The following is a 144,179-nucleotide window of genomic DNA, read 5'->3' as shown; positions in this document are numbered from 1 at the left end:
CTCTCACCATGCCCCCTCTCTCGCCCTCCCCTCTCTCGCCCTCCCCTCTCTCGCCCTCTTTTCTCTCGCCGTCTTCCCTCTCTCGCCCTACCCTCCCTCACACCCTCACCCGCCCTCCTCTCTCTCGCCCTCTCTCTGCCTATCCTCTCTCACCCTCTTCTCTGTTGCCCTCCCCTCACTCGCCCTCCCCAACCTTGCCCACCTTTCTCTCGCCCTCCTCTCTCACCCTCTCCCTCTCTCGCCCTCTGCATCTCTCGCCCTCCCCTGTCTCTCGCCCTCCCCTCTCTCGCTCTCCTTTCTCTCGCCCTCTGTTCCCTCACCCTCCTCTCTCGCCCTCCCCTCTCTCGCCCTCCTTTCTCTTGCCTCCTCTCTCGCCCTCTCCCTCTCTCGCCCTCCCCTCTCTCTCGCCCTCCCCTCTCTCGCCCTCCTTTCTCTCGCCATCCCCTCTCTTGCCCTCCCCTCTCTTGCCCTCCCCTCTCTCGCCCTCCCCTCTATCGCCCTCCCCCTCTCTCGCCCTCCCCCTCTCTCGCCCTCCCCCTCTCTCGCCCTCCCCTTCTCGCCATCCCCCCCTCTCGCCCTCCCCTCTCTCGCACCCCTTCTCTCGCCCTCCCCTCTCTCGCCCTCCCCTCTATCACCCTCCCCCCTCTCGCCCTCCCTCTCTCTCTCTCTCGGCCGCTCCCATCTCGCCCTTCCTTCTCCCTCCCTCCCCTTTCTCGCCCTCCTCTCACTCGCCCTCCCCCTCCCTCCATCCCCCTCTCACCCTTCCCTCTCACTCTCTCGCCCTCTCCCTCTCCCTCCATTCTTTCTCTCGCCCTGCCCTCTCTCGCCCTCCTTTCTCTTGTCCTCCTCCTCTGTCGCCCTTGCCTCTCTCGTCCTCACCTATCTCGCCGTCCTCTCTCTCACCCTCCCCTCACTCGCACTCCTTTCTCTCGCTCTCCTCCTCTCTCGCCCTCCTCCTCTCTCGCCCTCCTTTCTCTCTCGCCCTCCTCCTCTCTCGCACGCCCCTCTCTCACCGTCCTCCTCTCGCATCCTCGCCTGACTCGCCCTGCTCTCTCTCGCCCTCCCCCTCTATCACCCTCTCCCCTCTCGCCCTCCCCTTTACTCTCTCTGACCCTCTCCCCTCTCGTCCTTCTTTCTCCCTCCCGCCCCTCACTCGCCCTCCCCCTCCCTCCCTCCCTCACCCTTCCCTCTCACTCTCTCGTCCTCTCCCTCTCCCTCCCTTCTTTCTCTCGCACTGCCCTCTCTCGCCCTCCTTTCTCTTGTCCTCCTCCTCTCTCGCCCTTGCCTCTTTCCCCTCGCCTGTCTCGCCCTCCTCTCTCTCACCCTCCCCCTCACTCGATCTCCTTTCTCTCGCCCGCCTCCTCTCTCGCCCACCCCTCTCTCACCCTCCTCCTCCCTCGCCCTCCTTTCTCTCGCCCTCCTCCTCTCTCACACGCCCCTCTCTCACCGGTCTCCTCTCTTATCCTCGCCTGTCTCGCCCTGCTCTCTCACCCTCCCCCACACTCGCCCTCCTTTCTCTCGCCCTCCTCCTCTCTTGTCCTCCCCTCTCTTGCCCTCCTCCTCTCTCGACCTCCTTTCTCTCAGCCTCCCCTCTTTTGCCTTCCCCTCTCTCGACCTCTCTCGCCCTCCCTCACTCTCGCCCAAACCCGTCTCTCGCCCACCCCCCTCTCTCACCCTCCCCTGTCGCTCGCTCTCCCCTCTCTCGCCCTCCCCTCTCTCGCCCTCCCCTCTCTCGCCCACCACCCCTCTCTCGCCCACCCCCCTCTCTTGCCCTCCTCTCTCCCGCCCTCCACTCTCTCACCCTCCTTTCATTCGGCCTCCCCCTCACTCGCCCTCCCCTCTCACTCGCCCTAGCCTCTCTCGCCCACCCCGCTCTCTCGCCCTCCCCTCTCTCGCCCACGCTCCTGTCTCGCCCTCCTCTCTCTCGCCCACACCCCACTCTTGCCCTCCCCTCTCTCGCCCTCCACTGTCTCGCCCTCCTTTCTTTCGCCCTCCTCTCACTCTCCCTCCCCCTCCCTCCCTCCCCTCTCTCACCCTTCGCTCTCACTCTCTCACCCTTCCCTCTCACTCTCTCGCCCTCTACCCTCTCGCCCTCTCCCTCTCCCTCCATCCTTTCTCTCGCCCTCCCCTCTCTCGCCCACGCCCCTATCTCGTCCTCCCCTCTCTCTCGCCCACCCCCCTCTTGCCCTCCCCCCTCTCGCCCTCCCCTCTCTCGCCCATCCCCCTCTCTCGCCTTCCCCTCTCTCTCACCCTCCCCTCCCTCACCCCCTTCAATTACCCTCCCCTCTCTCGCCCTCCTCTCTCACCCTCACCCTCTCTCACCCTCCCCTCTATCACCCTCCCCTCCCTCGCCCTCACCACTCTCTCTCACTCCCCTCTCTCGCCCTCTCCCTCTCTCGCCCTCCCACTCTCTCACCCTTCCCTCTCTCGACCTTCCCTATCCCGCCCTGCCCTCTCACCCTTCTCTCTCCCTCCCTCCCCTCTCTCGCCCTCCCATCTCTCGCCCTGCTCCCTCTCTCGTCCTCCCCTCTCTCGCCCTCCTCTACCTCGCCCTGCCCCCACTCTCACCCTCCTCTCTCTTGTCCTCCCCACTCTCGCTCTCCGCCCTCTCTCACCCTCCCCTCTCTCGTCCTCCCCATCCCGCCCTGCCCTCTCTCATGCTTCTGTCTTCCACCCACCCCTCTCTCACCCTCCCACCTCTTGGCCTGCCCCCTCTCTCGCCCTACTCATCTCTCGCCCTCTCCCTCTCTCGCGCTCTCCCTCTCTCACCCTTCCCTCTCTCGTCCTCCCCTGTCTCGCTCTCCTCTCTTTCGCCCTGCCCCCTCTCTTACCCTCCTCTATCTCGCCTTCCCCCTCTTCGCCCTCCCCCTCTCTCGTCCTCCCCTCTCTTGTCATCCCCTCTCTCGTCCTCCACTCTCTCGCCCTCCTCTCTCTCGCCCTGCCCCCTCTCTCTCACCCTCCTCTTTCTCACTCTCCCCCTCTCTCGCATACCCCTCGCTCGCCCTCCCCTCCTTCGCACTCCCCTATCTCGCCCTCCCATTTCTCGCCCTCCTCTCTCTCCCTCCCCTCTCTCGCCCTCCTCTCTCTAGACCTCCCCATCCCGCCCTGCCCTTTCTCACCCTTCTCTCTTCCTCCCTCCCATCTCTCGCCCTCCCACCTCTCGGCCTGCCCCCTCTCGCTCCCTCCCCTCTCTCGCCCTCCGCCCTCTCTCGCCCTCCCACTCTCTCGCCCTCCCCTCTCTTGCCTTCCCCCTCTCTCGCCCTGCCCCCTCTAGCTCTCCCCCTCTCTCACCCTTCCTTCTCTTGCCCTCCCCTCTCTCGCCCTCCGCCCTCTCTCACCCTTCCCTCTCTCGCCCTCCCCTCTCTGACCCTCCGCCCTCTCTCACCCTCCCCCTCTCTCGCCCTCCAATCTCTCGTCCTCCCCTCTCGCGCCCTCCTCTCTCTCGCCCTTCTCTCTCTCGCCCGCTCCACTCTCACCATGCCCCCTCTCTCGACCTCCCCTCTCTCGCCCTCCCCTCTCTCGCCCTCCTTTCTCTCGCCGTCTTCCTCTCTCGCCCTACCCTCCCTCACACCCTCACCCGCCCTTCTCTCTCTCGCCTTCTCTCTGTCTATCCTCTCTCACCCACTTCTCTGTTGCCCTCCTTTCTCTCGCCCTCCTCTCTCACCCTCTCCCTCTCTCGCCCTCTCCATCTCTCGCCCTCCCCTCTCTCGACTTCCCCCTCTCTCGCCCTCCACTCTTTCGCCCTCCTTTCTCTCGCTCTCCCTTCTCTCACCCTCCTCTCTCGCCCTCCCCTCTCTTGCCCTCCCCTCTCTTGCCCACCTTTCTCTTGCCTTCCTTTCTCTTGCCCTCCTCTCTCGCCCTCTCCCTCTCTCGCCCTCATCTCTCTCTCGCCCTCACCACTCTCGCCCTCCTTTCTCTCGCCCTCCCCTCTCTTGCCCTCCCCTCTCTTGCCCTCCCCTCTCTCGCCCTACCCCTCCCTCCCTTCCCTCTCTCACCATTCCCTCTCACTCTCTCGCCCTCACCCTCTCCCTCCCTTCTTTCTCTCGCCCTGCCCTCTCTCGCCCTCCTTTCTCTTGACATCCTCCTGTCTCGCTCTTGCCTCTCTCGGCCTCGCCTGTCTCGCCCTCCTCTCTCTCACCCTCCCTCTCACTCGCCCTCCTCCTCTCTCGCCCACCCCTCTCTCACCCTCCTCTCTCGCTCCTCTTTTCTCTCGCCCTCCTCCTCTATCGCACGCCCCTCTCTCACCGTCCTCCTCTCTCATCCTCGTCTGTCTCGCTCTGCTCTCTCTCACCCTCCCCACACTCGCCCTCCTTTCTCTCGCCCTCCTCCTCTCTTGTCCTCCCCACTCTTGCCCTCCACCTCTCCCGACCTCCTTTCTCTCAATTTCCCCTCTTTTGCCTTCCCCTCTCTCGACCTCTCTCGTCCTCCCCTCACTCTCCCCAAACCCCTCTCTCGCCCACCCCTCTCTCTCACCCTCCCCTCTCGCTCGCCCTCACCTCCCTCGCCCTCCTCTCACTCGCCATCCCCTCCCTCCCTCCCCCCTCTCACCCTTCCCTCTCACTCTCTCACCCTTCCCTCTCACTCTCTCGCCCGCTCCCCTCTCGCCCACTCCCTCTCCCTCCCGCCTTCCCCTCGCCTGCCCTCTCTCGCCCTTCTTTCTCTTGTCCTCCACCTCTGCCGCCCTTGCCTCTCTCGTCCTCGCCTGTCTCGCCCTCCTCTCTCTCACCCTCACCCTCCCTCGCCCTCCTCTCTCCCACCCTCCCCCTCACTTGCCCTCCTTTCTCTCGCCCTCCTCCTCTCTCGCCCTCCCCTATCTCGCCCTCCCCTCTCTCGCCCTCCTCCTCTCTCGCCCTCCCCACTCTCAGCACCCCCTCACTCGCCCTCTTTCTCTCGCCCTCCCTCTCTCACTCTCCCCTCTCTCTCGCCCATCCCCCTCTCTCGCCGACCCCCACCCTCGCCCTCCCCTCCCTTACACCCTCAAAAACCCTCCTCTCTCTCGCCCTCCTCTCTTGCCTTCCCCCCTCTCGCCCTCCCCCTCTCACACCCCTCACATCCCTCTCTCACCCTTTCGTCTCTCGCCCTCTCCCTCTCGCCCTCTCCCTCTCCCTCCTTCCCCTCTCTCGCCCTGCTTTCTCTCATCCTCCTCCTCTCTCACTCTCCCTCTCTCTCTCTCCTTCCTCTTGCCCTCACCTCTCTTGCCCTCGTCCGCTCTCGCACTCCTCCTCTCTCGCCCTCCTTTCCCTCGCCCTCCTCCTCTCTCGCCATCCCCTCTCTCGCACTCCTACTCTCTCGCCCTCCCCTCTCATGCACTCCCCTCTCTTGCCCTCCCCTCTCTCGCCCTCCCCTCTCTCGCCCTCCCCTCTCTCTCGCCCTCCCCCTCTCTCACCCTCCCTCTGTCTTGCCCTCCCCTCTCCCTCGCCCTCCCCTCTCTCGCCCTCCTCCTCCCCCTCTCTTGCCCTCCCCTCTCTCGCCCTCCCCCTCTCTCGCTCTCCCCCTCTCTCGCCCTCCCCTCCTTCGCCCACCCCCTCTCTCACACTTCCCTCTCGCCCGCCCTCTCTCTCTCGCCCTCCCCTCTCTCGCCCACCCCCCTCTCTTGCCCTCCTCTCTCTCGCCCTCCACTGTCTCGCCCTCCTTTCTTTCGACCTCCCACTCTCTCGCCCTCCCCTCTCACTAGCCCGAGCCTCTCTCGCCCTCCCCTCACTCTCGCCCAAACCCCTCTCTCGCCCACCCCGCTCTCTCGCCCTCCCCTCTCTCGCCCACGCCCCTCTCTCGTCCTCCCCTCTCTAGCCCAACCGCCACTCTTGCCCTCCCCTCTCTCGCCCTCCACTGTCTCGCCCTCCTTTCTTTCGCCCTCCTCCTCTCTCGCCCTCCTCTCACTCTCCCTCCCCCTCCCTCCCTCCTCTCTCTCCCCCTCCCCCTCACTCGCCCTCCTTTCTCTCCCCTTCCTCCTCTCTGCCCTCCTCCTCCCTCGCCCTCCTCCTCTCTCGTCCTCCTTTCTCTCGCTCTGCTGCTCTCTCGCCCGTCCCTCTCTCACCGTCCTCCTATCTCGTCCTCGCCTGTCTCGCCCTCCTCTCTCACACCCTCCCCCTCACTCGCCCTCCTTTCTCTCGCCCTCCTCCTCTCTTGTCCTCCCCACTCTTGCCCTCCTCCTCTCTCGCCCTCCTTTCTCTCACCCTCCCCTCTTTTGCCTTCCCCTCTCTCACCGTACTCCTCTCTCGTCCTCGCCTGTCTCGCCCTCCTCTCTCACACCCTCCCCCTCACTCGCCCTCCTTTCTCTCGCCCTCCTCCTCTCTTGTCCTCCCCACTCTTTCCCTCCTCCTCTCTCGCCGTCCTTTCTCTCACCCTCCCCTCTTTTGCCTTCCCCTCTCTCGCCCTCCCCCTCTCTCGCCCACCCTCTCTCAACCACCCATCTCTCTCGCCCATCCCCCTCTCTCGCCCTCCCCCCTCTCTCGCCCTTCCCCCTCTCTCGCCCACCCCCTCTCTTGCCCTCCCCTCACTCACCCCCCTCAAACACCCTCCTCTCTCTCGCCCTCCTCTCTTGCCCTTGCCCCTCTCACCCCCCTCACATCCCTCTCTCACCCTTTCGTCTCTCGCCCTCTCCCTCTCACCCTCTCCCTCTCCCTCCTTCCTCTCTCTCGCCCCGCTTTCTCTCATCCTCATCCTCTCTCACCCTCCCTCTCTCTCTCCTATCTCTTGCCCTCCCCTCTCTCGCCCTCCCACTCCACCTCTCTCGCCCTCCTCTCTCTCACCATCCCCCTCACTCGCCCTCCTTTCTGTCGCCTTCTTCCTCTCTCGCACTCCTCCTCTCTCGCCCTCCCACTCTCTCGCCCTCCCGCTCTCTCGCCCTTCCGCTCTCTCGCCCTTCCCTCTCTCGCCCTCCCACTCTCTCGCCCTCCCCCTCTCTCGCCCTTCCCTCTCTTGCTCTCCCCCTCTATCGCCCTCCCCCTCTCTCGCCCTTCCCTCTCTCGCCCTCCCCCTCTATCGCCCTCCGCCTCTCTCGCCCTCCCCTCTCTGTCTCGCCCTCTCCCCTCTCGCCCTTCTTTCTCCCTCCATCACCTCTCTCGCCCTACTCTCACTCGCCCTCCCCCTCCCTCCCCCTCTCAACCTTCCCCCTCACTCCCTCGCCCTCTCCCTCTCCCTCACTTCTTTCTCTCCCTGCCCTTTCTCGCCCTCTCTCTTCTCCTCCTCTTCTGTCGTCATTGCCTCTCTCGTCCTCGCCTGTCTCGCCCTCCTTTCTCTCGCCCTCCTCCTCTCTCGAACACCCCTCTCTCACCCTCCTCCTCTCTCGCCCTCCTCCTCTCTCGCCCGCCCCTCTCTCACCCTCCTCCTCTCTCATCCTCGTCTGTCTCGCCCTCCTCTCTCTCACACTCCCCCTCACTCGCCCTCCTTTCTCTCGCCCTCCTCCTCTCTTGTCCTCCCCACTCTTTCCCTCCTCCTCTCTCGACCTCCTTTCTCTCACCCTCCCCGGTTTTGCCCTACCCTCTCTCGCCCTCCCCCGCACTCGCCCTCCTTTCTCTCGCCCTCTCCCTCTCCCTCCCTTCTTTCTCTCCCTGCTCTCTCTCGAACTCCTTTCTCTTCTCCTCCTCTTCTGTCGTCCTTGCCTCTCTCGTCCTCGCCTGCCTCGCCCTCCTCTCTCTCACTCTCCCACCACACGCCCTCCTTACTCTCGCCCTCCTCCTCTCTCGCCCGCCCCTCTCTCACCCACCTCCTCTCTCATCCTCGCCTGTCTCGCCGTCCTCTCTCTCACCCTCCCCCTCACTCGCCCTCCTTTCACTCGCCCTCCTCCTCTCTTGTCCTCCCCAATCTTGCCCTCCTCCTCTCTCGACCTCCTTTCTCTCGCCCTCCCCCTCTCTCGCCCTCCCCCTCTCTCGCCCTCCCCTCTCACTCGCCCTCCCCTCTCTCGCCCTCCCCTCACTCTCGCCCAAACACCTGTCTCGCCCACCCCCCTCTCTCGCCCTCCCCTCTCTCGCCCACCTCCCTCTCTCGCCCTCCCCTCTCTCGCCCACCCCCCTCTCTTGTCCTCCCCTCTCTCGCCCTCCACTGTCCCGCCCTCCTTTCTTTCGCCCTCCTCCTCTCTCACCCTTCCCTCTCACTCTCTCACCCTTCCCTCTCACTCTCTCGCCCTCTACCCTCTCGCCCTCTCCCTCTCCCTCCCTCCTTTCTCTCGCCCTGCCCTCTCTCGCCCTCCTTTCTCTTGTCCTCCTCCTCTGTCGCCCTTGCATCTCTCGTCCTCGCCTGTCTCGCCCTCCTCTCTCTCATCCTACCCCTCACTCGCCCACCTTTCTCTCACCCTCCTCCTCTCTCGCTCTCCTCCTCTCTCGTCCTCCTCCTCTCTCGCCTACCCCTCTCTCACCGTCCTCCTCTCTCGCCCTCCTTTCTCTCGCCCTCCTCCTCTCTCGCCCGCCCCACTCTCACCCTCCTCCTCTCTCGTCCTCGCCTGTCTCACCCTCCTCTCTCACACCCTCCCCCTCACTCGCCCTCCTTACTCTCGCCCTCCTCCTCTCTTGTCCTACCCACTCTGGCCTTCCTCCTCTCTCGACCTCCTTTCTCTCACACTGCCCTCTTCTGCCTTCCCCTCTATCGCCCTCCCCCTCTCTCGCCCTCCACCTCTCTCGCCCTCTCCACACTTTCGCCCAAACCCCCATCTCGCCCACCCCCCTCTCTAGCCCACCCCTCTCGCCCCCTCCCATCTAGCTCGCCCTCCCCTCTCTCGCCCTCCTCTCTCTCGTCCACCCTCCTCTTACCCTCCCCGTTCTCGCCCTGCACTGTCTCCCCTCCTTTCTTTCACCCTCCTCCTCTCTCGCCCTCACCTCCCTCATCCCCCTCACCTCCCTCATCCCCCTCAACCGCCCCCTCTCTCTCACCCTTCTCTCTCACCCTCCCCCCTCTCGCCCTCCCCCCTCTCGCCCTTCCCCTCACTCACCTCTCTCTCCTCCCACTCTCGCCCTACCGTCTCTCGCCCTCCCCTCTCTCGCCCTCCCCTCTCTCACCCTCCCCTCTCTCGCTCTCCTCCCTCTTGCCCTCACCTCTCTTGCCCTCGTCCTCTCTCGCCCTCGTCCTCTCTCGCCTTCCTTTCCCTCGCCCTCCCCATCTCTCGCCCTCCTCCTGTCTCGCTCTACCCTCTCTCGCCCTCTTCGCTCTCGACCTCCCCCCTCTCTCGACCTCCTCCTCTCTCGCCCTCCCCATCTCTCGCCCTCCCCCTCTCTCGCCCTCCCCCTTTCATACCCTCCCCTTGTCTCGCCCTCCCTGTCTCTTGCCCTCCCCTCACTCGTCCTCCCCTCCCTCTCGCCCTGCCCTCTCTCCCCCTCCCCGCTCCCTCTCTCCCCCTCCCCTCTCTTTCACCCTGCCCCTCTCTCGCCCACCCCTCTCTCGCCCTCCCCTCTCTCTCGCACTCCCCTCTCTCGCCCACCCCCACCCTCGCCCTACCCTCCCTCACCCCTTCAAACACCCTCCTCTCTCTCGCCCTCCTCTCTTGCCCTCCCCCCTCTCGCCCTCCCCCTCTCACCCCCCCACATCCCTCTCCCACCCTTCCGTCTCTCGCCCTCTCCATCTCGCCCTCTCCCTCTCCCTCCTTCCCCTCTATCGCCCTGCTTTCTCTCGTCCTCCTCCTCTCTCACCCTCCCTCTCTCTTTCTCCATCCTCCTGCCCTCACCTCTCTTGCCCTCGTCCGCTCTCGCACTCCTCCTCTCTCGCCCTCCTTTCCCTCGCCCTCCTCCTCTCTCGCCATCCCCTCACTCGCACTCCTACTCTCTCGCCCTCCCCTCTCTTGCCCTCCCCTCTCTTACCCTCCCCTCTCTCGCCCTCCCCTCTCTCGCCCTCCCCTCTATCGCCCTCCCCCTCTCTCACCCTCCCTCTGTCTTGCCCGCCCCTCTCTCTCGCCCTCCCCTCTCTCGCCCTACCCTCCCCCTCTCTTGCCCTCCCCTCTCTCGCCATCCCCTCACTCGCACTCCTACTCTCTCGCCCTCCCCTCTCTTGCCCTCCCCTCTCTTACCCTCCCCTCTCTCGCCCTCCCCTCTCTCGCCCTCCCCTCTATCGCCCTCCCCCTCTCTCACCCTCCCTCTGTCTTGCCCTCCCCTCTCTCTCGCTCTCCCCCTCTCTCGCCCTCCCCTCCTTCACCCACCCCCCTCTCTCACACTTCCCTCTCGCTCGCCCTCCCCTCTCTTGCCCTCCTCTCTCTCGCCCTCCACTGTCTCGCCCTCCTTTCTTTCGCCCTCCCCCTCACTCGCCCTCCCCTCTCACTCGCGCTAGCCTCTCTCGCCCTCCCCTCACTCTCGCCCAAACCCCTCTCTCGCCCACCCCGCTCTCTCGCCCTGCCCTCTCTCGCCCACGCCCCTCTCTCGTCCTCCCCTCTCTCGCCCACCCCCCACTCTTGCCCTCACCTCTCTCGCCCTCCACTGTCTCGCCCTCCTTTCTTTCGCCCTCCTCCTCTCTCGTCCTCCTCTCACTCTCCCTCCCCCTCCCTCCCTCCCCTCTCTCACCGTTCCCTCTCACTCTCTCGCCCTCTACCCTCTCGCCCTCCCCCTCTCCCTCCCTCCTTTCTCTCGCCCTGCCCTCTCTCGCCCTCCTTTCTCTTGTCCTCCTCCTCTGTCGCCCTTGCCTCTCTCGTCCTCGCCTGTCTCGCACTCCTCTCTCTTCCCCTCCCCCTCACTCGCCCTCCTTTCTCTCGCCTTCCTCCTCTCTGCCCTCCTCCTCTCTCGCCCTTCTCCTCTCTCGCCCTCCTTTCTCTCGCTCTCCTCCTCACTCGCCCGCCCCTCTCTCACCGTCCTCCTCTCTCGTCCTCACCTGTCTCGCCCTCCTCTCTCACACCCTCCCCCTCACTCGCCCTCCTTTTTCTCGCCCACCTCCTCTCTTGTCCTCCCCACTCTTGCCCTCCTCCTCTCTCGACGTCCTTTCTCTCACCCTCCCCTCTTTTGCCCCCCCTCTTTCCCGTCCTCCCCCTTTCTCGCCCTACCTCTCTCACCCTCCCCTCTCTCTCGCCCATCCCCCTCTCTCGCCCACCCCCTCTCTCGCCCTCCCCTCCCTCACCCCCCTCAAACACCCTCCTCTCTCTCGCCCTCCTCTCTTGCCCTCCCCCCTCACATCCCTCTCTCACCCTTCCGTCTCTCGCTCTCTCCCTCTCCCTCCTTCCTCTCTCTCGCCCCGCTTTCTCTCGTCCTCCTTCTCGCTCACCTTCCCTCTCTCTCTCCTTCCTCTTGCCCTCACCTCTCTTGCCCTCGTCCTCTCTCGCACTCCTACTCTCTCGCCCTCCCCTCTCTTGCCCTCCCCTATCTCGCCCTCCCCTCTCTCGCCCTCCCCCTCTCTCGCCCTCCCCTCTCTCGCCCTCCCCGTCTCTTGCCCTCCCCTCTCTCTTGCCCTCCCCTCTCTCGCCCTCCCACTCCACCACTCTTGCCCTCTCCTCTCTCGCCCTCCTCTCTCTCACCCTCCCCCTCACTCGCCCTCCTTTCTGTCGCCTTCGTACTCTCTCGCCCTCCTCCTCTCTCGCCCTCCCACTCTCTGGCCCTCCCCCTCTCTCGCCCTCCCCTCTCTCGCCCTCCCCCTCTATCGTCCTCCCCCTCTTGCCCACCCCTCTCTGTCTCGCCCTCTCCCCTCTCGCCCTTCTTTCTCCCTCCATCCCCTCTCTCGCCCTCCTCTCACTCGCCCTCCCCCTCCCTCCCTCCCCCTCTCAACCTTCCCTCTCACTCCCTCGCCCTCTCCCTCTCCCTCACTTCTTTCTCTCCCTGCCCTCTCTTCGCCCTCCTTTCTCTTCTCCTCCTCTTCTGTCGTCCTTGCCTCTCTCGTCCTCGCCTGTCTCGCCCTCCTCTCTCTCACCCTCCCCCTCACTCGCCCTCCTTTCTCTCGCCCTCCTCCTCTCTCGCCCACCCCTCTCTCACCCTCCTCCTCTCTCGCCCTCCTTTCTCTCGCCCTCCTCTCTCTCATCCTCCCCCCACTCGCCCTCCTTTCTCTCGCCCTCCTCCTCTCTTGTCCTCCCCACACTTTCCCTCCTCCTCTCTCGACCTCCTTTCTCTCACCCTCCCCACTTTTGCCCTCCCCTCTCTCATCCTCCCCCTCTCTCGCCCTCCCCCTCTCTCGCCCGCCCCCTCACTCGCCCTCCTTTCTCTCGCCCTCTCCCTCTCCCTCCCTTCTTTCTCTCCCTGCCCTCTCTCGCCCTCCTTTCTCTTCTCCTCCTCATCTGTCGTCCTTGCCTCTCTCGTCCTCGCCTGTCTCGCCCTCCTCTCTCTCACCCTCCTCCTCACACGCCCTCCTTACTCTCGCCCTCCTCCTCTCTTGTCCTCCCTAATCTTGCCCTCCTCCTCTCTCGACCTCCTTTCTCTCACCCTCCCCTCTTTTGCCCTCCCCTCTCTCGCCCTCCCCTTTTCTCGCCCTCCCCCTCTCTCGCCCTCCCCCTCTCTCGCCCTCCCCTCTCACTCGCCCTCCCCTCTCTCGCCCTCCTCTCACTCTCGCCCAAACCCCTCTCTCGCCCATCCCCTCGCTCGCCCTCACCTCTCTCGCCCACCCCCTCTCTTGCCCTCCCCTCTCTCGCCCACCCCCTCATCTTGCCCTCCCCTCTCTCGCCCTCCACTGTCCAGCCCTCCTTTCTTTCGCCCTCCTCTTCTCTCGCCCTCCTCTCACTCGCCCTACCGTCTCTCCCAACCCATTCTCACCCTTCCCTCTCACTCTCTCACCCTTCCATCTCACTCTCTCGCCCTCTACCCTCTCGCCCTCTCCCTCTCCCTCCCTTCTTTCTCTCGCCCTGCCCTTTCTCGCCCTCCTTTCTCTTGTCCTCCTCCTCTGTCGCCCTTGCGTCTCTCGTCCTCGCCTGTCTCGCCCTCCTCTCTCTCACCCTCCCCCTCACTTGCCCTCCTTTCTCTCACCCTCCTCCTCTCTCGGTCTCCTCCTCTCTCACCCTCCTCCTCTCTCGTCCTCGCCTGTCTCGCCCTCCTCTCTCACACCCTCCCCCTCACTCGCCCTCCTTTCTCTCGCCCTCCTCCTCTCTTGTCCTTCCCACTCTTGCCCTCCTCCTCTCTCGACCTCCTTTCTCTCACACTGCCCTCTTCTGCCTTCCCCTCTATCGCCCTCCCCCTCTCTCGCCCTCCCCCTCTCTCGCCCCCCCCTCACTTTCGCCCAAACCCCTCTCTCGTCCACCCCCCTCTCTAGCCCACCCCTCTGGCTCGCCCTCCCCTCTCGCCCGCCCTTCCCTCTCTCGCCCTCCTATCTCTCGTCCACCCCTCTCTTACCCTCCCCGTTCTCGCCCTGCACTGTCTCCCCTCCTTTCTTTCGCCCACCTCCTCTCTCGCCCTCATCTCCCTCATCCCCCTCACCTCCCTCATCCCCCTCAACCGCCCCTCTCTCTCTCACCCTCCTCGCTCACCCTCCCCCCTCTCGCCCTCCTCCCTCTCACCCTCCCCCTCACTCACCTCTATCTCCTCCCCCTCTCACCCTACCGTCTCTCGCCCTCCTCTCTCTCTCCCTCCCCTCTCTCACCCTCCTTTCTCTCGTCCCCTTCGTCTCTCACCCTCCCCACTCTGGCTCTCCTCCCTCTTGCCCTCACCTCTCTTGCCCTCGTCCTCTCTCGCCCTCGTCCTCTCTCGCCTTCCTTTCCCTCGCCCTCCCCATCTCTCGCCCCCCCTCTCTCGCCCTCCTCCACTCTCGCTCTCCCCTCTCTCGCCCTCTTCTCTCTCGACCTCCCCCTCTCTCCACCTCCCCCTCTCTCGTCCTCCCCATCTCTCGCCCTCCCTCCTCTCTCGACCTCCCCCTTTCTCACCCTCCCCTTCTCTCGCCCTCCCTGTCTCTTGCCCTCCCCTTTCTCGTCCACCCCTCCCTCTCGCCCTCCCCTCTCTCGCCCTCCCCCTCTCTCGCAACCCCCCCCTCTCTCTCCCTCCCCCTCTCTCTCTCCCTCCCCCTCTCTCGCCCTTCCTTTCTCTCGCCCTCCCCTTTCTCGCCACCCACCCTCTCTCGTCCTCTCGCCCTCCCCCTCTTGCCCTCCCCTCTCTCGCCCTCCTCTCCGTCTCTCCCTCCTCTCCCTGCATCCCCTCTCTCACCCTTCCAGCTTTCGTCCTCCCCATCTTGCTCTCCCCTCTCTCGCCCTCCCCCTCTCTCGCTCTCCCCTCTCTCTTTCCCTCCCCTCCCTCCCTACACTCTCTCGCCCTCCCCTCTCTCGCTCTCGCCCTCCCCCTCCCCCTCCCTCTTTTCCTCCCCTCTCACCCTACCGTCTCTCGCCCTCCCCTCTCTCTCCCTCCCCTCTCTCACCCTCCTTTCTCTCGTCCCTTTCCTCTCTCACCCTCCCCACTCTGGCTCTCCTCCCTCTTGCCCTCACCTCTCTTGCCCTCGTCCTCTCTCGCCCTCGTCCTCTCTCACCTTCCTTTCCCTCGCCCTCCCCATCTCTCGCCCTCCCCCCTCTCTCGCCCTCCTCCACTCTCGCTCTCCCCTCTCTCGCCCTCTTCTCTCTCGACCTCCCCCTCTCTCGACCTCCCCCTCTCTCGTCCTCCCCATCTCTCGCCCTCCCTCCTCTCTCGACCTCCCCCTTTCTCACCCTCCCCTTCTCTCGCCCTCCCTGTCTCTTGCCCTCCCCTTTCTCGTCCTCCCCTCCCTCTCGCCCTCCCCTCTCTCGCCCTCCCCCTCTCTCGCACTCCCCCCTCTCTCTCCCTCCCCCTCTCTCTCTCCCTCCCCCTCTCTCGCCCTTCCTTTCTCTCGCCCTCCCCTCTCTCGCCACCCCGCCCCTCTCGTCCTCCCCCTCTCGCTCCCAACCCCCTCTCGCCCTCCCCTCTCTCTCGCCCTCCTCTCTCTCGCACTCCCTTCTCTCACCCTCCTCCTCTCTCGCCCTTGTCTCTCTTGCCCTCCCCTTTCTCGCCTTCCCATCTCTCGTCCTCCCCCTCTCTCGTCCTCCTCCTTTCTCGCACTCCTCTCTCTCGCCCTCCCCCTCTCTCGCCCTACCCTCTCTAGCCCTCCCCTCTCTCGCCATCCCTTCTCCCGCCCTCCTTTCTCTCGCCCTCCTCCTCTCTCGCCCTCCCCTCTCTAGCCCTCCCCTCTCTCGCCATCCCTTCTCCCGCCCTCCTTTCTCTCGCCCTCCTCCTCTCTCGCCCTCCTCTCCCTCACCCTCCCCTCCCTCGCCCCCTCGCACCATCCACTCTCTCGCCCTCCCCTCCCTCCCCTCTCTCGCCCTCCCTGCCTCTCTCCCCTCTCTCACTCTCTCTCTCCCTCTTGCCCTCCACTCACTGTCCCCGTCTCTCACCCTCCCCCTCTTGTCCTCCCCTCTCTCGCCCTCCTCTCCATCTCTCCCTCCTCTCCCTGCATCCCCTCTCTCACCCTTCCAGCTTTCGTCCTCCCCATCTTGCTCTCCCATCTCTCGCCCTCCCCCTCTCTCGCTCTCCCCTTCCCTCTCTCCCTCCCCTCCACCCCTCCCCTCTCTCGCCCTTCCCTCTCTCTCACCCTATCTCTCTCTTGTCTCCTCTCTCGCTTTCCCGCTCCTTCACTCTCTCTCCACCTTCTCTCACTCTCGTCCCCCCTCAATCGGTGTCTCTATCTCCCCACCTCCCTCCGTTTCTCTCTGACTGAATCTCTCTCTCTCCTGTCCCTCCCTCCTTCTCTCTCGGACACACTCTGTTTCCCTCGTTCTTCCCTCTCCCTCTGACCCACAGACTGGAGGGTCAGGGGTTGGTTGGTCTTGCGACTGCATATGTGGAGGGGGGGAGATGTGGTAGGTAGGAGGAGGGTAAACGGGGTAGAGATGGAACTGCGGGAGGGAGGCAGAGATGTCAGGACAGAGGGAGTGAGGTGAGGGAAAAGGGAAGAGTGTCGGCAGGTGGAGAAACCCGGTTGGGGGGTGTTTGTGAGAGGGGGTACGAGGGAGTGTGAAGAGGAGAGGAGGTGAGAGAGAGAGGGAGAGAGTTGAGTCGAAAGAGTTCGGGAGATGAAATTGGGAGTCCAGGTTGGAGTGGAGGGGACAGCGGGAGTTAAACCCAGCTCCTGAGCTCAGGGCACGGTCCCCTTCCCTTCTCTGAGGACAGGCTTGGGGCTAAGTCTGTCTCTAACCAGCTCAGCTTCTTCAACACAAAGACACACAACAACATCGGTCACTCTGCTGCTCGGTCCGCTTTAATCAACATTTTCATTGTTTACAAATGGCAGTGATGGATACAGTCAGTGGGATGGAACCTTTTCTCACCGGCCCCTGAGTTGTGAGAAACATTGAAATGTTTCCCTGTACCCCCCCTGTGGGATAAGGATGGACAAACCAGCGCTACCCTCAGTCTGTTGCCATAGCGAAAGGCTTCTCCATCGCTGAAACACTGAACTGAAATGAGAAAATCCCGAATGGATTGATTAATGAGGGAATTTGATGGATGGATGGATTTGGGTGAAGGGATATTTCAGCACATTCTTCAGCTGCTGCCTGAACTTAGTCTGGGTCACGGCATAAATCGCGGTGTTTGTGCAGCAACTGAGGAGCTACATCATGAAGCCCAATTCCTGTACAAAGTAATGGAGATACAGAGGGGTATACACAATCCAATACATCCGGTACCATATAGAATACAACATGAACGTTGACCATAACTGATGAAATTGGCCGAGATCACAAACAGTAAAATGATGGATTTTTTTCGGTTTCTCATTTCAGTGTCAGACTGAGCGTCCCCATTGGTGTGAGCACGGAGTCTTCTGCGGGCTCTGCTGGTCACTAAAATGTGTCTGACGGTGAGAACATTGAGCAGCAGAATCAGGAGAAATGGGACACACGGGGTTAGAATGTGGTGGAGGAACTCGATTGTGACCCAGACACTGGAGGATAGAACAGCGTCTGTTACATCACAAAACCAGGGGGCGTTCCTCAGCAAATACCGAGCGGTGAGCATAAAATACCAGGAAATGTTCTTTAAACAGCTCAGCACAGTCACTGCTCCCAGAACCACAGCCGGCGTTTTCTCACTGCAATATTTACTTTTCAGCTTCTGACAACAAATGGCCACAAACCAATTAAAGGTGAAAGTGACAGTGAACCAGACAGAGCAGTCAGTGGCTGCATAAAGCAGGACGGCGTGGATATTACACACGGGGATGGAGTACAGGAAATAAAACTGTTCCCGATAAACAATGGGAGTGTGTCTCAGGATCAGTTCGAGAATAATGACCAGGAGGTCCACCGCTGCCATGGCCCCCAGGTAACGTCTGACACATGGAGACAATCCACAATCTTTATAAAGCAGGAGGTAGGTGGTCACTACGTTAACTGTGAGGAAGGAAAACAAACCCATCATCCATCAGCCTGGAGGCAAAGGGACCCATTTGATCGGGGACCCAGTGAGATTTTCAAATGTGTCCTTATATTCAGGAATTTATTAAATTAATTGGAGCTGGAATCACAAATGGGAAAGTCGGAATTACTGACAAAAATGTGACATAAACTACAAGAAACCCTCCCTCCCCAAACACACAGAGACACATCCATAAGGACAGATGGTTTCCAGAACATTTCCACACACTTGATCACTCGAGAGCAGACACAGGTCACTCCTTCCCGGTTCCTAAAACGGAGGGTGGAAACGTTGCTGTCCTGAAGGATTTTCTCCCAGTTTCGTGAAGACAAATGAAGTTTGGGAATTTCCTGTGTTTTGGTTTAAATTGTGGTCGATCCTGTGTCGTGGAGAAATGTAAACGCAGGAATAACGTATTCACCCCTTTCAGTGCCTGAGCGACCTTCGGAACAGTGTCTCCTTCTCCCTGGAACGGGATCTCTTCCCTCGGGATCTTATCGTTTGTTCAATTCACTGACGTCCGGCCGTTCACAAACAATGTCAGGGACAGAACGTTCCGGGGAATGCCAGTTATAGAATGTCAGGGACAGAACGTTCTGGGGAACTCTTTGACCTGTCCATGATCATTCCCCAATCCACCCCACCCTGCTTTCTGACCTATCACCTCTCCCCAACTCCGTCTACCGATCACATTCCCAACTCCCTTGCCTCCACCACAGACCCTGCCCAGCTCCCTCCCATGAATCTCTCAGCTCCCCTCCCCACAAGCCTCATTCCTGATGAAGGGTTTATGCCTGAAACATTGATTCCCCTGCTCTTCGAATGCTGCCTGATCTGCTGTGCTTTTTCAGCACTCCCCTCCCAGTCAGGAAACAGTTCGACACCGTCATACTCCCAGGATCAGGCCTGATGGGTAATTTAGATTAGATTAGATTACTTACAGTGTAGACACAGGCCTTTCAGCCCCACAAGTCCCCACCGACCCTCCGAAGAGCAACTCAACCAGACCCATTCCCCTACATTTACCCCTTCACCTAACACTACGAGCAATTTCTCATGACCAATTCACCTGCACATCTTTGGACTGTGGGAGGAAACCGGAGCAACAGGAGAAAGCCATGCAGACACGGGGAGAATGTGCAAACTCCACACAGGCAGTCACCTGAGGCTGGAATTGAACCCGGGTCTCTGGCGCTGTGAGGCAACAGTGCTAACCACGGTGCCGCCCACAATGTTTCATGAAGCCCCATCACCATGCCTGGGTATATCTTGTTCCACGGCAGGACAGACCCACCAGCGGTGGGGGCCCCCTGGGATACAGTCAGGGAAGGAGTTGCCTGCAATTCCCCAACATTGATTCCAGAACTCAGGAAATCTCATAGTAACAGATCACACATGGTCAAGGAAATCGCCTGAGGATAGTTATCTCCTGCCCCCCACCCCTCCTCTCGGTTAACTCAGTTCCCCTCGATGTTGGAAACAAATCAGAGGAAGCATTGAGGGTGACAAGGACACAGAGCATCCTCTGTGTGTAGGGACTTTAATGTCCATCACCAAGAGTGTCCCCACAGGCCCCCACTGACTGAGCAGGGACAGTCTTCAATACACAACAGCCAGACTGAGGGAAATATTCTCACCAAACTCCTTGTCCCAGAGGGATCTGTTCCTGACAGTATCTGTAGGAGCAGCCAGCACACAGTCCTGGTGGAGGCACAGTCTCAGCCCCATATTTGACATACTCAAGATTAGTGTGTTCCTGGAAAAGCACAGCAGGTCAGGCAGCATCCGAGGAGCAGAGAAATCACCGTTTTGGGCAGCAGACCTTAATCACGAATGAGGCTGAGAGCCTCCGGGATGGAGAGATAAATCATATTAGGCGGACCGCTCACTGTGTTAAGTGACACTCCTTCCTGTGAAGTAGGACATACTTCTAAAGGACTGAGCACATGGAAACTGGGCATCCATGAGACACTGTCGGCTAGCAGCAGCTGCAGCATCAATGGACTTCCCTCCATCATAAAGTCAGAAGTGGGCTATCCACTGATGGTTTCAAAATATTCAGCACTATTCACTACTGCACCTATATTGAAGCAGGCTATTCAGCCCATCAAGAGTTTTAAACAGGAACAGAATGAGGCCATTCAGCCATTGAAGGCTGTTACTCAGCAATTGGAGCAGATCTTTCAATCTCTCATACCTGTTACACAGGAAATGGAAGGGGACATTCAGCATTTCAAAGCTGCTACACAGGAATACGGGGAGCTGTGTAGACCACAGCAGTGCATTGATCTATAAACCCGGAATAGATATCTGTCCAGCACCGGTAGCTGTGCAGATTTATGCAGTCCACGAATGTGTGAACCTGAAAGAAATATCATTCCAGCACGTGGAGCTACACAGACCTCATCATTGCATTATCTATAAACCTCAACCAGTTAGTCAGAACAGCACAGTGAACTGTTTTGATCACCAGTGAATTAATCTGTAGAAGAGGAGCAGTTACCCTCCCAGTATGTAGGACTGTGTACACCAAACCAGGGCATTCATCTGTCAACAAGGAACAGTTACCCTCCCGGCATGTAGGACTGTGTACCCCACTCCAGTGCGTTGATCTCTAAACAAGGAGCAGTTACCCTCCCAGCATGTAGGACTGTGTACCCCATCCCAGTGCATTGATCTGTAAACCAGGAACAGTTACCCTCCCGGCATGTAGGACTGTGTACCCCACCCCAGTGTGTTGATCTGTAAACCAGGAGCAGTTACATTCTCAGCATGTATGACTGTGTACACCACTGCAGTGCATTGATCTGTAAACCAGGAGCAGTTACCCTCCCGGCATGTAGGACTGTGTACCCCACCCCTGTCCATGATGTGTAAGCCTGAAACAGTTAGCCTCCAGCATATAGGACTGTGTACACCACCCCAGTACATTGATCTGTAACCCAGGATCAGTTACCCTCCCAGCATGTTGGGCTGTGTATCCCACTCCAGTACATTGCTCAGTAACACTGTGTTAGACCACTGCCCAGCGTGGGGAACCTTGCAGCCCATGCTGAAAATGACAGGATGTACAGCTACCACCCATGTACAGCTCCATATCTCCATTGTGCCATGACAAGGGGCTGCTGTGGGTGTGAACATCACTGCCACAGAGAGATAGCGGGGGATACAGTTTAAATATCACCACATGGGAGGGGCTTGAGAAATAGACGGAGCGAGGGCGACTGAGAGACATTGTTATGGAAGGATGTGTTCCCAAGTTGCAGAATGCTGAATGGTAGTCACTTCGATAACACCCTGTATCATGAGCCAGGCTTCCGAGGAAAGATGGGAAAAAGGGATATTTTTGTGAGGTCAGATGAGCATTTGTTCTGCATCTTTGTAACTGGAATTGGTTTCAACAGAGTCGATGACTCATTGGGCAGATTCTAACAATAATTTATCTTTGTTTGATTTTCCTTGAGTGTGACAGAGGGACCGTCTGCACGAGGCTGAGCTATCTCCTGGTGTTATCACTTCGAACTTACCTCATTAACTATCCACCCCACCCCATGATGTGCCTCTCATTCAATACTAGTCTGATTCCCCCATCCATCATGGCTGGAGGTACTCACCATCGCCCGGATGCCCCTGGATATTCCGGGATCCCTGGCGCTGGTGCCATCTTTAAAAGGCCAATGGGCATACGGTTGTCCTTTCTCAGTTCGGAGCTGCCCTGCACAGTTTACCTCGAGCATGGCAGATAAGGGGCACTTACATCACGGTTTGTCGACAGGGGCATGGAAGTCCTGGTGGAGGTGCTAATATAGAGGGGGGCCACACCACCAGACACACCGAGCATGGTCTGAGCTCACCATCCAGCTCAGTGCAGTATCTGCGGTCTGAATAAATGTCCAGCAATACAGGACAAGCAGCAATAACCTTCCCCGCTCTGTCAGGATAAGGGTCAGAGTGTTCTCTCTGCTCCCTCACACTCACTGTACATCTGTTATAGCGCCTACCCCCCAAACAAGGTTCATGCTCCACCACTCTCACTGCTGCATGCAGCACCTTCTCTCTCTCTCTGTCTCTGTTTCTGTCTGTCAGTCTGTCTGTCTCTCTGCCCCTTCACATTACCCCCCTTCACTAAAAACACTGCATGGATGAAACACGGTAAGTTTACCTCTGCTGGCAACGCGTTCCAAACGCCCACCACCCTCTGTGTGAAGTACTTACGGCCTGTATCCCCCTTAAACATTCCACCTCTCACTTTAAAAACACGACCTCTCGTCATTGAATCCTTCACCCTGGGAAAAAGTTCGTCTCTATCCACCCTATCTATACCTTCATGATTTTGCAAACCTCAATCCCCTTTTTTCTTGTGAAAATAAACCTTACCTACTCAGCCTCTCTTCATAGCTAGTATTTCATTCTGATTGGTAGACAGATTAGTAAGTTTCAGCCACATGGGATACAGAGGAAGCTAGTCACAATTGGCGTGAAGGAAGAGGGATATTTTTCAGACTGGAGGCTTGTGAGCAGCAGGGTGCTGTAAGAATCAGTACTGAGTTCACAGCATTTCATCCTTTATGTAAATGACTTAGATGCGAATATTGGGGCCATAGTTCGTAAGTTTACAGATTACATCAGAAAGGTGGTGTAGTAGATTATCTCAGAGTCCAACGAGACCACAATCAGATGGGACAAAGGGATAAGGAGTGACAGATGAAGTTTAATTTAGATAAATACGAGGGTTTGCATTTTGGGAACGCAAATCAGGGCAGACATGCCACTTAATGGTAAGGTCCTGGGGAGTATTGTGGAACAAAGGGACATAGAGCTGCAGGTACATTATTCCTTGAAAGAGGAGTCGCAGGTAGACAGAGTGGTGCTGAACATATTTGGCACATTTGCCTTAATCAGTCAGAGCATTGAGTACAGAAGTTGTGATGACATTTTGCACCTGTACATCTGGTGAGGCCACTTTAAGAATACTGCGTACAACTCGGTTTTCTGCATAAATGACTTACACGGATGTTTCAGGACTGGAGGTTTGAGCTGTAGGGAGAGGCTGATTAGGTTGAGGTGTTTCTCCCTGGAGTGTCAGAGATTGAGGGGTGACATTGTAAAGTTTTATAAAATCATCAGTGACATGGATATTCTGAACAGTCACACTCTGCTCCCCAGGATATGGGGGTCCAGAACAAGAGGGCATAGGTTGTAGGGGGGAGGGCGAATGATTTAGAAGGGACCTGAAGTTAAATGTTTCACACAGAGAGTGGTGTGTGCACAGAAAGTGCTGTCAGAGGAAGTGCTGAAGACGGTTACAATCGCACATTTAAAAAAGTATTTGAAAGAGGAGGGATATTGGCCAAATGCTGGCAAATGGGACTAGGTCAGATTTGATATCTGATCGGAGTGAACAGATCGGACTAATGGTTCTGTTTCCGTTCTGCATGACTCTCTGATTCTCTAAGATGGATGACGAAAAATTCTGAAAGGACCTTTCTCTTCACTGGAAGTTTATCGTGCCTCTCTGTTCACATTGATTGAAAGCTGCGTTAGTTAAATATTTGACAGAGAAGTGAGTCACGCATAATGGGATACAGTCAGGAAAGTGGGGCTGAGACCACAACCTGATCAGCCACAATCGTAGTGCCTGGTGGAGAAGGCTCAAAGTGTCTAATGACCCGCTCCTGCTACTCAGTCCCATGTTTCTGTGTTCCATTCAGCCCCTCATACCTGCAATACAGGAGCAGTTGGAGGCTATTTCCTGCTATAATCTGGTGCACAGAAACAGAGGAGACCATTCAGCCCTTCAAGACTGTCCCACACGCTTTGAGGTGATTTGGGAAATGTAATTGGAAAATCCAGGCACGGGTATGAAAGAGGCCCCTCATCTCTTTTTACAGAGCTTTCCCTCTCTGCAACTTGTGCTTCATTTGTTGGTTATGTTGTAAACCCAAATTCACTGAGAAACCTGCCCCCATACCTCACCCAGATATGACTTACAAACTCCTCTGGTCTCCCTGATTGCAATATTCAGTAATTGCACATTCATGAAAATAACACCCACTAACTTTCCAATAACAGAATGTGAGAACATCAGAAACAAAGGCAGGTCGTTCACTCCCCAAGCCCGCCTTGCCCTTCATTAAGATCATGACTGATCTGCTCTCGGTCTCAAATCCTCTTTCATACCCAATTATTCATAGCTCTCAACTCTCTTACAGTTCAATATCCATCTACCTCCTCTTCAAATACTTTCAGTCATCTAGCTCCCAGAACACTCTTGAGTAGAGAAATCCTGACATTCAATACCACCTGTTCGGAGAAAACACTTGCAAATTCCGCATCATGGTCTATTGATGTGAACAAAAGATGTTGATACAGGGGTTCAGATAAAAATGACTGGCCCTGATATCAAGTCAGTGGTTGACTTCTATTGATATCAAGGAACTGAACAAAACTGGACTAAATGGGAATCAGAGTAAACTCTCCAGTGTTTCGAGTCAAACATGGCACAAAGGAAGATGTTCATCATCTCAGTCCTGGGTCACTTCTGTGGGAGATCCTCAGGGTAGCTTCCTCTTCACAAACAGCTTCAGCTGCTTCATCAATGTCTCCCTGCCCCCACCCTCCCCACCATAAGATCAGAAGTGGGGATAGTCACTGGAAATTCCACAATGTTCAGAACATTTTATCCCCCGTCAGCTCCTGAACTGATCTATGTCCATGTGCAGCAAGATCCAGACTCCATTGAGGCTTCTGCTGTTAAAGCGTCCGTCACATTCATGTAATAGCACTGCCTGACACTGCACATTGCCACAGTGAAATGAAGAGTTCATTCATCATCTCACGCTGGTTTCACAGGAATATGAGGAAGTAATTCAGCCCATTGACTTTATTGGAGAAGAACAGGGACAGCCCATTCAGTGTCTCCAGCCTATTAATCATAAAGAGAAGGAGTCTAGTGTGATGGACCACACCAGAGCCCCTCGAAAATATTTGAAGGCAGCAGCCTAGACTCTAATGTTTTCTTATTTTAAAGGAAATGTAAAGTGTATGTTCCAGGTGCAATGTGACTGGTCAAACTACTCGGTGTGAAGCAAAACACCATTTATTTAAACATGAAAGATGAAATGAAACCAAAGTGAGAGGAATTTAGAATAACGTAATTCTATTGGCTAAGTTAACAGAATAATAGATCTCGGAACTATTACTAATGAACTGTTCCAATATAGGAAAATCGCCTAAACACAGCCCCTGGCAGAAAGGAAAATTCAGACAGAATGTCACAAACATTTCTCCAATCCAGAAATTAAAAACAGCACCAAGAGAAAATTCAGAGAGACAAGCAGTCAGGAGACATACACTGAAGCTTCCAACTCTGTGGAGACCCCAATAGTTTCTGATGTTACTGAGAAACCAAAACCCAGAGGTCCTAATCTGTGAGAGCTGGCTACACCCATTCAGGCTGCATTAAAATAAACCGAAGGCCTCCCTAGCTGTTTACTCAGTGGCCTTAACTAACCAGCTTGGTAAGGATCATTCAATCTCTCTCTGAAAAGAAACTAGAACAAAATAACCTTTAAAGCTGTAGCATCATCACACTTCACAGCACATCGAGCTGTTAAACAGGAACCACGGGTAACCCAATCAGGCCCTTGGCCCTGTCCAATCAGATGAGGAAGAAGCCATTCATTCCCTTGAGTCACTTATACAGGAACAGGAGGAGGCCTTTTCCCCCTCAACGCACTTACAAAGGGACAGAATGACCTAATTGATGCTGATTCCTGATGAATGGCTTCTGCCCAAAACGTAGATTCTCCAGCACCTCGGATGCTGCCTGACCTGCTGTGTTTTCCAGCAAACTACCCTCTATTCTGATCTCCAGCATCGTCAGTCCTCACTGTCTCCTAATTGATGCTGCAACATGATGAACAAGTGGAGTAGAGGCTGCACAGACATACTGCTCCACGTTGTTCCTCCTGGCTCCGTTGCTTATGATACACAAGTGGGACTTTAACCTGGTTTTCTAGTGTTGAGCAGGGAAGCCATATGTCTTGTGTGAAGTCTCAAGAAGCCATCTTCTAACTCCGAGAAGACAGCCTGGTGTTCTTTTTGTAGGGTGGATTTGGTTGGGAATGGCTACCTGTTTCAGATGGAAGGTATTGTGGCTGCTGTTGGGGATTGTAAGCAATCTGACGTTCAGTACGGGTTCACACGCCGACTGCACAATAACATGGGGAGAGTTAATTTAGGCATATAAACTATTAGGAAATTCACGTTAGACTTATGAATGGACTCTCTAAGATCAAATAATGCTGATCATGTTCATGTTGATCTTGTCGAGTGCTTGTCTTGTGCAGTGTAACCTGTATGCCTTACTCTATCCAAGTCTATTTCCACCCTATGATCTGCCTGGCCATGCTTACTATGATCTGCCACCACTGCTCATAAATAAAGTGTTTCCCTGTACGGAGATACACGTGACAATAAATCAAACCAATCAATCCTGGGTAAAGTATGGAATTTCTCACCCTATCAATGTCTCTTTTGGAAATAAGTGATCACTGCCACTCCTCGTGATTCAGCATCACCATTTCTTCATCTCTTACAGCTCTACAGATTAAACACTCACATTTTTCACTCTATCCTCATGTTACCATCACCTATGTCTGTGGTAAGGAGATCATTCCTTACAAAGGAGATCAAATCTGTACAGAGTGCCCCTAATGCTCTCTCAGCAAGGCTCTACAACAGCAGGAAGATGGCTTTACTTATGTACTCGAATCATCTTACAATGAAGGACAGAATACCATTGACTGCACGCATTGATTACACAGGGTTTGATTTGGAGCAGTCAGCATAGACTTGTGAGTGGGAGATCATGCCTACTGTGTTTGTTAGAGTTCTTTGATGGAGTGACCAAGAAGGTTGACGAGAACAGAGTGGTAAACGTCGTCTCTCTGGATTTCAGTAATGCCTTTGATATAGTTCCACATGGTAGGCTGCTTTGGAAGGTTACAGCGCATGGAATGCAGGGAAAACTAGCCAGTTGGATACAGAGTTGGCTTGATGGCAGGAAGCAGAGGGTTTAGTGGAAGGATGCTTGTCAGACTGGAGGCTGGGTCCATAGCTGTTTGTTATCTATGATTTGGTTGAGAATGTACAAGCCATGATTAGTAAGTTTGCAGATGACACTAAAATAAGTGGGAGCATGATCAGTGAGGAAGATTATCAGAAATTGCAGCAGGACCTTAATCAGGTGGGCAAGTGGGCCGATAAATGGCAATTGAATTTAAAAAAGAAGCGTGAGGTCTTGCATTTTGGAACCTCAAATCAAGGTAGGAGTTCCATGGTGAATGGGAAGGTTTTAAGTGGTGCAGTGGGCAGAGAGACCTTGGTGTTCAGGTGCACGGTTCTCTGAGAGTGGAGTCACAGGTAGACAGGGCAGTGAAGAAGGCTTTTGGCACAATGGCCTTCATCAGGCAGGATATTGAGTATCGAAGTTGAGAATTTATATTGCAGTTACACAGGATTTTGGTAAGGACGCACGTGGAGTATTGTGTTCAGTTTTTGTGACCTTGTTTTAGAGAGAATGTTATGAAATTAGGAAGAGTGCAGAAGAAATTTATAAGGACATTGCCATGACCGAATGGTCTGAGTTATAGCGAGAGGTTGGACAAGCTAGGACCTTTTCTTTAGAGTGTAGGAGACAGAGGGGGGGAGCCTGATAGAGCTATATAAGATCATGAGGGGTATCGATAGGGTGAATGCTCTCAGACTTTTTCCAAGGTGTACAGAATCGAGGATTAGAGGGGATCAGTTTAAGGTTAGAGTGGAAGGAATAAAAGGAAACCTGAGCGGCCACGTCTTTACACAGAGGGCTGGTACGTGGATGAGCTGCCAGCAGATGTGGTTGAGGGGGGTACATTAATAACATTTCAAGAGCATTTGGATAAATATGTGGATAGGAAAGGACTACAAGGATATGGGCCAACTGCAGGGAAATGGGTTTAGAATGGATGGACATTTACAAGGTGGAGTCGAACCCCTCGGTTAATTAAAACCAAACACTCAGAAAAGCTCGCCTCACCTCGTAATCTGTTAAAATATGAGTGACACAGATTTCCTACATTCCACTATTTAAAAATAGCAAGTTAGTTTCATAACTTTATTAGTGAACACTAAACAACAACTATTCACAACTCCAAGCCCCTCTTTTCTTAGCTACTTACTATCTGACTCCAACTCTGTAAAAATATGCTGTTCCAACAACGCACATGTTAAACATTACAATCTCAAGACCATCTTCAGTCTCCATCTTCCCCGCTTTGTTCACTCTTCAAGCTGCTGATCTCCCTGGGTCATTTTTCTTTACTGCAAGTAGGTTTGACATGCACATGTATCTTTGATAGAGAGTGTTTGAGATGGCTAGTTAGCACTCTTGCTCTGCAGCAGATACTCTGCTGTTGGATGGCAGTGGCTCTCCCTCTAGTGTTCAAAATGCTGGGTTTATATACTCCCCATGATATAGCTCCCATGATACGCCCCACAATAATTCTCAGAAATTGATTGCTTTTCAGTTGTTCAAACAATAATATTCAAATCCCGTTGGCTTCTGGTATCCTGAACTTTATTTAAATTCTTTGGTTGCCTTTGAATGGCTGTCAAACCAGCAACCAAAACCCAGGTATCCATTTCCCAGCTACTTGTGACATATGGAACAGCCTGACCTTCAGCTGGCATTTGTGGCTGTACTTTCTATTCAGCAAAACCCGTTCTGTCTTCAAGTGACCAGACAAGCTTTCGGCTTCATAACACCTCCCCCCTTCAGAAAAGCAAATGAACCATCAGAATGAAAAGATGTCATCATTCCTTTTCCTCTAATTCTTAATCCCATTATTATGAAACACAAAAATATTAATCTCAGTTATACCATTCATATTAATTCTGCACACCTATGTAATACTGGAATAAATCAAACCTTATCTAAAGTTTTTCCTATAAATCCGCGATAACACATCTGCTATCACATTTTAGGACCCACAGCATGTACATTTTATAAGTTTCAAGTCGGTAACATAAGACTTCAATGAAATACTCTCATATTCTGGTCTTTAAATATTCAAAAAAAATGCAAGAGGTTTGTCGTTGTCCACAACCATCTCCGACAATTTGCTTTTCATATAAACATTAAAGTGTTGTCAGGCCAGTACGAAACTTAATCAGTATTTTTCAATAATGGAGATTTTTTTTAAATTCTGGTGGTTATTGAGTTTTTTCGACAAGTAGTCAATTGGCCATTCAATTCCATCATCATCTTTCTGTATCAATACATCTCCAAGCCCTATATCCCGAGCATCAAACACAACTTTCAAAGCGTTTCAAAATATTTGGTGCAGCTAAACCTGATACGGTGATTAATCGTGATTTAAAATTGTCAAATGCCTCCTGGTATTGTTCTGTCCACCACAATTCTGTGATCTTCTTTAATAAATCCATCAGCGCTGCCAATACGCTCCTGAAGTTTGGAACAAACTTCCGATAGAATCCACTCAGTTCCAAAAATCGAAGCATCTCTTTCTTTGTGTTCCATGGGGTCAACCTTCCATGTCCAATGTAATGTCCCAACAACGTCACCTCTGCCTTCACGAATTATGTTTTCTTTACGTTTATTATCAAGTTTGCTTCTTGTAATCTTTCAACATGCTCTGCCAACTGTAACATGTGAGCTTTCAATCACTTGCTAAAGGTCACGACATCATACGAATAAACTGCACAATTTGTTCATCTGGCCACAACTCTGTTCCTGAGTCTTAAATGTGGCTGGAGCATTACTCATTCACATGACATACTCGATCATGTTTTTACCATATCCGGTATCTTTATCAGATAGTTTAACTGACTCAACATTTTGTTTTTTAATTTGAAAGGGTCACTAAACCTGGCTTTGAAGGGATTTCCTACCACTGGTGGCAGTACTAATAGGTCATCCCGAGTTTGTAGCTGCCAGCTGCTTCATTCCATGCTGTGCCCTCTTCAGGGACGGTTTAGCAAATCACCTACTCCATCTAATCTCTCCCTCACCTCACCTACATAATCCAACTGTGAGCTCTCCAACTTCGGTCTTGTCAATTTATATTTAACTAACTTCAAAGGACCTCTCAATTCATGTACGAATATTAACTCAAAGGAAGTAAACTGAGTAGATTTATATGGGACATCTCTAATGGCAAACAATATAATGGGGCACCTTTAAACCAATCATTTGGGTCATCCTGACAGTACGCACGATCTTCAGTGTCTGATGCTAACTTTCCAAGGGTCCCTGGGATTCAGGATGGGCCGCACCTGATAAGAAGTGTTGTATACCTAAGCTAGCCATGACTTCCTAAAACAGCTGAGCAGTGCAATGAGACCCTTGGTCTGACGGAAACTCTCTGGGTAGGCAACAGCGTGAAAAGAAAGCGACCAACCCCTCCACCTCCTTTTTGCCTTAACACTCCGTAATGGAATTGCTTCTGGAAATCTGATAGACACATCCCTTATGGACAGCAAATATTGGTTTCCACTTTTATTTTAGAAAGGGGAGCTACACAATTGATCATAACCCACGTGAAAGGTTCTTCGAATGCAGTAATTGCCAACAAAGGTGCTGGTTTTATTACTGCCTGTGACTTACCTACCATTTGGTATGTATGGCATGTACAACAAAAACTAACCACGTCCTTGTGAATTCCAGGCCACTAGAAATGCTTCTGTATCTTAGCCTGAGTCTTCTGTACACCTAGGTGACCGCCTGCAGTTAGTTCATGTGCTACCCGTAACACTGTATGCTATCGGTAACACAATCTGGTGCACTTCGACCTAGTTCCCTTCTGCAGTAACCTGTCGTTGTCTCCATTTTAATTTTAGGATTCTATCTTTAAATTAAGAATGTTCGATAATATATTCTGATTTCTTTTCTGTGTGTGTGCATGTGTATGTGTGTGTATATAAATCTGTTGTAAGTCTATTAGCCTTTCAGGACTAAACACCTCTACCTGACACTCTGCCTGTTCAGGTTTTGTTTCCTGCACCGTGACGTCAAACAGAGTGTCAGTTAACTACACATCAACTCCTTTGGCTTTTTCTTTCCCTTTTCCTTCCTGCTGTAACCTATGACGGTGGGATCTTGTTACTACACAGTCTGCAAAAAGTCCTGGGAACTTTTCTTTTAACTACCGAGTTTCCTAGTCTTCCTTTGACTTCTCTAACACAAGGCGTGTTTCTCCCACCTTGAATCCTGCTAAATCGTTCCCAAGAACAAACTATATTCCTGGAACTGACACTCTGTTGCTCACTGTCACTGTTACTTTCCCAACCTTGATTAGGCACTGCATCCCGATGTTACACAAGGGAATGCTTAATTTCTGTACCCATTCCACAAATTATCACGCTGTTGAGTACCATGTCAAGAAGAGTGAAAGTACTTCCATCTCTTACGATTAGAGACCGAGAGAAAGTGAGGACTGGCAGACGCTGGGGTTCAGAGTTGGAAAGTGTGGGGCTGGAAAAGCACAGCAGGTCGGCAGCATCCAAGGGACAGGAGAGTTGACGTTTCAGGCACAAGTCCTTCATCAGGAAAGTGGGAGCTAAGTGAGGGGGAAGGGGGCTGAGAAATAAATAGGAGCGTGGTGGTGGAGCTGGGTGGGAGGTAGCTTGGAAGGCGATCGGTAGATGCAGGTGGGGTGTGATGGTGATAGGTCGGAGAGGAGGGTGAAGTGGATAGGTGGTAGGACAACTGGAACCATCAAACTATACAGCATCAACATCGACTTCTCCAATTTCCAAATCTCCCCTCCCCAACCTCATCCCAGATCCAACCGTTTCAAAATGTCTTCCTTCAACGCCCAGCACTGTGTGTCCCAGCTTACAGCAGTGAAAACACCTTTTTCCCTGTGTCCTTCTTAAACCAGCGGCACTGTAATTTTATGTGTTCCACTCGCTTCTAGTGAGAACACGTGAGGCCTTTCATCACCTTTCAACCCCCTTGGGCTTATTTTTTCACCTGTGGTAAACTATTGCCAGTGTGCTCTATTGTTCGCTTTGTAGTGTAGGATCGCTCCCTTCTCCTAATTTCTATCCCTCACAGGATGAAAATCCTCCCAGAAGCTAAATTTCATCTCATGCACCAACGCGTATTTACCTGCCATTTCTGCCATGCTTCTCACTTGTTGAAATTTCTGTTCATTCACATGAAGTCTTGTCCTCTCTGGAAGAGAGACTTTAAACTCTTCCAGCAGAAAAATCTCCCATCGGGCCTCACAATCCTTAGCCATTTTTAAGGCCAGCACCCATCTATCAAAATGTCTGTGTTTCATTCTTTCAAATGCAACATAAGTTTGACTTGGTTCCATCTCTTTATTTCCTAATCTTTGTCTATATTCTTCTAGTACCAATGCATAAAGACTCAAAGTAGCTAGTTTGGCATTTGCATAATCTCTTGAACGCTCATCGGACAGCGCTGTATATGCCTCACTAGCTGTGTCCACCAGTTTAGTCTGAACTAGCATTACCCACAAGTTCACTGAACACACCATCTGCTGAGCCTTTTCTTTTCAAATGAAATAAAAACAGATTTTGACATTTTTCTCACCGAAATATGGCAATGTATTAACATAGCTGTATATGTCCTTCCATTCTCCCTTCATCTCCATCCTGTTAATTTAACTTTCTTTTCTAATTCCCAAATTCTGCATTTCAAGTTATCTTTCTTTGTTTTCCTCTCTTTCCCTTTCTCTTTCTTCTCTCTCTGTTTACGTGTCTTTTTTCATCTTCTAACTCCAGTTGGCACGTATGCAATTTAAGTTTTTTCTAACTCTACTGCAGTTGCCTGTTTCTCTAACACATCCAAGTTCTTGACCGACTCCATTACAATTTCAAATTTTCTTTTGTCCCTGGTTAAACCAAATTCCAACCTATTTGCTAATTCTAAAAATATGTCCTTCTGTCTTTTTAATCTTCCTTGGAAAATTTGGGAACCTCTTCAGAAATGTTAAAAGCCATTTCTCTCACTTTTAATTTAACCAACCACAAGTTAACAAAATTAAATGAATTTTCCCACCGGTTTTATTTGAAGATCTAGGTCACTAATTGCCACGTGTTGGAATTTGCTGGAACCTTTTGTATCCCATTTCTGTTTAATACTGTCCAAATCCCATACGGCAAGGCCCCAAACTGTTGAGACATCAATATCGTTAATTGAAACCACACACCCAGAAAAGCTCACCTCACCTCGTAATCTGTTAAAAGTGAGTGAGAGACAACTCCCAAACTCCACTAATAAATGAAAAATGTCAATTTCTATGTATGCAAGTTAGCTCGCTGAGCTTGAAGGTTTGTTTTCAGACGTTTTGTCACTATGACTAGGTAACATCATCGGTTAGAGTGTCTGCTGAAGCGCTGGTGGTGTGTCCCGCCTCTATATTTATAGATCTTGATCTCTTAAGGTGGGTGATGTCATTTCTTGTTCTTGTTTTAGAAGAGAATGTAGGTAGCATCTAAATTGATGCGTCTATTGATAGACTTCTGGCTAGAATGCCATTCCTCGAAGAACGTCCTTGTGTGTCTTTGCATGTGTGTGTGTTGTCCCAATCAAAGTGGTGCCCTTCTTTGTCTGTATGTATGGAACATAGTGATAGTGGGTCGTGTCTTTTGGTGGCCAGTTGGTGTTCATGTATCCTGATAACACGACAATAGGACAATGTCAATGGCTTAAAAATGATTTTATATATACTGTTTAATCAATGTGTGTGTGCAGATAAGAAACATTTTTCATATGTGTACAACAGTCTAAATGAACAACGGAGGCACAGTTATCGGAAAATGATGCACATGATGTATAAAATTTATAAAACATTTTTTGATGCTCATCTAAAATGATATGTTCCCCTTCTCTCAATATTCCCTCATTTTCTCGAATTCTCGACTCTAATCTCACATTCTTATTAGGATGTGTATTATAAATTCTTGCTTCTGGTATCCCAACTTATTTCAGTTAATCCCCTTTCTACAAGGAATTCAATATATTCGCCTGCTGTGTTCTTTCCAAAGTTAGTGTCTGTCATATCAGTGGAGATAAAAATTCTGCCATCAGACCCAGCATTTGAACACATTGTTCTGTAGTAAATGCACTATACAAAGGACCACAGCACACATGCATTGCCAAAACATTGAGGGATATACATCTAAAACTTTCAATAATCAAATTTTCTCATTTTTCACATTTTCTCATCTATATCCTCGCTCTCGTTCTCTCTTTGTATCTAGTTTAAAAATGTACCAATTATTCTTCACATCCCTTCTCTCAAAACACCTTTTTTCGGTTTAAATCTATAGCTCTCTTCTTGATGTAATGTGATTATAATTGAGCAATGCAACTACAATGACATGTGGGAGGAGCTGGCTAGAGTTAATCGGTAGGGGAGCCGAGCAGGAAAGACCATGGAGCAGCAATGGTAGGAGTTTCTGGGGATAATTCGGAGGATATCAGAAATTCATCCCAAAGGAGATGAAACATGCTCATCGGAGGACAAGGCAGCCATGAATGATAAGGCATCAAACCAAAAGAGGAAACATACAATGTGGTGATGTTGATTGTGAATCCAGAGAGTTCATTGACTGAAATTGCATAAGGCTGGTATCACTGACACTGCAGAGCTCTTAATCATGGTCAGGAAGAGAAACAGAGGGAAAGACTTTCATTTTAAACATTGAAGATGGTATACATCAAAGAAAAAAAAACAGATTAATTAAAAAGTTGAATTAAAATTAGTTAATTGGTTTTGCAGCATGTGTCAGATTGGAAGCATGACCCGGGGACCGACTCTCAGCAGAATGAGAATATGAAAATGGAAGTATTTCCACATCAGAAACCAGAGACGGTCACTGAGTGCAGGGCTGATGGGTGAATGGGCAGGGCTGATGGGTGAATGGGTCTCGATGTGAACTAAGGGACAGACAGCAGAATTGCATTGCAGATATTGCAGCTCAAAACTGCGTGTTCATGTAGTGCTGTACACCACAGCAGCAGGCGAAGCAGAACAGCATTCAACCACAACCTGTAACATTTTTGCCCAGGGGTAATCTCTTCAGTCTGCCATTACCATCAATACGACATATGTTTCAGCAATGACTGTGGGTGAACATATCAGGGCCAGAACCATGTGAACCTAAACGTGATGCTAACACATAAAAGCTACCGTACTTGATCAACAGATCTGGTCGAAGCTCTGCAGTCCTGCCACATTCAGTCATAAATGGTGATGGATTATTAAACAAATGACTGGAGGACAAGATTCCATAAATATCCCCATACTACATAACAGAACTGCCCTGTACACCAGTGTAAAACAGGGCACGTTTAAGTCCAGACCAGGAAAGCACGGGAGATTCACTTCCTGAAAGTACATTGGGGAAGCAAATTGGTGTTTATAATCTTCATTGGCTTCAAGGTCAATGTTTACTGACACCAGATTTTGCATCTTAATATTTTATCAATTGTTTTTAACTTCCACCAGCTGCCAGAGCATGAGCATAATCCAGTGACTTTTCCACAAAAACACCATCTGCACCATTCTCAGCCAGAAGTGTGGAGTTGATGATCCATCTCACCTTCGCCATGATGCACACAGAATCACAGATGCCAGTCTTCAACCAATTTGATTCACTGCACGTGACATGAAGAAACAGCTTAACACAGTAGATACAACAAAGGCAATGGGTCTTGACCCCCATTCCTGCAATGGGACTGAAGACTTGGGCTGCACAACAAGCCGTGTCCCTGGGGAAGCTGTTTCATTCCAGCTCCAACTCTGACATCTCTCTGGCAATGTGGAAAATTATTCAGCTATGTCTGGTCCCCTAAGAGGAGAATAATTACAATCTGGCCAATTACCACCCTCTCAGTCCAATCACAATAGTGACATTGGTGGGAGTTCTTTTTGACAGAGCTGTCAAGCAGCACAGAAATATCCTGCTCAGTGTGGTTTCAGATAGGTCTCCATGTGGAGATGGTGTTGTTGTGGAAAAGTCACTGGATTATGCACAAACGTGACTCCAGACGCACAGACATGTGATAAACTCTTCAATGGTCTCTGAATCGGCCAAAAAAGACACTCTATTGTATCAAACTGCTTCGACGTCTTGAAGGATAAACCTGGACAGAACTCCCAGCCCCAGCCGGTATCGGAAAAGGGAACAGTAAACACAGCCCTGTTGACCCTGCAGAGGCCTCCTTCCTAACTTGTGACAACATTTACCGAACTTTCTCACAGACTGCACAGAAACATCGGGAAATGACACATTGAGCCTTCCTCATTGTCGTTAATTTTCAAACATCTCCAAAGTGCACTTATCCCACACACTGAATATATCTGTTAATGTGGTTAACCTTGGGAAGCTATAAAATAGGAAATGCAGTATTTCCTTTGGTCCATCGAGTTTTCTACCCAATTCAATATCATGATGGCTGGCCCTTTATTTCCACACCGTTCTCCTGCTCTCCCGCCATCCGTTTACTGTCTCCAAATCCTTATTTATATTCAGTGTGTTGGCTTCCAGTTTCAACTGCATTCTCCAGGTTCACCAGTCTCTGAGTGCAGACATTTATTGTAATCTCAATGCAGAATGGCCTGCCTGTACCTAATACTGTGGCCTCTTGTTTTAGACACAAAAAGCCTGGGGAGTTATCATCCCTGCTTCCAATCTGTCTCACCCTGTCAGAGTATTATATATCTCACTGAGATCTCCACTCATTTTCCTAAACCCAATGGAATACAGGCCCAGTCGCCCCAAACACTACTCCCACAACAAGACTGTCATCCCAGAGATCAGTCTGGTTATCTTTCGCTGCTCTCCCTTAATGTCAGATTTGCCCTTTATTAGGTAAGGAGACCAAAACTGCACACAATACTGCACAATGTTCGAGATGGGGTCCCAACAAGGCCCTGTAAAGCTGCAGTAAGACACCCCTACTCCTGGAATCAAATCACCCTGAAATGAAGGTCAGCACACCATTGATATTCCTAACTGCTTTCTGTTCCTGCAATATCACTTTTAGTAATTGGTGAACAGGGAGATCCAGATCCTTTGCAATGTTACAGCTCCCCACTTGATGGCTTTATATACACTGGTCAGCGTGCAAATTCCATTCCCAGTATTGACTTCTGGGTTCAGAACTCACTGTGCTGCAGGGACCTCGGAGGGCTGCTCAGAAGGAAACAACAAAAAGGAGCATACGTCCCTTTGTAGATCAACATGTTTCAAACAAACCCTTTTCAAACGATAGGCTGCGAATCTCTTGTTCCCAGCAAAGGGCACACCGTCACCTCTACCCACCTTGCTCTCCATCTGCCACGTATCTGCCTATTCACTCCACTTGTCTTAGTCACCTTGAAGCTTTTTTACAACCTCCTCACCCACTCACAATCCACCATCCTTTAGTTCTGTCCGCATGTTGGGATTTATTGTATTTGATTCCCGCAACCAAATGTTTAATGGGTATTGTGAAGAGCTGGAGCCCGAGCACCGATCCCTTTGATACCTCAGCAACATTCCTCTGTGAAAAAAATGTTGTTTTTCAATTCATTTATGTCGTGAATCTGGGTGTGACTGGTTGGGCCAGCAATTATTGCCTGTCCCTTGTTGCCCTTGAGAGGATGGTGATGAGCTGCCTTGTTGAACCGCTGCAGCCCACTGTGGATTCAGTGATAGTAACACCGTTGAATGCCAAGGAGCAGTGGTTAGATTGTATTTTAGTGGTGATGGTAACGGTCTGGCATTTGTGTGACCTGAATATTACTTGCCACCAGTCAGCCTGGATACTGTCCAGATCTTGTCGCATTTGGACATGGACTGCTTAAGTATCTGAGGTGACACAAATGTTGCTGAACATTGTACAATTATTGGCGAACATACCCACTTCTGACCTTATAATAAAGGAAAGGTCATTGAGGAAGCAGGCCTGAAGATGTTTGGGCCGAGGCCACTGCCCGAGGGACTCCCATAGACTTGTTCTGGAGCTGAGTTGACTGACCTTTATCAACCATAGCCATCTTCCTACGTGTCAGGTATGATTCTAACCAGCGGGGAATTTTTCCCCTGGTACCCATTGATTCCAGTTTTGCTAACACCCCTTGATGCCACACTTGGTCGAAGGCAGTCTTGATTTTAAGGGCTGTCACTCTCATTACACCTCTGGGATTCAGCTCTTGTGTTCATGTTTGAACTAAGGTAATGAGGTCAGGAGCTGAGTGGCCCTGGTGGAGACCAAACTGAGCGCCGTTGACCAGGTTATTGCTGAGCAGTTGCTGCTTGAAAACACTGAATCCTTCCATCACTTTACTGATGACCGAGAGTAGACTGATGGGGTAGTAATTGGCCGAATTGGATTTGTTCTGCTTTTTATGTATAGGAGATACTTGGGTAATTTTCCACTTAATCGGGGAAATGTCGTTGTTGTAACGATATGGGAACAGCTTAGCTAGGGCAGTGACAAGTTCTACAGCACCAGTTTTCAGTACTATTGCCAGAATGTTGTCAGCATGTGTCTCCTTTGGAGTATCCGATGTCTCCTACCGTTTCTGGATATCGTGTGGAGTGAATCAAATTGGCTGATGACTGGCAACTGAATTGCTGTGGATCACTGAAGGAGGCCGAATTGGATCATCCACTCAGCATTTCTGACTAAAGATTGTTGCGAATGCATCAACTTTATCCTTTGCACTGAAGTGCTAGGCTATTCCATTATTAAGGATGGGGTTACTTGTAGAATCACCTCCTTCAATGACTTATTTAATTGTCCATAACGTTTCTCAACTAGAAGTGGAAAGACTGCAGAGCTTAGATCTGAACCGTTGCATGTGGGATCACTTAGCTCTGTCTATCAGTTACTGCTTATGCCAATTGGCACGTGAGTAGTCCTGGTTGGTGGCTTCACCAGGCTGACACCTCATTGTCAGGTATCTCTGGTGCTGCGCCTGCCCTCCTGCACTCTCCATTGATCCAAGGTTGATCCTCTGGCTTGATGGTAATTGTTGTGAGGGGGGTATGCCAGGCCATGAGGTTGTACGGGAGTACAATTCTGCTGCTATTGCTGACCTACAGCACCTTTTGGAAACACAGACTTGAGCTGCGAGATCTGTTTAAGTCTGTCTTATTTACAACAGTGATATTGCCACTCAACATTATGGAGGTTATTCTCAATGTGAAGGTGTGACTTTGTCTCCACAATGACTGTGCAGTGGTCAATCTTACAAATACTGTCATGGGCAGATTCTTCTGCAACTGGCAGATTAGTAAGGATGTGGTCAAGTATGTATTTTCCTCTTGTTGGTTCCTTCACCAGCTGCCACAGACCCAGTCTCGCAGTTATATCCTTTTGGACCCGACCAGCTTGATCAGTAATGCTGCTGCCAAGTCACTCTTGTTTGTGGACATTAACGTCCCCCACTCAGCGTACACTTTGCGACCTTGTCACCCTCAGTGCTTCCTCCAAATATTGGTCAGCATGGAGGAGTACTGATTCATCAGTTGGGAGAGGCTGGTACGTGGTAATCAGCAGGAGGTTTTCTTTTCATAGAACATAGAACAATACAGCACAGAACAGGCCCTTCGGCCCACGATGTTGTGCCGAACATTTATCCTAGCTTAAGCACCCATCCATGTACCTATCCATTGCCGCTTAAAGGTCACCAATGATTCTGACTCTACTACTCCCACGGGCAGCGCATTCCATGCCCCCACCACTCTCTGGGTAAAGAATCCACCCCTGACATCCACCCTTCACCTTAAATTTATGTCCCCTTGTAACACTCTGTTGTACCCGGGTAAAAAGTCTCTAACTGTCTACTCTATCTATTCCTCTGATCATCTTATAAACCTCTATCAAGTCACCCCTCATCTTTCGCCATTCCAACGAGAAAAGGCCTAGCACTATAAACCTGTCCTCGTACGACCTATTCTCCATTCCAGGCAACATCCTGGTAAATCTTCTTTGCACCCTCTCCAAAGCTTCCACATCTTTCATAAAGTGAGGCGACCAGAACTGCACACAGTACTCCAAATGTGGCCTAACCAAAGTCCTGTACAGCTGCAACATCACTTCACGACTCTTGAATTCAATCCCTCTGTTAATGAACGCTAATACACCATAGGCCTTCTTACAAGCTCTATCCACCTGAGTGGCAACTTTCAAGGATCTATGTACATAGACCCCAATATCTCTCTGTTCCTCCACCTGACTAAGAACCCTACCGTTAACCCTGTATTCCGCATTCTTATTTGTCCTTCCAAAATGGACAACCTCACACTTGGCAGGGTTGAATTCCACCTGCCACTCCTCAGCCCAGCTCTGCATCATATCTAAGTCCCTTTGCAGTCGACAACAGCCCTCCTCACTATCCACAACTCCACCAATCTTCGTATCATCTGCAAATTTACTGACCCACCCTTCGACTCCCTCATCCAAGTCATGAAAAAAAATTACAAACAGCAGAGGACCCAGAACTGATCCCTGCGGAATTCCACTTGTAACTGGGCTCCAGGCTGAATAGTTACCATCTACCACCACTCTCTGACTTTGACCGGTTAGTCAGTTTTCTATCCACTTGGCCAAATTTCCCTCTATCCCATGCCTCCAGACTTTCCGCATAAGCCTACCATGGGGAACCTTATCAAATGCCTTCCTAAAATCCATGTATACTACATCCACATGCTTGGTCACCTCCTTAAAGAATTCAATAAGACTTGTAAGGCAAGACCTACCCTTCACAAATCCGTGATGGCTGTCCCTAATCAAGCAGTGTCTTTCCAGATACTCATAAATCCTATCCCTCAGTACCCTTTCCATTACTTTGCCTACCACAGAAGTAAGACTAACTGGCCTGTAATTCCCGGGGTTATCCCTTTTTTGAACAGGGGCACAACATTCGCCACTCTCTAGTCCCCTGGTACCACCCCCGTTGACAGTGAAGACGAAAAGATCATTGCCAACGGTACTGCAATTTCCTCTCTTGCTTCCCACATAATCCTAGGATATATCCCGTCAGGCCCGGGGGACTTGTCTATCTTGAAGTTGATGAAAATGTCCAACACATCTTCCTTCCTAACAAGTATCTCTTCTAACTTACCAGTCCGTTTCACACTATCCTCTTCAACAACACGGTCCCTCTCGATCGTAAATACTGAAGAAAAGTACTCATTCAAGACCTCTCCTGTCTCTTCCGACTCAATACACAGTCTCCCACTACTGTCCTTGATCGGATCTACCCTCGTTCTCGTCATTCTCATGTTTCTCACATACGCATAAAATGCCTTGGGGTTATCCTTGATCCTACCCGCCAAAGATTTTTCATGTCCTCTCTTAGCTCTCCTAATCCCTTTTTTCAGGTCTCTTCTGGCTATCCGATATCCCTCCACTACTCTGTCTGAACTCTATTTCCTCAACCTGATGTAAGCCTCCTTCTTCTTCTTTACTAGACAACCAAGGTTCCCTCACACGACCATTTCTTTCCTGCCTGACAGGTACATACATATCAAGGACACGTCGTATCTGTTCCTTGAAAAAGTTCCACATTTCCACGACATCCTTCCCCGACAGCCTATGCTCCCAACTTATGCTCCTCAGATCCTGTCTTACAGCATCGTAATTACCCTTCCCCCAATTGTAAAACCTACCCTGTTGCACACACCTATCTCTCTCCATAACCAAGGTGAAAGTCACAGAATTGTGGTCACCATCACCAAAATGTTCACCCACTAACAAACTCATCACTTGTCCCGGTTCGTTACCGAGTACCAAATCCAATATGGCCTCCCCTCTGGTCGGACAATCTATATACTGCGTTAGAAAAGCTTCCTGGACACACTGCACAAACACCGCCCCATCCAATCTACTTGATCTAAAGAGCTTCCATGTGTAAACTAACGCCATGAGACATCATGGGATACGGAGTCACTGTTGAGGACTCCAAAAGCAATTCCCTTCCAACTGTGTCCCACTGTGCAGCCACTTCTGCTGTGTCTGTCCTGCTGATGAGACAGGAGATATCCGGGGAAGATGATGGGGTGTCTGGGACATAGTCATACTCACAGAATCATACCTTATGGACATTGTCAGGCTGTTGCTTGATGAGTCTGTTTATTTCTATTCACTGTTTCCTGCCAGCTGTCCCATTCTAAAACATGTCCATATATTCGCCCCAATCCACTAAGATTTAATTTTGCAAACTGGACTTGGAGATTTACTAATTTTTTTCTTAAAATCCAAATGTTTTACACCTATTGCTTCTCTTTCAATTGTCTCTCAGTCTGTTTCTCAAAAATAATTCCCATTTCATAAATCTATGTTAGTGTTTTCTATGATCATTACTTCAGCTCCATTAATTTCTCCTAAACCATTTGCTTACTATGTTCTATGTTCCATGTACTATATCGTTTTCCAAACCAGACTTGGTTTTCCTAGTATTGTTAGAAAGTTCTGTGAAGACAGAACTGAAGTTACTGTTTCATAGTTCTGCCATTTCCCTGTTTCCCATTCTCCATTCTCTGGTTTCAGATTGTGAGGAAGCTGCACTTGTTTTCTGATATTTCTCACATTGACATCATTTGACAAGCTATTACAGTTCACTCTTATAACCCTTATGAATGTACTCTTCAGAAACCCATCAATTCCTGCCTTAGGCTGCTCAATTATTGACCTTGTACAGCCATACACTCACAGGAGTATATATTCAGTACTGTCAGAAATACAGCACGATCTACAGTAGTCCCACTTTCCTACACCAGGCCCATAGCTGGGAATGTTATGACACTTCCAAGTGCTCGTGCATGCACTTTTCAAAGGTTGTGAGGAGATCCATGATAACTCTCCGCTCAGGAAGTTATTTCTTGACCTTAACGCCCCCTGGGTAAGAAAGAAACAACCTTTAAATTCTCACTAAGCTTCAAACCCTTCACTTTAAAAGTATGTTCCCTTGTTCTTGACCCTCTGACTAAAATAAACAGCTGCTGTCTATCCACCCTGTCTATGCCCCTCATAATCTTATCCTTCTGAATCACATCCCCCTCAGCCTTCTCTGTTTAAAATTTAAAGAAAAAGCGACCTTATCCAGCCTCCCTCCATAGCTGATATGCTCCATCCCTAGGAACCTCCTGGTGAATCTTCTGCACAACCTCCAGTACCATCACACCCTTCCTGTAATGTGGCTCCCTGAACTACACACAATATTCCATCTTGGCCTAACCGAAGCCCTGTATAGCTCTTATAATCTATGCCCCAATTAATGATTGCTACACCCAAGGTCCACTTTTTAACTAACCTATTATCTTGTCCAGTCGCATTCAGGGATGTGTGGAGAAGCACCCGCTGAGCTTCCTAGTGTGCTGCCATTCATTGAGTCCTCCCCTGTCTGTTTCCTTCTTCCAAACTGCATCGCCTCATATTTATCAGGTTTATATTCCATCTGCCAATGATCCATTCCATCTGTATCTTTCTGTAACATAAGACTTTCCTCCTCACTGCCAACCAACCGGGCAAACACAAACTTATTTATCACAACCTCCACCCCATCCCCTCCATTCACATCTGCACCATTTAGGAATACCACAAATAACAGGGACGCAGCACTGATCCCTGTGGTGCACCAGAGACCACTGGTCTCCAATCACACAAACAGCCTTCTCCACCACACTCTGTCTCCTGCCACTAAGACAAATTTCGTTGTAAATTTCCAAGGTATCCTTGATTCCATGAGATTTTACTTTATTGTTCACTTTCCCATGTGGAACTTTGTCAATGTCTTTGCTGCAAAACTAATTAAGAGACCTCCTCAAACTAATTCAATTTCATTAGATGTGACTTCCCTCTGCTGAAGTCATGATAATTATTCCTGACCAAGCCTTGCCACTCTGATTGGAATTCAATTTTCTCCTTCCCTATTTTCTCCAGTAGTTTCCATAACAGTGATCTAATACTTGCTTGTCTATAGTTCACTGGTCTATCTCTACCATCCTTACTGTAAAGTGGAATTGCATTAGCTGTTCTCCAGTCCTCTGGCACCTCCCCTATGGTCAGATTCAAATTCAATTTTTCATTCAGGGTCTTTGCTCCCTTGACTCCAACGGCAGCCTGCGATACAACTCATTCAGACCTGGCCAACAGTCCAAATTTCTACCAGCCTCAAATTCCTGGTCGCATTTTACATCAATCTGCTCAAGAGCTTCCCCATCCATCTTCTCGAATTCTGTCCCTGCCTCCTCCTTCTCCCAAGTAAAACAAATGTGTAGATCCCATGTCACAATCTCTCAATGCTCTCCAGCTTCACACACAGATTGGCCCCTTGATTTCTGATGGACACTAACTGTTCACTGATTATTCTGTTATTCGTGTTGTCCGTGCAGACTATCATGGGATTCTCCCTAATTGCGCCTGCTTGCAGATTTCCATGTCCCTCTGTTATTCAGTCCCCTCTATGTTTCTAAGATTCACTATGATCACCTCTCATTATCAGAAATTCGAGATCACAGTCTGAGTTTCCCAACCAACCAATCTTGCCATCTTAGGGAAGAATCTTGAGAATGCCTTTTGCAGTTCCTCTGTACTCAATATGTTCTTTTTTTAGATGGAGACTCCACAGCAGGATACAATACTCTCAGTTTGTCTCAGCAACACGCTATGCAAGTGGTGCACGACATCTTCTATATTCCAGTTACATTCACATGAATGTAAACCTAATTTGTACTTTCCCATTTGCATATGTTCTGCCCAATACCTTTCGATTTAACTTTTCTTATGATATTAGGATGTGAGTTCTTAAAAAATGCTCCTGAATATCGAACTATACGTTATCCATTGTTTCCTCATTGCTGATGTCTACAAGAATCATCTTCAAACTGTTCCAAAAAATTATTTGCTAGTTCTGGTTTTCCTTTCATCGATGCATTATCATGCTCCCTAGTTTTCCCATTACCTTCTATATATCCAGTAGCCTGTACTTTGTAATCGAGTCCAACAGACACCCGACTGCAGATGTCAAGTTACTGGTCTGTAGTTCACCATTCTCCATCTTCATCCCTACTTAAACTGGCGGATAATATTTCTAACCGTCCCTTATCCTGATTGGCTACCTGTCTTTCGGGAATGTGTCGGAAAATAATGTGAAAATCCGTAATGCAACCAATATGAAATTTTTGTATGAAGTAAACCTGGTCTGTCAGATTTATCAACACTCAATCCTTTGCAAATGCTACCTCATCGCTGATACGAATGATCTTAGACTTTAATTACACAAGTACCATGGTCACTTGGTGTTTCTGGGAGAATTTCTGGATATTCTTCCATGACGACAGACACAAAGAATCTGTTTCTTTTCCCTGTAATGTCTCTGTTCTTTACAATAAATTACCTTGTCCGCACACTCACTGTTCCACGTTTGATCTTGTTTTTATTTTTGTTTCATACATTCATAGAAGCTTTTTAGCAGTTTTTATGTTGTTTTTTTTTGTTTGCGTACATTTTCTCTTTTTGATTTTTTTTCTCTGTTTCTTGGTCCTCCTTTGCTGGGCCCTACATTTCTCTAAATCCACTGGCTTACTGCGACACTTGACATTTTTCTAAGCTGCTTCTTTTGAGCTAATAGGTAGATGGAGGGGGGTGTGAAAGTGATAGGTCAGCGAGAAAGTCGGAGTGGATAGGTGGGAAGGAAAATGGACACATCGGGTCATTCTAGATGGCGGTGCTGAGTTGGACGATTGGATTGGGATAAGGTGGGATTTGGGGAAATGGGGAAACTGGTGAAATCCACATTGATCCCCTATGGTTGAAGGGACCCATGGGGGACGATGAAGCTTACTTCCTCCATTACTCAGCTGGTTAGGGTTTGGCGATGGAGGAGGCCCAGGACCTGCATGTCCTTTGTGGAGTGGTGAGGTTGGCCAGTGTGGCTGTACCAGAGATGGTCTCTGAAACGATCCACAAGTTGACGTCCTGTCGCGCCAATGTAGAGAAGATCACATTGGGTTTAATGGATGCAGTAGATGAGGCGTTTTGTCTCCCTTCATCACCAATCACTTTCAACCCCTCTTCACCTCCCTCTCACTTTCCAGGCTTCCCCACCCCCCCCCCCGTCACGCCCCCCTTCCCATTTATCTCTCACCCCCCTTGGCCACAAGCCTCATCCCTGATGAAGAGCGAATGCCTGAAACGTCGATTCTCATGCCACTAATATGCTGCCTGACCAGCTGTGATTTTCCAGCAGCACATTCTTCGACTCTGACCTCCAATATCTGCAGTCCCCACTTTCTCCTCACACCTTCATGGCTGCATGACTCAGATTCATAATAGTTACTTCAAATAAAACAAAAACTGTTGCGTACACAAACATCAGAAAACCAATAGAGGCAGCACCCTGCTTCATTGTCGAGCAATGCAGCCTAACAACAACAGGGCCCCCTATTTGATTCCAGTCTCAGGTGACTGTCTGTGTGGCGATTGCAGATTCTCTCCGTTTCCTGATGGGTTTCCTCCAGGTACTCCGGTTCCCTCTCACAGTCCAAAGACGTGCAGGTCAGGTGAAATGGCCGTATTAAACTGCCCATAGCGGTAGGTGCATTAATCGGAGGGAAACCAGTCTCGGTGGATTACTCTTTGGAGAGTTGATGTGGACTTTTTGGCCCGAAGGGGCCTCTTTCCATACTGTAGGGAACCGAATCTCAAATTAAAAAGTTGAGGTCACTGTTCCCAAAAGGTACTTTACAGCAAAGTTTTTAATTAGCTCTTCTGATCATCCAACACTAATGCTTAAATAACCTGATATCGACCTCGGTGCTCGAAATAATGTTAATGCAAGCCATCTCACGCATGCTCATGAAATCCATTTTTCGCAGCATGAGCATTCAGTTGGGTTAACACAGCTTAGATATAATTTAAACAGTACATTATTACTGCAGTACCCACAAACGTGTATATCCCATTTCCTGCTTTATAACACTTCCAGCATTTGTATTGCAGCTTTCACTTTAATATATAACTCCCATCAATGTTTGCTTCTCATTTGCTGTTTCTGAGCTCCACATTCTATGATTCAGTGAAGTTGGTTCTGGGGAGACTAATGGTAGAAATTATCCGGCCACATCATTTATGATCTTCTCGAGCTTTATTCTGAGATTTTCTCCAGATCTCCCGTTATGCTGGTGGAGTAGAGAAGGACAATGATCTTTCAATAATGCTGTGTATTTCCCGCGACAGTTGAGACTGCTGTAACCTGGGTGGGGACATTAGACCAGGCTGGTAAAGCGCTGTTGCTGCTGTACAGGATCTTAGTGAGATCACATCTGGGGTAGTGTGAACAGAGTTAATCTCCTCACTGAGAAAAGAATATTGTTAAATTGGAAGCAGTTCTGAGATAGTTCCCTCAACTGATTTGTGTAATGAGGCTGTTAGTTTATAAGGAATGGATGATCAGGTTAATCCAATAGACATTGGACTTTACAAGAATGAAAGATGATCTTATTTCAGTGTAGATGACCAGAAGGAGTCAGCAACAGAAGCCAATTACACACATAATGGAGAAATCCATGTCATTCTCCAGCCTGTTTCACAGAAACAACAGAAGGATATTCAGGCTTTCAACGCTGTTACACCAGAACAGGACGGGTCTATTTAGCGCTTGACGCCTGATATGCAGTTACAGGACGAGGCCAATCAGCCCCTCGAGCCTATACCACTAGACCCAGAGTAGACCATAACGGACCAGTTTCCTATTACACAACAACAGGATCAATCCATTCAGCCCTGTCAAAGTCTGTTACACAGGAATTGGAAGAGGCCACACAGTGACTGGCGATTGTTACACTGGGATAACAGGAGGCCATTCAACCCCACTGAGCCAGTTGCAAGTGAATCGGATAAGGATACAATCTATCTGAGATTTTTTTTATGAGAAAGGAGGAGGCAATTCAGACACGTGTCTGTTGTAAGGGAACAGGAGAAGACCAAACACTCCCTCGTTCCCATCTCAGGGATGCATGAGGAGACCGTTCACTTTTTCTCCAGCCTGTTATGGAGATTTATGAGAAGGGCCATCAGCCCCTCGAGCTGTTACATAGCAACAGGAAGATTCCATTATCCCCCAACCCTCTAGCTTATCAACAGGTGGAGGTCATTCTGGCCTTGGAGACATCAGCATGGAACACCAGAAAGACATCAGTCTATCGAATTTGTGCACCAGCAGGATGATGAGTCCATTCAGCCACACATGGCTCTTACACAGCAATTGGAGCAGATCACTTAAAGCCTTGTGCCTGTTAAACAGGAATTCAAAGAAAAGGTAAAGGTTGTCGAAAGGGAAGAACTTATCATAATGGTATACGATAGAGAGTAAAGTTTAACGATAAACTACCGGACATTTTAAGAAAATTGTTGGAATCCATTGTTCAGGACATTTGCAAAGTTAACCCACACTCTGTCAGAGTCAACATAGTTTTCTGAAGGCGACATCGTTTTGGAATTGTTTGCTTTAGTTCTTCAAAGATGTCAAAAACAAGGTGGATAGTGGGAATCCTGGAGATGGAATATATTTGGTCTTCCAGAAGGGATTGGATGTGTCGCTTCTCCACAGAGTAATATCATGGGTTCCAGCATGGGTTTAGGAGTAATTTATTAGCTTGTATGGAGGATTGGTGAACCAACAAAATACAGTCAAATGGAATAAATGTGTCATTTTCTTTTGACAAATGTACCTTGTGGGGTGACACAGATTTCAGTCTTCATGCATTAACTATTTGTCATCAATATTATTATTCGGTTGACAGGATAGAAAATGCTATAACCAATTTTTCAGATGACACTAACATTGATGGGAAATTACTTCCGAATGAAGATGTAAGAGTTTTAAAAGTGAATCTGGATAGGTTGGATGAATGGGCTAACATTTGGCAATGGAAATTAAAGTAGATAACTATGAGATTATTCAATTTGGCCAGCGAAATAGAAAGGCAAATTATTATATAAATGGGGAGAAACTTCAAAGTGCTCAGGTGCAGAGGGGTCTATGTGTTCACGTGCACATCATAGAAAACCTGCATGCAGGTACAGCAAGTAATGGGAAAGTCAAGCGTAGGTTCAGTTTTTATTTGTGAAAGAATAGAGTAGGAATGTAAGGAATGTTGCTGTAGCTATGCAAGGCATTAGTGAGGCTGCAACTGGAGTAGAGTTTGGGTGCCCTGACTTGTGGAAGAATGCATTTGCATTGGAGGTAATTCAGAAGGGGTTCATTAGATTGATTCCAGAGATTAGGGGTTTGTCTTATGAACAGCAGTTCAAGTCTGTCGTCTCAAGTTTCTAATAATGAAAGGAGATCTCATTGAAATCTGTAAAATGCTAAAAGTAATTGACAGTGTAGATGTGGAGTGGATATTTTATCATGTGCAGCAATCTACAACAACAGACCAGAGTTTCAGGATGGCGAACGTCTGGAAAGTGGAACAGAGGCCGCGATGAGATCAGCCATGATTGTATTCAGTGGTGGAGCAGGCTGGAGCGGCTGAATTACTGACCAATGTTCCTTGTTCTTATTTAGCCCCTCGAATGTGTTACACAGGAATGGGGGGAGGTTATCAAACAGGAAGCAGGCACTCCGGATATATCAATTTGACAAAACGTCAGCAGTGGAGTCACACAGTGACGAGTGTTGGGTCCTCAACTATTGGCAATCTATATCAATGATCAGGAGGTTGGAACAGATGTACTGTAACTACATTTGGTGATGACTCTGTGATAAGGTAGACATTAAATTATCAAGAGCGGCAGGTGGAATATAATATGATATAACCTGTTATTACATTTACAGGAAGAATGGAAGGGAGTATGTTACTGAAAAGGAGAGAGATTACAGGGCTTAGTGTTACTGTGTGCTGGGGCGTTCACTCAGACCCGTTCAGACATGGGAGGTTTTGCTCCATCTCCCTGATGGTCTGCTCTGTGACATTCCCAGGGGCCCACTTGCTCTCAGTACATACCGGATATTTTGATGTTGTTGGTTGGCAGTGGGGACAGTGTTTTGAAACGTGTAGCAAGGGGACGGCCTTTAAGATACATTCATTTCTTTCTACATGGAGACCGATGATGAAGAGATGATCTGACTGCTTCTAAATGAAGAGGCTGTGGTTGCTGCCAGGACAGTGGGTATTCACCAACATGATGTACTGTGCATGGGCGCACTGTAACATTAATGGAGTGAGATGTCATTCAGTTCCCTTCCATCTCCTCAATGACATGGGGACCCGCAGAGCCATGTACATCATTGGGAATCCCGCTTTACTGGGTAAACAAGGATACACTCGGCAGTTCTCTGCTAATGGAGAAAACATTGCATTAACCTCATCTTCCGTCTCTGAATGGTGACATTGGTGTCGGCATACTGGGAAATGGTGGATATGTCACCCAGTCCTGCCTGGAAAGTTCCGGATCATAAACGTTGATTGAAACAAACACCGTCCTCCCCTGGTGTGAAGCTGCAGGTCATGTTTTACGAGGTGACACTGCTATGTGACCAGCTCCTTGTTGAATCAGGATCCCCTCACAGTCTGCTCCTGGGTTAATTGCAGCTTGGGAAACTGGTCTTGGAAAACCCGGGTGGATAGAGCAGATCCCTTTCCCCACATACACACACTTCATGGTTTCAGAGCTTTTTTCTCTGCAGCCTCTGCTCAATTTGGTGTTCATATTGCAGACCCAGATGCTGTAAATACAGTCCCCATGCTCCATCCAGAGTTGGGTCACCATATCCTCAGGTCTCCCTGAATGTGTGAGGCAGCTCACAGCACAACCTCCAGCAAACCATCCCCAGCACCTCCACTAACTTTTCAATAACAGGAGTCAGTCAGAAACCCCTGAGCTCCGAGAGGTATGCATCAGAAGAGACCTCCGTAAAATATTTTAAGATGTTTACCCAAACCTTTCCTGATTTTAACCCTAGATATGAAGTATGAAGCAAAATATAATCTATTCAAACGATTTAGTTAAAATACAATCAAAGAAAATAACAATTTGGGATACCTTGTGTGTTGGAACACTTAAACAAACAATAGATGCCGTACCTTCCTGGTAAACACTGCTTGGCACAAAGATAAACTCAAATGCAGATTCTTACATGCAGTTTTCCAATCCAGAAAGATACAAAATTAGAACAGATCTCAGAGAGAATAGCAGCTAGGAATCATATATTGAAGTTTCCAACCCTTCTGGGACTCCGAACAGCTTCTGAATGCTGCAGCGAAAAACAAAATGAGAAAACCTGGTCTGTGAGAGCTGGCCGCTGCCCTTCCATTTTTTCCCACCATTTTAATAAAATCTAAATGCCTCCTCAGTTATTTACTTTAGCCACTTTCAGTGGGCAGCTCTTCACCTCTGCCTTTAAGACCTCTTTCCAAAAAATCCCAGAAAATAACCTTTCTAAAGTGATAGTATCGTCACAACTCCCCCTTTGAAAGAAAACAATCAATGTACAAAGGTGACTCGATTTTAAACTCCTTATTCTTACTGTTTTAGTAGACTACAATACCCATATACTGTATTGACACTAAGTATGCAAACATTCGCAACTCCATTCTATTTCAGTCAGTTTACTCTGGCCACAGAACACCTCTGTCTTTCTTTATCCAAGTCTTGACAACTTGACAGCAAGTATGGTTTCTCGTCCTGTCACCTGTACAACTTTCAAATTGAATGGCAATAATAACAACATCTATCTGAATAGCCCAGACGTTTTCTCCCTAAATTTCTCCAAATACATTTTGGAGTTATATCGTATGGAAATTTGTCTCAGGCACGTTATTTACAAGTTAAATGCTGAAATGTTGTAACGCCAACACCAAGCTCAAAGCCCAATTGTGAAATATTTCTGTTAATGGTATCACCGGACACTCCAACCAAACATTACATAATGGAGCAAATCTCATCTCTCCAATAGTCCTTCTCAATGACATGTCTCCCCATGTCTCAGCTTACAAGATTTACATGCTTCTGTCCCACTCATTGTTGAAACCCCTTTACCTGCTACTCCTGGCCTAGGCCATTAAACCTTACTCTCACAGGTATATATGTTAAGATCTCACACATTCTTCTCCATCCCTCACAGAAGCCAAACTTTGATTTATGGACCAACTACTAATCATTAGCCATTTCAGCTTCTCGGCTTGCCATTTTAACTCTCTGCTCTTCCACATGAGATCTCACGACTGCAGGAATGTTTGAACTCCTCCAAAGTAAGAATCTCTCTGAGAGTGTCATAGTTTGCTCTGTTTCTAATACCCTTATCCACCTTTCAAAATTGCTTTGTTTGATTCTTTCAAACTCAATGTACATTTAACCAGGCACGCTTTTTTAGATTCCTGAAACACTGTCTGTCGGCTTCTGGCACAAGCTCATATGCATTTCAGATGGCTTTATTTACCCCCACATACAGGCCAGATATCTCTTCCGATAGGGAGGCAAATATCTCACTCCTTATACCTACCAGCTTTGCTTGGCTCAACTAAATCCACTTGGTCAGTGGCCACTGCATCCGTTTAGCCACTTTCTCAAATGAAATTTAAAACACTTCTAAATCCTTCTCATCAAATGTAGACAATGCCAGAATATATTTAAACAGATCCCCATCAGACCTTTGGCTACTATAGAGTTGTTCATCTTCACTCTCCGCCTCATCCGGCCTATCGCCTGCCTTCATCTCCACCTTGCTAAGTTGACTTTCGTCCCTAATTGCTAACTTTTGAAGTTGAAACTCTCTCTCTCTTCCTGTTTTTCTTCGTTCTTTTTCTGTCTTTCTTCTTCCTCTCCCTTTCTTTTAATTCTACTTTTAGTTGTATTTCAAACTGTTTCAATTCCTTTTTGTGTTCAATATGCCTCTTCTGCAATTGAATTCCAACCATTTGCAAAGATTACGATGGTGTTTTCACCAAAATGTAAATGTCAAGCTATAGCTGTAATTATCTCTCCTTTTCTCACAGACAAACACTATCCCAACTACAGCTTGTCTGCCAATTCTAAAAACTTTTCCTTGGTCCTGAAACAAAAACTTTCGCATGAACCAAATCATCTGCCGACATTTCCGCCACCTCCAAACAGACATCACCACCAGGGATATATTTCCCTCCCCACCCCTTTCTGCCTTCCACAAAGACCGTTCCCTTCGTGACTACCTGGTCAGGTCCATGCCCCCCTACAACCCACCCTCCCGTCCTGGCACCTTCCCCTGCCACCGCAGGGATTGCAAAACCTCCGTCCACACCTTTTCCCTCACCTCCATCCAAGGTCCTAAAGTAGCCTTCCATATCCATCAAAGTTTTACCTGCACATCCACCAATATTGTTTATTGTATCCGTTGCTCCCGATGCGGTCTCCTCTACTTTGGGGAGACTGGACGCCTCCTAGCAGAGCGCTTTAGGGAACATCTCCGGGACACCCGCACCAATCAACCCCACCGCCCTGTGGGCCAACATTTCAACTCCCCCTCCCACTCTGCCGAGGACATGGAGGTCCTGGGCCTCCTTCACCGCCGGTCCCTCACCACCAGACTCCTGGAGGAGGAACGCCTCATTTTCCGCCTCAGAACACTTCAACCCCAGGGCATCAATGTGGACTTCAACAGTTTCCTCATTTCCCTTTCCCCCACCTTCCAAACTTTCCAAACTTCCAGCTCAGCACTGTCCCCTTGACTTGTCCTACCTGCCTATCTTCTTTTCCACCTATCCGCTCCACCCTCCCCCCGACCTATTACCTTCATCCCCTCCCCCACTCACCTATTGTACTCTATGCTACTTTCTCCCCACCCCCACTCTCCTCTGACTTATCTCTCTATCCTTCAGGCAGGCTCTCTGCCTCTATTCCTGATGAAGGGCTTTTGCCTGAAACGTCGATTCTCCTGTTCCTTGGATGCTGCCTGACCTGCTACTCTTTTCCAGCAACACATTTTCAGCTCTTGCTCATCTTTTGTAAAATCTCTGACTTCACTTCTTCCATACCCAGAGAATTCTTAGACACAGAAAGAACCATTACCACGCAAAGCACTGTTCAAACCAACCGAATTCAACACGCAGAACAAAAGACACTAACAACTACTAAACGCCGCCTTTGAGCCCAATAATCTCCCTGTGCACATTCTCCACCTCCCCACGTGTGTTTCCTCTGGATGCTCAGTTTTCCTCCCACAGCCCAAAGATGTGCATTTTAAGTGAATTGGCCGTGTTAAATTGCCCATACTGTTCAGGGATGTGCAGGTTAATCAGTGGTTAATATGGAATATTAGGATAGGGGAATGTGTCTTGGTGGGTTACTCTTCGGTGGATTGGTGTGGACTTGTTGGGCCAAATGGCCTGTTTCCACACTGTAAGGATTCTGAACCTAAACTCAATTTGTAATTATCGATTCCGAAACGGACAAGAGTCCCCACTTTGCTATGGACCAGACCAGACTGCCTTAAAATGCTTTAAGATGACAGCCTGGACGCCAACGTTGTCTTATAGTAAAGGTCGATGTGAAATGGGTGTTCCAGATGTGATGCAGCTGTTCAAACCACTCAACGGAAAGCAAAACACAATGTATTTAAACACTCTAATAAAAATACATGCAAAAAAGAGGAATGTAGAATAACTTAACTACTGGAAATCTTAACAGAATAATAGACACAGTACCTTCCACTAATGAACTGTTCCAATGTACGATCATCACATAATCTCATTCCTTGGCAAAAAGGCACACCCAAGGCCAGTCAGTCATGCATGCAGTTCGCCAATCCAGGAGGAAACAACATCAAGACAGATTTCAGACAGAATAGCAGCGAGGGATCATTTACTCAAGCATCCAACCCTTCTCCCATATCAGGCACCTGGTGATTGTTACAGTTCAGAAAACCTGGAAAGTCTGGTCTGTGTGCTGACCATTGTTATAAATATTTATAAAAAAATACTAAAAGCCTCTTAAGTTATTTACTTCAGCCATTTGCAGTAGGCAGTTCTGCCTTTAAGATCGCTCTTTAAAGAAAAGGAGCAAATAACCTTTTTTTTTTAAAGTGACAGCATTATCAGAGATGTTAGGCACCGGGTCCTTTACAATAATACTCAATGGGCTTCCTCGTGTTAATTACCACACGATCAGCTCAAAGGGACAAACACAGAAGTCAGACGTTCAGTGGACAGGCACACATCAAGTTTATAAGATGTGCGTCAAAGCTGCTGAAACCCCTATCCAACATAGAGCAGCACATGACACACTCCGGGAAGTGAACAACAGCTCGACACACACTCCCCTGAGCATGGAACACTGCATGGATCACACCGGGAAGTGAACAACAGCCCGACACACACCACCCTCCCCCGTCCATGCAGCACCATATGGGACACACTGGGAAGTGGACAGCAGCCTGACACACACCATTTCATTGTCTCTGAGCTTCACAATGCCAGCACTTGATACACTAGGGAGCCAAAACCCAAGGCCAGGGAAAGATACACAGGGTCAGAGAGATTCACATTAAAGACCGAAACAGACATTTAATTAACTGAGATCGTGTTGTGGAAATATGTAGAAAAAGACTGGGTAGTGGGACTAACTGTAGGATTGAACCCTTAAGAGTGCAAAATGACAAGAATGAGAACATTAAATAAAGTTATTTTCTGATCAGCTGAAATAGTTTGTTTCATCAAATTCTGAATCGGCTTTACAGAACACTTCAAGCAGCATAAGCTGGGACAAGATGATGCACCAACATGGAGAGCTGTGCAGACTGTGCTAGTGCAATGCTCAGTAACCTGGATTATCTACCCAGCAAGAGGAGTATTGCTAACCTTTACTATCAGATGGGAACGATACAAATATCAAATACACACAGCAGGGGAAGGTTTCTGTCTCCATTGGACCAGTATAAGGTGTGTGTGTGTGTGTGTGTGTGTGTGTGTGTGTGTGTGTGTGTGTGTGTGTGTGTGTGTGTGTGTGTGTGTGTGTGTGTGTGTGTGTGTGTGTGTGTGTGTGTGTGTAGAGGGGGCGTGCATTTGGTCTGGTTGAATGTGAAAATTATTGTTTGAGAGAAAATGCACTTGTAGGAAAACAGGTTAAATATGAACAACAGGCAGGGATTTGGATAAGTGACACAGAGAGACTGAGGGAAGTTTCATAGACAGATGAGTGAAAGTGCTTAAGAACATTAAAATACAGGCATTGCTAGAAACAAGAGCGAGATATATATATATATATATATACACACACACACATATGTATATGTGTGCTCAGGAATGTCAGACAGATGGGATTTTGGTCAGATTTCGAATCAGATTTGTTTCTGCAGGTTTCAAACCGAGAGTGTCAGCAGCAGATTGTTGTCAAGATTAAGTCTGTATTTCACAGCTCAAGGTTCAAACAGCAGATGGGTTAAGCCAGAGAAGTATGTTCTGAAGCAGTGAATAGTTAAAGTTAATAATGATAAGGGCAAAGGGATCACAAGAATTGAGATTGGTCTGTTACAAACAACACCTGCATGTTACGCCTCCCACCGCTCTAGCACCGCCCCCCCCCCTCCCCCCTCCACCCAAGCCAATCACCACCCTGATTTTAAAATATACTGCTTGAAGATGAGGGCCATCTGAGGTATACACTGGATTCAGAGTGTGGTGCTGGAAAACCAGGCTAGATCAGGCAGCATCCGAGGAGCAGGAAAATCGATGTTTTGATTAAAAACCCTTCCGCAGGAATCGGACTTTTGCCCGAAACATTGACTTTCCTGCTCATTGGATGCTGTCTGACATGCTGTGCTTTTCCAGGCCACACTCTCGACTCTAATCTTCAGCATCTGCAGTACTCGCTTTCGCCTACTCACTAGGTTCAGCCACATCTGTAATACTGCCTTGAATTTTGTTCTTACTGCTATAGAAAAAATGTTGTTAAACTTGAAAGGGTGCAGTACAAGATTTATAAGTATGGCGTTGATGTTGAGGTAGCGGGTGATGTTGAGCTACACGGAGAGTGTGAATGGGCTGGGGCAATGTTCCCTGGAGAGTTGAGTCTGAGGAGTGACCTCACTGAGGTTTATCGCGTGAATCCCGATGCTCCAGGGTGAGCAATGTCAAAGACCAGGGAAATAGACAGGACAGTTATTCACATTATAACTAGACAATCAATTCCTGACTCAGGCGACTGACTGTGTGGAGTTTGCACATTCTCCCCGTGTCTGCGTGGGTTTCCTCTGGGTGCTCCGGTTTCCTCCCACAGTCCAAAGATGTGCAGGTCAGGTGAATTGACCATGCTAAATTGCCCGTAGTGTTAGGTAAAGGGTTAAATATAGGGGAATGCGTGGATTGCGCTTCGGCGGGTCGGTGTGGACATGTTGGACCGAAGGGCCTGTTTCCACACTGTACTTAATCTAATCTAATCTAATTACTCATGGGACAAGTTGCCAAAATATGCAAGTAGACTGAAGAATGGGACTGGCCGGAGGATTCAGAATTTGGAGGGTCCAATCACAAGAATGAGAACAAAAATAAAGTCATTGCCATATCGACTGAAATGATTAGTTATATCACATTCTCAATACATCTCAAAGAACCAGCCGTGGCACCATAAATCCGGAGATATCTGTTCAGCATGAAACACTGTGCAGACCAGGCTCGTGTACTGCTGAACATAACTCTGCAATTGCTCCAAAGAGGCACACTGAGCGGACCATAGCAGTGCATTGTTCTATAAACCCAGATCAGAAATGTTTTCAGCATGAAGCACTGTGCAGACCGGGCTGATGTACTGCACAATGAAAGCCACAATGTACCCAGGGTGGAAAGGTATGCAGACCACAGCAGAGCATTGATCTATAAACCCAGGTAAGACATGTGACCAGGGTGTGGAACTGTGTCCACCACCCCAGTACATTGCTCAGTAACACTGCTTTAGATCACTGTCCAGTGTGGGGAAACTTGCAGTCCATGCTGACAGAATGTGCAGCTCCCATCCATTTACAGCTCCATAACTACACTGTGTCATTATAAGGGGTACTGTGGGTGCGAACAAGACTCCCAGAGACCGATCGCCTGGGAATCAGTTTTAACACCAAAAAAAAGGAAGTAGTTTGGGGTATAGACAGCGAGGGCGAAATTGAGAGACATTGCCATGGATGGATGTGTTCCCAGGTTCCAGAATGTTGAAATGTAAACGTTTCAACAGTATCCTGCAACATAAGCCAGTGTTTCCAGGAATGATGGGTGAACAGGATATTGGTGTGAGGTCAGATGATGGAAAGTATTGGATGAGCATTTGTTCTGCAGCTTTGTAACTTGGAGAAGGGTCAGCATAGACTTCGATTCATTGGGCTGTATCTAACAATAACTTGTCTCAGTGACATTTTTCTTGAGTGTGACAGAGGGATTGTCTGCACGAGGTCGTATTAGTTTCCTGGTGCTATCTTACTGAACACACCTCATTAACTACCCACCCACTCCGTGGTGTCCCTCTCATTCAATGCCAACCCGATTCTCCCACCCATCATGGCTGGAGGTACTCACCATCGCCCGGATATCCCTGGATAATACATGATCCCTGGCACTGGTGCCATCTTTAAAAGGCCAATGGGCACACGGTTCAGCTTTCTCAATTCAGAGCTGTCCTGCACAGTTTACCCCGAGCATGGAAGATATGGGGCAAATGTACGATGATTTGTCGATGGGGAAAGGACGTCCTGGTTGATGTGCTAGTACAGAGGAGGACCATTTTCTTCCCATAGTGGACCACACCAGCAGACACACTGAACATGGTTTGAGCTCACCATGCACCTCAGTGCAGTATCTGCAGCCTGAAGAAATGTCCAGCAATACAGGACAAGCATCAAAAACCTTCCACATTCTGTCAGTATAAGGGTCACTGCATTCTCTCTGTTCCCTCACACTCACTGTATATCTGTCATAGCACCAATCCCGAACAAGGCTCATGCTCCACCACTCTCACTGCATCGCCTTCTCTGTTCCCCCCCACTCCTCTCTGTCTCCCTCCACTACATACCTTACACTAACAGCATTGCATGGACACATCACTCTGGACTGACTCCCTCCGGACACCTCACCATGTCCACCCTCCCCACCTGCACCAGCACTGAGAGCAAGGCCACCCACTCCCACCCTCCCTCCCTTCCTCCCATTCCAGGAGAAACAGCCTGAACTAGGACAGAAAGGGCCAAGCCAGGTGGTGGAGTGCCCAATATCCGATCCCTCACCCCCTCCCCCTGCCATGTGGGGAGGACACTGGTACCTTTCGGAGAGGACCGGGACGCTTCGTGTGGAGATTCTGAAACATCCACGTCCCACCGACCGAGTGAGGAGCAATGTTCAGTGAAGGGCAATTCTCACTTTAAACCCATTGGCAGTTCCGTTTCCCCCGGCACAACTTAGAAGCCGTGGCCCTGATGCCATCTCCCTTTTGTGTCGAGTTTGTACAAATGGAATCCCCACGGTCTCGGTGGGCAGGAGGGTGGGCTCACAACACATCATCACTACCATCTCCCTGGAAGGGAGCACGGAGGCTCCCTCCTACACCTCCCACTGTAAACAGCTCAGATACTGAAACTAATCTGTGATAGTTCATGCTCTCCACACCTGTCCTGACATCTTCAATAATCTGTGCGCAAATACACCCAGGGCTTTCTGATCCTGCACTCCTTTTATAATGGCACAGCCTGTTTTACATTGTATTTCAATGTTCTTCCGACCGAAGTGCATCACCGCACACTGCTCTGCATTGAACCTCATCTGCCATAAGCCTGAAAACTACACGAACGTGTGAATGTCCTGTTGGAGTTCCACGCTGTCCATCACAAACTTTATAATTCTTCCACGTTTGGTAGCTGCAAACATTGAAATTGTCCTACAGTCACATGCCACACAGAAATACCGACTCACTCACTATTGTGAGCAAGTGCAATATTCACACACTCCCTGAGGACAGACTTAAATACTGACACACACCAGACAATATAAGTGAAATATTGACAAGAAAAACATGGAACAAAAGAATTACTGAAAGACACCCCATGTCTGTATTAGTTTCCGAGTATAAGTGAGTGTCTCTATGACTCTGTATTAGTGTTTGTGTGTACCTGTGTGTATCAGTGTGGGGCGAGACTGACAGTCTCTGTGGTACTTAAAGTAATGTAATATCCCCCTGACACGAGTTCTGAGGAAGAGTCACTCTAAGAGGAAAGGTTAACTTTCATTTCTGTCCACAGATTTTGCCAGGCCAGCTGAGCTTTCTGTTGCTGTCAGTCTCTGCTGGCCTCGCCACACTGCTGTACAGGTGGGAGTGGAAAGTGAGAATCATCGGGAATTCAGTTTACGAGGGACAGGGTGAGGGCAGCAGCTCACAGGACCATTAACACACACTCACACAGATACACAGACAGACGCAGACACACACACAGAAACAGACACATAACACGCACAGAGAGATAGATACACTCAGGGGGCAGACAGAGACATATATAGACACACAAAAGTAGACAAGCGCGGAAAGAAATATGCAGATACATGCTTGGGCATACAAACACTCATGGTGTCATAGAGTTACACTGGGTGTTTGGAAACAAAGCTATCGGCTCATACAGTCCATGCTGATGATAATCTCAAACTAAGCCAGTCCCACCTGCATGCGCTTGGACCATATTTTCCCAAACCTTCTCTTGTACTTAATCAAATGTCTTTTAAACGTTGTAACTTTACCCACATCCATCACTTCTCAGGACGTTCATCCATACATGAACCAAATGATGTGTAATCAAAATGCACTTCATGGCTCCTGATCAGGTATAAATGAGAACTCTGTGGGAAGCTCGGGAAGTGAGCGCTGGGAATCTTAGTGGCATGTTCCTATCATCAATAGCCAAAGGTGAGGTGCTGGAAGACATCAGGCTGACTAACGTGGTGCCGTCATGAAGCAAACTGGGAAGAAAAAGCCAGAGAACTATAGACCAATGATCCTGACATCGGTGGTGGGCAAGTTATTGGAGACAATCCTGAGGGACAGGATGTAATGTATTTGGAACGGCAAGGACCAATTAGGGATAGTCAACTTGGCTTTGTACATGGGAAATCATGTCTCACAAACACGATCATTTTTGCTTGAAGAAGTAATGAAAAGGATTGACGAGGGCAGAACAGTGCACGTGATCTATATGGACTTCAGTAAGGACTTCAACAAAGTTCATCATGGTAGACTGGTTAGCAAGGTTAGAGCTTATGGAATAGAAGGAGAAGTCGCCATTTGGATACAGAACTGGCTCAAATATATAAGGCAGAGGGTGGTGCTGGTGGGTTGCTTTTCATATAGGAGGCATGTGACCAGTGGAGTGCCACAAAGTTCGGTGCTGAGTGCACTGCTATTTGTCATTTATATAAATGATTGGGATATGAACATAGGAGGCATGATTAGTACGTTTATAGATGACACCAAAGTTGGAGGTGCAGTGGATATAGAAAAAAGGTTATCTCAGAGTATAACTGGATCTTAATCAGATGATCCAATGGGCTGAGGAATGGCAGATGAAGTTTACTTCAGATAAATGTGAAATACTGCAATTTTAAAAGAAAATCAAGGCTTGGCTTTTACATTTAAAGTTATGTTCCTGGGGAGTGTTGCTCAACGAAGAGATCTTCGGGTTCAGGATTATCGTGTTTGGAAGGTGGAATCGCAGGTAAATAGGATAACGAAGAAGCTGTTTGATATGCTTGACGATGTTGGTCAGTGCATTGAATTTAAGAGTTGGCAGGTCATATTGCGAATGTACAGAATATTGGTTAGACCGCTTTTGAATACTTCGTGCAATTATGGTTTCAATCATAGAGGAAGGATGAGTGGAAACTGAAAGGAGTCAGAGAAAAATTTACAAAGATACTGCCAGGGTTGCGGGTTCTGAGATTTATGGAGAGGCTGACTGGCCGGGGTTACTTTATCTGGAGCACCAGCGATTGAGAAGTGATCCTAGAGGTTTCAACGTCATAAGTGGAATGGATAGCGTGAATAGCCAAGCTCTTTTCCCCAATGTAGCACGTTCCTAAGCTCAAGAGCATAGGTTGAATGTGAGAGGGGAAAGATTTGAAACGTATCTAAGGAGCAACCGTCTCAATTGCAGCGTTCTGTGTATGTAATGAGCTGCCAAAGGAAGTTGTGGGGGCTGGTACAATTACATTTAAAAGGCATCTGCATGGGCACATGAAAAGGAAGCGTTTAGTGGATATGTGCCAAATGCTAGCAAATGGAACTACATTAATGAAGGACATCTGGTCAGGAGGGATGAGTTGGATAGAAAGGTCTGTTTCCATGCTGGACAGCTCTATGACGCTATGTCTTCTGTTAAACTTTCTCCTGTCATCTTAAAATTACCCCCAGTCTTGAAATCCACCACCCGATGGAAAGGACACCTGCCATTCAACATTACCTGTGCCCCGAATTGATTTATACACCTCGAGAAGGTTGATAAAGTCTCAACCTTCTATGCTGCAGTGGAATAGGTCCCAGTCTATCGAGACTGTCCTTATAACTTAAACACTCCATTCCCAGCAACAGCCTGGTAAATCTTTTCTGAACCGTCTTCAGTTTAATAATATCCTGAATGTGACTGGGTGAGCAGAACTACACACAGAACTTCAGGAGAGACCTCACGAATGTCCAGCACAACTTGAAGATAATGTTCCACCTTATGTACTCAAAGGTCTGAGCAATGAAGGCTAGCAATTCAAATGCCTTCATACCCACCCTGCCCACTCATGCTGCAAACTTCAAAGCAATATACCAGAACCACTAGATCTCTCTGTTCTACAACACTACGAATGGCCTGACATTGAATTGTATATATCCTCTCGTTGTTTGTTTTACCAAATTCTGATACCTTGCAATTATCGAAACTAAACTCCATCTGCCACTCCTCAGCCCAGTGAGTGATAGTACTGGGGTAGAAAGGCTGGCAAGTAGTTCGCTGCCTTGGATCATTTCGTGGTTTTAAGAAGAGGGCCGTCACACGTTACAGGCGGGAAAGAGTGATGGGTGTTTTTGATCCAGAAAGTATTTTCTTTCTGCATCTCTGGTGTTCAGTGATAAGTATCTATTCCTGATCCTTTATAGTGCAGAGTGTGTCTGCAGGATGTCTTTCCCTCATATTGCAGATGTCCGATAATAGTCACGAAAGGTGGAAATCATAGCCAAAAAATTAAAGATCTTCATAATTTATCTCGAAGGCAGAGCACATAAACTCAACATCCTATATTTGAGGTAAATACCTTTCATCTCTTAAACAATATAGTTCTTTTAACTGTGTAATTCAGTAAAAGTGAACCAAATTTTAATGAATCCACAACGAGCTGAAAGCTGACATTTAAAATGTGACCCAAAATCTGGGCATGTTTTAAGTCTTGTGTAGTGGGTAACGCCCATGCCTCTGAGCCAGAGCTCTGGGTTAGATTCCAATACCTGAACTTGCGTGGTTGTGTCTCTCACTCGGACCAGAAGGTCTAGATTCAAGTCCTGCCTGTCAAGGAGGTATGTCACAGTATTTAACAACAGTCTGATGAACAAACATGCAGGAGACTAATGTTATAGCTTTTGGGATTGTTGCCAAGTGGTTGTGGTTTCCCAACCTCTAAGCACAAAAATCTAGATTCAAATCCCACAGAGGTGTTTCAAAATGTGGCTGAACAAGTTGATTAAAATGGCTTTAGCACAGTGACTTGATGCAGAAGGAAGAGGTGTCAGTATTGAATTTCAAAATTTAGGCCCGGGATGACCAAAAACACAGCCAGTCATGTTGATTGGAGTCACATTTACACATTCTAATGCTTTATAACATCATGAAGACCATGGATAGTGTGAATAGTCAGGGTCTTTATCCCAGGGTAGCGAACTCCACAACTAGAGGACGTAGGTTTAAGATGAGATGGACAGAGGGTGGTGCATGTATGCAATGAGATGCCAGAAGAATTGGTGGAGGCTGCTGCAATCACAACATTTAAAAGGCATCTGGATAGGGACATGAATTAGAAGGGTTTAGAGGGATATGGAACGACTGCTGGAAAATGAAACAAAGTTAATTTATGACATATGGTTGGCAAGAATGAGTTGTACCAACCGGTGTGCTGTACAACTCTATGATTCATTGATGCAATTAATTATGATCTCTTTATAATCTTATGTGACCTTCTTCACCTTCACGATATAACTAATCTTGGTGTCATCCATAAACGTGCTCACGATACGTCCTATTATTCTCATCTAAATTACTAATATAAATGACAACCAAAAGTGGATCCAGCACCAATCCCTGTGGAGCGCCGCTGGTCACCAGCCTCCAGTCCAAAAGACTACCCTCTGTCACCTGCCAATAAGCAGAAACACACACACAGACATACGATGACATAGACACAGTTCTGTCTTAAAGGCAGAGATAGATATGTTTCGATTGATAAGGGGATCAAGCGTTACAGTGTGAAGGCGGGAGAATTTTGTTGTGAAACATGTCAGCCATGATCGAACAGCTGATTAGACTTGATGGACGAAACACTCTAGTTCTGCACCAGTTTTGTACGCTTTGTAGTTTACGCAATCGGAAATGTCTGCCTAAGAGAGCAGTGAGGCTGAGTTTGATAAAAACTTTACTGAACAGAGTCAATGGGAATGTGGGATACGTTTGAGGGGCTGAATGGTCCATTTCTTTCGAGTTTTAAGCCGCAAACAGACCAGCCATGATCTTCATAAACTCAGCAGCCGGCTGGAGCTCTATCTCATATGTTGTTCGCTCACTGCACCCCTTGAGCCTGTTACAGAGTGAGAGGAATACCTCATTCAGCCAGTCAGTATCACTGCAATGAGGTGGGGGGGGGGGGGGGACATTCTGCCCCTCTAAGGAGATACACAGGAATAGAATGAAGGGTTCCGTCATTGTGTCTTCGAGATATACATCAGAGAAACAGACTCTTTCATCCAACTCGTCCGTTCCAACCAGATGTCCTACAGTAATTTAGTATCATTTGCCAGCATTTTGCCCATTTCCCTCTGAATCATTCCTTTCCATATACCCATCTGGATGACGTTAAATATTGTAATCACACCATCCTCCATCACTCTTTCTGGCAACTCATTCCATACACACACCATACTCTGTGTGAACAAGTTGTCCGTTAGGTCCCTTTGATATCATTTCCCTCTCACCTTAAACCTATACCTCCTAGTTCTGCACTCCCTTACTCCAGGAAAAATACCTTGCCTATTAACCCTTTCCATGCCCCTCATGATATTGAAAACATGTATAAGGTCACCTCTCAAAGACAATACTTTATTTTAATGTGTAGTGACTGCGACAATTTTTCAACACATCACCAACAGCCAAAAATGATATTAATGATTAACATTATTGGTTGTATTGTTAAGGGGATACATGTTAATCAGGCTAATAGGAAATCTCCCCTCTTCCTCAGTGTCTGTCTGGTGAGAATTGAGCACATGACTGATATTGCAGAATGGTTCTATTGCTGCATCTGAAAGACCGCATTTCTGACCGGGTAGCGGTCCCCCCAGATCTTGGTCTATATTCTGTGCTCATTTTTAAACTCTCAGGGATCAGGATCATTGACGGTACGAACTATACCTGATCATCTGACAACAAATGGATGGAAGGAGGATCACTGAGATCAGAAACAAATCAACACTCAGCTACACAGCATAGCAGGAGACCATGCAACCTTTCTGGGCAGATACACAGGAACAGGGGAGCCCTGGTCAGCTAGTAGGAAATACAGAGTAGAGATTATTATTTATTTCCATGTTGGAAAGCTGTCACTAGTGGAATTCCTTAGGGATCAGTGTGGGGTCATCAACAGTTTATAATCCTGATTATTGATTTGGATGAAGGGGCTGAATGGACTGGAGTTCAATTTGCTCAGACACCAGAATAGTCATTCCATAAGATGTCACGTGTTGACACTGTCTCTGCAATGGGATACAGACAGGGGAGGGTCGTGAGCAAACCTTCAGCAACAAAAATTGCACAAAGTCAGTGACGGGAAGTTTGTGTTTCAGAGGAAGCATAAACCCACCCACACTCTCACACAAAAACTAACAAATTTAAAAGACCCAGTACATCCCATGGACAAAACCAACGTCGTCTACAAAATTCCATGCAAGGACTGCCACAAACACTACGTAGGACAAACAGGAAGAAAGTTAGCCACCAGGATACACGAACACCAGCTAGCCACAAAATGACACCCACATAGCCCTACACATGGAGAAAAAAACAATACCATTTCGACTGTAACAACACATCTATCCTGGGACAGGCTAAGCAAAGACAAGCCAGAGAACTCCTAGAGGTCTGACACTCCAACGTCATAAACAAACACATAGATCTAGATACCAACTATCAACCCCGCAGAGAACGAACAGGAAATGACATCACCACAAACCCCAGGAAACCCATCCAGGACAAACATAAAACTTAAAAGCAGGAGACAACAGCTTCGCTTCACTTGGAGGTCTCCACTGATGATGTTATCGAGCCAGTTAATGAAAGGTCTGGATATCAAACCTACAGCTCAGCGAGCAAACCTGCACCCCATAAAACAACAATAAACTATGTAACTGGAGGCAGAATGCAGAACTCAGTGGTACAAAGGGATTCCTGTGTCCTGGTACGTAAATCACACCATGTTAGTCTGTAGATGCAGCACGTGATTTGGAAAATAAATGCAATGTTTTTTTTTTCTTGCAAAGAGTATTGGGTCTGACCTTAAGGATGTTTGACTGCATCTGTACAGGCCGTTGCTGACACGACATCTGATGTACTGTGTGTGGTTGTAATTCCACTGAAGTCAAAAACAAAGTGTTTTTGAAACTTTTCAAAGAAGTTTCTCTTTACTCATTCTTGGAATGAAGGCATTATGTTATGTACGATTAGATGTTTAGGCCTGAGAATGAGAAATGTTCTTATTGACCATATAAGATTTTAAGCTGTTGCATATCTGATGAATATTTCATCTTGTCTGGGAGAACAGACTGGGGAAGTACTTTAAGACGAAGATTTATTCATTTAAATGAAGATACTATGAAGATATTAAAAGTTGCATTTTAAAAGTATACAGGGACATGTAAACACATCTTCAAATCTAATGGGGCTGTTTGTTACGGAAGTATTAACTCTGCATACCACAGCAGCAATGATGTACCTACATAGAGAAGGGAATGCAATGGAGTCGTACAGTTCAAATACTGTCCAAAGAGACCTCATTTGGTCCAGTTTGGGGCTGGTTAATGGTATTGTGTGATTCAACTCAGAGATGTAGGAAATGTATCCTTCCTGAGAAGGAACTGCCTGTTGGTCCCTCCCTCTCCGTGTTCCTCTTCCCAGCAATGTGCGTGAGCTGAAAATTCCTCAGTCATCTTTGCCACTCATGGAGGATTCCTGTTGAGGATTCACTGGAATCGCCCCACTGCCTGAAGTAAAGGGAATTCAGCAAAATCACCTATTCCAGGAAGTGATCCCATTACCAGTAGATTGTAAGAACAGAATAACTCCATAAGCTGAATTATATTTGGAACAATCACTTATGTTTCCTTTCATCATGAGTTCAATTAATATTTCGGCACAGTTTTCCAAATTAAGGCTCTGCCGGGATGTTGTTGTTCTGTTGGTCATCAAGCGTGTGCATGTGTCAGTACTTTTAGAAAGAGAAACATTGGTACTCAGCTTTGTAATATCCAAACTGTTTGTCATGTATCTTTCCAACGTAATTTGAGTAACTTTGGGTGATAAATTTGTTAATTTTAGCTGATAAAAGAATCCTGCCTAATCTGTTCCTAACCCTGACCCAGTCTGCGACCTATATTGTTGGTCAAACCACCATCTGGTTACATTAGCGTTTGCAGTGAGCAGTGGAAGCATGGGACGAGGGAAATGAATAGTGACCTGAAGGATAGATCGGTGAGCCTGATGTAAATAGTGCGCACGTTGTTGGAGAGGATTGTGAGGGAAAGCATTTACATGCAATTGCAGATGCAACCACTGATTAGGTCTAGTCAACATGGTTTTGTGCATGGAAAATCATTTCTAACAAAATTGATTGCGGTTTTTGGAGAGGTGGCAAACAAGTTTAATGAAGGTAGTGTGGTAGACGCTGTCCATACAGCATTCAGCAAGGCATTCGCATGACAGACAAATTTTTAAGTTTAGATCATAAATGGATCCAATGTAAGCTAGCAAATACACTGCAAAATTAGAGTGAAGGTAGGAGGCAGAGGTTGATAGAAGACTGTTTCTCAGACTGGAACCCTGTGACCAGTGCTGCAACACAAGGTGCTGAGTCCACTGCCTTTGTCATTTATATAAATGAATTGGATGTGAATATTTACCTGTTTATTAGGTTTATGGATGACATCAAAATTGGAGGTGCAGTGGCCAGCAAGACTTACCTTGGAGTACAATGGGACCTTGATCAGATAGGCAATGGGCCAAGGAGTGACAGATGGAGTTTAATTTAGATAAATGTGAAGTGCTGCATTTTGGAAAGTTAAAATACGGCAGGACGTACACAATTAATGGTGAGGTCCTGGGGAGTGTTGTTGAACAAAAGGGTGCAGGATCATTGTTCCTTACAGATGGAGTCGCAGGGAGACAGCGTGGTGCAGAAGGGGTTTGGTATGCTTGCCTTTATTGGTCAGTACGTTCAGTATGTGAGTTAGGAGATCATATTGCAACTGGGCAGGATGTTGGTGAGGTGACGTTTAGAATATTGTGTCTAATTTGGTTCTCATTGCTATAGGAAAGATGTTGTAAAACCTGAGAGGGTGCAGAAAAGATTTACAAGGATATTGTCGGCATGGAAGGATTGAGCTACAGGGAGAGGCTGGACAGACTGGGGATTGTTTACTCTGGAGTATCGGAGGCTGAGGCGTAACATTATAGTGGTTTATAAAATCATGAGAAACATGGATAAGCTGAATACCCAAGATCACTTTCCCAGGATCGGTGAGTCCAAAACTATCAGAGAAAGGTTTAAGGTGAGAGGAGAACGACATTAATGGGACAACGTTTTCATGCAGATTGTGGTGTGTGTATGGATTGAACTGTCAGAGATAGTGATGCAAGCTGCTAAAGTTACAACATTTCAAATGTATCTGGATGTGCATATTAATAGGAATGATAGAAAGATATGGGCCGAATGTTGGCAAATGAGTTGAGATCAGATTGGGATGTCTGGTATATGTGGACAGGGTTCCCCTGGCTCTCCTGAATAGAGAATTCCTGACATTCACTACACTCTGTTTGAAGAAACCATTGTCTGCTCTTCCACCATGATATATTGATATGAGCGATAGAGGTGAATACAAGGGCTTAGTTAAGAGTGACTAGTCATGATATCAAGGCAGTATTTAACTGAGGATGACATCAAGGAGCCTGAGCAAAATCGCACTTCATAAGAATCCATTGCAAACTCTCCGATTTTTGGAGTCATTCACAGCAGAAGGGTAGATGTTCATCATCAGTGAGCATTAATAATCTCAGCTGTGGGACACCACTGCAGGAGATCCTCAGTGGAGCTCCCCCAGTTTAGTCATCTCTAGTTTGTCGGCGGGGAATCCATGCAGTGTGGAAGCAGGTCAGTCAGCCCATTGAGGTCTCATCAAACAGAAGTGGGGATATTCACTGTAGGTTATACAATGTTCAAAACACTTCCCTCAGGTCCTAAAGTAGTCTGTGTCCATGCGCAACAAGACCTGGACAGCATTCAAGTTAACGTGTCGGCAACATTCATGGAAAAGCGCTGCCAGACACTGCATTTTTCGGCAGTAAACGAAGGAGTTCATTCTGTACCTCATTCTGGCTACACAAGAATGTGGAAGTCATTCAACCCATCAAAACTATTGTGCAAAGGAAGGGCAGCCCATTCAGTCCCTCTTGCCTGTCGCACAAGAAGACAAGCAGTCTGTCCACACAACATGTCACTTATACAGGATCAGAAATAGACCATTGCACACCTGGAGTCATTAAAAAAGAACAGGAAGAGATCATTCAGATTCTCAAGTCACTAACTAGGCACAGGAAGATGTCAGAGATGCTCCAACATCACAAACAAATGGAGCAGGTTCTGCATAGATAAGACTGCTCCACCTTGTTCCTCGTGGCGTCATTACTCATACATAGGTGTCAATTGAACATGATATCCTGGGAGTTGGAATGAAGCCAAAGTTTAACCAGTTTCAAAGGCATCTTCCATTGCTGAGAAAGCAGACCCATGTTTTCTCTGGAAGTAAGCAGTGGTGGGGAATGGCTAACTGTTTCAGAATGAAGGTATTATGGCTTCTGACAGGATTGAGTAAAATCTAACATTGAGTGCAGGGTCACACAGTAAGTGTGCATAAAACTGTTCAGAGTTCATTCAGAACCTGCACCTCTCCGTCAATCGGAATGGGTTCTATGCACAGGCATGTAAACTATCAGGAAACGAGCATCCTATGGAAAATATGGAATTTCTCACCTTATCAATGGCTTCTTGAGATATAATGAGGGCCCATCCATAACCATCAAATTTCAACTTCTTATTCTCTCACAAAGCTGCAGAGTAAACACGTAGTTATTGTACACTCTCCTTATGTTAACACCATGCCAGGGTTCAGTCTGGTGAAACTACTTTTGTACTGTCTCGGTGACATGGAGATCATTATTTATAAAGCAGACTCTGTCTGCATGCAATACCCTAAATACTGGCTCAACAAAACAGGACAATTGAGTAATATATATTTACTCTGGTACTTCAATAATTTTCCATGATGGACCACATATCCTTTACAGTTAGTATTACTTCCTGCCCCTTACGAATTCTGTTAGTGACTTATAACCAAGGACACCCAGGTCCTTTTCAACAACAGCCCTTCCCAAACTCTCACCATTTAATAAACTTAAAGTGAATGATGGTATTTGTTGTTCATATCTGAATCATTTTTATATCTTGTGCACAGCTATTGCACAATAGCTGATCCTTCTGAGACCCCACAAGCCTTCCGTCCAGAGAGAAAATAAAGCTAATCTATTCATTTAGCCCATTATCCAATTTTTAATCCATTCGGTGTATTCCACCATTACCTACCCATGTACTCTAACATTCTCCACCCACCTGCATTTAAAAATGTCAAACTTCTTCTGAAAATTCAAATACGTCACTCCCGCTGGTTCTCAGTTGTCAATGATACAAAGGACAGAGTCCACAAACTCCAGCAGGTTTAGCAAAGATAATTTCCCTTACTAATCTCGGCCAAATCCATCAAAATATATCATTGTTCTCCAGTTGTCTAGTGGTCGCATTTATTATAAAAGACTACAATGTCTTATCTCACAGCTGACATAAGCTATTTAGTTTAATACGTTCACTCTCCGTCCTGTTTTAAATATTTATGTTTACAATATTTATGTTTTCCAGTCTACAGGATCCTTTCCAGACTCAAACCAGCTCTGAAGAATAATTAGTAATTCTTTCACTGGTTCTGTTGCCACCTCCTCAATACTCAGGGATGGAACTCATCAGATATAGCACCTTACCAACGTTTAATTCGAATGGATCTTCAAAAACATACTCTTCATTAATTCTAGTTGCGCGCAGTTCTGCATGTTCACCAGTCCCCCTGTTCCGTTGTATAACTGGAAGTTTGATTCTGTACCTTCATCAAGGAGAGGGACTCAATGTCTTCCTCTCAGCTGGCAGATGACTTCTGACAGCCAGTGAATATTTCGGAGGACTGCACTTCGGAGATGATGAGTATATTAACAACTCCTGCCTGGAAAGTTCCAGAATTAATACAGTTCATTTCATGGTGAAGGGCAGCACAGTCCTGTACCTGGTGTGAGTTTATAGGTTATACTGATGGAGGGGACACAGCTCAGTGACCACCTCAGTTTTGAAATGTTCACATTTTACGTTTGGAATTGGTTCAGCTAAGAAAACTATTCCTCGAAATCCCAGGGAGGATAGTACAGTACCCAGCCCTTCTCCGTGTACAGAGCTTCCATTCTGTATAATTGCGGCTCTATTTGTTTCCCAACACCCTATAAATGCAATGTCCAGCGTGGGGTCACCAGACCTTCAGGTCTCTCTGAACACATGCAGCAGCTGATAATACACAAATCCGAGGAAAGCACCCACTGAACCTCCCCTTACTGTATAATGATAAGCGCAAGTCAAAACCTCTCACACACATAGTGCACCCATTCCACGTTGAAAATGCTTCTCTTCCTGGCTGAAAAAGCCATTACATCTCTGCACAGTCCTACAGTTCAGTCCCTTTTTCTGAAGAAGCAGTTAATAATGTCACATTACGTTTCTCTGTATCCCACCAACTATAAGGACAGCATCAGTATTGCCAATGGAGTTGATCATCACACTCAGAGAAGAGCTATGGAGGGAATATAACTCACTTTAAACAGGGGCATATCTAGATTGACGTGATATTCAGGAATAAGGGAAAATGGAGTTATGTTAGAAGAAGCTCTCTTTTTATTTTTCTTCTACTTCATCATCAGCAGTCCCTTTTTTGCTTTACATTTCTTTCGCTCTCTCTCTCTCGCTCTTTCTCTCTCTTGCTGGACATTTCTCCATCCATTCAACTAACTTCCCCTTCACTCATCCAGCTATTCCTGATATAAATAATATTATTTCTCAGTTGCTTTCAGTGTTGATGTAGGGTCACTAAACTTGCAACTTTATCTGTCTTTCTCCTGACAGAGGCTGCCAAACTTGCTGTGATTCTCCAATATTTTCAGACGCTGGAGAATTTTATTTCAAATCTCCAACATCCATAGTTCCTTGGTTTATTTCACCTTTAATGTTATTGTTTCACAGGATGTCAGCATCACTAGCAATGGCAGCATTTGTTGGTCATCACTAACTGCCCTTGACTGTGAGGCCATTTGTCAAGACAATATGGAGCCAACCATGTCCTCGTGTGTCTGAAGTCACGCTTAGTTTCTTTACCAAAGGCTATAAGTGAAATAATGAAAGAAATCCTGAAGGTTTATGGTTGACGATAGTAAAATGAGATTTCATTCCAATTTTTGTCATTCGAATTTAAGTTCTGTCATTGGCTGTGATTGGATTTGGAACAATCCCTTTAAGGTTATAACCTATGCCTCTCAATTACCCGTCCAGTGACATTGATACTCTGATATGGGGTCCCTATTATGAAATAGCTGGAGAGGCATGAACAAGTATGTATTCAAAATATTTGCAATTGGAGGAGAGGTCAGAAGAGAACTGGAGCCGTAAATCTGAAGTTAACTAGGGGACAGATGATGACTAATTCAACAACAGTACTGAGGCAGAGCTGGAGACTGGGGATATTACAGAGCTGGGTGTGGGCAGGTTTGATGGCAGACAAAATACAGAGAAACAGTTGAGGGTGAAACGAAGACTAAACGTTCTAAACAATTTTGTTCCTTCTTAGATATTTATGAGTGAGGAGTCTGAGATTGGTGGAAATGAAGTGGAGCTTATGATTGAACTGAAGATAACAGTTTATGCATTTATTCAATAGCAATGACCATCACCACAGTTTATAGAAATAACAAAGGTAGGCTTACCAGGAACACGAGTAATAGCGTGGATGGGATAGTAACCTGTTTGAATAATCATCAGTACGGCTTGTATCCGCAACTCTAACCGTGCCCAATCCAGTGAAAGATAGTAAAGACCATCTGATAAACTCCTGTCCATTGTTGGAACATTCCAGTCTATTGTTCTCAGGTTCTGATCCATTGTTGGAACATTCTAGTCTAATGTTCTGAGACACTCTTCCTCGCCCTCCCTCTGCAGCTGCCGATCCCAATCATCTTCAGGATGACACTGCCACTGATTCTGTGAGTTAACAGGTTGAAGGAATCCCCTTATTAATAGAAGAGGAAATCCTCCAGTGACACAGTTAAGATCCATGTAGACTGACATCAATCACAGTCACTGTAAAAACAGCTCCATTTAACCCCTTTCACAACAACCCTGATATATGTCAATAATACTTCGTCTTCCTGAGATGTTGACATCGCTAATTATTGGGCTAATGGCACATCTCCAATTGTAAAGTTAGAGGTGAGGCAGAGAGATGATGCTTTCTCTTCACAAGCTCGATGATTCATCTGCGTTTTGGCAGGGTCTGAATTGCTGTGCTCCAAAGGCCGTCTGTGTCTGATCATCAGGCCTGTGCATCCTTTGGCTTTATTTATTTATATTTAACTTTGACATTTATCTTATCAACATTGCACGGCTCAGCTGGGTTTAGGCATTTTTGAGAGGCTCCTACAGTGGCATAAGCGGTGTATATACAGTCCATTCCTTGTGGTCCTTCCAGCCGCAGCCTGGTCCAGTGGAGTGATGGACAAACTCTCCCAGAACCAGGATTTTCAGTTTTCCCTTTTGTCAGTTTTTACTGGGGTCTCAGCAGAGTTGGAAGGCAGTAAATCTCTCATGGCTGCTACACACTCTGACATTGCTATCAGAATTGGCTTCTGATGTTCATTCCTCCTGTATTGGAGAACTGCTTGCGAAACAATATGTTTCCTGAATTTGTTTTGTGACAAGTATGTGTTTCAAGGATGTTACCATGTTGGAGCAGTTACTGTTTTGTAATTAAATAACTGTTACGTTTTCCAATAAATTAAGTTATTCCAAGTTCCTCTTTTTTACTGTATTTTGTCTACAATGCTTGAATAAATTGTATTTTGCTTAATGTCGAATATTTTGTCCAAACGAATTGCGTCTGAAACACAGCACCTGACAAATGCCTTTTAAATAAGAAAATGTTCGGGTCGAGACTACCTTGTGCATATATTTGGAGGAGCGTTTGCTCGCCTTCATAGCAAGAAGGACAGGTATTCATGTTGTAATTGGATAAATACTTAATGGACAATACTTTGCAGAAACATGGGGTTTGACAACTGAATACGCCGAGCCAGACCAGTGATAACTCTGTCAGGAATTATATCAGATACACAATCCACCTCACAGATCCAGCCCAGACAAGTAGGATACCAGATGAGATGTCTGTTCAGCACGGAACACTGTGCAGACCAGGCTCAGTACAACTCAGTAATCTGTCCAGGATGGAATACAGTGCAGCTCTCACTTATCTATTAGCTATTGGTCCAACATGGGGAGCAGTACAGACCACACCAGTGCATTGATGCAGAAACATGGACGAAACGGTCTGTCCAGCATGATGTGATATGCAGCCCACACCAGTGTCTTACTCTATAAACGTTGACAAGGTATCTGTTCAGTATGGGGAGCTGTACAGTGAATAGCATTGCATTGATCTGTAAACCAGGAGCAGTTACCCTCCCAGCATATAGAGCTGTATACACCACCCCAGTACATTACTCAGTAACACGGTGTTAGATCGCGGCCGAGCTCGGGGAAAATTGCAGCCCATGCTGGAAGCGACAGAATGTGCAGCCCCCGTCCATTTACAGTTCCATATCTCCGTTGAAACATGACAATGGGTGCTGTGGGTGTGAAACTCACTGCCAGAGAGAGATGTCAGGGACATCAGTTTAAATACGAAAATTCAAAGGAGTTTTGGGAAAAGGAGAAAGGGAGATTGAGAGACAATTTCATGGAAGATCACAGGTTTCAGAATGCTGAAGTGAAGATATTTCAACGGCATTTTGCAACGTGAGCCAATATTCCCAGGAATGATGGCTGAACGGGATATCGGTGTGAGTACAGATGAGAGAGAGTTTTGGATGCGGATTTGTTCTTCAGCTTTGAAACTGGGAGTGGGGTCAGAAGAGTCTTCGACTCATTGGGTTCAATCTAATAACAACTTGTCTCAGTGCCATTTTCATTGAGTGTGACAGAGGGATTGTCTGCATGAGTCTGAGCTAATTTCCTGGTGCTACCTTATCGAACGCACCTCATTAACTACTCACCCCACCCCATGGTGTCCCTCTCATTCAATGCCAGCCCGATACTCCCACCCATCATGGTTGGTGGTAAACACCATCGCCGGGATGGCCCTGGATATTCCATGATCCCTGGTGTCATCTTTAAAAGGTCAATGGACAGAAGTTTGAGCTTTCTCACTTCGGAGCTGCCCTGCACAGTTTACTCATAGCATTGCAGATAAGGTGCAATTACACCACGGTTTGTCGACAGGAGCACGGAGGGCCTGGTGGATAGGCTAGTACAGAGGGGGACCATTCTCTTCCCAGAGGGGGCCAGACCCACCGAGCATGGCCTGACCTCGCCTCAGTGCATCTATGGTCTGAAGAAATGTCCAGCAAGACAGGACAAGCATCAATAACCTTCCCCGTTCTGTCAGGATAAGGGTCACCATATTCTCTCTGCTACCTCACACTCAATGTATATCTGTTACAGCACCTACTCCTAAACAAGGTTCATGCTCCACCACTCTCACTGCCACAGCTTCCCTCTCTGCCTCTCCCCCTTTCTCTCGCCTTTTCAACACCACCACAAGGCAACAGAATGTTCTGGAGAGTGCTGATTATGGAATGTTCCAGGTAATGCTCCAAATAATTCCAATTTTCAGGAAAATGTCAGTGCACCAGTATGAAACTCATAAGGGGAAGAAGTAGAGATGTTAGATTTTGTAAATTACATATTATGCAAATCCATCATGAGGCCATTCAGCCCTTCAAATGTGCTCTACTAGTTAATAAGATCGGGGTTGATCTGATGCTTTTCCTAATTCCATGTCACAGGAACTTTCAGTCATTCAAACCCCTGGGTTCCAGTCACTGACCAGACGACACTCAGGCACTTTTATCCCGGTTTTCTTCAAGTACCGATTCGTGGGCATTTCCCGCGGAGATGGACTCTCCAAACAATATATTCCATCAGCTTTATACTTTTATGTAATGGTAAGCACATTTTACATAGAGCAATCAAAAATGCACACTTATTTATGGAGATCGATATCAAATTGCAATTAATAATTCTGATTATTTCAATTGTCTCACCGTATTTTATTCAGCCTAAGACAGCTTCTAAACACTTGTTTCGTTTTAAAGTAGTATTTATAGCAGAGACCGATTTTATCCTCAGCTGTTATCTTTACCTTTATCTAAATTGCACCTCTTTTCCTTGTTATGAAAGTTTCTCTTGCCCTTTGTCTGTGCCTGTTTCTGTCTGTAACAGTTACACAGTCTCCCACTCAGTTGTCTGGATTGATGGTTTGTGATGCATAGGTAGGTCAACAGCGCTGGATCAATTCCCCACACTGACAGAGGTTACCATGAAGAGGATGCTCTCTCACCCTCACCCCATCACCCGAAGTCTGGTGACCCTCAGGATAAACCTGCTCGAGTGGTCTCTCTCTAATGACAGAGCAGTCCCATTGCCCTTTCGAACTGTACTCTATCACTGCGCCATTTTAATTTTGTTTTCTATGTTATAATTTTGTTTTGCATTATATTCCTGTATGTTTTAGAATCTCTGTCATTTGGTACCACTGTCAGCATTACCCCCATACTGCATATTCCTGCCTAATAATCCTTGACTCCGTTGTTATTTATGAACCTTCCGTCTGCGCCTCAAAAAAAATAAATATCGCTGTCTGCAATGCTCTGCGGGGAAGAGAGTTACAAAGACTCACAACACTAAGAAAACAAACATACAAATCATCTGAAATTATTTTCTGTATCCTTACCTGAGTAACGATATTATGACATTGGAAGCAGATCAGATATGGTACGTTTCACATATTCCAACGATGAAGGGTTTATATTGTGAAGGCTTTAACAGGTTACTCTTGGAATGAGAGCTGATCTTAATGATACATACAAAACCTTGCAGAGAGCGGATCAGGTAGATGCCCACTGGATGTTTGTATAGTCAAAACTTGTTGTCATTGTCATAGAATCTCTACAATGTGGATGCAGGACAGTCTGCCCATCAAATCCACATCAACTAACGAAGCAGCATCGCACACAGACCTGCCCCCCATGTAACCCTATATTTCTCATGACTAACCCACCTAACCGACACATCCCTGGACACAATGGGCAATCTAACATGCCCAATCCACTCTAAGCTGCATATCTTTGGTCTATGGGAGGAAACTGGGGCACTGGGAGGAAACCCCCCACGGACACGTGGAGAATGTTCAAACTCCACATAGAGGTTCGTTCGAGGTTGCAATTGAACCCTTCCATTCCTGATGAAGAGCTTTTGTCTGAAATGACGATTCTACTGCACCTCGGATGCTGCCTGACTAGCTGTACTTTTCCAGCACCCTCGAACCTAGACTTTGGAATTGAAACTAGCCGCGCTAACCACAGATCCACCATGCCCCTCTCTTAGATATATACGTTACTTGTGTCTGACTAAAGAAATCTGCCTGACTTCTTCCTATCACTGAACCTGACCCAGTCTGAGACCTTTATCATCATACTTTTCACCAATCTGGCCACATTTCAAATCTGTTGTGAGCAGTGGAGGAGTGGGAGTAGAAAAGGAAATAGTGACACCCTCTAACCTCAGTCAGAACCGGAGTTAAGAGAAACTCACAAAGTGGGGATTCATTCAAGTGGGAATTCTCTTTCCCAGAAGTTTGGGATGGCTGAATCTTTATATTATATCAAGGCTGGCTTCGTCTGATTTTCCATAGACAGGTACATCAGGGATAATGGTGCATGGAGAGATAAGTGCAGATGGGACCACAATGAGATGAATCATAACCTTATTTGCTGGTGGAGTAGTGTCAAAGTGTCGAATGGCCATCTCGTGTCCCTCAGCCCTGCGTTCTGATGTTCCATTCAGCCCTTCGGACCAGGAGTAGATCGAGGCCACTCCGATGGTTAGGTGTAATTTCGGAAATTTTCTTGGAAAATCCAAGCTGGGTCAGGAAGTGACCCTCAGTCCCCCCCCCCCAATCCCTCTTTCCAGGCTTCCCCTCTCTGTAATTTCTGCTCGAAATGTGGGTCATGATACAGACCCAGATTCGCTGTGAATACAGTCCCCAAACCAAGCCAGTGTTAACAGAAACAAATCCCCTGTCTCCCTGAATGCAACATTGTACAACACGACCTTTGGTAAAATGACCATTTTCCAACAGCATAACTTTAGAACGTTACAAATCGGAACATGCGTGGGTTGTTCGGCTCCTCAAGCCTGCACTGTCCGTCAATAAGAACATGGCTGATCTATTCCACGGCTCAACTCCACTTTCCTGCTAACGCGTTGTATCCCTCAACTCGCTGATGTGTCAAAAACCAATCCACCCCGTCTGTAAATCCATTCAGTGACCCAGCCCCCACAACTGTCTGGGTTAGGGAGTTCCGGATATTCACTAATCTTCTAAGAGGAGACATTTATTTACATCTCAGGCTGAAATCGATATCCCTAATTCTGTATTTATGTCCCCGAGTTCAAGACTCTGCCCAGGAATGGAACCACATTCTCAACATCTATCTTGTCAAGCCCCCTCTGTAACTTGTACGTTTCAGTCATATAACCCTCATTAATTTCAACCACAATGAATAAACGCTTCACCATTTTAGATGTACTCAATAATTGAACCCTTTTATCCCAGGAACCCGCCTAATGAACTAAACTAGTTACTTGCAGCGTCACCATGCTGACTTTATGGTTCTTTCACACAAACACCCCCATCCCCTTGTACTGCTCTTCAGTTTGGGAGTCCTCTTCATTAAGCAAAAACCTGCGCTTTGGTTCTCAGTGTCATCCCCAAACTCGGAAGTATGTTGCACTCAGCTCCCGCCATCAGGCTATCAGTGTAGATTGTAAATAACTGAAGCTACCGGACTGATATTTGTGGTACTCCAGTAGATACATCTTTGTCAGAAAGATTGATTAATCCTGGGTCTCCGATTTCTATGTGTTAACCAACCGTCATCCAATGCTAATACATTATCCAGCATGCTATGACCTTCTGTATTGTGTAAGAACCTTAATCTTGTGATACCATGTGGAAAATCTCTGGAAAGCCTCGTGTCGACAAGTGCCCCCTCATCACGTCCACTTGTTAGATTCACAGGGATCTCCAGAAAAAAACTTTGCTTGATTTTACAGACAAAATATAGACTCCCTTTCACAAAACCATGCTGACTCTGCGTGAAGCTTTTCTAAATGCCATGCAAACTCCTTCCTTAATAACAGACTCTCGCAGATTCCCAGCAATCATGGTAAGGCTAAATGGTTCCTGCTTCCTGTCTCGCTCCTTTCTTGAAGACAGGCGCCAGATTGAAGGTTCTCCAGTTTCACTGGGACACTCTTGCAATCCAGAGAGTGATGGAATATTTCACACAGTGCCACCAGTCACTCTGTAACCACTTCTATTAAAGCCAGCTATGAATTACTGCTCACCTGCCTACCGTTAATCGTATCTGCTTGTTAAAAAAAACCTTGTTCCTATTGGTTAGAGACAGTTCAAGAACTCCCCTCCTATTACCATTTTGTTTATATCATTGAAATGCTTACCGTGCCTTCCCCTGTCAGGAATGAATGTAAAATACTGGTGTAAGCTATCTGTCTGTTCCCAGTAGCCAGTTCCCCAGTCACACCCTCTAAATGTCCTCAGTATACTTTCCCGACTTTATTTCTACCAAAGGTCAGACACTCACCTTGAACATATTTTCATTTACACGGAACAGCTCGAGATGCTTGCTTTTATATTTCTTGCCAATTTAATTACATCATGTCTTTTCTTCCTTTTCTCTCGATTTCTAGTTTCACACAGTCATATCGCACACAAACAGACTCTTTGTTCTAACTTGTCCATGCTGGCCAGGTTTTCCAAAACAAACTAGTCCCATCTGCTTGCACGGATCCCAAAGGCCTCCAAATATTTCCAATTCATATGTTTGTCCAAATGTCTTTGCAATGTTACAGCTGAACTTGCATCTACCACGCTTCCTCTGGCATCTCATTCCAGACACACACCATTCTCTGCGTGAAAACGTTGCCCCTTTGTCACTTTTAAATCTTCCCCCTTTCACCTGCAACCTATGTTCTCTATGTTGAACTCCCCTGCTCTGTGGAAAAGACCTTGACTATTCACCCTATCCATGCCACTCATGATATTATATACTTCTAGAATGTCACCCTTCAACCTCCTACACTCCATCTGTTACTAACTTCAATAACAAGCATTTAAAGATAAGCACTGCAAATTTGAAACAATATCCAAAATGACAGGTAAACAAATATCATATTGTGATTTGTTTTTCTCTGTTACAATACTAAGGCAACATGAAACGCTTACGCGTGCCAAGAAGAAGACAAACACCTGAATTCCTTTTTCTAAAGGGGATGATGATGTCTACAGTGAAAACATTTCTCTGGCCAGATATTTGTGAGAAACGGAATTATTGTACCTGACGGACAGCATGCAGTTGCCTTTAGCAGAGTAAGATGAAGGCTAAGTATAATTTTGGAAATTTGGATTAACTGTGAATTCAGTGCAAAGGGGGAGAGGTGTTTTCAATTAGGTTTATTCCAAGACGAAAATTTTCTGGAATGAGATGTGACTGGGAGGTGTAAAACAGCAAGAATGGAGAGGCCGAGCCACATTGAGACCAGAGGCACAGTGGCAGCACAAAACGCAGCTTGATGCTAGTGCAGGGAAGGTCGACTTGATCAAAGAGTTTCAGGTGAAGTGGGTAGGGTCCATAATGTGAGAGAATGTGCTCTGTAATTTGAGAGGGAAAAACTGCGATCAGGATGGGGAGACGAGCAGGGAAGAGGATGGAGCAACAATGGCAGGAGTTTCTGGGGGGTGGGGGGGAATTCAGGAAGCACAGTTGAAATTCATACCTAACATCTGCTTAAATACCTAAAATAAACATCCTAAACCCGGCCCTACACTAATACTCATCAAGTTGTGATTGAATAGTATCCTTGACAGCTTTTGTCAACCATGGGTAGTTCATCTCCTTATCAAGTCCTTCTTTTTGAACAAAAACAATAATTTCTGAGCAGTATGGGATATCTGCTTGAATGTATGCCCATGTACACCCACTGTCCTTCCTCTGGGTCTCCTTCCACATCCCGTTTCAGAGCAGGTGTGAGATAGAAATCCTCAATTTAGATGTCTCGTTATTTTCAATCATTCAGGGGGAACTTCTGCATGTGGCTAAACACATGATCAGCGGAGGCTGACTCCATTCTTCCAGTTTCCCCGTCTCTGTTGTTTCTGGTTGATGATGCCACATTCCAGTGAACTGCCTGTGACGTGACCTCCTTTTCCTAACAACCCAGAAACCCCCAAACTCCAGTTACAGGACTTTCAGCTGTCACTGTCCCATCTCCCTCACTTCTGCCCTCACTCCATCCCATCCTTCCCAGAAAAATGATAGCTCTCCCCTTGACCTCATTTCCTAATGCACTAGATTCCACACTCACAGAATCATTCTCCACCACTTCCACCACCTCCAGCAGGACACCACCATCAAACACATTTTCCCCTCCCGTCCACTGTCAGCATTTCACATGGACTGTTCCCTCTGTAACACTCTCCTTCACCCCGAACACTTCCCACTCCTTCCATGGCACCTTCCTATGCAATTGCAGAAGCTGCAACACATGCTCATTCACCTCTTCCCTCCTCGCTGTACAAGGCCCCAATCACACTTTTCAGGTGAAGCAGCATTTCACTTGTACTCTTTCAATCCAGTCTGCTGTCATTGATGCTCATAGTACAGTCTCCTTTACACCGAAGAGACCAAACAGAGACTACATTGAAGAAACTCTTACTCTGTAGGAATAACCATGACACTCACATTGCTTCCCATTTCAATAATCTACCTTGATCTCATGCTAACGTATCGGTGCTGGGCTACTGCAATGCTCCAATGAAGCACAACCCCAGCTCCAGTAACACCTCACTTTACACTTTGGTACGTTTCCACCTATCTGAGTTAATATTCAATTCCATAACTTCACAGACTGACCACATTATGGCTGTTCCCCATTCTTCATACATTCTGCTTCCTGGTTTCCCTATCTTCCTGGTCTCCCAATGATCTTGTCTGTGTCTTGTTTATCTTACGCACAATACAAACAACCCATTCCTCCCATTCACACTTTAATTTATACACATTTTACGTCAGTTTATTTTTCACCACAACCAAAAGCCCCTCCTCTGTGGCATTGCACCTCCACATGCTCTATTTCCCATCATCCTTTGTCCACTTTTGTTCTGAAATGTAGTCATGCTGGACTTGAAACATTATCCCTATTTATCTGTCTCCACAGATGCGGCCAGACTTGCTGAGTTTCTCCAGCAATTTCTGATTTTGAACAAGTTTCAAAGACGTGTGTCAAAGCTGCTCAAACGCCCTATCTAACTTGTAGCGCCATAAACCAGGAAGTGAATAATAATGCAGGATGCGCAAATTCAGTGCTATACTGAGGAAGACACCAAGGAGCCTGACCAAAAGCGCACTTAATGAGAATTGATTGTGATCACTCCACTACCTGGAGACATTCACAGCACCAGCGAAGATGTTCATTATCAGACGGCATCAATCATCTCAGCCGTGGGACACCACTGCAGGAGATCCTCAGGGTAGCTCCTTTAGGCCAGGCATCTCCAATTTATCATCAAACAATCCCGACAATGTGGAAAGAGGCCATTCAGCCAATTGTGTCCAAACTGAGCAGAAGTGGGGATATCGCTGAAGTTTGCATAATGTTCAGAACAAATTGTCCCCCTTCAGATCTTGAAGCAATCTGTGTTCATGTGCAACAAAACCTGGACAACATTCAATATCGTGCTGTTAAAGTCTGGGTAACATTCATGTAACAGCACTGTACATTTTCACAGTAAAAGGAGGAGCTCATTCAGCACCTCAATCTGGATTCACAGGGCTATGGGGAAGTCTTTCAGCCCATCAAAACAACTCAGCAAGACGTATGATAGCTAATTAAGTCCCTCCTGCCGTTACACAGGTAGAGAAGGAATATGCTCACTCCCACACGTCACTTACACGGGATCGGAAAGAGACCATTTCACACTTGGAATCATTTACAAAGGAACAGGAGGAGGTAATTCAGCTTCTCAAACCACTAACACAGGAACTGGAAGATCTGAGAGATGCTCCGACATCACAAACAAATAGCGCAGGAACTGAACAGATAGACTGCTCCAAATTGAACTACGAGGATTAATTACTCATAGTACTTAAATGTTTTTTTTTTCTGACGGTAGGAATGAGGCCGATATTTTCAGCCATTCTCCAAATTGTCTTCCATCTCCAAGAAAGCAGACCCATGGTCGCCATGGAGGTCAGAAGCTGGTGGGGAATGGCTAACTGTTTCAGAATGAAGTTATTTTAGCTGATAGGATTGTGTACAAATGACAATCAATGCAGTGTCAGGCAGTAACTGTGCATTAACGTGTTCAGAGTTCATTCGGATTCTGCACCTCTCTGTCAATCGACATGGGGGCTCTGCTGATGCATGTAAACTATCGGGAATCAAACATCCAGTGAAAAGTATTGAATTTTCACCCTATTCAGCTGATTGAGACATAATGAGTGTCCGTTTATAACCATCAAGTTTCAACTTCTTATTCTCTCACAGCGCTTCAGATTAAGCACACATTTACTGCACTCTCTTCTGATGGTACTATCATGCCAAGGTTCAGTCTGGTGAAACTCCTTTGCATTGTCTCCGTGACAAAGAGATCATTATTTATAAAGCAGATTCTGTCTGTACACAATACCCTAAATATTGGCTCAACAAAACACTACCATTGGGAAAGCTATTGTCCAACAGTGATCCATCTGATACCCAAAAAGACCTCAGTCCAGAGAAAACACCGCTCTTCTCGTATCTCCATTACACAATTTTTCATCCATATGACATATATTCCACCCCTCTACCCATGGTCTCCAACATTCCCCACTCACATGTATTCATCCATGTTAAACGTCTGCTGAAAATTCGAATACTTCACTCCCATTGGTTCTCAATTGTTGATGTCACAACGGACAATCTCGGCATACTCGAGCAGGTTTCTCAAATATCATTTTCCTTTCCTGAATCTAGGCCGACTCGACCAAATCATATAATTATTCTCCAAGTGTTAAGTAGTCACATTCTTATAACACGCTACAATTTTTTTTCCTCACAGCTGAAATCAAGCTATCCAATATCTACTTTTCTGTTTTTTCTCTCCGATATGTTTTAAATATTTAGTTTCACTATAGCTGCTTTCCAGTCTGCAGGATCATTTCCAGAATCCAAGTAGCTTTGAAAAATAACCAATAATTCTTTTACTAGCTCTGTTGCTACCTCGTCAATACTCTTGGAAGTAGCTCATCAGATGCATCACCTTACAAACCGTCAGTTCAATGAGATTTTCGAAGACATACGTTTTATTAATTCAAATTTTCTGTAGTTCACCTTTTATACCAGCCACTCTGTTTCCTAGTTTGATTCTGTACCTTCCTCTGTGGAGACAGAACCAATACATTCTTCTCAGTGGTGCAGATGGCTTCTATCAGCGAGTGATACATCTGAGGACTGCACTCCGTAGATAATGGATATGTCACAAACTCTTGCCTGGAAAGTTCCAGAATCAATCCAGTTCACTTCATGGTGGGTGTCAATACAGTCCTTTCACTGGTGTGAGGCTACAGGTGATACTGAAGGAGGGGACACAGTGACCACCTCATATTTTAAACACACTGGTTTCACATTTTACACTTGGAATGAGACCAGCTTAGACAAATGTTCCGTGAAATCTCAAGTAGGATAGTGCAGTGCCCTCCTCCTCCCTATTTACAGAGCTTCCCTCCTGTGTAGTCTCAGCTCCATTTGTTTACCATGGACCCAGACACTCTGTAAATGCAGTATCCAGACTGGTGTCACCAGACTCTCGGGTCTCCCTGAATGAACCCGGCAGCTGACAAAACAAACCCGGGAACACCATCCACAGAAACTCCACTGACTTTACAATGACTGGAGAAAGTCAAATCCCCACACCCATTGTACACCCATTCAGTGTTGAAAATGCCTCTCTCTCCTCAGTTTCTCCTCCTGACGGAGAAAGCGGTTGCATCTCTGCACAGTCCCACAGTAACAGTTCCTCTCTCTAAAGCAGTTGATAATGGAACATTGCGTTTCTCTATATCTCAGCAACTATAAGGGCAGCACCAGTGTTGCAGATGGAGTTGATCATCACAATCACAGAAGGGAGTCAGTGGGAACATGACTCACTTCAAACAGGGAGATACTTAAATGGACGTGATATTCAATAATATGGGAAAAGGGACATGTGAGAATAACTTGCCATTTTATTCTCCTTTCAGTTCATCATCAGCAATGCCTTTACTCGCTTTTATTTCCTCTCTCTTTCTAGCCATTTCTCCATCCGTTCAATTCAAACCTTGCTCCTACCTCTCCCTCCAACTCAACCATCCAGAATAAATAATATTATTTCCCAGTTGCTTTACGTTGTGAAGCAGGGTCACTGGACTCAAAACGTTATTTGTATTTCTCCTCACAGAACCTGCCATACCTGTTGTGATTCTCCAATAATTCCAGACGCTGACGGATTTTATTTCAGATCTCCAGATCCACAGTTCCTTGGTTTATTTCACTTTTAATGCTGTTGTTTCCCCGGGATGGCAGCATCAATGGCAAGCGCAGCATTTGTTGCCCATCACTAATTGCCCTTGACTGTGAGGTAATTTGTCAAGACAATATGGACCCAACATTTTGTTGTGGAGCTGAAGTCACACCAAGTGCAGACTGGGCAATAATGTTAAATTTCTTTACCAAAGGCTATCAGTGAAACATAAAAATAAACCCAGATGGTTTCTCTTTTCCATGAATGAAATTAAGTTTCATTCCAAATTTTGCCATTTGAATTTAAGCTCTGTTATCGGCTGTGTTAGGATTTTAAACACTGCGTTTGGAGTCATAGCCTCTGCCGCTGAATTACCCGTCCAGTTACATGATCACTCTGATACACAGTCCTTATTCCATAGTCGATATTCCCTATTCCCTGCCAGAGAGAGATGGCGGGGGAATCAGTTTACATACCAACAAACAAAAGGATTTTAGGAAAAAAGAGAAAGGGAGATTGAGAAAAAAATCACGCATGAATGCTGATAAAACTGTTCATGAACTTCCCTCCTATTCCATTTTCATTATGTCATTGAAATAGTTACAGTACCTTCCCTTTGAGGAACAATGTCAGATACTGGTGTAAAATATCTGCCTGTTCCCTCCAGCCAATTCCCCAATCACACCCGCCAAATGTCCTCAATATATTTTCATGACTTCATTTCTACCCAAGGTCACACACTCATCTTGAACTTTTTTTATATGCACCGAAAACCTCGAGATGTTTGTTTTTATATTTCTTGCCAATTTGCTTACATCATATCTTTTATTCGTTTTCCCTCGCTTTCTAGACTCATACAGTCATATAGCGCACAAACAGACCCTTTGATCCAACTTGTCCATGCTGGCCAGTTTTTCCAAACTAAACTAGTCCCATCTGCTTGCATTTAGCCCATTTTCCACAAAAAAATTCCCATTCATACGCTTGTTCAAATGTCTTTGAAATGTTGTAGCTGTGCATGCATCCACCACTCTCTGCCAGGCAGCTGATTCCATACATACATCCACCCTCTCAGTGAAAAGGTTGCCCCTTTGTCCCTTTTATATCTTTCCCCTTCCACCTTAAAGCTATGTCCTCTATGTTCAACTCCCCTACCCTGTGGAAAGGTCCTTGGCTATTCACCCTATCCATGCCTCTCTGGATTTTATACTCTTCTGTAATGTCAGCCCTCAACCTCTGACAGTCAACTGTTACTAACTTCAAGAATAAGCATTTAAAGATAAACACTGCAAATGTGACACAGCATTAAAACTGACAGGTAAACATCACTCAGCCCAAACTTAACACTGTGATTTGTTTTTCTCTAAGGCAGCATGAAACTCTTACTGGTGCCAATAAGAATGTAAACAAAAGAAGTCCTTTGCCTCATGGGGTGATGATCTCGACAGTGAAAACGTATTTGTGGTCATGTCTGTGTAATATCACATGGTCCACATTCTCCCTCCTGGTCTCCCTGTCCCCTTGTGTAGCTGCGTCTTCTTTATCTTGCTCTCAATCGAGAGAACCTCTTTCCACTACTCACACCTTAATTAAAGTCCAATTTACATTATTTTCTAGTTCACCACAGCTAAAAGCCCACTTACCTTTTGACACACCGTCTTTTCCCTGTCATTCATTCCCCCACCTCTGTCAATGGATTAAAAATCCCAGTTTCAAATCCTTTTCGGTTCTGAAGAAGAGTCAGGCTGGAATTGAAACGTTAACTCTGTTTCTCTGTCTCTGCGGATGCTTTCACACGTGTTGAGTTTCCCTAGAAATGAATAGACACAACACGGATTTTCAATTAAACAAATAACTATGGATGCTGGAAATAAAAATGCAAACATTGCTGGAAAAACTGGAAGCTTTGTAAAAGGGTCACTGGACCCGAAAGATTAACTCTGCTTTCACTCCACAAGATGCTGCCAGACCTGCTTAGTTCTTCAACAATTTCTGTTTTGAACAAGTTCCAAAGATATCGGTCAAAGCTGCTCAAATGTCTTGTCCAGCATGGAGCGTCTTAGAACAGGAAGTGAGCTATAACACATGGTGCACAAATTAATGGGTTCTGAAACTGCATAAGGCTGGCACTACGGAGCTCTTAATCATGGTCGGGGAGAAAACCAGTGGGAAACACATCCACATCAAACACAGAAGATGGCATTACAGGAAAGGAAAAGATTCAGATGCATATGTTAAAGGTTTGAGTATTGTAACAAATTGGAGGCGTAACGCTAGGGAGAAAACCTCAGCAGAATGAGAATATAAAAATATGACCACATCAGAAAAATGGTTAGGTCACTGTTTACGGAGCTGATAGGTGAGTGGGTCTCGGTGTGGAGTGGGGGACAGTCAGTAGAATTGAATTGAAGATTTTGTAGCTCAAACTAGGTGATCATGTGATGCTGTAGACCACAGCAGCAGTACAAGTAGAACTGCATTCAACCACAATCTGTGATTTTTCACCTGGATAATCCGTCAGTCTACCATTGCCATCAAGCCTATCCATGTTTCAGTGACGAGTGTGTGTGAATGCTGTAGAGTGAGAACCATGTGTACCTAAACCTGACGACAACGCACTTGACTGGTTACATTCCAAACAGCAGGACTAACATCGGATGGAGAGGGGGAAATTATCTCAAGACTAACAGGTCAGATAGAAGCTCTGCAGTTCTGCCACATCCAAGCATAAATGTCGATGGACTGTTAAAGAACTCATTGGAGGAGATGTCTCCATAAATATCCCCATTTTAAGTAATGGAACAGCACTGTACATCAGTGTAACAGACAAGGTTGTGGTATCTGCACCATCCTCAGCCAGAAGTGTCGAGTCGATGATCTACCTCACCCTTGGCATGATGCCCACAGAGTCACAGATGCAAGTCTTTAATCAACTCGATTCGCTGCACGTGACATGAAGAAACAGATAGACACAGTAAATACGATAAAAGCAATGGGCCTTGACACCATTCCTGCAGTAAGACTGAAGACTTGTGATGCATATAAAGCCGTATCCTTTGGGGAAGCTGTTTCATTCCAGCTCCAACGCTGACATCTCCCTGGCAATATGAGAAATTACTCAACTATATCCAGTCCTCTAAGAGGAGAATAATTGCAATCTGACCAATTCCCACGTCCGCAGTCCCAACACGATAGTCACATTGGTGGGAGTTCTTGTTAACAGAGCTGTTAAGCAGCACCTGCTCAGTGTGGTTTCCGATAGATCCCCATGTGGAAATGGTGCTGTTGTGGAAATGTCACTGGATTGCTAATCCAGACCAGGCTAATGGTCTAGCCACTGGGGGAAGTTAAAAATCAAAAATAATAAAACTGCTGCCTCACAGCACCAGAGACCCAGGTTCAATTCTCGCCTCAGGCGACTCTCTGTGTGGAGTTTGCATATTCGCCCCATGATTGCATGGGTTTCACTCGGGTGCTCCGGTTACCTCCTGCAATCAAAAAATGTGCAGATTAGGTGAATTGGCCATGCTACATTGCCCCTAGTGTTAAGTGTAGGGGAATGGGTCTGGGTGGGTTACTCTTCGGAGGGTCGGTGTGGACTTGTTGGGTCTGTGGCCTGTTTCCACACTGTAAGTAATTTAATCTAAAAATATCAAGAAATGTAACCTAGTGTCAGTAACAGTGACCTTTAAGCCAATGTCGATGTAAACACCAATTTCCTTCCCCAATGTACTTTCAGGAAGTGAATCTCCCGTGCTTTTCTGGTCTGGCCTAAAAGTGACTCTTGTCACACAGACAATTGATAAACTCTACAATGGTCTCTGAAATGATCAAGCAAGACACTCAATTGTATCAAACTGCTAAGAGGTCTTATAGAATAAACCCAGACAGAACACCCAGCACCAAGCTTGATTTCGGAAAAGGGAATGGAAAACACAGTGCTGTCGACTAGACAGATGCTGCCTTCCTCATGTTTGAAAGTTTGTGACAACAGCTACAGAGCTGCACCGCAGGCTGTACAGAAACATCGGGAAAGGTGAATTCCATTCGATGCATTGATCCTTCCCCATTCTAGCTCATTGAGAAATCTTGCCAATGCAGTTTCGACACAGTGTTCGTATCCCTTAGTATGTTTAAACATCGGTCCATCAATTGCTCCTCCATTCAATGTACAGGCAGTTCTCCGAAAACGCATGTTTATTAAACACGATTTGGCTGCAATACGATTGGTGAATTGCACACCTTTCTTTCGAAAGCGAGCTCCCGTTTACTGTGACACGATTCCATCCCCAGCACCAGCTGACAGCAAAACCCAGCCTCAGGATCCTCTGTCTGCAAAATACATCCTCAGTGTGTTCAGCTACAACAGGAATGTAATCCGTTCTGCATGCCTTGAACCTTAACCTGAAACTGGGAATTTTAGTCAACACTTAGAAGGAAATTTATTTCAAACCAGTGGGAGAATCTTGGGGAGAACTGGAAATCTGTGCCAGCATCACGTGGTCAGTCGGCCTGCGTGCTTTCTGGTCAACAGCTTGGTGAAAGTTATAGGCTTGAAGTCAGTGACTATAGTGCGAAAGTGTTGCATTTACTGCACTATTTCATTACAATCCGTGATTTCAAGATTTACTTAAACTGTACTAGTGTTTGTGCGTTAGACTAACTTTAATTTTTGGTTTTTACTCATATCTTGGGGGTTCTCCCTTTACTCTCTTTTTCCCATAGGCCTCATTATTAACATTGCGCGATTTTCTACAACACAGTGTTGCACAGGAACATAAATACCGTGTTACTGGAAAACAACCTATATTGGTATCTGATCCTCGATTTTCCCCCCATACTCCTGCTCTCTCCACATCCCTTTAGTGTTGGATTCAACAGCTTGGTGTGGGAGAGAATTATCCAGTTTCACCAGTCTCTGAGTGCAGACATTTACTTGGCCACAACATGTCTGCCTACAATTCCATTTTCAATAATATTTAGACAGGAACACATACCCACCACCTACGAATATACAATGACACTTATTTTGTCTGCGGTCACAAAGCTGTTAGGCATTACCTCCGCTGACAAAACCATGCTGACTCCTTGATCAAACCTTGGCTGGACAAGTTGCAATTAATTCTCTCCTTTAGAGGTTTCTCCAAACGTTTCCCGGCCACTCCTGCGAGACTCACTTGGCTGTATTTCCCTAGTTTGTTTCGATCTGCCTTGTTAAAAAGTGGAACCACATTAGTAGTCCTGCAGGCCTCGACCAACTCCCCTGTGGCCAAAGAGGAACGTGAAACATTGGTCAGAACCCCTTAAATTGCTCGTTGGACTCAGGGAGCAACGTGAGACACAAGTGCACTCTGATCTGGGGATTTGTCCACGTTTAAGACTCTCAAAACATCCAGTATTGTCTCAGCCCCTATATGAAACTGATCAAGAACCTCTCAGTGGATCTTCCTGCATTCTATACAGATGTCTTCCCACAAAAAGACTGTTCGCCAGCTGAATGTGTAAAGTGATTCATCCAGTTATCCTATTTACAACTATACACAACTATACTGTCACACTGGAGGGGACAAATCCACGTGTTTTAACTGGAAAATGCTGTGTTCAACCTTTGCGCCAACAAACCATGTAGCTTTGATGCCCAATGGAACATTGTTACAGTGAGAAAGTGTTTGAGTATTCTCTATCTCACTACACTTGATTACACCTCCTGCGTGGACTCCAATCTGTTCACATCTGACATGAGGGATGCTTTTCCCTCTGCTGTTCATCACATCCAGCATAGAACTGCGGCAGAAATTATCACTGTGTTCATTGACCTAAGTAGTTGATGGCGATGGCTCGTCTTGTAATGGGAACTATCCACAAGAGAACTTTTCAACAGGAACACAGTTCTGTCTTCTGCGCAGGGGATCATTGCACATACGCAGTATCAGGCTTCGACCAGGCCATGTGCAGTCATTCTTCCCCGAACATTCACAGTATCCGACTCTAACTACAGCAAAACCAGATGGTGCTGGAAAAACTCAGCAGGTCTAGTAGCATCTGAAAAAAGAAATCAGAGTTAACATTTCGAGTCCAGTGACCATTCCTCAGAACTGACGTTAGCTTGGAAAATGTTGGTCTATCTGCAAATTAATTCAAACCCATTCTCCATAGAACATATATTGTCTCTCCACACAGCCCTGATGTCGGCCTTGAATAACAGAGAGATACCACCTTCTTTACACTTCAGTCTGACCTTCCAAATAGTCTCGTTCTCCTGGATATTCAACTCACAGTCGTGGCCTGCCTGTAACCGAGTCTCTCTAATGGCTATTAAAGCATTTTCATTTATGTTGATTTGTTCTGTTTTAATACCCTTCCCCACCTTTCAAAATTACTTTGTTTGATTCTTTCAAACACAACGTGCGTTTAACCAGGAATGCTCCTTTAGATTCCTGAAACACTGTCGGCTTTTGGCACAAGCACATATGCACTTCAGATGGCTTTCTTCACCTCCTCCGATAGGGATGCAAATATCTATCAGCTTTGTTTGGATAAACTAAATCCACATGTTCTCTGGCCACTGCACTTGTTTAGCCACTTTCTGAAATGAAATTAAAAAGGCTCCCATCATTCTCATCACATTTAGATAATGCCTGGATGATCAGGCCTTTGGCTACCATAGGGTTGCTCAACCTCACTAACCTCAAATGAAAATCCATACAAAATGAAGAGGAAGTTAGAATAACATAGCTATTGGAAAACTTAACCGAATAATGGATACAGTACGTTCTACAAATGAACTGTTCAAACTATTAACATCACCTAAACACACCCCTTGGCAAAAAGGAACATTCAGACATGCATTCTTGCACACAGTTCTCCAATCCAGGAGGAAACACCATCAAGTGAGGCTTTAGAGAGAGTAACAGCTAGGGATAATTTACTAAAACTTCCAACCCCTCTGGGACCCCAAGCACCCGGTGATTGTTACAGCTGCAAGAAAAAACAAACTAGAAAGCCTGGTCTGTGCGAGCTGGCCATTGTTACTACTATTTATTAAAAACCCTAAAAGCCCCGTAAGTTATTTGCTTGAGCCGTTTTCAGTAGGCACTTTAGCCATTAAGACCTCTTATTAAAAAAAAAATGAGAAACTAACGTTTTATTTAAAACGTAACAGCATTGTCAGGCAATTTAGATGCCTGGTCCTTCACTCAGTGGGCTTGCTCGTGTTACTGATCGCAAGGTCACCTGAGAGGGACAACCACAGGTACAGACCAAGTCACAAGGATATGTCTCATAACTTCTGAAACACGCCTGCCCATGGACCATAACATGGAACATACCAGGAAGTGAACAACAGTTTGACACACACCATTTCATTATTTCTGAGCTACAGAATGCCAGCACTCGATACACTAGGGAGTCAAAACCCAAGGCCAGGGAAAGATACAGAGGGAGAGATTCACATTAAAGACAGAGACAGACAATTAATTAACTGAGAAGATGTTGTAGAAATATGTGGAAAAAGACAGGGAAGTGGGACTAACTGGGGAAGTGAGACCTTCGAGAGTAAAATGACAAGAATGAGAACATTGAATAAAGGCATTGTCAGATCAGCTGGAATGGTTTGTTACATCAAATTCTGAAGCTGCTTCACCGAACACCACAAACAACATAAACTGGGACAAGATGACAGCCCAGCATGGATAGCTGTGCAGGCCATGCTAGTGTGTTGTTCAGTGAACTGCACTATCTGCCCAGCACAGCGAGTATTGCAAACTTTGCTATCATATGCTAACTTTCCTCGCATCAGATTACTGCTTGCAATGGGAAGGTTTGCTCTCTGTGTGTATGTGCGCGATTGGCGTGGTTGAATGCGAAACTCACTGTTTGAGAAGGAACGCACATGAATGAAACTTTTAAATATGAACAACTGGCAGGCTTTTTATTAATCAACAGAGAGAACGAGGGAAGTTTCATGGACAGATGAGATAAAGTGTTTGAGAATATTAAAATAAAGTCATTGCCAGACACAACAGCAATATACATCGGCACACACATGAATGTCAGATGGATGGGGGTTTGGTGTGAATTCGAATCAGATTTGCTTCGGCAGGTTTGAAACCGGGAGCGTCAGCAGCAGATCATTGGTTTCATTAAGCCTGTATTTCATAGCTCAAGATTCAAACAGCAGATGGAATAAGCAGTGAGATATATTCTGGAGTGGTGAGTATTTCAAGTTAGAAATGGTCAGGACATGGTGTCAGGAATCAGCTCATGGTCAAAGGGATCACCCACAGTTGTTGACTTGTCTGCTTCAGCTGTAGATTTTGGCCAGGGATGGGATGGAAACAGTGGAAGGAAGTGGAGTTTGTAACCAGAGCAGTAGACGGTGACCTCTATGCTCTTAATAGCAAAGGCAATGCTACAATGCATTGTGGTTCTCCCCTGAAACTGAATAGATCAACATAGAGATCCGGAGTAACACTGCCAGAGCAGAGAGCGAGACAGTAATTGAATGCATTCATTGAGGTAGTTAGTAGTGGTCTGAAGAGTGAATATCTGGATTGAGAGATTCAACAGGAATAATAATAGTGGCAGGAAGTGTAGACTACATGAAATAACAGTAATACAGTCATAACTGGTTTATAGAAACAAGATCTGGACAGTGACACTCACCAGGAACACCAATGATAGCCAGGAAGGCATAATAAAAATATTGAATAATGAGAAGAGCGTAATAGATCCGCAATGATAATGACAACCAATCAAATGCAGAAAGATACCAAACATAATTGGATAAGCGCCTATCTATTGTTGGAACATGCCAGTCTAATGTTCCCAGATTCTGATCCATTGTTTGAATATTCCAGTCTAATGTTCTCAGATTCTGATCTCTCCTCTCCCTCTCTCTGGATCTGCTTATCCCTGTCAGTGCTGTTGGTGGTGCTCCCGCTCATGTTATGGAATAACACATTGAACGTAGCCCATTTATCATTAAAAGATGGAAACCCTCCACTGGTAAAATTAGAATCCATGGAGATTGGTATTAATCGCAGTCACTGAACAAATAGGCTCAGTTAACCTGTTCAAAACATCACTTTTCATTTATTGGGTTTGGATGGAATGGATGAGGGTTGCTGAGGGATGGATCATAAAGCTTCAATCTTTTAACTTTTTTTATTAATTTGTATGTGAGAGTATTAACAGGACACTGCAGGGGTCTATATATGTTCCACTCTGTTTATGAAAGGAGGCAGTTATAAAATAACAGATCGGCCGCATCAAAAAAAGTCGGGTGGGCAAGTTTCTCGATACCTGAACAAAAAGTACGGTACTGATAGACCAGTGTGAGGCTACTCCTGGTGTTAATGCCCTGTTGTCAAATCCTTTCATAACCTTGAGACAGAGCATTGAGACTGCTGCTCAGGAACAGACCGAAGCAATTCTGTCCCTATGGGCCTCTTACAGAGGGATAAGAGAAGGCCATTCAGCCCATATTAGCCTGGTGCTACTTTAAAAGGTGGAAAGCTGGAATATTGGCACATTTTGCCGAAAGATTCATTCAAAACAAAGAGATGTGTCGCTGCAGCTGTATAAAGTGTTACTGAGAGGGCACCTGGAGTACAAGGTGTTGTTTGTGTTTCTGTAACTCCATCAGATACAGTTTAACTACTGCTCGTAATCCACGGGTTGCTATCTCATTTTATGTCTCGGATCTGTTACACAGGGACAGGAGGAGGCCATGAAGCCTCTTGAGTCTATTTCAGAGGGACAAGAGGAGGTCATTTAGCCTTTCCAGTCTATTACAGAGGGACACAAGGAGCCCACTCAGCCTCTCGAGCCTGTTGCAGAGGGGCAGGAAATGATTATTTAACATTCAAGTCTGTTACACATAAATGTTAGTTTCAAACTAGTTGTGGAATAGGAAAGACCTGATGTAAACATTAAAGTTCTAACTTTGAACAATGCCAATTTTGAAAATGTTAGGCGAGCCCTGTGAAAGGCAGATTGGAATACCCTATTCACAGGTAAAGGAATGGTTGGAAAATGCAAGGCCATCAAAACGTGGTTTCAGAGAGTCCAGAGCCAACATGTTCCTATTAGTGAGAAGGGCAAGGCTGGTGGGTGCAGGGAGTGCTGGATGGCTAGATATATTGATGCTCTGGTCAAGGTAAGGAAGGAGGCATATGACAGGAAAAAGAGCTGAGATTAAGTGAATCCGGAGGGGAGTATAAGGGCAATAAGTGTATTGTCAATGGGGAAATTGGGCCAGAAAAATGTGGACATGAGATGGCTTCAGAAATAGTGTTAATGAGGCATTGAAGAAATTCTACAAATCCTTTAATGGCAAAATATTAACTAGGGAGACAATAGGGCACCTTAAAGATCAGTAAGGCTACCTATGTGTGGAACCACAGGAGATGGAAGGGATACTAAACAAGTATTTTGCCTCGTATTTAATGTAGAAGAGGTTACAAGAGCGAGAGAATGAAGAAATACATAGTGATATCTTGAAAAGTATCTATATTACAAGGAGGTGTTGGACATTTGAAAACATACAAAGGTGAACAAAGCCCTGGGACCTGATCAGTTGTATCCCAGAATATTGTGGGAAGCTAGGAAAGAAATTGCTCAGCCTTTTACTGATTTATCTGTAACATTGATTTCCACAGGTGAGGTGGCAAGAGACTGGAGGGTTGATAACATAGTGTCATTATTTCAGAAATTAAGGAAAACCCAGGTAACTATAGATCGGTGAGCCTGACGTCAATGGTGACTAAATTGTTGGAGGGGATTTTGAGGGAAACGATGTATATGCATTTGGAAAGACTAGGACTGAAGAGGGCTTTGTACATTGGAGATCACGTCTCACTGACTCGGTGGAATGTTTTGAGGAAGTGATGAAGATGGTTGATGAAGGCAGGACAGTGAATGTTGTATTTATGGAATTCAGTAAGAAAACCAAAATGTTCTACATGGTAGACTGGTTAGCAAGGTTAGACTGCCTGGAATCCAGGAAGAGCTTGCAATTTAGATCCAAACTTTTCTTGAATATCGGAGACAGGGTGTGACAGTTGGCATTTGTTCATTAACTTGGAGACCTTTGACCAGTGGCGCTGCTCGCAAACATCAATAGTGGGTCCACTGCCTTTTGTTACTTATACAAATCATTTGCACTTGAGTATATAACGTATTGTCAGTAAGTTTGTAGATAATTCCAAATTTGGTGGTGTAGTCGACATGAAGAATGATCTCTCAGAATATAATGGGAACTTAGTTAGGTGAGCTGAGGAGTGGCAGATGGAGTTTATTTTAGATAAATGTGAGGTGTTGCATTTTGGCAAGAAAAGTCAGGGTCAGACATAGAGGTAGGGTCCTGTAGAAAGTTGCCAATCAAAGAGAAGTCCATAGAAATTATAGGATCCCTACAGTTAGGAGACAGGATTTTCGGCCCATCGAGGCCACACCGTCCCTCTAAACAGTATCCCACTGGACAAACCCCTACCCTATCCCTCTCAGCCTGCATTTCCCATGGCTAATGCACGTTGCCCTCACATCCAAGGGTACTATGCACAATTTAGGATGGCCAATCTACCCTTACCTGTATATAGTTATACTGTCGGAGGGAAACATAGCACCCGAGGAAGCTCACACAGACATGGGGAGAATGTATAAACTCCACACAGCCAGTCATTCAAGGATGGAATTAAACGAAGATCGCTGCGCTCTGAAGCAGCAATGCTAGCCACTGAGCTACTGTGTCACCTTGTGGTGCAGGTTCTCAGTTCCTTGAAAGTGCCGTCACGGGTAGACAGTGCAGTGAAGAAGGCACTTAGTGATCTTCCCTTTATTGGTGCGTGCTTTGAGTTTAAGCAATTGCATGAAACGTTGCATCTGTACAGGACATTGGTTTGGCCACATTTGTAATATTGCCTTTAATTCTGGTCAACCTTCTGTCGGAAAGATGTTGTCAAACTTGAAAGGGTGCAGAAGAGATTTAAAAGAATGTTGTAGGTGTTGGAGGGTTAGAGTTACAGGGAGAGTTTGAATCGGCTGGGGCTATTTTCAAGTGTTGAGGCTGAGGGTGGACCTTAAAGAGGTTTATAAAACCATGAGGGGCATAGAAAAAGTAAACAGTCAATGTATTTTCCTAGGATAGACGATTCCAAATATAGAATTTTAAAGGCTTAAGGTGAGAGGAGAAAGATTTAAAAAGGGACGTGAGGGACAACATTTTCACACAGAGACTGTTGCGTGTATGGATTGAACAGCCAAAGGAGGTGGTGGAGGCAGGTACAGTTACACCATTTAAAAGGCATTTGGATGGGTATGTGCATGGCAAGTGTTTAGAGAGAGATGGGCCAACTGCTGGCTAGGGGGACGAGATTAATTTAGGATATTTGGTTGGTATAGATGACCACACCCGAAGGATCTTCTTCCATGCTATACATCTCTGAGAGTCGATTGACTCTTGAGTGTTTAACATGGGAGCAGGAGGAGGCTATGCAGCTTATGAAGTTTATCAGTCAGCTTGTTTGCTCAATTACTGACAGTCAAATGCAAAAATACATCATTCACATTTTGATGGTGTTTTACAGAAACAGGAGAAAGGCTTGTAGTCAAGAAAAGCTGGAAAGAATGTGAAGAGGCCATTCAGTCCCTCAATTCCATTCCACAGGAGCAGCAGTTGAGCACAGAGCTATTGGAACCTGTTACTCTGGAGCAGTTGGAGGATATCTATTTTCACAAACTTGGGATCAGGAGGGAATCATTCAACTGCTTGAAACTTGGACACAGCAGCAGGAGGCAGTCACTCAACTGCACGAGACTAGGTCACAGGAACAGGAGGCAGTCATTCAACTGCTCGAGACTGGGGCACAGGAACAGAAGGGTGTCATTCAACTGCTCCAGACTGGGGCACAGGAACAGGAGGCAGTCACTCAACTGCTCGAGACTGGGACTCAGGGACAGGAGGCAGTCATTCAACTGCTCGAGACTGGGTCACAGGAACAGGACGCAGTCACTCAACTGCTCGAGACTGTGACATAGGAACAGGAGGCAGTCACTCAGCTGCTGAAGAATAGGACATAGGAACAGGAGGCAGTCACTCAACTGTTCGAGACTGGGACACAGGAACAGGCGGCAGTCACTCAACAGCTCGAGACTGGGACACAGGAGCAGGAGGCAGACACTCAACTGCTCGAGACTGGGATATAGGAACAGGAGGGTGTCATTCAACTGTTCGAGACTGGGACTCAGGGACAGGAGGCAATCACTCAACTGCACGAGACTGGGACACAGGAACAGGAGGGAGTGATTCAACTGCTCGAGACTGGGACTCAGGAACAGGAGGCAGTCGCTCAACTGCTCGGTACTGGGACACAGGAACAGGAGGGAGTCACTCACCTGCTCGAGACTGGGACACCGGATCAGGAGAGAGTCATTCAACTGCACTAGACTGGGATACAGGGACAGGGGGCAGTCATTCAACTGCTCGAAACTGGAACATAGGTACAGGATGGAGTCACTCAACTGCTCGAAACTGGGACACCGGGAAATCTCGAGGCTTGTGAGGCCCGAGGATCCTGTATGCAGGAACAGGAGGAGGGGACTCACTCCCCACCAGTATGGGACACTGGGAGACAAGGGGAGTTTGCTTGGAACAAACACAAATATATGAATAAGTTGCATCCATGGTCCACACAATCCTGCCCCAACATTCACTAAGACCACGACTGATCTAATTATGATTCCCTCATTCCATTTTATGGAAACTGTCCTCTCTGCAGCCTCTGCTCCATTTGTTGGTCATGTTGCAGATCCAGATGCTGCAACAACAGTCACCATGACTCATCCAGAGGGTCGGGTCTAACCGGATCAGTCTGGATTTGAAGGGTCCAATAACAAGAATGAAAACACAAAATGAAGGTATTGCCAGATGTTTAGTTCTCTCAATTTCGCAATCCAACTCACATAACCAGCCCATCCATTATACTTTCAGGTTGTAGCACTGTGTCGATATGGCTAGCGTACTGCTGAATGCAACCCAGCAATATCCAGAATGGAACGCTGTGCAGCCCACACCAAGACTTGATTTATAATCATGGGCTAATTGTCCAGCTTGGGGAGCTCTGCAGACTGCACTGGTTCATTCATATATAAACCCAGGCTGTTGCATTGTTCAGTAACACTGTGTTAGATCACTGCCCAGTGTGGGGAAACTTGCAGCCAATGTTGGAAGTGACAGGATGTGCAGCTCCCATCTATTTACAGCTCCATATCTCCACTGTGCCTTGACAAGGGGTGCCATGGATGTGAAAATCACTGCGATGTAGAGATGTAAATGGAAACAGTTTAAATACCAGTTTAAACAGTGGGCGGCACGGTGGCACAGTGGTTAGCACTGTTGCCTCACAGCGCCAGAGACCCGGGTTCAATTCCCGACTCAGGCGACTGACTGTGTGGAGTTTGCACGTTCTCCCCGTGTCTGCGTGGGTTTCCTCCGGGTGCTCCGGTTTCCTCCCACAGTCCAAAGATGTGCAGGGTCAGGTGAATTGGCCATGCTAAATTGCCCGTAGTGTTAGGTAAGGGGTAAATGTAGGGGTATGGGTGGGTTTCGCTTCGGCGGGTCGGTGTGGACTTGTTGGGCCGAAGGGCCTGTTTCCACATTGTAATGTAATCTAATCTAACCAATAGTTCTGATTAAGGCGAGTATTACACCAGTATTTAAAGTTGAAATACCTGAGATAATATCCAATGAGGTTTCGTGAATGGTGCAATGTAAATAAAGGGGGATGGTAATGTTATAGTGGTTGCACTATAATCAATATTGTGAATTAGAGGAACAAATATGCAGGGGGACTGGGTAGACTTGCATTAACAATAGGGTTGTTATAATAGGTGATTTCAATTTTCCTAACATAGACAGGGGCTTCCAGATGGTTAAGAACTTAGATGGAACGTAATTTGTTAAGTGTGTTCAGCAAGGCTTCCACAATCAATATATAGAGTATCGTACTCGGGAAGGGACAAACTTCCACTACTGATGGGAAATGGGGCAGGATAGGTGAAGGAGGTAAAGTGGGGGAACATTTTGGTAAAAGTGATCATAGTTGTATTAATTTTAAAATAGGTATGGTAGGGACAAAATTGGTCCACAGATACAAGTTCTAAATTGGGGAAAGGCGTATGTTGTTGGAGTTAAACAGGGGATTGCAGGGGATGATTGGAGTTGTTTGTTTCCAGGTAAAAGGATCTCGGGCAAGTGGGAGGGCTTTAAAAGTGAGATAGCTCGAGTTCCAGGTTTCCATTTTCCTATGAGGGTGAAGGTTATGTGAGACTGGAAGAGAGAACCCTGGATGTCAAGAGATACTGAGGCTTTGACCAGAAAAAAGGAGGCGTGGCTCATGTTCAGGCAGCTCGTATCAAGGGAATCCCTGGAGTATTACAGGGGATAGAGGAGATTACTGAAGAAGGAAATCAGCAAGACCATAACGGGGTATGAGGCAGTCATGGCTGAGAAGATTAGAGTGAATCCAAATTCAGTATAGGAAAGAAAAAGAGCAACTAGAGAGAGAATAGAATGCTTTAAAATCCAAAACCGGCATGCATGCGTAAAACCTCAAGAGATGGGTGAAGTCCTCAATTTCCCCTCTGTGTTTATTATGAAGAAAGACATGAAGATCTGTGACCTTTAGGAGGTTAGTTGTCATATCTTGGTACTGTCCATATCACAGTAGAGTTGCTGTTGGACATATTAGAACGCACAAAGTCAGACAAATCTCTTGGTCCTGACCAGATATATCTAAGAGCACTGTAAGAGGCGAGAGAAAAAGCTTAGGGACCAAGATCCCGGAAGACTGGGCGGTAGTAAATGTTGTGCCCTTATTCAAGAAAGGCTGCGAAGAAAAGCCTGGGAAATATGGACCAGTAAGCTTCACACCTGTTTTCGGTGAACCACTTGAGAAGGTTCTGAGAGATAAGATGTGTGTGCATTTGGAAAGACAGAGTTTGACTTGGAGCAGTCAGCATGGCATTGTGCGTGGCGGATCATGCCTTACAAATTATGTTAGAGATTTTTGAGGAAGTGACCAGGAAGGTTGATGAGAGCAGGGTTGTAGACATATTATATATGGATTTCAGTAAGGCCTTTGATAAGGTTTCACATAGTAGGCCGCTCTAGAAGGCTCGATCGCATGGAATCCAAAGTGAACTGGCAAATTAGACTGAGCTGCCAGTGCAAGTGGTTGAAGTGGGTACAATAACAACATTGAAAAGGCATTTGGACAAATACACAGATCGGAAAGGATTAGATGGATACAGAGCAAAGGCAGGGAAATGGCAGATTGGTAGATAAGGTGCAATTACACCATGGTTTGTTGACAGAGCACAGTGGGCGTATTGGATGGGCGAGTACAGAGGGTGAACATTCCCATCCCAGAAGGTGCCACAACACCAGACCCACCGAGCATGGTCTGTGCTCACTACCGAGTTCAGTGCAGTATTTGAGGTCTGAAGAAATGTCCAGCAATACAGGACAAGCATCAATAACCTTCCCCGCTTTGTCAGGATAAGGGTCACCGTATTCTGTCTGCTCCCTCACAATCACTGCATATCTGTGATTGCAACTACCCCCGAACAAGGCTCATGGCCCCCACTCTCACTACTGCATACAACACCTTCTCTCTCTCTCTCCTTTGCAATACCTCCCACACAGTCATAGAATATTCTGGAGAATGCCGATTATAGAATGTTCCAGATAATGTTCCAAATATTTCCCAGTTCCAGGAAAATGGTAGTGTGCCAGTGTGTAACACATAAGAGTTACTTGACTCACCTTAATGATATTAAAACAAAAACAACTTCTAAACACGTCTCGTTATAAATACAATTTCGAGCAAAAAAACATTTTTACCCTCAGGTGTTATCTTGACCGTTTTCTGAACTGTACCACTTTCCTTATTATACATGTTTCTCTTAAACTTTGTCTGTGAATGTTTCTGTCTGTAACAGTTACACAGTCTCCCACTCAGTTGGCAGGACAGCAGGTTTGTGATGTAGAGGCAGAGCAACAGCGCAGGTTCAGTTCCTCACACTGACAGAGATTACCATGAAGGGGACACTCTCTCAGCCTCACCCCATCACCCGAGATGTGGTGATCCTCAGGATAAACCACCATGAGTGGTCTTTCTAATGAGAGTTTTTTGGGACTGTATTCTATCAATTTTGTTAGCATTTTAATTTAAAAAAAAATTAAGAAGAGATTTTTAGTATTATAATAAACCAATAAAAACACAACTCAAATAACTGAAAAAAATTACATCCAATTTCATGTACATACAAAACAAATTAAAACACTACACAGACAGAAGAAAAAACAAAACTAAACAAAAAATAATGAATAAATAATACAGCTCAGCATAACAAAAGGACAGCTCTTTTTCATCAAGAGCATTAACTGATACACATTTTTATGTTCATAGTTCTTCCTCTCTGGGGGTAGGGTAGTTCAGACATCCAACGCAACAGAATATTTTTCCTAGCACGGAAAGTACAGAATGATAGAATATAACATTTTTCCCATATTCATCTTTGGAAAGTACCCTGGGCAGGCCCAGGAAAACAGAAACCAAATCCATCTCCAATTCAGTCCCCAATACACACTCTATCACATCTGACACAGTGCTCCAATATAGATGAAGTCTGCAGCAGAACCACATGCAATGAGCAAGAGTGCCTGTAGACATTCTGCATTTAGGACATGCTGAAGATAATCCCACTTTGCATTTTGAGAGACGATTTGGGGTCAGATAGACCCTACGAAGAATTTTCAACTGCATGGAATGGGTCCTATTACAGATCAAAATCCATCGAGCATTTTCACAAATATCCTCCCATGTCTCCGAGGTGTTCTGAACCCCAACTCTCTCTCGCAGATATCACAACGCTGCACAGTCTCATCTGAGGGGATACTGTCCAACTAATGATAAAGGGTACTGACAGAAAATGTATTCGAAGCAATAAACGCCCTCTTCCCTTTATCGAATCTGTAAGAGTGTGGTAAAAGTGTGTTTTTTCTGAAATCAAATCTCTGATCTTGGAAACAAAACAGAAGAGATCTCTACTAGGTAGTCCATACGTACGAGTTATTTGATCAAATGATATCATTGTTTCCCCATCAAATAACACGTGGTGGCTCAGTTGTGAGCATTGTTGCCTCACAGCACCAGGGTCTCGGCTTTGGTTCTGGCCTTGGGTGACTGGCTGTGTGGAGTTAACATTCTCGCCGTGTCTGTGTGGGTTTCCTCCCACAGTACAAAGATGCGCATGTTAGATGAATTGGTGATTGATAAATCGCCCATAGTGTTCAGGGATGTGTAGGTTTGGGCATTAGTCAGGGTAAATATGGGATGGTAGGGGAATGCATCTGGGTGGGTTACTCTTCAGAAGATCGAAGTGGACTTGTTGGGCCCAAGGGCTTGTATCCACACTGTATGGATTCTACTAATTCTAAATCACTCAAGCAAGGTACACCGCTTGCTGTCGACAGTTTAAACCTGGAATCCATTATTCCCAGATGACAACCCGGTGTACCAATTACAGGGGTAAGAAACATGATTTTGGCTGTATTGTCGTCGATCTGACGCATTGTCATTCATGCTTTAACAATATTGATAATGACAATACTTCATAAATGTTGTGAATTTAGTTAAGAAAAACAGACTAATAAGGGTTCACTTTATCTAATAGGGTTCAATATCTCACAGTATTGAAGCCGAGTCCTCAGCAAACAAGGCACTAACATAGGATAAAAAAGAGCTTAATTGATAGCTTTTATCTGGGCGATCTACTCCCCACAATCTGTGGGGTAGTTGCAATTTGGTTAGCTTGATAAAGAGTCGCTCATGCTGCCAAATAAAAGAGCTAAACCAGCCATTATGTCTCCTAAATACCTATGTGGGAAACATCAAAGGAAGCAGTCACACGGGGTGTAGTAAATGAGGAAGGACATTCTTTAATAAGAGCTATCCGACCTCGCCAGGATATTGGAAGTGCCTCCCATCTTTGAAGGTTTTGTTTAATTTGGTCAAACAAATGGACATAGTTCACGTTCAATAAATGATCAAAGACGGATGTAATGAAATACTGAAATAGAGAACCTCGTCCCCCACACCCCCGTGACCATTTAAAAGGAAACCAGGATTTGACCTCATCAGGAATTTCCCCAAGACCTCCCATAGACATAGCCTCCAATGTTGTAAAATTAATCATATAGCCCGAAAAGGCGGCAAGCGAATTATTGCATTGCATTACGTGAGCTGCCGAAATTGCGGGATTTGACAAAAACATAAGACCATCTGCATACAACATAATTTTATGTGACTTTTATCCCACTTCTGGGGCAGGCATGTTGGGGTAATATTCCCAATTGTGCAGGATGCCACCGAATCGAAGATTGTTGCAGGGATGGGGAAGAGATCAACCCTCGTGTGCCATTTCTGCGAGTTAAAGAAGAAAATAAAATCCCTACTTGTGAGGTAGATCTGCCTCCAGACATCCACCAGCTCAAGTTCTAGACACAAATCCATTAATTGCTTACATTTTAACGAGGGCATTGGGGGAGCTTTGGACATTCTGTCCATCGTGGGGCCATAAGACAGTAGAAATTTCCTTCTGCATTCATGTGCCATGATGCAAGATAACTGAATTTAGAAAATGCATCTAAGAGGATTTTAAAAGGGTGCACCGGGTGGCAATAAACATTTAAAATACTGTATTAATTCCCGTAGATCAAGACTTTGCGATTATGATCTTTCCATGGGTGTTAATACAATCTAGTAATTTAAATGGAAGATTCTTCCTATCCATTATGACTTTTCCCCCGACTCTTAGTATTAAAAGACGAGAAATAAACCCGATCGAACCCGCCCTGCTGTAACGTCAAATGTTTGTGTCATCAAGGTGCATCTCCTGCAATAGGACAACTCTCTCTTTTTTAAGACGAGAAAGTATATTTTTCCTCTTGACTGGCAGATGGCTCCCCTTAATGTTCCAGATACACCATTTAAGCGCATCATTATCCATAACACACTGCAGCAACATTTGAACTCCAGAGAATTTCATATCGAATTACACATCGCTGAGCATTCATGACAAAAGACTTATCGAGCCTTAAAACTACTGCAACTCACAAGCTCTCAAAACTTTCCAAAGCTAAAACTATAAAAAAAGAACGAAACAAAATCCAAAGTACCAATGACACTTGATAGGGTTTTTACCCGCCCCCCCCTCCCCCATCCACCAATGGGGACGCTGACGGCATAGGTCTCTGTTCTACAACATTGACAAAGGCCTTGCTTTTAATTGTATAGGTCCTGCTCTTGTTTGATTTACTAAATCCAATACCTCGCATTAATCCAAACTAAACTCCATCTGCCACTCCTCAGCCCAGTGAGTGATATTACTGCCACCTCACCTTCCCCGTTTAATTTTAAAGTTCCCTCCCCCTTTCCAGGAGGCCTGCACACTCCGGGCTTGATTTTCACAAAGACCCTGAGCTTGGGTTGCGTTCTGTGGTTAGGGGCAGGAGGGACAGATTGCAGACACAGTCAGTGGGGAGGAGAGGCTGAACAGTAATCAGCGGCCTGGTATCATTTCATGGTTTTAGGAAGAAAGCATTCACACGTGAGAGTTGGGTAATACTGATCGGTTTTTTGGGGCTAGATATTATGGTCTTTTCCGTCTCTGGTGTTCAGTAATGAAAATATATTCGAGACCCTTCATTGTGCAGAGTGTGTCTGCAGGATTTCTTTCCCTAATATTGCAGACTACAGATAATAGCGATTAAAGCTGTTCATAGTTAACTTCGATGGCACAGCACGTACACCCAACAAGGTAAAAGCAATGACTTCAGATGCTGGAAACCAGATTCTGGATTAGTGGTGCTGGAGGAGCACAGCAGTTCAGGCAGCATCCAAGGAGCATTAAAATCATCAGGAAGTGCTTTTGCCTGAAACGTCGATTTTACTGCACCTCGGATGCTGTCTGAACTGCTGTGCTCTTCCAGCACCACTAATCCCGTACATTCAACATCCTACACTTAAGACAAATATTTTGCACTTGTTTAATACAAAGTGTTTTGTGTAATTCAGTATTGGTAGCCTGATTATAATAAATCCACACCGAGCTGAAAGCTGACGCTTAAAATATGACCCAAAATCTGGGTATGGTAATGTCCCTGCCTCTGAGCCAGAGGTCTGGATTTGATTCCTGACCGTGCGTGGTGGTGTTCCAAGCTCTGGACTAGAAGTTCTGGATTCAAGTCCTGCCTGTTGCAGAGGTATGTCACAGCATGTCGGAACAGGTTGATGAGCAAACACACAGGAGAATAATGTTACAGCTTTTCGGGTATTTCTGAATGGTGCTAGTGTCCCTATCTCCGGCACAAAGGTCTGGGTGCAAATCCCACAGAAGTGTTTCATAACACACCTGAACAAACTGATTAAAATGGATTGATAATTGTGACTTGATGGAGAAGGAAGAGGTGTCAGTATTGCATTTCAGAATTTAGGCCCAGGATGACTGAAAGTACAGCCATTCGTGTTGATTGGAGTCACATTTTGCAGCAGTAAATGTTTATAAAATCAAAATGGTCATGGATAGGGTGAGTAGTCAGGGTTTTTCCACAGATTGGGGCATACAAATCTAGAGGGCATTGGTTGAAATTGAGAGGGGGAAGTTTTTGACGAACCCACGAGCACCATTTCACGCAGAGGGTGTGCATGTGGAATGAGCTGCCAGAGGAAGTGGTGGAGTGTGGGACAAATACATCATGTAAAAGGCATCTGGATGCTGACAGACCTGCCGAGCTTTTCCAGCAATGTCTGTATTTGTTGCAAAATGCATTCATTTTAACACAATATTCGGAATACATTGAACATTTTATTTTTTTAATGACGCAGCGACATATAAACATATCTTCAAATAGACCGAGACCATTTTCTGCTAAGGGTATGGCTCTGTGTATGACAGTAGCAATGATGCACCAACATGGAACAGGGAATGTGATGGAGACATAGTTTGGACAACGTACAAGGAGACCTCACATGGTCCAGTTTGGGAGAGGATGACATTATTGCGTGATTCAGCTCAGATAGAGAGAAAATGTAATCTGCCTGAGAAGGATTGGCCGATTACACTCTCTCTCCTTCATTGTTCCTCATGACAGCAATGTGTGCGAGCTAAAACAAAAAATCTACAGTCATCGTTACCATTCTTATTTTTATAGAATCCCTACAGTGTGCAAACATGCCCTTCTGCACAAAACGTCCATACCAACGTTCCCAGGCCCGCTCCCTTACATTTACTCCAACCGATGCACCTAACCTAGAAACCCCTGAACACTTCGGACAAATTATCATGCCCAATCCATCGAACCAGCACAGCTTTGGACTGTGGAAGGAAACTGGAGCAACCATTAGAAGGGGAGAATGTGCAACCTCTACACAAATAGTCACCCGAGTCTGGAATTGAACGCAAGTTCCTCGTGCTGTGAGGCAGCAGTGCTAACCACTGAGCCACTGTGATACCCTTGGGCGATCCCTGGCCAGAATTCATTGGAATCTCTACACTGCCTAATGTAAAGGGAATTCAACCAAATCCAACTTTTCCAAGATGAAATTCCATTGCTAGCAGTTTGTGTGAGTAGAATGTCTTCAGAAGCAGAATAACAATTTGAACAATCTCTCAATTTTTCCTTTTGTCACGAGTTACAATAATATATGGACAAAGCGCGTTCAACTTGAAATTGCAGAGATGTTTGTTTGTGTGTGTGTGTGTGTCAGTGTTTTTAGAAAGGGAAATATCGATTCTTTATTTGCAATTTCCAAACAGTTTGCCATTCATCTTTCCAAGATAGTTTGAGTAACATTGCTCTGGATCATAAAGGTGCTATTTTAGCAGATTAAAGAAACTAGCCTGACTTGTTGCTAAAACTGACCCTGACCCAGTCTGAGATCGATATCATCGGCCATATCACCGACCTGGTTACATTTGACATTTGTTGTGAGCAGTGCAACAGTGCGAATTGAAAAGGAAACATGACCCGAAAAGTCGGGGAACTATAGACCGGTGAGCCTGATGTCAGTGGTGGGTAAGTTCTTGAAGGGGATTCTGAGGGAAAGGATTTACATACATACTTATGCCTGCTCCTTGAATGCTGCCTGACCTGCTGCGCTTTTCCAGCAACACATTTTTCAGCTCATTTGGGAAGGCAAGGGCTGATCGGGGTAGTCAACGTGGCTTTCTCCATGGGAAATCATGTCTCATGAATTTGATTGAGTTTTATGAAGAGGTGACAAAGAAGACTGATGAGGGCAGTTTGGTAGACATTGTCTACATGGACCTCAGTAAGGTGCTCACAACATTCCAATTGGTAGGCAGATGAGTAAGATTCGGTCACACGAGATATGGAGGAAGCTAGTCACAACTGGCTTGAAGGAAGAGGGATATTTTTCAGACTGGAGGCTTGTGAGCAGCAGTGTGCTGTAAGAATCGGTACTGACTTCACTGCATTTCACCATTTATGTAAAAGATTTAGAGGTGAATACTGGGGCCAAAGTCAGTAAGGTTACAGATTACATCAGAAAGGTGGTGTGGTAGATTATCTCAGAGTACAACGAGACCACAATTAGATGGGACAAAGGGACAAGGAGTGACAGATATAGTTAAATTTAGATAAATACGAGCTTTTGCATTTTGGGAAGGCAAATCAGGGCAGAAATTATACACTGAATTGTCAGGTCCTGTTGTGGATCAAAGGGACATAGGGCTGCCGGTACATAGTTCCTTGGAAGTGGAGTCGCAGGTAGACAGAGTAGTGCAGAACACATTTGGCACATTTGCCTTAATCAGTCTGAGCATTGAGTATAGGAGTTGTGGCGGCATGTTGCCTCTGTACAGGATGTTGGTGAGGCCAGTTTAAGAATACTGCGTACAACTCGGTTGTAGAACTGGAGGTTGGAGCTTCAGGGAAAGGTTGATTAGGTTGAGGTGTTTCCCCCTGGAGTGTCAGAGGCTGAAGGGTGACATTATAGAGGTTTGTAGAATCATCAGAGGCATGGATATTCTGAACAGCCATGTTCTGCTCCCCAAGATAGGGGAGTCCCGAACAAGAGGGCATAGTTTGAAAATGAGAGGGCGAATAATTTAGAATGGACCTGAAGGTAAATGTTTCACACAGAGAGTGGTGTGTGTGCAGAAAGTGCTGCCAGAGGAAGTGGTGAAGGCGGCTACAATTGCACATTTAAAAAGTATCTGAAAGAGGAGGGATATTGGCCAAATGCTGGCAAATGGGACTGGATCAGATTTGATATCTGATCGGAGTGAACAGATTGGACTAACGGGTCTGTTTCCATTCTGCATGACTGACAGATTCTATAAGAGGGATGGCGAAAGATTCTGAAAGGACCTTTCAAGGGTGAATTCTCTTCACTGGAAGTTTATTGTGCCTCTATGTTCACATGGATTGAAAGCTGTTTAGTTAAATATTTATCAGGGAAGTGAGTCACGGGTAATAGTATACAGACAGGAAAGTGGGGCTGAGTCCACAATCTTAGACCCTGGTGGAGAAGGCTCAAAGTATCTAATGTCCCACTCCTGCTCCTCAGTCCCATGTTTCTGAATTCCATCCAGCCCCGCATACCTGCTGGACAGGAACAGTTGGAGGCCACTTACTCCTATAACCTGTTGCACAGAAACAGAGGAGACTATTCAGCCTCTCAAGACTGTCACACACGCTTTGAAGTGATTTGGGAAATGCAATTGGAAAACCCAGGCACGGGTATGAAAGAGGCCCCTCATCTCTCTTTACAGAGCTTCCCCTCTCTGCAACTTGTGCTTCATTTGTTGGTCATGTTGTATACCCAGATTCACTGTGAATACAGCCCCCATACCTCACCCAGAGATGGCTCACAAAATCCTCTGGTCTCCCTGCGTGCAACATTCCATAACAGACATTCATGAAAATAACACCCACTAACTTTCCAAGAACAGAATGTGCGAACATCAGAAACAGGAACCGGTCGTTCACTCCCCAAGCCTGCCTTGCCCTTCACTAAGATCATGACTGATCTGCTCTCTGTCTCAAATCCTCTTTCATACCCAATTTATCATTGCCCTCAACTCTCTGACAGGTCAATATCTATCTACCTCCTCTTCAAATACTTTCAGTCTTTTTTTCTCCCCAACACTCTTGAGAAGAGAAATCCTGACATTCAATCCCACCTGTTTGAAGAAAACACTTGCTGCTCCTATATCATGGTTTATTGATATGAACAAATGAGGTTGAGACAAATGTTCAGGTACAAGTGACTGGCCCTGATATCAAGGCAGTGGTTGACGTTTGCTGACATCAAGGAGCTAAACAAAACTGGACTTAATGGGAATCAGAGTAAACTCTCCAGTGTTTGGAGTCAAACATGGCACAAAGGAAGATGTTCATCATCTCAGTCCTGGGTCACCTCTGTGGGAGATCCTCAGGGTAGCTTCCTATTCACAAACAGTTTCAACTGCTTCATCAATGTCTCCCGTCCCCACCCTCACCAACATAAGATCAGAAGTGGGGATGGTCACTGAAGATTCCACAATGTTCAGAACATTTTGTACCCCCTTCAGCTCCTGAACTAGTCTGTGTCAATGTGCAGCAAGACCCAGACTCCATTGAGACATGTGCTGTTAAATGGTCCGTAACATTCATCTACCAGCACTGCCTGACACTGCACATTGCCACAGTAAAATAAGAGTTCATTCAGCACCTCACGCTGGTTTCACAGGAATATGAGGAAGCCATTCAGCCCATTGACACTATTGGAGAAGAACAGGGACAGCCCATTCAGTGCCTCCAGCATATTACGCAGGAAGAGAAGGAGTCTAGTGTGATGGACCACACCAGAGCCCCTCGAAAATATTGGAAGGCGGTAACCTAGACTCTATTTTTTTTATATTTTAAACGGAATATAAAGTGATTGTTCAAGATGCAATGTGACAGGTCAAACTACTCGGTGTGAAGCTAAACACTATTTATTGAAATACGAAAGATAAAATGAAAGCAAAGAAAGAGGAATTTAGAAAAATGTAGTTCTATTAGACAAGTGAACAGAATAACAAATCTAGGAACTATTACTAATTAACTGAACCAATATAGGAAAATCCCATAAACACAGCCCCTGGCAGAAAGGAAAATTCAGACACAGATTGTCACAAACATTTCTCTAATCCAGGAATTAAAAACAGCACCAAGAGAAAATTCAGAGAGAGTAGCAGCCAGGAGACATCCACTGAAGCTTTCAACTCTGTGGAGACCCCGATTGTTTCTGATGCTACTTAGAAACCAAAACACAGAGATCGTAATTTGTGAGAGCTGGCCACACCTATTCAGTCTGCATTAAAATTAACCCAAAACCTCCCTAGCTGTTTACTCAGTGGCCTTAACTAACCAGTTTGGTAACGATCATTCAATCTCTCTCTGAAAAGAAACCAGGACAAAATAACCTCTCAAAGCCTGCAGCATCATCACACTTGTCAGCACATCGAGCTGTCAAACAGGAACTAGGGGTAACCCAATCAGGCCCTTGGTCCTTTCCAATCGGAAGAGGAAGAAGCCATTCAGTCCCTTGCGTCACTTACACAGGAATAGGAGGAGGCCATTCAGTCCCTGGAGTCTCTTACACGGGAACAGGAGCAGGCCATTCGGCCCCTAAAGCCACTTCCACAGCAACACGATGAGGCCATTCAGCTCCTTCAGTCTCTTACACAGGAACAGAAGGAGGCCATTCAGCACCTAAAGTCACTTATACAGGAACAGGAGGAGGCCATTCAGCCCTTAAGTCACTTACACAGGAACAGTACGAGGCCATTTCCCCTCAACGCACTTGCAAAGGGACAGAATGAGGTAATTGATGCTGATTCCTGATGAATGGCTTATGCCCAAAAACGTGGATTCCCCTTCTCCTCGGAGCTGCCTGGCCTGCTGTGCTTTTCCAGCAATCTACTCTCTACTACAATCTCCAGCATCGGCAGTCCTCACTGTCTCCAGATTGATGCTCCAACATGATGAACAAGTGGAGCAGAGGCTGCACAGACAGACTGCTCCACGTTGTTCCTCCTGGCTCCGTTGCTCATTATACACACGTGGGACTTTAACGTGGTTTTCTAGTGTTGAGGAGGGAAGCCATATGTCTTGTGTGAAGTCTCAAGAAGGCACCTTCCATCTCCAAGAAGCCAGCCTGTTGTTCTCTATGTAGGGCGGAAGTTGGTGGGAATGGCTACCTGTTTCAGATCAAAGGTATTGTGGCTGCTGTTGGGGATTGTACGCAACCTGACGTTCAGTACGGGCTCACATGCCGACTGCACAATAACATGGGGATAGTTAATTTAGGCATATAAACTATTAGGAAAGTCACGTTAGACTGATGAATCGACTCTCTATGTTCAAATAATGCTGATCTTGCTCATGTTGATCTTGTCGAGTGCTTGTCTATTGCAGTGTAACCTGTATGCCTTACTCTGTCGAAGTCTATTTCCACACTATGATCTGTCTGGCCATGCTTACTATGATCTGCCTCCACTGCTCAGAAAGAAAGTGTTTCCTTGTACTGAGGTACACGTGACAATAAATCACACCAATCAGTCCTGGGTAAAGTATGGAATTTCTCACCCTATCAATGTGTCTTTTGAAAATACACCTGCTACACCTCGTTTCAGCATCACCATTTCTTCGTATTTCACAGCTTTGCAGATTAAACTCTTAGGTTCTTCACTCTACCCTCATGATACCGCCATCTGTATCTGTGGGAAGGATATCATTCCTTACAAAGGAGATCAAATCTGTAGAGAGTGTCCCAAAAGCTCTCTCCGCAAGGCTCTACAACTGCAGGAAGATGGCTTTGCTTATGTACTCGAATCATCTTACAATGAAGGACAGCATACCATTGACTGCACCCGTTACTTACGCAGGGTTTGATTCAGAGCAGGCAGAGTAGACTTGTGAGTGGGCGATCATGCTTCCCAAATTTGTTAGCGTTCTTTGATGAAGTGACCAGGAAGGTTTGAGAGGACAGAGCTGTAAATTTAGTCTCTATGTATTTCAGTAAGGCCTTTGATAAGGTTCCACATGACAGGCTGCTCTGGAAAGTTTCATCACGTGGAATGCTGGGGGAACTGGCCAGTCGGATACACAGTTGGGTTGATGATCGGAAGCAGAGGGTTTAGTGGAAGGATGATAGTCAGACTAGAGGCTGTGTCCATTGCTGTTTGTTATCTATGATTTGGTTGAGAATGTACAAGGCATGATTAGTACGTTTGCAGATGACACTAAAATAAGTGGTAGCGTGATCAGTGAGGAAGTTTATCAGAAATTGCAGCAGGACTTTAATCAGGTGGGGAAGTGGGCCGAGAAATGGCAATTGAAATTTAATATAGATGTGTGAGGTCTTGCATTTTGGAAACTCAAATCAAGGTCCGAGTTTCACGGTGAATGGGAGGGTCTTAAGGGGTGCAATGGGCAGAGAGACCTTGGTTTTCACGGGCACGGTTCTCTAAGAGTAGAGTCACAGATAGACAGGGCAGTGAAGAAGGCTTTTAGCACATTGGCCTTCATCAGGCAGGATATTGAGTATAGAATTTGGGAACTTTAAGCTACAGTTACACAGGACTTTGGTACGGCCGCACTTGGAGAATTGTGTTCAGTTTTTGTAACCTTGTTATAGGGAAGATGTTATTAAATTAGAAAGAGTGCAGAAGAAATTTACAAAGACGTTGCCAGTACCCAATGGTCTGAGTTATAGGGAGAGATTGGACAAGCTAGGACCTTTTCGTTAAAGTGTAGGAGACTGAGGGAGTCCTTATAGTGCTGTATAAAATCACGAGGGGTATTGATAGGGTTAATGATCTCAGTCTTTTTCCCAGGTGTACAGAATTGAGGATTAGAGGGGATCAGTTTAATGTTCGAGGGGAAGGAATAAAAGGGAACCTGAGGGGCCACTTCTTTACACAGAGACTGGCACATGGATGAGCTGCCAGAAGATGTGGTTGGGGGTGAACATTAACAACATTTCAATGCATTTGGATAAATATGTGGATAGGAAAGGACTGGAAGGATATGGGCCAACTGCAGGGAAATGGGGCTAACGTGGATGGACATTTACAAGGTGGAGATGAACCCCTCTGTTAATTAAAACCAAACACCCAGAAAAGCTCGCCTCACCTCGTAATCTGTTAAAATATGAGTGACACAGATCTCCTATATTCGACTATTTAAACAAAAATTAACAAGTTTGTTTCTTAACTTTAATAGTGAACACTAAACATCAACTATTCACAAATACAAGCTACTTAGTATCTGACTCCAACTCTGTAAAAATATGCTGTTCCAACAGCCCACATATTAAACATTACAATCTCAAGACCACACAGTCTCTATCTTCCCCACTGTGTTCACTCTTTCAGCTGCTGATCTCCCTGGGTATTTTTTTTTTATTGCAAGTACGTTTGCATGAACATGTATCTTTGATAGAGAGTGTTTGAGATGGCCAGTTAGCACTCCTGCTCTACAGCAGTGGCTCTGCTATTGGATGGCAGTAGCTCTCCCACCAGTGTTCAAAATGCTGGGTTTGTATACTCCCCATGATATAGTAATTCTCATAATTTGGTTGCTGTCCAGCTATCCAAACAATAATATTCAAATTCTGTTGGCTTCTGGTTTCCTGAGCGTTATTTAAACTCTTTGGTTGCATTTGAATGGCTGTCAAAACAGCAACCAAAACTCAGGTATCTATTTCTCAGCTAATGGTGACGAGTGGAATAGTTTGACCTTTAGCTGGCATCTGTGGCTTTAATTTCTATTCGACAAAACCCGTTCTGTTTTAAAGTACCCTACATGTTTTTGGCTTCGTAACATCTCCCCACTTCAGGAAATAAAATGAAACAGCAGAATGAAGAGATGGCTACATTTCTTTACCTCTAATTCTTAATCCCAATTTTATGAAATACAAAAGTATTAATCTCAGTTATATCATTCATATTAATTCTGCACACCATTATAACACTGGAATAAGGCAAATCTTACCTATACTTTTTCCTTTAAATCCGCGAAAACACATCTGCTAGGAGCCGCAGCATGTACATTTTGTGAGTTTAAAGTCGGTAAGGTAAGACTCCAATGAAATAGTCTCATATTCTGCGCTTTAACTATTCCAAAAAATGCAAGAGATTTGTCATTGTCCACAACCATCTCCGACAATTTGTTTGTCATATACACATTAAAATATTGTCAGGCCAGTGTGAAACTTAATCATTCTTGTTCAATAATGGAGATTTTGTTTTTTTTCTGATGGATATTGAGTTTATTCGACAAGTAGCCAATTAGCCATTCAGTTCCATCATCATCTTTCTGTATCAATACATCTCCGAGCCCTATATCCCGAAAATCAAACACAATTTTCAAAGGGTTTCAGAATATTTGGTGCAGCTAAAACTGGTGCGGTGATTAATCCTGCTTTAAAATTCTCAAATGCCTCCTGGCATTGTTCTGTCCACACAATACTATGTTCTTCTTTAATAAATCCATCAGTGGTGCCCATACACTGCTGAAGTTTGGAACAAACTTCTGATAGAATCCACTCAGTTCCAAACATCGAAGCAGCTCTTTCTTCGAGGATGGCCGTGGAAATTCCTCAAAGCCCTTCGTCTTTGTATGCCATGGAGGCAACCTTCCATGGCCAATGTAATGTCCCAGGAACGTCCCCTCTGCTTTCAAGAATTCTGTTTTCTTTAAGTTTATTCCCAAGTTTGCTTTTTGTCATCGTTCAACATGCTCTGTCAACTGTAACATGGGAGCTTTCAATCACTTGCTAAAGATCACTACATCATACAGATAACCTGCACAATTTGTTCATCTGGCCACAGCTCTGTTCCTGAGTCTTAAATGTGGTGGTGCATTATTCATTCATATGACATACTCGGTAAAGTTTTTTGTCATCTCTGGTATCTTTACTAGATAGTTTAACTGACTCCACATTTTTTTTTAATTTGAAAGGGGCCACTAAACCTGGCTTTGAAGAGATTTCTTACCACTGGTGGCAATACTAATACGTCATCCCCACGGGAAATCTTCAAAGTTTCAGTGTTTTTATCTGCCACCTGCTTCACTCTATGTTGTGCTCTTCAGATACTGTTTAGCAAACTCACCTACTCCACCTACTCTCTCCTTCACCTCAAACACATAATCCAGGTGTGAGATTTCCGACTTCAGTCCTGTCAATTTATATTTAATTAATTTCAAAGGAAATTCATGTACGAATATTAACTCAAAGGAAGTAAAGTGAGTAGATTTATTTGGGGCATCTCTATTTGCAAACAATTTAATGGGGCACCTTTATCCCAATCATTTGTCCAACCCTGACAGTACACTTTTAACATAGTCTTCAGCGTCTGATGCTAACTTTCCAAGGCTCCCTGGGATTCAGGATGGGACGCCCATGATTTGAAGTGTTGTATTCCTAAGCCATCCATGACTTCCTTAAACAGTTGAGTGGTAAAATGAGACCCTTTGTCTGACTGAATCTCTCTGGGCAGTCCACAGTGAGTAAAGGAAGGTACCAACTCCTCCACCTCCCTTTTTGCCTTGACACTCCAATAATGGAATTGCCTCTGGAAATCTGGTAGACACATCCATTATGGTCAGCAAATATTGGTTTCCACTTTTACTTTAGAAAGGGGAGCTACACAATTAATCATAACCCACGTGCAAGGTTCTTCGAATGCAGGAATTGGCAAGAAAGGTGCTGGTTTTATTACCGCCTGTTACTTACCTACCATTTGGTATGTATGTCACGTACAACAAAAATTAACAGCGTCCTTGCGCATTCCAGGCCACTAGAAATGCTTCTGTACCTTAGCCTGAGTCTTCTGTACACCTAAGTGACCGCCTGCAGTTAGTTTATGAGCTACCCGTAACACTGTACGTTACTGCTAACACAATCTGGTGCACATCGGCCCATTTCCCTTCTGCAGTAACCTATCGGGGTCTCCATTTTAATTTTATGTTTCTATTTTTAAGTTAATAACGTTTAACAATATATTCTGATTCCTTTTCTGTGCCTGTTCAGGTTTTTCCTGCACCGTTACATCAAACAGGGGGTCAGTTCATTGAGCATCAACCCATTTGGCTTTTTCGTTCGTTTTTCCTTCCTGCTGTAACTTATGACAGTGGGATATTGTTAGTATACAGCCTGGAAAAATTCCTGGGTAATTTTCTTTTAACTCACCAATTCCCTCGTCTTCCTTTGGCTGCTCCACCACAAGGGGTGCTTATCGCCCCTCGCCTCCTGCTAAATCGTTCCCAAGAATAAACTGTATTCCTGGAACTGACACTCTGTTACTCACTGTTACTGTTACTTCCCTTATTTTGATTTGGTATCCCATTCTGATGTTACACAAGGGAATGCTTAATTTCTGTCCCCATTCCACAAATTAACATGCTCTTGATTAACATGCCAGAAAGAGTGAAAAAAACTTTCATTTCTTACTATTAGAGGGTGAGAGAAAGTGAGCGCGGCAGATGCTGGAGATGAGAGTTGAAAAGTGTCGGGCTGGGAAAGCACAGCACGTCGGCATCATCCGAGGTGCAGGGGCGTTGACGTTTCAGGCATAAATGCTTTTCATCAGGAAAGTGGGAGGTAAGGGAGGGGGAAGGAGTTTGAGAAATAAATGGGAGGGTGGGGGTGGAGATAGGTGGAAGGGAGCTTGGAAGGCGATAGGTAGATGCAAGCGGGGTATGATGGTGGTAGGTCGGAGAGGAGGGTGATAGGACTCCTATCGGTGGTAGGACAGCTGGAACATTCAAACTGTATAGCATCAACATTGACTTCACCAAATTCCAAATCTCGCCTCCACCAACCTTTCCCAGATCCAACTGTTCAAACTAGCACTGCCCTCTCGGACTACCCTAACTAGCCATCTTCCTTTCCATCTATCGACTCCACCCTACCCTCCGACATATCACTATCACTCCCACCTACATCTTCTTATTGCCTTCCCAGTGACCCTCCCACCAGCTCAGCTACTACCCTCGTATTTATCTTTCAGGCCCCTTGTCCCCGCACCATGTTCCTGACGATGGGTTTCTGCCTGATATTCGATTGTCCTGCTGTTTGGATGCTGCCAGATCTGTTGTGCTTTTCCGGCGCCTCACTTCTCAACTATTAGAGACTGAGCAGATCCCGTATCTCACAAAATTCTAACTTCTTGTCCAACTCCCCCCGTTCTTTCTGAGTAAACTTTATCTACAGAGGTGAATTCTTTAGAGAGATCAGGCACTGCCTCCATACCCAGCCCTTGCCTAGGCTGTGCAATTTCCTGCAGCTCCTCGGCTCCACTTGGCGTCTCCTTTACCAGTTTCACTAATGCCACTGGGCTTAGCCTCTTCTACCACATCTTTCCCCAAAGTGTCTTCCTTTAACGCCCAGCACGGTGTGTCCCAGCTTACTGCAGTGAAAACAACTTTTTCCCTGTGCCCTTCTTAAACCACCAGCACTGTAAGTTTATGTGTTCCACTCCGTTGTAGTGAGAGCACCGGAGGCCTTTCACCATCTTTCAACCCTCTTGGGCTTCTTTCTTCACCTGTGGTAAACTATTGTGAGCTACTGTTCGCTTTGTAATGTGTGATCGCCCATTCTCCAAATGTCTATCCGTCACAGGATGAAATTCCTGCCAGAAGCTAAATTTCATCACATGCCACAATGCCTATGTACCTGCCATTTCTGCCGCGCTTCTCATTTCTTGAACTTTCTATTCATTCACATGAATTCTTACTATCTCTAGAAGTGAGTCTTTTAACTTCTCCAGCAGAATAATCTCCCCACAAGCCTCACAGGTCTTATCCATTTTTAGGGCCAGTACCCAACTGTCAAAATGACTGGTTAATTCTTTCAAACTCAATATAAGTCTGACCTGGTTCCTTCTCTATTTTTCTGAACTTCTGTCTATATGCTTCTAGTACCAATTCATAACCAATCAAAATAGCCAGTTTGACATCTTGATAATCTCTTGATCCCTCATCTGACAGTGCTGCACATATCTCACCAGCTGTGCCCACCAGCTTAGTCTGAACTAGCATTACCCACAAGTTCACTGTACACGTCATCTGCCTAGCCATTTTTTCAAATGAAATAAAAAAGATGTTGACAGTTGGCAAGATACTAACCTAGTTGTATTAATCCCTACGTTCTCCCTTCACCTCCATCCTGTTAATTTAACTTTCTTGTCTAATTCCCAACTTCTGAATTTCAAATCACCTCTCTCTTTCTTTTTCCTCTCTTTCACTTTCGTCTCTCTCTGTTTCCGTCCCTTTATTTATCTTCTAACTCCAGTTGCCACATTTGCAATTTAAATTTTTATAACTCTACTGCAGTTGCCTGTTTCTTTGATACATCAAAGTGCTTAACCAACTCCATTACAATTTCAACTTCTCTTTTCTCCCTGGTTAAACACAATTCCAAGCATTTGGTAATTCTAAAAAATGTCCTCCTTCTGTCTTTCTAAACTTCCTTGGAAAATTTGGGAGACTTTTTAGTAATGTTAAAAGCCATTTCCCTCACTTTTCATTTAACCAACCACAAGTAACAAAATAAAACGAATTTTCCCACTGGTTTTATTTGAAGATCAAAGTCACTAATTGCAATGAGTTGGAATTTTCTGGGGCCTGTTGTATCTCAAATCTGTTCACGTTGGTCCAAGTGCCAAATGGCAAGGCCCCAAACTGTTATGACATCAATGTCGAACCCCTCTGTAAATTAAAACCACACGCCTAGAAAAGCTCACCTCACATCATAATCTGTCAAAACGTGAGAGACAGAGAACTCATAAATTCCACTAATAAACAAAAAATAACAATTTATATGTGTGCAAGTTAGCTCGCTGAGCTTCAAGGTCTGTTTTCAGAAATTTCGTCACCATGACTAGGTGACATCATCAGTGCGTATCTGCTGAAGCTCTGGTGGTATGTCCCGCCTCTCTATTTATAGGTCTTGGTTTCTTAAAGTGGGTGATGACATTTCTGGTTATTGTAACAAGAGAATGCAGACAGGATCTAAATTGATGCGTTTATTGATGGATTTATGGTTAGAATACCATTCCTTTAAGAAGGTCCTTGCGTGTCTTAGTATGTGTGTGTGCTTTGTCTCAGTCAAAGTGGTGACCTTCTTTGTCTGTATGTATGGAACATAGTGATAGTGCGTCATGACTTTTGGTGGCTAGTTGGTGTTCATGTATCCTCGTAACACGACAACAGGACAGTTTCAATGGTGGAAAAATGATTTTATATACACTGTTTAATCAATATGTCTGTGCAGATAAGTAGCATTTTTCATATGTGCACAACACATTGTCAATGAACAACAGAGACACAGTTAACGAAAAATGATGCATATGATGTATAAAATTGATAAAACATTAAAACATGATTTGATCCTCTCAGCGTTCCCTCCTTTTCTGGGATTCCCAATTCTAGTCTCACATTCTTACCAGGAAGTGTGCTCCAAATTCTTGATTCTGGTGTCCCAACTTATTTTAGTTAATCACCTTTCTTCCGGGCTTTCAATATATTGCCCTGCTGTGTTCTTTCCAAAGCTAGTGTCTGTCATATTATTGGAGATAAATATTCTGGCATCAGACTCAGCATTTGAACATATTACTCTGTTGTGAATGCACTGTACAAAGGACCACAGCACACAGGCATTGCCAAAACATTGAGGGATGTTCATCTACTTCTTTCGATAATGTCGTTTTCTCATTTTCCACATCTCCATATCGATATCCTCTCTCTCATTGTCCCTTTGTATCTAGTTAAGAAATCCACGAATTATTCTTCGTGTCCCATCTCCCAAAACTCCTTCTTTCAGTTTATATCTAATGCTCTCTTCAAGATGTAATGTGGTTATAATTAAGCAATTTAACTACAAGGACATGCGGGTGGAGCTGGCCAGAGTTAATTGGAAGGGGAGCTGAGCAGGTAAGACCATGGAGCAGCAATGAGAGGAGGTTCGGGGGATAATTCGGAAGATAATACCAGAAATGCAACCCCAAGAAATTGAAACATACTCATGGGAGAACAAGGCAGCCATGAGTGATACGGCATCAAACCAAAAGAGAAAATTTACAATGTGGTGAAGATGATTGGGAATCCAGAGAATTTATTGGCTCTGCAACTACATAATGCTGGCATCACTGACACTACAAAGCTCTTAATCATGTTCAGGGAAAGAAACAGAGGAAACACATTGACTTTAAACACAGAAGATGGTATTTCTCAAGGAAAAAGATGCAGGTGAATTAAACATTTGAATTAAGATCAGTTAAATGCTTTTGCGGATTGTGTCAGTTTGGAAGCATGTCCCGTGGAGACAGACCCTCAGCAGAATGAAAGTATGAAAATGGAAGTATTTCTACATCAGAAACCAGGTTAGGTCACTGACTGCAGGGCTGATGGGTGAATGGGTGTCAGTGAGAATTGGGGAACAGACAACAGAATTGCATTGCAGGTATTGCAGCTCGAAACTGTGTATTCATGTAGTGCTGTAGACCACAGCAGCAGGAGAGGCAGACCTGCATTCAACCACAATCTGTAACTTTTTGCCCAGGATAACACCTCAGTCTGTCATTACCATCAACGCCATCTATGGCTCAGTGACGAGTGTGGGTGAACATGTCAAAGTCAGAATCACATGAACCTTAATCTGATGCTAACTCAAAGTTTGGGTGAAGATTTGTACAAAATCCCATGCAAGGACTGCACAAAACACTACATAGGACAAACAGGAAGACAGCTAACGATCCGCATCCATGAACACCAACTAGCCACGAAACGACACGACCAGCTATCCTTAGTAGCCACACACGCAGACGACAAGCAACATGAATTCGACTGGGACAACACTACCATTATAGGGCAAGCCAAACAAAGAACAGCCAGGGAATTCCTAGAAGCATGGCACTCATCCACAAACTCCATCAACAAACACTTAGACCTGGACCCAATATACCGGCCACTACAGCGGACAGCTGAAACTGACAACCGGAAGCGGCAGGGACAGGCCACTATAAATGCCGGAGGAAACACCACAGAAGCGCTTCACAGGAGGCTCCCAAGCACTGAGGATGTCACCTAAACAGGGGACGAAACGTTTGCAACAAAAATTTCGAGCTCGGCGAACAGATCCACAACAACTGATGCTAACTCATTAAAGCTACCAGACATGACCAACAAATCTGAACGAAGTCCTGCAGTCCTGTCACATTCAGTCGTAAATGGTGATGGACGATTAAACAAATGACTGGAGGAGAGGGCTCCACAAACATTCCCCATCCTAAATAATGGAACAGACCTGCACATCAGTGTAAAAGAGAAGGATGTTTTATCTGCACCATCCTCTGCCAGAAGTTTGGAGTCGATGATACACCTCACCCTCATTATGTTGCCCACAAAATCACAGATGCCAGTCTTCAACCAATTTGATTCGCTGCACGCGACATGAAGAAACTGGTGAACACAGTAGATACGACACAGACAATGGGTCCTGACTCCATTCCTGCAATAGGACTGCAGACTTGTGCTGCACAACAAGCCGTGTCCCTCGGGAAGCTTTTCCATTCCAGCTCCAACTCTGACATCTCTCTGGCAATGTGGAAAATTACTCAGCTATGTCCGGTTCCTTAAGACGGGAATAATTACAATCTGACCAATTACCACCTCCTCAGTCCCATCATGACAGTCAAATAGGTGGGAGTTCTTTTTGACAGAGCTGTCAAGCAGCACAGAAATAACCTGCTCAGTGTGGTTTTTGACAGACCAGGCTAATGCTCTGGCAGCGGATGGAAGTTAAAGACAATGAATAAAATATCGAGATCTAAAATCTGGGGTCAGTAACAGTGATCTTGAAGCCAATATGGATTATCAACAGAATTTCCTTCTCCAATGTACTTTTAGGAAGTGAATCTCCCGTGATTTCCTGGGCTGACCTAAAAGTGACTCGAAAGACCCTGACATGTTGTAAACATTACAATGGTCTCTGAAATTGCCAAGCAAAGCACTCATTTGTATCAAACTACTCCGAGGTCTGAAAGGATGAAACCGGACAGAACATCCAGCCTCAGCATCAGTGTCGGAAAAGGGAATGGAAACACAGTCCTGTCGACCCTGCGGAGACCTCCTTCCTAATATCTGAGAGTTTGTGACAGCATTTACAGAGCTTTCCCATAGACTGCACAGAAACATCGGGAATGGAAAACACATTTAGCCTCCCCCATTCTAGTTCATGGAAAAAATTTCCTCAATGCACTTACCCCACACGATATCCGTTAATGTGAGTAACTTTGGGAAGCTATAAAATAGGCGGTGCAGTAGTACGTTTGGTCCATCGAGTTTGCTAACCAATTCAATATAATGATGGTTGGCTCTTCATTTCCATACCGTACCCCTGCTCTCCCACCATTCCTTTACTGTTTCTAAATCCTTATTTATAATCAGTGTCTCGGTTTCCAGGTGCGAGTGAATTCCCCAGGTTCCCCAGTCAGTGAGTGTAGACATTTATTCTCATCTCAATGCAGAGTGACTGCCTGTACCTAATACTGTGCCCCCTTGCTTTAGAAGTCCCAGCCAGGGGAATTATCGTCCCTGCTTCCAATCTGTCTCACCCTGTCAGAGTTTTGTATATTTCACTGAGATCTCCACTCATCTTTCTAAACCCTATGGAACACTGGCCCACTTACCCCAAACTCTGCTCCCACAACAAGCCCGTCATCCCAGAGATCAGTCTGGTCATCCTTCACTGCTCTCCATCAATGTCAGGTTTGTCCTTTATTAGGTAATGAGACCAAAACTGCACACAATACTGCACAATGTTCGAGATGATATCTCACCAAGGCCCTGTACAGCTGCAGTAAGACACCTTTTCTCCTGGGCTCACATCCCCAAGAAATGAAGGTCAACATACCATTTACCTTCCTCACTACTTTCTGCTTCTGCAATATTACTTTCAGCGACTGGTGTACAAGAAAATGCAGATCTTTTCCTGTGTTGCAGCTCCCCACTTGGTGGGTCTGAAAACACTGGACAGCGTGCCAGTGCCATGCCCAGTATTGACTTCTGGTTGCAGAACTCACTGCGGTGCATGGGCCTCAGATATTTATTCAGAAGGAAACAACAAGAAGGACCATACATCCCTTGTGGATCAACATGTTTCAACCAATCCTTTTCAAATGGTAGGCTGCCAATTTATCATTTCCATCAAAGGGCACACTGTCACCTCTATCCACATTGTTCTCCATCTGTCAGGTATTTACCCATTCACTGCACTTGTCTTAGTCTTCTCGGTGCTTTTTTACATCCTCCTCACCCACTCACAATCCCACATCCGTTCGTGCTGTCAGCAGGCTGGGATATATTGTATCTGATTCCAGCAACCCAATGTTTAAAGGGCATTGTGAACAGCTGGGCCCCAAGCACCGATCCATGCGACACAGCAGTTATTGTCTGTCCCTAGTTGCCCTTGAGAAGGTGGTGTTGAGCTGCCTTGTTGAACGCTGCAGTCTACCTGCTGCTGTTGACCTCCAATGTCAATATCAAGGGAAACCCAGGATTCTGAGCCAGTGACTGTGAAGGAATGGTGATATATTTCCAAGTCAGGATAGTGACTGGCTTGGAGGGAACCTGAAGATGATGGTATTCCCATACATCTGCAGCCCTTGTCCTTCTATATAGACGTGGTCGTGAGATGGGAAGGTGGTCTCTGAAGATCTTTGGTGAATCATTTCATTGCAGCATGTAGATAGTAAAACACTGCTGCTGCTGCTGAGCGTTGATGGTGGAATATTGTGGATGAAGGGACAGTCAAACTGGCTGCTTTGTCCTGGATGGTATAAAGCTTCTTGAGTGTTGTTGGAACTGCGCTGATCCAGGCAATTTGGGAGTCTCCTATCACACTTCTGACTTATGCATTGTCGACGATGGACAGACTTTTGGAAGTCAGGATGTGAGTTACTCGCCGCAGTACTCCTACTTCGGACCTGCTCTTATAGTTACTGTGTTCATGTGGCGAGACCAGTGAGTTTCTGAGCAATGATTACCCACCAGGAATCTGATACTGAGGGGTTTCAGTGATAGTAACGCCATTGAATGCCAAGGGGCAGGTTAGATTGTATTTTATTGGTGATGGTCATGGTCTGGCATTCCTGTGGGCTGAATATTACTTGCCACTTGTCAGCCTGGATACTCTTCAGATCTTGTCGCGTTTGAACATGGATTGCTTCAGTATCTGAGGAGCCACAAATGTTGCAGAACATTGTACAATCATTGGCGAACATCCCCACTTCTGAACTTAAAATGGAGGGAAGGTCATTGATGAAGCAGTCCTGAAGAAGTTTTCGGTCACTGCTCGAGGGACTCCTACAGATTTGGAGCTGAGTTGACTGACCTTCATCAACCATGACCACTTTCCTACGTGTCAGGTATGAATCTAACCAGCAGGAATTTTGCCTCTGATACCCATTGATTCCAGTGTTGCTAAGGCCCCTTGATACCACACAGGGTCGAATGCAGCCTTGACTTAAAGGGCTGTCACTCTCATCCTCCCTCTGGAATTCAGCTCTTTTGTCCATGTTTGAAACATGGTTATGAAGTCAGGAGCTGAGTGGGCCTGGTGGAGCCCAAACTGGGCGTCATTGACCAGGGTATTGCTGAGCAGGTTGCTGCTTAAAAGCACTGAGACCTTCCACCACTTTACTGATGATCGAGAGTAGACTGATGAAGTTGCATTTGGCCGGATTGGATTTGTTCTGCTTTTTATATACAGGAGATACTTGGGGTAATTTTCCACATAATCGGGGAAAGCCATTGTTGTAACTGTATTGAAACAGTTTGGCTTGGGAGTGGCAAGTTATGGAGTACAAATGTTCAGTACTATTGCCAGAATGTTGCCAGATTATGGACCCTATGGAGTATCCAGTATCTCCAAACGTTTCTGGATATCGCGTGGACTGAATCAAATTGGTTGATGACTGGTAACTGAATTGCTGAGGATCATTGGAGGAGGCTGAAATGGATCATCCACACAGCACTTCTGACTGAAGATTGTTGCGAATGGACCAGCCTTATCTTATACATTGAAGTGCTGGGCTCTTCCATCATGGCGGAAGGGGTTATTTGTGGAATCTCTTCCTCCAGTGAATTGTTTAATTGTCCTCAACTTTTCTCGACTAGATGTGGAAGGACGGCAGAGCTTACATCTGAACCGTTGCTTGTGGGATCACTTAGCTCTGTCTGTCACTCACTGCTTATGCTGTTTGGCACACATGTAGTCCTTTTTGGTGGCTTCACCAAGCTTACACCTCATTGTAAGGTATGCCTGGTGCTGCTCCTGCCATCCTGCACACTCCATTGAACCAATGTTCATCCTCTGGATTGATGGTAATTGTTGCGACAGGGATATGTCAGGCCATGAGGTTATGCAGGTGTACAATTCCACTGCTATTGATGACCCACAACACCTTATGGACATCCAGATTTGAGCTGCTAGATCTGTTCGAAGTCTGCCCTATTAAGCACCGTGATAGTCCCTCCCATAATGGTCGAGGTTATTCTCAATATGCAGGTGTGACTTTGTCTCCACAATGACTATGCGTGGTCACTCTTACCGATACTGTCATGGACAGATACTTCTGCAACTGGCAGATTAGTAAGGCTGTGGTCAAGTATGTATTTTCCTCTTGTTGGTTCCTTCACCACCTGCCGCCAGTTATATCCTTTAGGACCGGCCAGCTCGATCAGTAATGCTGTAGCTGAGATACTGTTGGTGGTGAACATTGAAATCCCCCATCCAGAGTACATCTTGCTAACGTGCTATCCTCAGCACTTCTTCCAAGTGTTGGTCAGCATGGAGGAGTACTGAGTCATCAGCTGAGAGAGGCTGGTACATGGTATTCAGCAGGAGGTTTCCTTTCCCATGTGCAAACTAATGCCATGAGACTTCATGGGATACAGAGTAACTGTTGAGGACTCCAAGAACAATTCCTTTCCAACTGTATCCCACTGTACCACCACTTCTGCTGTGTTCGTCCTGCTGATGAGACAGGAGATATCTGGGGAAGGTAATGGGAAGTCTGGGATATAGTCATGCTCACAGAATCATACCTTTCAGAAAATGTCAGACTGTTGCTTGACGAGTCTGTTTATTTCTATTCACTGTTTCCTGCCAGCTGTCCCATTCTAGAAACATATTCATATATTAGCCCCAATCCACTCAGATTTGATTTTGCAAATTGGGCTTGGAGCTTTACCAACATTTTCTAAAAATCAAAACGTTTTACATCCATTGCTTCTCTTTCATTTGTCTTCCAGTCTGTTTCTCAAACATAATTCCCATTTCATAAATCTATCTTAGTGTTGTCTATGACCATTACCTTCAGCAACAATAATGTCTGTTAAACCATTTACTTACTAAGTTTATTGTTCCATGTATTCTATCATTTTCCCACTCCAGACTCGGTTTTCCTTGTATTGTTAGAAAGTTTTGTGAAGACAGAATTGAAGTAGTGGCTTCATAGTTCTGCCATTTCCCTGTTCCCCATTCTCCATTATCTTGTTTGAACCTGTAAGGAAACTGCACTTGTTTTCTCATATTTCTCACATTGACATAATTTAACAAGCTAATACAGTTCACTCTTATAACCCTTATGAATATAACTCTTCAGAAATCCATCAATTCCTGCCTTAAACTGCTCAATAATTGACCTTCCACACCATACACTCACAGGAACATAGACTCTGTTCCAACAGAAATACAGCACGATCTATACTAGTTCCACTTTCCTACACCAGGCCCATAGCCTGGAATGTTATGACACTTCCAATTGCTCCTCCAAGTACTTTTTAATGATCGTGAGGTGATCATTCCCCTCTCAGGAAGTAATCCCAGAATCCCACACGTCGAGGTGAATATATGTTTAAATCCTCTCTGAACCCCAAACCCTTCACTTTAAAAATGTGCTCCTTTGTTCTTGACCTTCTGACTAAAAGGAACAGCTGCTGTCTATCCACCTTGTCCGTGTCGCTTATCATCGTATCCTTCTGATCACTGACCCCTCAGTTTCTCTGCTCCAAAGTAAACAACCCAAGCTTATCCAGCCTCTCTCCTTAGCTAATATGCTCCATCCCAGGGAACATCCTGGTGAATCACCTCTGCACCCTCTCCAGTACAATCACATCCTTCCTGGAATGTGGTTCCCGGTACAACATACAGTATTCCATTTTGGCCGAACCAAGGCCCTGTATTGCTCTTATAATCTACACACTGATTAGGAAACGCTACACCTCAGGTCCAATTCTTAACTAGTCCATTAACCTGTCCAGGAGAAAGTGAGGAATGCAGATGCTGGAGATCAGAGCTTAAAAAATGTGTTGCTGGAAAAGCGCAGCAGGTCAGGCAGCATCAAAGGAGCAGCAGAATCAATGTTTCGGGAATAAGCCTTCTTCAGGAATCTGCCAGAAACATCGATTCTCCTGCTCCTTTGATGCTGGCTGACCAGCTGCGCTTTTCCAGCAACGCTTTTTTAAACATTAACCTGTCCAGTCACATTCAGGGAGGTGTGGAGAAGCACAATCTGAGCTTCCTCGTGTGCTGCCATTCATTGAGTCCTCCACTGCCTGGTTCCATCTCCCAAAGTGCATCACCTCATATTTATCAGGGTTACATGCCATTGATGTGCCCATCTGACCATTCCATCTGCATCTTCCTGTAACTTAAGGCCTTCCCTCCTCACTGCGAACCACCCAGACAATCTTTATGTCAAACATACACTAACTTATCACACCTTCCCCACTCTCCACTTAGCCCCCGCCACATTCAGATCTATATTTTGTTATGAATAACACAAACAATAAGGGACACAGCACTGATCCCTGTGGTACACCAGGGGACACTGGTCTCCAGTCACACAAACAGCCTTCTTCCACCACCCTCTGTTTCCTGCTACTAAGACAATATTCGTTGTAACTTGTCAAGTTATTCTTCATATTGCGAGATTTTACTTTATTTTCCAGTTTCCAGGTGGAAATTTGTCAAAGGCCTTCCTACAAAACTAGACAATCGACCCCCTCAAACTAATTCAATCAAATCCATTGGATGTGACTTCCTCCTGATAAAGTTATGTTGATTATCCCTGATCAAACCTTGCGACTCTGATTGGAGTTCGATTTTCTCCTTCCCTGTTTTCTCCAGTAGTTTCCTTAACAGTGATCTAATACTCACTCGTCTATAGTTCCCTGGTCTATCTCTCCCACTCTTACTGTGAAGTGGAATCGGATTAGCAGTTCTCCAGTTCTCTGGCACTTCCCCTATGGTCAGATTCTAATTAAAATATTCAGTCAGGGTCTTTCGTCCCTCGACCCCAACAGCCGCCTGTGATACAATTCATTCAGACATGGAGATTGGTCCAAATTTGTACAGAACAAAACCTCAAATCCCTACTCGCATTTTACATCATGCTGTTCAAGAGCTTCCTAGTCCATCGTCTTGAATTCTGTACCTGCCTCCTCCTTCTCCCAAGTAAAATAGATGCGAAGGTCTCATGTAACAATCCATCAATGTTCTCCAGCTTGACACACGTATTGCCCCTTTGCTTTCCAATGGACACTGACTGTTTGTTGATTATTCTGTTCTACTTGTCCGTGTAGAATATCGTGGGATTCTCCCTTATCTCGACCAGTGTACTTGACCCTCTATTATTCAATCCCCGTTATGTTTCTAGGTTTCACTGCAATCACCTCTCATGTTTTGACACTCGAGATCACAGGCTGAGTTTCCCTGTCAGACAATCTTGCCATTTGAGGGGTTATCTTGGATAATACCTTTTGCAGTTCCTCTGTAGTCAGTACATTCTTTCTTAGATTGGGACTCCGAATGGTACACAATACTCTAAGTATAGTCTCATGAACACTCGATACAACTGGTGCACGGCATCCTCTATCTTCCAATTACATTCACACGAATGTAAACTTAGTTTTTACTTTCCTATTTGCATATGTTCTTCCTAATACCTCTCGCTTTCACTTTTCTTATGAGCTTACTGTGTGAGTTCTTTAAAAAAGCTCATGAATCTCCAACTATACGTTATACATTGTTTCATCATTGCCTTTGTACACAAGAATCATCTTCAAACCATTCCAAAAATATGTTTGCCACTTCCGGTTTTCCTTTCATCGGTACATTCTCACACTCCCCAGTTATGTTATTATCTTCTATATATCTAGTAGCATGTTCTTTGTAATCGAGTCCAACAGACACCCGACTGCGGATGACAAGTTAGTTGATCTGTAGTTCACCACTCTCCACCTTTATCTCTTCTTAAACTGTTGGATAATATTTATAACCTTTGCCTTATCCAGATTGGCTAAATGCCTTTCGGGAATGTGTTGGAAAATAAAATGACAATCCGCGTTCAATCAGCATGTCTATTGCTGCTTCCTCTGAAATTCTTGTATGAAGTACATCCAGTCTGTCAGATTAATAAATACTTAAACCATCTTTCTTTTCAAATATGACCCCAACACTGATAAGAATGGTCTTAGACATTACTTACACAAGTCCCAGGGTCACTTGGTATTTCTGGAAGAATTTCTGGACATTCTTCCATGAAGATAGACACAAAGAAACTGTTTCTTTGCCCTGCAATTTCTCTGTTCTCTGCAATAAATTATCCTGAACGCACACCAACTGTTCCACATTTGATCTTGGTTTTAGTTTTGTTTCATACATTGATAGACGCTTTTTAGCAGTCTGCATGTTTTTCTTTCGTTTGCACGCTTTTTCACTTTCTGATTTTCTTCTCAGTTTCTTGGTCATCCTTTGCTGGGTCCTACATTTCTCTGAATCCACTGGCTTACTGCAACACTTGGCATTTTTCTAAGCTGTCTCCTTTCATCTAATAGGTAGATGAAGGTGGGGTTGAAAGTGATAGTCGGAGAGAAGGGTGGCCCAGATTGATAGGAAGGAAGGTGGACACATAGGAACATTCAAAAGGGCGGTACTGACTAGGAAGATTGGAGTGGGATAAGGTGGGAGTAGGAGAAATGGGGAAACGGGGAAATCCACTATGATCCCCTGTGGTTGGAGGATCCCAAGGCAGATGAGGAGGCTTTCTTCCTCCAGTCTTCTGGTGGCTCGGGTTTGGCGATGGAGCAGGTCCAGGACCCTCATGTCCTTGGCAGAGTGGGAAGGGGAGATAAAGTGCTCAGCCACAATGCGATGGAGTTGTTCAATGTATGCTGTCCCAGAGATGTTCTCTGAAATGATCCACAAGTTGACCTCCTGCCTCGCCAATGTAAAGAAGACTACATTGGGTTTAATGGATGCAGTAGATGAGGCGTTCTGTCTCCCTTCATCACGTAACTCTTTCAACCCCACCTTCATCTACCTACGGCAATCCCAGCTACCTCCCCCCTGCCGCACCCCCTTCTCATTTATCTCTCAGCCCCCTTGGCCCATAAGCATCATTCCCGATGAAGGGCTTATGCCCGAAACATCGATTTATCTACTCTTATTATGCCGCCTGACTGTGCTTTTCCAGCACCACACTCTTCGACTCTGATCTCCAGCATCTGTAGTCCCCACTTTCTCCTCACACCTTGATGGTTTGCCTGACTCAGTTTTATAACGGTTACTTCAAATACAACAAAAACTATCGTGTACTTAAGCAGCATTAAAAAAAAACACAATTCATTGTGTTCACTGTTCCCAAAAGGTCCTTGACAGCAAAATTTTCAATGTGCACTTCTGATCATTCAACACCAATTCCGAAATAACCTGATCTCGAGCTCAGTGCTCAACATAATGTTCATGTAAACCATCTCACACGTGGTCATGAAATCCATTTTTCTCAGCATTCGCATTCAACTGGGTTAACACAGTTGAGATATAACATAAACAGTACATTTTTATGCAGTACCCACAAATGTGTATAGCTCATTTCCTGTTTTATAACATCTCCAGCATTTGTATTGCAGCTTTCATTTTGATATATAACTCCCATGAATGTTTGCTCCTCCTTGCTGTTTTTGCGCTTCACTTTACTAGATTCTGTAGAATCTGAGCAATGTGGGCTCTGGGGAGATTAATGGTAGAGATCATCTTGCCACTTCATTTATGATCTTCTCAAACTTTAATTTCTCCAGATCTCCCGTTATGCTGATGGAGTAGAGAAGGACAATGATCTTCCAACAATGCTCTATATTCCCCCAGAGAGCTGAGACAGCTCTAACCTGGGTGGGAACTTTACAGCAGGCTGGTAATGTGTTGCTGCTGCTGTACAGGGTCTTAGTGAGATCACATCTGGAGTAGTGTGTACAGATTTAATCTCTTCAATGAAGAAAATGTTTTGTTATTTTGGAAGCAGCTCAGAGATGGTTCCCTCAACTGATTCCTGCAATGAAGGTGCTAGCTTATAATGAAAGGATGATCAGGTTGACCCAGTAGCCATTGGAGTTTACAAAACTTAAAGATGATCTTACTTGGACATCGATGACAGGAGGAGTCAACAAGTGATGTGAATTACACAGATAGTGGAGGAACCATTCCGTTCTCCATCCTGTGACACAGGAACAACAGGAGGATATTCAGGCCTTCGACCCTGTTGCACCAAAACAGGATGAGGCTATTCAGCCCCTGGAGCCTGATATACATTTACAGAAGGAGGCCAATCAGCCACTCGAGCCTATAACAGTAGACCATACTGCATCAGTATACTGTTAAACAGCAACAGGATCAGTCCATTCAGCCTCCTCAAGTCTGTAACATAGGAACTGGAAGAGGTCACACACTGACTGGAAATTTGTTACGCTGGGATAACAGGAGGCCATTCAGACCCACCGAGCCTATTGCAAGGGAATTGGATAAGAATAAAAACTATCTGAGATTCCTTTCATGAGAAAGGAAAAGATAATTTCGACACGTGTCTGTTGTATGGGAACAAGAGAAGACCAATCATTCCCTCGGTCCCATCTCCGGGATACATGAGGAGACCGTTCAGTGTTTCCATCTGTTATGGAGAAGTATGAGAAGCCCCATCAGCTCCTCAAAATGTTACACAGCAACTGGAAGATTCCATAATCTCCAAATCCTCTGAAGCATCAACAGGAGCAGGTCATTCTGGCCTTGGATATGACAACATGGGAGCACCAGAAAGACGCCAGCCCATCCAAATTGTACACCAGCAGGATGATGAGTCCATTCAGTCACACATGGCTCTAACACAGCAATTGATCTCTTAAATTCTTGTGCCCATTAAACAGGAATTCAAAGAAAATGTAAAGGCTTTCGAAAGGGAAGAACTGATAATAATGATATACATTAGGGACTAAAGTGTAACAATAAACCATTGTAATTTAAGGCTAATTGTTAGAGTCCATTGCTCAGGACATTTGCAAAGTTAAACCACAATCCATCAGAGTCAACATGGTATTACGAGGGCTAAATCGTGTTTGAATTGTTTGCTTGAGTTATTTGAAGATGTCATAAACAAAGTGGAGCGTGGGAATCCTGGAGATAGAACATATCTGGTCTTCCTGAAGGCATCGGATATGTCGCTTCTCCGAAGAATAAGTGGTAAGATCAGACAACATGGGTTTAAGAGTAATTTATTAGCTTGGATGGAAGATTGGTTAATCAACAAAATGGAGTCAGATGAATTAAATGTGTCATTTTCTTTTAGCAAATGCAATTTGTGGGGTGCCATTGATTTCAGTACTCATGCCTCACCCATTTGCGATCGATGGTAGTACTGTACTCGGTTGATGGGATAGATAATACGATGCCACTAACATTGGTAGGAAATTACTTCGGAATGATGATGTAAGAGATTTTAAAACTATATGGATAGGTTGGGTGAATGGGCCAACATTTGGCAAGGAAAATTAAAGTGAATAAATATGAGGCTATTCAAGTTGGCCAGTATAATAGAAAGACAAATTATTATCTAATCGGAGATAAACTTCAAAGTGTTTAGGTGCAGAGGGATCTGGGTGTCTGCTTGCATATCACAGAGAACCTGCCTGCAGATACTGCAAATAATGAGAAATGCAAGCATAATTTCAGTGTTTATTTATAAAAGGATAGAGTAGGAAGGTAGGGGGTGTTGGTGCAGCTATGCAAGGCATTAGTGAGGCTGTAACTGGAGTACAGTTTGGGTGTCCTGCAGAATGAGGTATTTCCGTTGGAGGCAATTCAGAAGAACTTCATTAGATTGATTCCATATTTGAAGTGTTTGTCTTATGAAGAGAAATTGAGCAGTTTAGGCCTATACTCTCCAGTTTATAAGAATGAAAGGAGATCTCATTGAGGCCTGGAAAATGCTAAAATTCATTGAATGTGTAGATATGGAGTGGATTTTTTTTTTCATGTGGCGCAATCTACAACAAGAGACTAGAGTTTTAGGATGGAGAGATGGCAGGAAAGTGGAACAGAGGCCGTGTTGACATCATCCTCATCGAGGGGTTGGATTCCTCACAGATGCTCCTTGTTCTTTTTCAATCCTTCGACAGTGTTGCATAGGAATGGGAAGGAGAGTGTATCATACAGGAGCAGGCACTCAGGATAAACTGTCTCAATCAGTTAGACAGAACATAACCAGTGAGGTCACAGAGTGACCAGTACTTGGTTCTCAACTATTTACAATCTATATTAATGATCAGGAGGATGGAACAGACATACAGATGCTGCGTTTGGTGATGTTGCTGTGGTAAGCAAGAGATTAAATTATCAAGAGAGGGTGGAGAGTCTGCAAATAGATTCAGAGAGGTAAAAGCAATAGATAATAGTTTGGCAGGTGGAATTTAACATGATATAATCTGTCATTTCATTTACAGGAATAATGGAAAGCAGTATGTTACTGAAATGGAGAGGGAATTTAGGACTTATTGATACTGTGTACTAAGGGGTTCACTCAAACCCGTTCAGACATGGCAGGTTTTGCACCATCCCTGATCCTCTGCTCCCAGACACTCCAAGTGACCCAATTGCTCTCCGTACACATGGAATACTTTAATGTGGTTGATTGGTGGTGGGGATGGTGTTTTGAAATGTGCATCAAGGGGACGGCCTTTTTCCAAGAAATATTCATTTCTTTCTACGTGGAGACCCGATGACGATGGGAATGGCTGACTGCTTCTGAATGAAGAGGCCGTGACTGCTGCCAGGACAGTGGGTATTCACCAACATGATGTACTGTGCATGGGAACACTGTAACATTAATAGAGAGAGAGCTCCTTCAGTTCCTCTACTTCTCCCCATTGACATGGGTATTCTGCAGATGTCATGCACACCATCGGGAATACCACTATACTGGATACACCCGTCAGCTCCCTGCTCTGGGAGAAACAATCTATTTACCTCATCCACCAAATATATCCTCCATCACCGAATGGTGACATTGATGTTGAGATACTGGGAAATGATGGATATGTCACCTCGTCCTGCCTGGAAAGTTATGGATCATGGAAGCTGAATGAAACAGTGACCCTCACAGCCACTGGCAGCACCATCCTCCCCCTGGTGTGAAGCTGCAGGTCGTGTTGAAGGAGGTGACACCACTCTGTGACCAGCTCCTTTTTCAGTCAGGGTCCCCTCACTCTCTGCTCCTGGGTTACGTGTAGCTTGGGAAGCTATTCCTGGAATACTTGGGGTGGATACAGCAGATCCTTTCCTCACACACACTCACTCCGTGGTTTCAGAGTTTGCCTTCTCTGCAGCCTCTGCTTCATTTGTTGTTCATGTTGCAGGCTCAGATGCTGTAAGTACAGTCCCCATGCTCCATCCAGATTTGAGTCACCAAATCCTCAGGTCTCCCTGAATGTCTGAGGCAGCTCACAGCACAACCTCCACCAAACCATCCCCAGCCCCTGCACTAAATTGTCAATAACAGGAGTCACTCAGAAACACCTCTGTGCACGTGTTGTGGACCAGACCAGATCCCCCCAAAATATTTTAAGAAGGCCGCTTAGACCCAAACCTCCTTGTTTAAAACATAGATGTGAAGTGTGCGTTCCAGATATGTTGTGACTGGTCAAACCACTCGACATTAAGCAAAATATAATCTATTCAAATGCTTTAGTTAAAATACAATCAAAGAAAAGAACATTTTGGGATAGCTTATATGTTGGAACACTTACACAAACAATAGATACCGCACCTTCTTGGTTTACACCGCTTGACACAAAGATATATTAAAATACAGATCCTTACATTGCAGTATTCTGATCCAGGGGGAAACAACATCAACAGAGATCCCAGAGAGAAAAGCAGCTGGGGATCATGTATTGATACTTCCAACCCTTCGAGGATCTCCAACAGCTTCTGAATGCTGCACATAAAAAGAAAACGAGAAAATCTGGTCTGGGAGAGCTGGCCATTGCCCTTCGATTGTTACCACCATTTAATGAAACCTAAAGGCCTCCTCAGTTATTTACTTAAACTGTGTGCAGACTGCAGTTCTGCATCTCTGCCTTAATAACATCCCTTCAAAAACAACCTAAGAGAACATAACCTCTTTACAGTGATAGTAAACTCACAACTCAGCTTTAATAAAATGATCCATCAAGATATAAAAATGGATTAATTTTCGACCTGCTAACCTTCCTCTATTAGTAGACTGAAATGCATATATATTTCGTTGACTCTGAGCATACAAATGTTCACAACTAGATTCGATTTCAGCATTTTACTCCTGCCACAGAATGCCTTTGTCTTTCTTCATCCAAGTCTCCACAACGTGTCAAAACTTAGGTTTTCTCGCCCTATCAACTGTAAAAGTTCAAATTGAATGGCAGATTTGATTCTCTCCCTAAACTTCTCCAAAAAAACTTTAAGGTGTCACGATCAGTGATAAAGATTTGTCTCAGGTATGTTATTGGCATTTGAAATGCTGAAGTGTTGTAACGCCAACACCAAGCTCAAGGCCTCCTTCCCCATTGTGGAATAAATCTGTTGATGTTTCCACTGGACGCTCCAACCACACATTACGTAATGGAGCACTTCTCATCTCTCTAATAGTCCTTCCTTGCCTCTTAATGCTGTAAACCCTTTACCTGCTACTCCTGGCCTATGCCAATAAACTTTACTCTCACAGGGATATGTTTTAAGAAGATCTCGCACATTCTTCTCCATCTCTCACAGAAACCAGCCTTTGATTTCGGAACTCAATCATCATCATCAGCCATTTCAGCTTCTAATCTTGCCATTGTAACTCTCTGCCCTTCCACACGAGTTCTCATGACTGCAGGAAGTGAATTGTTGAACTTCTCCAAAATAAGAATCTCTCTAACAGTGTCATAGGTTTGCTCTGTTTTTAATAACCTTCCCCACCTTTCAAAATTACTTTGTTTGATTCTTTGAAATTCAATGTGCATTTAATCATGGACGCTATTTTAGAATCCTGAAACACTGTCTGTCGGCTTCTGGCACAAGCTCATATCCACTTCAGAAGGCATTCTTCACCTCCTCCTCCTCAGACACCGCCTCCGATAGGAATGCAAATACCTATCAGCTTTGTTTGGATCAACTAAATCCACATGTTCACTGGGCACTGCATTTGTTGAGTCACTTTCTCAAATGAAATTAAAAAGGCTCCCCCATTCTTCTCATCAAATTTAGATAATGCCTGACTGTATTTAAACAGATCCTCATCAGGCCTTTGGCTACTATGGGGTTGCTCATCCTCACTATCCTCCTCATTCAGTCTACTGTCTACCTTCATCTCGATCCTATATGTCAACTTTCCTCTCTAATCACTAACATTTGAAGTTGAATCTCTCTGCTTTTCTTCTCTCTTTTCCTTCTTTCTTCTTCATTTCCTTTTCTTTTATGTCTACTTTTCATCATAATTCAAACTGTTTCAATTTCTTCTCATGTTCAAGGCGCCTCATTTGAAATTGAATTCTAGCCATTTACAAAGACTCTGATGGCGCTTCCACCAAATGTAATTGCTGAGCTTTAGCTGTAATTATCTCTCATTTTCTCACAGACAAACGCATCCCCAACTCCAGCTCATCTGCCAATTCCTACAGCTTTGTCTTCATTACCTTTTGTAAAAACCCCAACTTCACTTCTTCCACACCCAGAGAACTCTCAGTGACTGAAAGAATCTTTCTCCACAAAACAGTGTTTAAACCAACAGGATTCAACATCCGGAACCAAAGACACTAACAACTACCATACGTGACCTTTGAAGCCAATAGTCTCTTGGTGCATACTTTCCAGTGTCTGCATGAGCTTATTCTGGATGCTCTGGTGTTCTCCCACAATCCAAAGATGTGCATGTCAGGTAAATTGGTCATTGTTAGTTGTTCAAAGTTTTCAGGGTTGTGTTGGTTAGGTGCCTTAGTTGGGGTAAATGTGTAATAATAGGATAATGGAATGGGTCTGGGTAGGTTACTTCTCGGAGGGTTGGTGTGGACTTGTTGGGTCGCATGGCTTGTTTGCAGACTGTAGGGATTGTAATTCTAAACCAGTTTGGTAATATTGATTTAGAACCAGACAAGAGACCCCAGTTTGCAATAGATCAACCAGACTGCCTCAAACTATTTTAAGAGGGTAGCTTGGATGCCAACCTTTCCTTATTTTAAAGGTAGATGTGAAGTGGGAGTTCCAGATGTGATGCTACTAGTCAAACCACTCACCATTAAGCAAAGCACAACATAGTTAAAGGATTTAATGAAATTCCATCCAAAATGAAGAGGAATTTAGAATAATTTAACTATTGGAAACCAGAAGCGAATAATGGATACAGTACCTTCATCAAACGAACTCTTACAATATACCAACATCCCATCAACACATCTCTTGGAAAAATAGAACATTCAGACATACATTCAGACTTGCATACAGTTCTCCAATTCAGGAGGAAATAGCATCAAGTCAGGTTTCATAGAGAGTCGGAGTTGGGGATAAGTTACTCGGCCGTTGTTACTGCTATTTATTATAAACTCTAAAAGTGTCGTAAGTCATTTACTTGAGCCGTTTTCAGTCGGCAGTTTGGCCTTTAAGATCTCTTATTTAAAGAAAGGAGAAAATAAACTTTTTTTTAAAGTGACAGCGTTGATGTGATGTCACACACTTTAGATCCCTGACCCTTTACTTGAGGGGCTTCCGCGATCGGAAGATCACCTGAGAGGGACAAATACAGTTACAAGGACGTGTCTCATAACTTCTGAAACACCCCTGTCCATGGACCATCACGTGGAACATACCGGGAAGTGAACAACAGCCTGACACACACCATTTCACTGTTTCAGAGCTTCACAATGCCAGCACTCGATACACTAGAGAGCCATAAACAAAGGCCAGGGAAAGAAACAGAGGGACAGAAAGATTCACATTAAAGACAGAAAGAGACAGTTAATTAACTGAAAAGATGTTGTGAAAATATGGCGAAAAAGACAGGGCAGTGGGACTAACTGGAGAAGTGAGAACCTTCGAGAGTAAAATGACAAGAATGAGAACATTGAATAAAGGCATTGTCAGATCAGCTGGAATGGTTTCTTACGTCAACTTCTGAATCTGCTTGACAGAACACCACAAACAACATAAACTGGGGCAAGATGACAGCCCAGCATGGAGAGCTGTGCAGGCCATGCTAGTGTGTTGCTCAGTAAACTGCACTATCTGCCCAGCATGGAGAGCTGTGCACACCATGCTAGTGTGTTGCTCAGTAAACTGCACTATCTGCACAGCATGAGAGTATTGCAAACTTTACTATCATATGCTAACTATACTCGCATCAAATTGCTACAATGTCGACAATGAGAAGGTTTGCTGTGTGTGTGTTCATCAGAGACTGAGAGAGTGTGTGTGTGTGCCCGATTGGCGTGGTTGAATGCGAAACTCATTGTTTGAGAAGGAACGCACAGGGAGGAAACTATTTTAAATAAGAACAATTTATTGAACACATTGAACACATGCATTGATGTAGTTAGTAGTGGTCTGTAGAGTGAATATCTGGAATGAGAGTTTCAACAGGAAGATAATAGTGAGAAGAAGTGTAGACTATAGGAAATAACAGTAATACAGTCACAACCTGTTTTTAGAACAAAAAAATCTGGACGTTGACACTTACCAGGAACACCAACGATAGCCAGAAAAGGATAATAAAAGTTTTGAATAATGAGAAGAGCGTAATAGATTCGCCTAGATAATGACAACCAATAATATGCAGAAAGACGCCAAACATAAATGTATAAACTCCTGTCTATTGTTGGAACTTGCCAGCCTAATGTTCCCATATTCTGATACATTTGTGGAACATTCCAGTCTAATGTTCTCAGATACTGATCTCTCCTCCCCCTCTCTCTGGGTCTGTTGTTCCCTGTCAGTGCTGTCGGTGATGTTCCCGCTCATGTTATGGGATAATACATTGAACGGCGCCCATTTATCATTAAAAGATGGAAACACTCCACTGGGATAATTAGAATCCATGGAGACTGGCATTAATCGCAGTCACTGAACAAACACTGGGAAACCGAGCAAAGGCTACGACAACGGATGAATGGGCACCACACAACAATCAACAGACAGGAGTGTTCCTTCCCAGTTGGAGAACACTTCAGTGGTCCAGGATATTCAACCACGGACCTTCTGGTGACCATCCTTCAAGGTGCATTTCAGGATAGGCAGCAGCGAAAAGTGGCCGAGCAGAAGCTGATTACAAATTTCGGTACCCATAGGGAGGGCCTGAACTGGGGCCTTGTGTTCATGTCACTTTGCAGGTGACCACCATTGCATTATCCACACACACATACACACACACACGCACGCGCACACACACACACACACACACACATACGTATGGACACATATGTACACAGATACGCACACAGACACACACACACCCTTGCAGACACACACACTCTCACAGGCATCCGCTCAGAGACTTAGACCACTCTACACTCATGCACACACATATACACTCTCACTCACTGATACTCAAGTCCCCCCACCCCAGACACACACACACACACACTCCCACACTCACACATGCACCCCCTCACAGACTTCAGACACTCTACATCACTACACACATATACACTCCCTCTCACACTCACAACCCCCAACCAAGACAAACACACACAGACAAACAAAGACCCACATGCACACATATATTATGTGGGGTGAATTTGTACTTGCAGAGTTACATTGTACTTTGCTCAAAAACTGCATGCATTCATGCAGAAATCTGAACTCAAAAGCTGCATGAATTTATGTAAAACTCTGTTATCTCACTTTTTAGATTAGAGTCAATCTAAAGATTATGGTATAGACAGAGAACACAAAGGCTAACAGCTTCAAAATATTGTCTATCTAACAGTCGTTGTTACTGCTAACCTGAGAATGCAACTTTAAAAGAAAAAGGTTTTGTGGTTGACACATGAAAGAAATGAAACTATCATGATATTCGAACAGATGAGGGATTCAACAAACAATCAAGGTATTTTTCAATGTATAATTGCAAATACATTACACTGTAAATTTTTGCGATAAATTCTGTGCCTTACAAGTGTGTCCTCCACTATCACCTGATGAAGGAGCAACGCTCTGAAAGCGAATGTACTTCCAATTAAAACTGTCGGATGAAAACCTGGTGTTGTGTGATTTTTAACTTTGTACACCCCAGGCCAACACCAGATTCTCTAAATCATGGCTAAACAAACAGGCTCAGTTAACCAGTTCCACACATCATTTTTCATATCACTATAAAAGGGAACATTTACCGGGTTTGGAAGGAATGGATGAGGGTTGCTGAGGGATGGACTAAATTTTTTTAAATGTTTTGAAACTTTTTTTAAAACTTGTATATGAGAGTATTAAAAGGCACAGCAGTGGTCTATATGTGTTCCACTCTGTTTATGAAAGGAGGCAGTTATAAAATAACAGATCGGTTGCATAAAAAGAAGTCAGGTGGGCAAGTTTCTAGATACCTTACCCCAAAGTATAATACTTATTGACCAGTGTGAGGCTGCTCCTGGTTTTAAGTGCCCTGTTATCAAATCCTTTCATAACCTTGAGACAGAGCATTGAGATTGCTGCTCAGCAACAGACCGAAGCATTTCTGTCCCTATGGGCCTCTTACAAAGGGATACGGGAAGGCCATTCAGCCCATATTAGCCTGTTGCTACTTGAAAAGGTGGAAATATAAAATATTGGCACATTTTGCCAACAGAATCATTCAAAACTAAGAGCTGTGTCGCTGCAGCTGTATGAGGTGTTACTGAGAGGGCACCTGGAGTACATTGTGTTGTTTGTGTTTCTGTAACAGAGAAGGGATAGACCTCCATCAGATACAGTTTAACGGCTGCTCATAATCCACGGGTTGCTGCGTCATTTAATGTCTCGGGTCTGTTACACAAAGACAGGAGGAGGCCATTCATGCTTTCCAGTCTATTACAGAGGGCCACGAGGAGCCCATTCAGCCTCTCGACCCTGTTATAGAGGGGCAGGAAGTGTAAATGTAACTTTCAAGTCTGTTACGCAAAATATTAGTTTTAAATTAGTTTTGGAATAGGAAAGACCTTATGTAAACATTAAGGTTCTAACTTTGAATACGGCCAACTTTGAAAGAGTTAGGCGAGCCCTGTGAAAGGCAGATTGGAATACCCTATTCACAGGTAAAGGGATGGTTGGAAAATGCAAGGCCATCAAAACTTGGTTTCAGAGAGTCCAGAGCCAATGTGTTCCCATTAGTGAGAGGATCAAGGCTAGTGGTGCAGGGAGTGCTGGATGTCTAGATATATTGATGGTCTGATCAAGGTAAGGAAGGAGGCATATGTCAGGTAAACAGAGCTGAGATCAAGTGAATCCCGAGAGGTGTGTAAGGGCAGCAAGTGTACAGTCAATGGGGATATCAGGCCAGAAAAATGTGGACAAGAGATGGCTTTAGAAATACGGTTAACGAGGTATTGAAGAAATTATACAAATCCTTTAATGGCAAAAGATTAACTAGGGTGAGAAAAGGGCCCCTTTAAGATCAGTAAGGCTACCTATGTATGGAACCACAGGAGATTGGAGGGATACAATACATGTATTTGTCCTCAGTATTTAATGTGGAGGAGGTTACAAGAGCGAGAGAATGAAGAAATATATAGTGATACCTTGAAAGTGTTTATATTACAAGGAGGTGTTGGACATTTTAAAACACATAAAGGTGAACAAATCCCTGGGACCTGATCAGTTGTTTCCCAG

Source organism: Chiloscyllium plagiosum, unplaced genomic scaffold (genome assembly GCF_037043375.1).
Source record: "Chiloscyllium plagiosum isolate Xiang-an unplaced genomic scaffold, Cpla_swu_hap1 HiC_scaffold_36, whole genome shotgun sequence".
Taxonomy (NCBI): Eukaryota; Metazoa; Chordata; class Chondrichthyes; order Orectolobiformes; family Hemiscylliidae; genus Chiloscyllium; species Chiloscyllium plagiosum.
The sequence above is the reverse complement of the archived record's forward strand: the minus strand, read 5'-3'. Positions refer to the sequence as shown.